The sequence below is a fragment of the Cornus florida genome, unplaced genomic scaffold (assembly GCF_030987335.1).
Source record: "Cornus florida cultivar Cherokee Brave unplaced genomic scaffold, ASM3098733v1 CherokeeBrave_3.0.0_Hap2_Chr07, whole genome shotgun sequence".
Classification (NCBI taxonomy): domain Eukaryota; kingdom Viridiplantae; phylum Streptophyta; class Magnoliopsida; order Cornales; family Cornaceae; genus Cornus; species Cornus florida.
Genome location: NW_026775577.1, coordinates 32,969,193 through 33,111,415, shown reverse-complemented (window position 1 = coordinate 33,111,415; position 142,223 = coordinate 32,969,193). Strand labels below are relative to the sequence as shown.

Here is a 142,223-nt window from a genome sequence, read left to right as displayed (position 1 = left end):
ACCGGGAAAGGGCATTTTTGTGGGATTCTTGGCCAATATTCTTGGAACCTCTTAAAATGTTGTGAAATGATTAGATTAGGTTGTATTCACCTTGTTTGACTTGTTTTGAGTCAATTTTCTCTTTTTATTTGTGAATTGACCATTTTGCCCCTTAGTTAAGAGATTTTGTCCATTTTGACCTTTGTTTCCGCTTTCGTTTCCTTTGAGTTACGTGACTTCATGGAAGGTCACATTGGTGTCTTGGGGATGATTTATATCTCTATAGACGTGGTTTTATCTTTTGCTTTTGCATTTTGGATCCGTTATCGGATCAACTTTTGGTTCATCACTGACGCACCGGGTTGAAAAACTTGGGCCGTCACAGTTTAATATTATTATTGAAGTTTTGGATTTGAATCTGTGTTCACAAATTTTTTATTTTTTATTTTTTAAATTTTTACTGATTATATGGTGTTGGATTATGCTGGCTAGTCAAATATAATTGCAATAGTTTGGATTTAATAGAGTTACTTAGTTAAATTGAAGTTTAAATCATTGGATTTTATATATGTATGTAAGTACTCTAAACAGAAAAATTTTGGTTATAGATAAACATACTTGTATATGAAGCATAATTGGCAATAATTTGGCAATTTAAAGCTATCCTTCTCCACCATTTGAGGAAAATAGAAGGTATATTGCAATTTGAATCTATCAATTCCAATCTTCCACCTTCGTATCATCAAGTTTTGATAGTAAACATCATCTCCCAAATGACAAGGAGTTATCCAAATCCCATCATCAACCCAAGACATTGCCTGAATTGGTAAGGGTATTATGGAAGGAGATTCGTGTAGGATAGTTTCGTTTTTAGGGGAGGGCTGTGTAAATTTTAAAACAAGAGGGGAGGTCCCTGTAATTATGACAAACCATAGGTGAGGTCCGTATAATTTACCCATTAGTTATTAATGCATGAGATAATGTATTTATTAGTTATTAATGCATGAGATAATGGAGTAAAGGTCTCACTTTTTTATATTTGGCATGCGTCAACTAATCATATAGGTTTAACAATTTTACCCCAAATATTATTACCGTTAAGAGTTAGCCAAAATTGGATTGAGTAATAATATTTAGGCCCAAGAGTTGAGTATAATTGTTAGACTATATGTGATTGGTCATTAATACATGAGATAAGGGAGTGAGGGGTCCACTTTCGCATTGACCAATAAGATATAGGAGAATTGGCATGAGATAAGGGAGTCGATGGTCCACTTTCTTATATTTGCCTGACCAATCAAATATAGTAGGTTTAGTAATTCTGTCTGACTATCGGACCAAATATCAATACTCAATTGGCTTATGAGATATATAGTAGGTCTAGCAATTCTGTCTAACTCTTCAGCCCAATGATATTTGGACCAAAGAGTTAAACAAAATTGCTAGAGCTACTATATGAGGTAAGTGTGAAGGATCACACTTTCTTATGCTTGTTGTGCAGTGACCAATCACATATAATAGGTTTAATAATTTTGTCTAACTCTTTGGCCGAATTTTCATTACTCAAACAAAAATTTTAAGTGTTAAAGTTTTTAAATGTTAATTAAAAAATAAATATTTTTTCGCATTTTTTTAAACTTTCAGCATTTAGAATTTTGAGATAAATGATGTCTATGTCACTAAAAATTTTACTTCATTTTAAGTAGCCTTTATCATTTTAGTAATATTAAAAAAATTTAAGTGTTAAAGTTTTTTAAGTGTTAATTAAAATATAAATATTTTTTTTGCATCTTTTTAAACTTTCAGCATTTAGAATTTTGTAATAAATGATGTTATGTCGCTAAAAATTTTACTTCATTTTAAATAGAGTAATATTTAATTTGTGTTATCAAAGGCACTTAATTTTTTATTTTTATTTTTTCAATTAGCAACAAACGCATTTAATCTAAATGCACTTAATTGGACAAGTGCTTATCAAACAGCAAAATCAAATTGTCGTACATGTGTTGAAAACTCTAGGTACATTTAATAGATAATATAGATATATAGTGTATAAAAAAAAACATGGACAATGAAAGCAATAAAAAATAAATTTATATAATTTTACTAATCTATGATATCAATGATAAAAATAAAAAATAAATTACTATTCTAACAATTACAACATTGTTTAAAACCAGTTTAAAATTATTGATTTCTCTGTGTTTTCAAAATTCTTATTAATTTATACTCTCTAAATTACCTACTGCTAGAGTTGTGGGCGGTGGTTACAAAACGTAATCAAATTATTCTTCAAATTATTCTTGCTATTTTTTGCTATTATTTTACTATAGAATTCATCATTCTTCTCTAGAAGATATAATTTTAAGATTTTGATAGATTTAAATGAATAAATTATTAATAATAATTTCTTTGAGTAATATAAAAGTTTTCCTAATGTCCAGATAATGCTCAACTTAAGCTATCGGAAAAAAAATAATAATAAAATAAAATAAAATAATAATTGTTAACCACTAAATGACTCTAGAGGGGGGGTGAATAGAGTCAATGGCCAATTTTTTGCAATTTATGAAACTTGTTTTACAACAACTATTATGCAATGATTAATTGATAAATTCAAGCAATATAAAGCACAAGTAAAAGAGATAGAGATAGGAAGATGCAAACAATGAACTCGGTGATTTAGCGAGGTTCGGAAACTCCTACTCCTCGGCTCAAGATCCCCCTTGAGACTTCCTAAATTCACTAGAGCTTCTCCTTAATGGTGGAGAGCAAACCTTCAAATTTGAAGCAAGACCTTGCTCCTTTTCCTTGCTAGGAGAACACCCTTCTCCTAGGCTTCTTTTGGGTCACACCAACCCTTACAAGATTGTAGCAAAGTTTGTAAATGAAATACAAGAATCTCTCTCAATAGATATACAAGTGCAAGCTCACAACTAGAGAATATCAGAATATTAATGAAGCTCAAGTTCTAGAATGAGAGAAATATCGTGATGGTTGAAAGTGAAAGCTCAGAGAAGAAATAAAATGACTTATTGAATGCTCTTGAATGCTCTCTTGAATGAATTATCCAGTGGTGTATCACTTCAGTAAAATGAGCCTTCTTTATATAGACAACCGAGGCTTAATATGTCTGTTAGAAGTAGTTGGAAGTCTTAAATGCAGAAAAGTGCCGTTGAAGATTCAAATAATCTAGAAGAGCCGGCTCTACAAAAAATTGGAGGAGGCTCCAATAAATGGGAGGCGGCTCCAATAACTGGGAGGCGGCTCCAATTCACAAAATGCATTCTACGACACACAATTTGGCTACTGGAGTGCAAAGAGCAGGCTCCTATATTTGGGAGGCGGCTCCAATCCTTGTGTAAGACTAAGAATGAAACACATTTTGTTCTGTGCACTTCCTATTATGAGAGCATGCATAAGTAAAGTTCATGGAAAGATTTTAGGCCTTCTAAAAACTGATTTTTAGAGAAAATATGCATGAACCTAAAAACTTGAGCTTCAGAAGATATTCAAATATGCTTTAACATTTAAATCTAAAGCTCTCACCATCCTATCTACCCTTTTCTCCATTCCCTGACCATGATCTCTTGAGCTTGATGAGGACTTGCTTTCTTCCTTGAAATTGTTTGATTGATCTTTGAAGTTTGAGTCTTTCTTTGATTTCTTGCAATCTTTGAGGCTTCATTGAGTTCATAGCTTGAGTACTTGAATGCTTGAAATTGCTCATCTAGCTCATCATATAGGATATGAACTATATATAACTCAATGAAAATATTAGTACATAAACATCATTAATGGTTTGTAATCATCAAAACCTTTAGATAAAAATCCTTAGGCCAACAATCTCCCCCTTTTTGATGATGACAAAACATTGATGTGTTTATTGACAAAGTAGAGTTGTATTTGAAAGAGAGTTCCCCCTATCAATAAGCATATCTAAAGTATCATATCATGCTTGATTTCATTTAACTTTTTACAGAATTTTCTTATAAGTCTCCCCCTATCAATATGCATCAATCAAGATCTATATAAAAAGTAGAGTAGGCACATAGCATGGTAGACCCATAACAGAAAAAAAAAAACACATCTTTCTCCCCCTTTGTCATCTCAAAAAAGTCTACTTGTATGAAAGAGAAAATACATGCCAATTCATGAACTATTAGAGAATGAGAATTTAAAGGGCAATAAAAAAGGAAATATGTCATTTTATAGATGACAGAAGTCAAAACAGTAGATAAGGAAAATATGAACATAACTAGCAGATGTTAGACAAAAGCATAGATCATGATAAAGACTTCAAAAGAAAAATGACAGAAGTAAAAACATAGCTAAAAGAAGCTTCTTCAAAGCAGATAAAACAAGTGAGTGCACAAAAAGAGTTTTTAGACGAGGTGATATTGTTCTAAGTAGAAGGAGGAGGGGGTTCAAGGCCTTTTCGAAAGGCTTCAAAGTCTTCACTGATATGAGTGACAGTCATAAGCACTTCGTCAAGTTGTTGTTGTTGATGTTCAAGAGTGGTTTGTTGTTCTTGAAGAGTGGTTTGATTTTGACGAGAAACAGTTAGAAGTTCCAATAAAAGATCATGATTTGAGCGATGTGCAACTGGAACATCCTCATCTTCAGCACTGTCATGGCTTTCATGTTCTTCCTCATCCCCATCATCAACATCCTCAATCTCTTCTCCACGAGCTCTAGCCTCTTCGAACCTTCTTTGCCTAGGATAAAACCACATACCATCGGAATCCCTTTTTAGCCCCATTGTGTCTAGATTGAAAGCATCAAGGATATCTCTTGGGCCTAGTTTGGCTGATTCACTTTTGTCAAGTGGAATGTTGTTAGCCATGAAAATGTGAGTGAGAACCATGGCATAGTGGAGTGGAGTGTTTTTCTTTTTCTTGCATGCCAACATGTGATGAAAGATAATGTAGGCCAAGTCAAAATCTTTTCCATTTAAGACACACCATATCAGAAAGATTTCCATGCGAGAGACTTTTAAGCGACTGCCGGTTTTAGGAAGAATGGAGTATGCAATAATTTTGTGGATCAATCGAGCTTCCATAGTCAATTGTTTGGATTTTACTTCTTTAATATTGGTAGTACGGGAATCATAGCTCATTTGGCGAATGGCTGCTAGTTTGTCAAAATCTTTCCCAGTGAACCATTTTTGAGGAGAGTAGAATTGAATACCATCATCCATAAAATGAAAGATTTTGGAAATGCTTCTAACATCAAGATCGAATTCTACTCCAGCTACATAGCATTGTAACTTCTCTACACCAGGCACTTTCTCAAGGTGGGTGTAGAATAACTGAACAAGTCTTGGATAATACTTGTTTTTCATCCCAACAAATGACCCAAGGCCAATAGCATTAAAGAGATTGTATGTGTTGAGGTTGAGGTCATCACAAATAGTGTGTGACAGAACCTTTCCTTTGGCCACTTTCCTATGAAGAAATTCTTTCTCATATAGCCTCTTGTGAGTAGGAGTTCTATATAACTTTGTGGCAGAAATTTGAATTGGACTTGGAGGAGGAGTTTTTTCATTTGGGATAGAGTCATGAGATTGAGTGATTCTAGTTTTGCCACGAGACGGATTCCTTCTACGGGAGGATGATGCCATGGAAACTCAGTAGGGACCTAAACAAGTCACAATTTAAAAACAAAACTTATATTAATTTGAAAAGATATGGAGGCATTTTCAAAAGACTTTGAACAACAATTTTTCATATCTAGACAATTTTGAGAACAAAAAAAAAATAAAGTAAACTATGTGGGAAAACCCAAAAAAAATTTGTGAGCAACAATGTGATTGGCGTTGGATTTTGAAGAATGAATTTTGAAATGTAGACTTAAAAAGGAATTTTAATGGAATAAAATTAAAAAGAAATGAATTTACAAAGCAACCCCAAAAAAAATTTGCTGAAAGGATTAATTTTCTAGGGTTTGATAGAAAATTAAGTCTTGTGAAATTATGACAATTCATGTGGAATTGGTAAACTATTATGGAAATGTAAACCCAAGAGGGAAATTTAACATAATCCACAAAAAAAATGCTTAGATTCATGAAGCAAGACCAAAATTTTGGATCAAAATATGATATTCCTAGGGTTTGAACATGTAATGTAAAGGAGATTAAACCAAAATTTTGTTCAAAATTGAAAGGAATTCATGCAACAAAATTCAATTTAAGATGAGTTTAAAGCAATTCATGGAGTATTACATCAAAGCATGGATCAATACACATATATGATAGATGAAATAATGAAGAAAGGAGAACAAAAGAGGTTGAAGTTTTTACCTGAGATGAGGAAATTCTTGCACAACAATGAGAGGAGAATAAAATAGGATGCAGGATAAAGGCCACTTGATATTATATGATGGATGAAATCATTTTGAGACCTTAAAAATTGAAGCACTCATACTCATGGTGAAGGAGCTCTCACGGTTTATGCTCTCTGGAAATGTTGAACATAATGCCCAAAAAAAAAAAAGCTACTGCCGAAGGAATTTAAAGGGATATAGCAGATTGGAGCCGGCTCATGGAAAAATTGGAGCCGGCTCAAGAGCTTTTTGGAGCCGGCTCTTGATTTTTGGAGCCGGCTCTTGATTTTTTTGGAGCCGGCTCTTGATTTTTGGAGCCGGCTCTTGATGATTTTTGAGAGATCCCGAGAGTTTGGACATGGATGCAGGTTTTGGGGAGCCGGCTCATGAAATTTTGTGATCCGGCTCTTAGAGATACCGAGGGTTTGGACATGGATGCAGGTTTTGGGGAGCCGGCTCATGAAATTTTGTGATCCGGCTCTAGAGATACCGAGAGTTAGAAATTGTGATTTTCTTGGATGCAGGTTGGAGAGGCGGCTCTTGAATAAGATGATCCGGCTCTTGTTTTCTATAGAGGCGGCTCTTATTTAGATTGGAGCCGGCTCTGCTGCTGCTACTTCATTGCATGACATTCTGCTCTGTGATCATTCCAATTTCTCTTCTAAGTAGACAGAATCTCTCCTCTTGGAGTGGTTTTGTGAAGATGTCAGCTAATTGCTTTTCAGTGGTCACAAAAATAAGATCAATATCACCCTTAGAAACATGATCCCTAAGAAAATGGTATCTAATTTCTATATGCTTTGTTCTTGAATGCTGAATAGGATTTTGAGAGATGCATATTGCACTTGTATTATCACACATAATAGGAATGTGATCAAAATAGAGTCCAAAGTCTTCTAGTTGTTGTTTAATGTAAAGTGTTTGAGCGCAACAACTACCGGCTGCAATATACTCGGCTTCCGCCGTTGATAGAGCTATGGAATTTTGTTTCTTGCAAGACCAAGATACTAATGATTGTCCAATGAAGTGACAAGTCCCGCTAGTACTTTTTCTATCAACTTTGCATCCACCAAAGTCAGCGTCCGAGTAACCAACAAGGTCAAAAGATGTATGTCTAGGATACCAAAGTCCCAAGAATGTGGTATAGCTCAAATAGCGAAAGATTCGTTTAACGGCACATAAATGAGATTCTTTAGGACATGATTGAAAACGAGCACATAAACATACACTAAACATGATATCCGGTCTACTTGCGGTAAGATATAAGAGACTACCAATCATACCTCTGTATTTTTTAATATCTACATCAGTGCCTTTTTCATCTTTATCAAGTTTCAAAGATGAGCTCATTGGAGTATGGGCATGTTTGACTTCCTCCAAGCCAAATTTCTTTAGCAAATCTTTAACATACTTAGATTGGCAAACAAAAATGCCATCAAGTGTTTGTTTGATTTGCAATCCTAGAAAAAAAGTAAGTTCACCCATCATGCTCATTTCGAATTCATTCTGCATACTAGAAGCAAACTTTTCACATATCACACTATTGGTTGATCCAAAGATAATATCATCAACGTAAATTTGAATGACCAATAAGTTGTTATCGATGGTTTTAGTGAAAAGAGTATTATCAATTTTACATCTAATAAAACCATTAACAAGTAGAAAACCACTTAGTCCTTCATACCAAGCTCTTGGAGCTTGTTTCAAACCATACAAGGCTTTTGATAATTTGAAAACATGGTTTGGGTAATTACGGCTTTCAAAGCCCGGTGGTTGATCAACATATACTTCTTCTTCAATGATACCATTTAAGAAAGCACTTTTTACATCCATTTGATATAACTTGAAGTTCTTATGGGATGCAAAAGCAAGGAGCATTCTTATAGCTTCAAGTCTAGCTACGGGGGCAAAGGATTCCTCATAATCAATTCCTTCTTCTTGATTATATCCTTGAGCAACAAGCCTTGCCTTGTTTCTTACTATGATTCCCGATTCATCCTTTTTGTTCCTAAATACCCATTTTGTGCCAATGATAGTTTTGTCTTTAGGCCTTGGAACCAAAAGCCAAACTTTATTTCTTTCGAATTGGTTAAGTTCTTCTTGCATGGCCAAAAGCCAAGATTCATCATTTTCGGCTTCATGAATATTTTTTGGTTCAAGTTGGGAAACAAAAGCTACATAATTGCAAATATTACTCATTTGAGATCTAGTTCTTACACCTTTAGATGGATCACCGATAATTTGATTTATTGGATGATTAAGCACTTGCTTCCAAGCCTTAGGAGGAGTGTCTTCATGAGAGTGACTTTCTTTTGGAACATCTTTAGAGAGATCGTTATGAGAAGGACCATTTAGATCAAGATTTTCAACATTCTTTTCAATCTCAACCACATCTTCATTTTCATCCAATGAACATCTAATAGGGGATAATGGTGATTCATCAAATACAACATTTATTGATTCCACAACCACTCGTGTTCTTTTGTTAAACACTCTAAATGCTTTGCTACGAGAGGAGTATCCTAGGAAAATACCTTCATCTGATTTAGGGTCAAATTTTCCTAAATTATCTTTGTCATTCAACACGAAGCATTTACACCCAAAGACCTTAAAGTATCCAATATTTGGTTTCCTTTTGTTCCAAAGATCATAAGGAGTCTTATTAAGGAGTTTTCTAATGATGACTCTGTTTATGACATAGCATGAGGTACTGACAGCTTCGGCCCATAGAGATCTAGGAGAATTATGTTCATTTAACATAGTCCTAGCCATTTCTTGGAGAGACCTATTTTTTCTTTCAACAACTCCGTTTTGTTGAGGAGTTCTAGGAGCCGAAAGATTATGATTGTATCCATTTTCATCACAAAATCTTTCCACATCTTGGTTGTCGAACTCTCTACCTCTATCACTTCTAATGGACTTGATCTTACATTCTTTTTCGTTTTCGACTCTCTTACAAAATTTAGTAAAGATTGTATGAACCTCATTTTTATGTGTAAGGAAAAATACCCAAGTGAATCTAGAGAAGTCATCCACAATGACAAATGCATAGAGTTTTCCACCAAGACTAGCAATTCTCTCCGGACCGAATAAGTCCATATGAATTAACTCTAGTGGTCTTGAAGTTGTTATATCCTTTTTCCTTTTAAATGATGACTTGATTTGCTTGCCTATTTGACATGCGCTACAAGTTTTATCTTTAGAAAAATTAGTCTTTGGGAGGCCTTTGACCAATTCATTCTTAGATAGTTTTGAAATCAAATCCATACTAGCATGACCTAACCTTCTATGCCACAACCAACTATCCTCATTTGAGGATACAAGACACTTGACATCTTGATCGTGTAGTTCACATAAAAGCAAAGAATATACATTACCATTTCTTAGAGCATGGAAAACTTCAACATTATCCTTTTTGACAATGCATTTGTCCGACTTAAACAAGACATCATATCCTTTATCACATAATTGGCTAATACTAAATAGGTTATGTTTTAAGCCCTTAACAAGTAATACATCATCAATAGATAGGGAGGAGGAGATACCAATAGTTCCAATGCCAATGACCTTGCCTTTTGAGTTGTCACCAAATGTGACGCTTCCTCCTTTATGAGGTTTGATGGAGTGAAATTTTGATTGATCTCCCGTCATATGCCTTGAACATCCGCTATCAAGAAACCATTTGTCCTTGGATAAATATGGAGACTTCAAGCAAACCTACAAAAGGAATTTGAGTAATCTTCTTTTGGTACCCACATTCTCTTGGGTCCATGAGAGTTAGGAAGAGGTGTATAAGTCCCTTTAATGACCCAAACTACTTTTGTCCTACATGGCCTAATAGGACAATGATTGATCTTATGTCCTATTTTTTTACAATAATTACATTGTGGACTAAAAGATGAATTTTTAACAAAGTAATTGTTCAAAGGTTCTCTCTTTTTCAATAAACAAGAGTTTTTGTTGTGAGGATCAAATCCAAGTCCATCCTTGGCATAAGCATTTCTTTGCTTTCCAAGTATGAGACCCAAATTTTCTCTACCTTTTGTGAATTTTGCTAAGGTCTCAATTTGATCTTCAATCATAATTTTTAATGATTTATTTTCAGAAATTAAATCTATTGAAATCGATTCTTTAGCTAATTCTTTTTCCTTTTTCAAAGCTTCATTTTCAAGTTGAAATTTTTCAAGGTTTTGAGAGATGATATTCTTTTCCCTTTTTAGAGTAGCACATTTTTGAACCATTTTGCCTAATTCATCATGCAATTCTCTAAAGGCATCTAGTAAGTAATTGTGTGCATCAACCAATTCATCATAAGTAGTTTCCAAATTAAATGAGTCATGATTGGAAATTACCTCATCGTCATCGGCCATGAGACAAAGATTAACCAATTCATTGAGTTCATCGTCACTTTCGGATCCATTTGAATCATCATCCTCCCATGTAGCTTGCATGGCCTTTCCTTTCTTTTTCCTTTCCTTTTCATTTTTATAGGCATAGCAATCGGATTTGAAATGCCCCGGTTTTCCACAATGGAAGCAAGTAGGTGCTTCTCTTTTTCCTTGCTCACTAGATGACCCATTTCTTTTGAAGTTGTTGCTCTTTTGGAACTTCTTCATTTGAAGGATTCTTCTCACGGTTTTGGTAATGAGAGCAACTTCTTCTTCTTCTTCATCATGAGGAGCCTTATCAATTGCAACTTCTTTGGTAGTAGCTTGTAGAGCTATATCCTTCTTTTGAGTTTCTTCATCTCTATCATTCATTTCTAGCTCGTAAGCCATTAGTGAACCAATGAGTTCGTCAATGGGAAGTGTGTTAAGATCTTTGGCTTCTTGGATGGCGGTCTTCTTTGCTTCCCAATTCTTTGGCAAAGATCTAAGGATTTTTCTTACATTGTCGGATGATGCATATTTTCTTCCAAGAGCTTTCAAAGGATTAACAATGTTAGTAAAACGAGAGTACATTTCACTAATAGTTTCTTTGTTATTCATGGTAAAAAGTTCATATTTATGGACAAGCATATTCATTTTGGATTCATTAACATGACTAGTACCTATATAGGTAACTTCAAGTTTATCCCAAATTTCTTTAGCCGTTTCGCAATCCGAAATTCTATTGAATTCATCTTTGCTTAAGGCACAATAGAGATTTGTGATAGCCTTGACATTACATTGTATAAGCCTACGGTCATTGAGGGTCCATTCAATATCGGGTATTGGAACATTTTCACCCTCTACTATCTTGGTTGGAACATGGTCTCCTTTTTCTACGGCTTTCCAAACATCTACATCTATGCCTCTTAAGAATGCTCTCATTTTGATTTTCCAATAGTTGTAGTCACTTCCATCAAACCAAGGGGGTCTATTATTAGATTGACCTTCTTGATGAAAATTTGTATTGGCCATGATCGTTCTCTAAGATGATTAATCTTTTTCTAGAGATTAGGCTCTGATACCAATTGTTAACCACTAAATGACTCTAGAGGGGGGGGGGGTGAATAGAGTCAATGGCCAATTTTTTGCAATTTATGAAACTTGTTTTACAACAACTATTATGCAATGATTAATTGATAAATTCAAGCAATATAAAGCACAAGTAAAAGAGATAGAGATAGGAAGATGCAAACAATGAACTCGGTGATTTAGCGAGGTTCGGAAACTCCTACTCCTCGGCTCAAGATCCCCCTTGAGACTTCCCAAATTCACTAGAGCTTCTCCTTAATGGTGGAGAGCAAACCTTCAAATTTGAAGCAAGACCTTGCTCCTTTTCCTTGCTAGGAGAACACCCTTCTCCTAGGCTTCTTTTGGGTCACACCAACCCTTACAAGATTGTAGCAAAGTTTGTAAATGAAATACAAGAATCTCTCTTAATAGATATACAAGTGCAAGCTCACAACTAGAGAATATCAGAATATTAATGAAGCTCAAGTTCTAGAATGAGAGAAATATCGTGATGGTTGAAAGTGAAAGCTCAGAGAAGAAATAAAATGACTTATTGAATGCTCTTGAATGCTCTCTTGAATGAATTATCCAGTGGTGTATCACTTCAGTAAAATGAGCCTTCTTTATATAGACAACCGAGGCTTAATATGTCTGTTAGAAGTAGTTGGAAGTCTTAAATGCAGAAAAGTGCCGTTGAAGATTCAAATAATCTAGAAGAGCCGGCTCTACAAAAAATTGGAGGAGGCTCCAATAAATGGGAGGCGGCTCCAATAACTGGGAGGCGGCTCCAATTCACAAAATGCATTCTACGACACACAATTTGGCTACTGGAGTGCAAAGAGCAGGCTCCTATATTTGGGAGGCGGCTCCAATCCTTGTGTAAGACTAAGAATGAAACACATTTTGTTCTGTGCACTTCCTATTATGAGAGCATGCATAAGTAAAGTTCATGGAAAGATTTTAGGCCTTCTAAAAACTGATTTTTAGAGAAAATATGCATGAACCTAAAAACTTGAGCTTCAGAAGATATTCAAATATGCTTTAACATTTAAATCTAAAGCTCTCACCATCCTATCTACCCTTTTCTCCATTCCCTGACCATGATCTCTTGAGCTTGATGAGGACTTGCTTTCTTCCTTGAAATTGTTTGATTGATCTTTGAAGTTTGAGTCTTTCTTTGATTTCTTGCAATCTTTGAGGCTTCATTGAGTTCATAGCTTGAGTACTTGAATGCTTGAAATTGCTCATCTAGCTCATCATATAGGATATGAACTATATATAACTCAATGAAAATATTAGTACATAAACATCATTAATGGTTTGTAATCATCAAAACCTTTAGATAAAAATCCTTAGGCCAACAATAATAATACTAATAATAATAAGAACAAATAAACAAAAACAACAAAAATTGTATATATTGGCCCTATTTGGAAATCACAAATATTATGTGTTTTTGTTTTGACCCAAAATAAAACGTTTCTATTTCGAAGTGTGTTCAATGTAATCAAAAACATCTTTGGTAACATTATATTTGTTTCATGAATTTTTTGAAGCAAAAACATCAAGAAATTTTTGGTGAAAAATTGTTACAAGTTTGATAAATAAAATGACTAGTTAAAAAGGTCATTTATTATTATTATTTTTTGATGACTACAGTGTTTTTGCTACATCGTAGAAGCAATGGGAAACACAAATTTGATGCTTCCGATTTTGCCTTTTTTTCAAAAAATACGAAGCAAAAAAATTGCCAAAAAAGATTTTAACTTATTTTATTGTATGTTTTCAATTCCCACTATAGTTACATGACTAATAAAATAAGGAATAATTAATAATATCTATCAAAGATGAAAAAAAAACATTGAGTATACAAAAATAAGCATATATCATAATTAAAGGCCTTTACCTTGTTAATCATAGTTGTAAAAGGACGTCTAAGCTTGTGGCTATCAAAGATACCTACCAACCAGTAATTGAACCAATTAAATTCAACAATGCAGCTATGCACACAAACACCTAAGTATGAAAAATATCATGAAAGTAAAACAGTGTAAAAAATTTCATGAGCGAATCAATAGAATGGCAGAGAGGAAAATTTTCACCAGCATCAAAGAGTTTTAACCAATAGTATTTACAGAAATCCACTAACCCAATGGGCTCTTTAATTTTATAAGTGAACAATGACTCAGTGTGCGTTTAGTTGTAACTTTTTTTTTTTTTTTTTCAAATATCTAAGTTCAAAAATATAAATTGAATTATGAACTTTCAGACTTGGAAATGTTTAGAGTGAAAAACTATTATGCTTATCATGTGGCATGGAAATAATATCTTAGAATTAGAAAAAGATGGGACCCTCCAAATTTTTTGTCATATTTTTATTAGGGAGACGATATTCGCAATCTACTTTTATACAATTATACTCGAATCTTAAAGCAAATGATACATCTAACCTTAATTTTAAAAATTAATACTTATTTTTCTCAAATATCACAATAACCCTTTTCAGTTATGGTAAGATATTTTTTTCTCCCCTCTTTCCCAATCACGGTTTTGCATTTCGTGTGCAGGAATTGAATGGAATGCAAGTGGGAATTGAATGGAATGATAATAACCATTCTAGTGTTTGTTTGACCAATTTAAAATTTAGAATGGAATAAATTTCAAATTGAGTTCTCCAAAATATCCCTCTTAGTGACAAATAAATTAAATTAAAAAATTAACATTCTTCTCTAATTTTTTTTAAAATAAATGGTGGCAGTGGCGGTGGTGGATGGGGGTGGAGGTGGAAAGTGGTAGTGGTGTAGGTGGTGGTGTTGGAAGGCGGCAACGTCGACGGTGGTGGAAAATGGCAATGGTGTTGGTGGAAGACGGTGACAGTAGTGTGGTGGTGATGGTGGAAGGAAACAGTGGTGTAAGTGACGATGGTGAAAGTTAATGGAGATGACTGTGATGGTGGTGGAAGGCAATAGAGGTGGCGGTGGTAAAAAGGGTGGCGGTGGTGGAAGGTGGTGGCGGTTGAAGGCAGCGGAGGTGGTGGTGGAAGGCGGTGGTGGTGGTGGAAGGGGTGACAAAGGCGGTGGAAAGCAACGGAGGTGGTGGTGGAAGGTGGTGGAAGACGGTGATGGTGGTGAAAGGCAGTGAAGGTGGTGAAAGGCGGTGGCAGTTATGTAAGACGGTGGTGGTGATGGAAGGTAGTGGTGGTGATGGAAGGTAGTGGCGGTGGTGAAAGGCAGTGGCAGTGGTGAAAGACAGTGGTGGTGGTGGAAGGCGATGGCGGTGGTGAAAGGCGGTGGTGGTGGTGGTGGTGAAATACGGTGGCGGCAGTGGTGGTAGTGGTGAAAGAAGGTGTCGTAGTGGAAGGCAATGACAGTGATAGTGGTGGAAGACGGTGGTGGTGGCGATGGAAGACAGTGGCGATGGAAAGCGGAGGCGGTGGTAGTGGTGGTAGTGGAAGGTGGTGGCAGTGTCGGTGGTGGAAGTAGTGGTGGTGAAGGTGGTGGTGGAAGGTGGTGGTTGTGGTGAAAGACGATGGCGGTGGTAGTGGTGAAAAGCAATGGGCGGTGGTCAAAGTTGATAGCGGTGGTAGTGGTGGAAGTCAGTGATGGTGTAATACGCCTAATTTTAAAAGGATAGTCATGGTATTAATTTGTTTGTTTTAATTGCATTTTTAATTAATTAATTGATTACTTGGCTAATTGTTTAATTGTTTAAATTAATTGTGCGCTTAAATGTTTTGTCTTAATTAATTTAGTAATTAACTTGCTTGCTTTGATAAGGTATAATTTGTTTGTATGATTTTACTTGCTTAGATGATGTATTGCTTAATTGTAATTTTGTGTTAGAATTGAATGATTTTAATTGTTTTATTTTATTTTATATTTTAAGGTGTATGGAGATGGATAGTAGTAATGGACCAAACAACTGGGTCAAATGGACTATGTGGATATGAGGTATAATGGGTACAGATATTACCCATGGATGGTTGTACATATATATATGGGTATATATGTATAGGAGGATAATTTATTAGTATTATCATTATTGTTAAATAATTAATATTAATGATAATATTTTAATAGTCATTAAATATATATATATGTAGCTTGTATTATATACATGTGTATAAATCACGTTAGTGTTGTAGCTTATATATATGTGTGTGTGTATTATTTATTTTATTTTATTTTGTTATTTATTTTCCTTATATGCAGGCTTAGGGTATGACTAGGATTAAGGTTTTGTGTATCCTATATATATACTATTATATGTGTGTAGAGGGGCTGGGATATTACGTATATATTATCAGAGAGTTTTAGAGGAGAAACTGAGAGGAAGAAAGGTAGAGTTCAACCAAGAGGGCTGAACCAAGGAGGAGGAGGAAGAGGGGCTGGCTTGTGGGTTAAACCAAGAGCGGCAGAAGAGGTTCAACGGCAACTAAGGTCGCCAGAAAACCTAGGAAAAAGACGGTTAAAAGTTTCAAACTGAAACCTTAAAAGGCAAGTTCTTCTTCTATCTCTTTCTTTTTGATTTCGTATTCTATACATGCCTAGGTTAATTCCAGGGTTAATCAGAAATTAAATAGAACTTGTATGTATGCTTAAATTAAATTAAAACAGAGTTGATGTGTTTATATTCATAGTTGTTTAATCTTGAATTTTCTTGAATGAAAATTTGTTTTAATTTGTGTTTAAGATGCATATTTATTGTATAAAATTATCTGGAATGATTTGGGACATAGTTCGGACTCTTAGGACCATTATCAATGGAGAACAGATGGGTTATAACTTACCGGAGATGAGAAAGAAAATGCAAAGTAGGTTGAGAGCTGGCTCCCAAGGGGTAAGAGCTGGCTCCCTATTGATTTTGTGATGGCTCTCAAGGAGAGAGCCGACTCCATAAAGAAGGGAGCCGGCTCCCTCAGGCTGAGAGCATGCTCTCTCTGGTTGAGAGCATGCTTCCTCTTGGAGAGAGCTTGCTCCCAAGAGGACAGAGCCTGCTCCCTTGTTTTGGGAGCATGCTCTCATGCTGGGACTTCTATGGGATGGCTGTCTTTGATACTGTTGTTGAATTTTGGGGTTCCAGTGTTGTTTTAGATGATCATGGGGGTTTTAAATAATTATAATGGACTTGTTAAAATCCCTAAAAGTATAACTTATATTCTTATGCTAATATCTTGAACAATATGGAATTTTAATTAAATTAGCATATTGTTAATGGATGATTTATTTTGCTTAATATTACTTTAGCAATGTAAATGGATATTGAATGATGTTAATCTTATGTTGGAAGTATAATGTAATCATGTGTTATTTCTGATTTTATTATGCTAAAGATTTAATCAGTATGAAATTCTAATTGAATTTGCATGTTGATAATGGAGGATTTAATTGCTTAAATTTACCTTAGCAATCAATATGGATATTATATGATTTTAATCATGCGTTGATAGTATAATATGATCATGTTATTATCTGATTTTTATTATGCTTGATTCTGGAAATTATTGATGTATTGTTTTATTTCTTTCATCAATAATTAGATTGTATGGATATAATGCACCGGTATGGGACGGTGGCATTCTAAGGACGGATTAACCAAAGAAGTTAAGTCCTACCTAATTTTGTATAAGGGAATGGATTAACTAAAATGTTAAGTCCTCCTTATATTTAAGTTAGATCAACTGAACAAGTTGAATGACTTGTAGAGGATTAATTATAGAGGATTACTTTAGAGGATGGTTACTGTGTTTATATATATTTAGTTATGTGCCATGATATGAACTTGAGTCTCGGGATCATGGTTAGGGTACGTATATTGCCTATGATGGATAGCTAGATATAGTAGACATCTATGTGCCCTAGTAAGTCTAAGTACTCATGCCCACTTTATGTGCAATTTGCATGTTGCCTTTTATTCAGGTTGAGGCAAACCTATTGTCTAGTGAGCGTCCTATAGTGTGTGTATATATATACGGACTATATTAGTTATTGTTGGATTGATTAAGATGTATACGTGTATCGGATCTCTACTTGGACTGTAGTAGAGTAAAACTTGTTTGTGGGCCTGACCCACCATTATTTTTCAGGTGTTCGTCAGGAGTAGGGATTGTTCGTGCTGAGCAGGGATCATCTACTTCATTCTTCCGGATTATCTATATTATCTATATAGGAGTTTCCTTTATGATTCAATATCTAGTTGTAGACAGTTGTTTACTATTGATTATTGATTTGAGATTTTTAGGGGTCCACACAGTATGGATTCCCAAGTTGTATTATTATAGGATTAATTGTATCAGAATAATTTATTATTTAATGAAATTTTATTATGAGGTTTCAATTAATGGATTATCATTTTAGTCTTCTTTCAGAAATTTATTTATTCTTATTTATCTATTTTGTACTCTGTGTTTGATTATTACCGATTTATTTTTTATATCATCGGGTATTCGAGTGTGGGCCTGGCTAACCCGCATCCGGAAATCCGGGGTATCACAAGTGGTGGTAGTGAAAGGCAGAGGTGGTTGTGATGGAAGGTAGTGGTGGTTTTTGGACTTAGAATATGAGGGTTTTTTGGGAAGTTGATTTTTTAAAAAAAAATTACTTGGAAATGGAATGACCTATTCTATAGGTTTAGTTGTGGAATGGATTTTCATTCAAATAGAATGACTATTCCCACTTTAAATTGCAAACCAAACAAAAGAATAGTTGGAATGGGCATTGCATTGCATTCCATTTCTGCATACCAAACGCAGTATAGTATGCTACATTTTTTTTGTTATTCCCTCTTTTTCTTTTGCTTCTTGCATTTTTAAACTCTTTATCTATTTTGTATTAACTTTTTCTTCTCTCTTTGATATTGATCTTTGTAAGTAATAATGAAAAACTTCACAAATGAAAAAATAACAGAGTTTAACGATGTAATTAATCTTGTTAGCATAAAAATTATTGAATAACTATTAAAACTTTATGAACTACTAAACTCTTTTGAAGATAATAGTAGCGATGGGAATGGTAATTTGTTTATTTTATTTTTATTTTATGTTATATGCTTTGATTTTATATTTGGATTTTTTTTCCCCTTGTGTGATTTTTAAAAATTATTTTGGATGGTGATGGGAATGGTAATTTGTTTCTTTTATGTTTTATGCTTAGATTTTATGTTTGGATTTTTTTTTTCCCTTATGTGATTTTTAAAAATTATTTTGGATGGTGATGGGAATGGTAATTTTAAATTTACTTTCTTTATATTTTATGCTTTGAGTTTAGGTTTTTTTTTTTTTTGAATGTCATTTTTAAGAACTAATTTAGAATTTATTTGAATATTTAAGTTTATCATGTATTTGTTGATAAACAAAGTTTCAACTCTATCGATAATAAAATTAAAAGAATATGGATTTTGTGAAAAGAATAATATATATATATATATATATATATATATATATATATATATGTATGTATTGTAAAGAAAGTAAATAAGGTTTACCTTTTGGAAGAAAAAAAAAAGTAAATAAGGTAAGAAGAAAAAGTTTATAGTGAAAAGGATAGATGTGGTATTATAAAATAAGGAAGGAATCATTAATGAGCTTAAGGACCTTTTTGTCATTTTCTTTAAAGAAAAAAGAAAAGTAGAGTGTAATTGTACAAAAATGGAGTTCGAATATCGCCTCACTTTTAATTAATGCTAATTAATTATAATTATAAATGGTAATTTTGTATAGCAAAATTTTTATTTTTTCACCTTGGCAAGAAACTCTCACCCACCAATCTATAGGAAGTATAACTAGGCTATAGGAAAATTTAAAATGACCCCCCATATTTTTTTAAACTATATTAATGGTAATTATTTATAATTATTAATGGTGATTGTGTATTGAAAAATAGTGGATCTCACAAAATTTTAAAATTCCCATTTATAGTCATCTGTCTATGTTAATTAAAGGTGGTTTTCAAAAGAAATTACTTGTAGTCCCTTTAAATTCCAATATAAATATTTTTAGTCCTATCTTTAAAAATGTGAAAATAAGGGTTTGCTTGATTTTTCAATTGAAAAACTGTTTTCAGAAAACTAAAAATTATAAAATTGTACAAAAGTTCTTAGTTCAGTTTCTAAAAACTGTTTTCTGAAAACTCAGTTATAAAAAAATCTATTTTAATAAACTGAATTTTATAGTTCTCTTAAAATAATTTTCTATTTTTAAACGCCTGTTCGGTAACGTTATGGTATTTATGTGAAAATGGTAAATTTTGAAAAGTTGTACTATCATTTCTGTCAAAAGCAAAACACTTGAATTTTTGAAAAAGGAAAACTAAAAAAATATGTATATTGAAACAAAATATTACCAAAAAAAAAGCTTAGATCTATTAAGATATGTTAAGATCTGGCTCGGATCTATTCAGATATGTTAAGTTCTAAAAGAAAATATGTCATAATTGTTAAAAAAAACAATAATAAAGCTTTAATCGGAGCAAAAACAAGATGAAAACTTCTTGTCCAAAAAAAATAAGTTGAAAGATTGTACCTCTCAAAGTTAATCATCGGTGACTTCCTTCTTGTGGACAGAGATGGTTGCAGACTTCTCCTTGTTCAGTTTGAGAGAGAGCACATGGTTGAGAAAGAAATGTATTTTCTAGGGCTGCCTCCTTAGGCTAAACTTTTGTTTGGTGAGGGAGAGTTGTGTTTAGTGTGATACTCCCTCCGTCCCAATTTAAGTGTCGCTTATGGAAAGTAGTAATTTATAAGGGAACATATGGGATATGCATTGTATGCCTAAAAATTACTAACTTGCCCTTTTAAGTTTTGAATATTCAAGTTTTAAATTTTAAATTCAAAGGACATATATGAAAAGATGTGAAATATATTATTTGAAAAAGGAAAGTGGACTATTATTTTGGAACAGATAAAAGAGGAAAGTATGACACTTATTTTGGGACGGAGGGAGGACATTTTAGACATTTATATTACCCTTTTTTCTTTTTCTTTTTCTTTTTCAAGTGGCACAGTAGCTCCGTTATAGTATTTGGCACAATAGAAAACCAAATCAAGAAACCACAGTTTCACTTATATGGGAATTATAAAGAAAATGGCAACTAGTTTTCATTTTTTTAAGATGTCAAAAGGCAAAACTGTGATACCACCAAATTTTCGAATACGGATTGCCAGGCCCACGCCCAAATACCCAGAGATATAAAAAATAAACTGGCAATAAACGAACATAGAATACAAAAAGAATAAATAAAATGCGGAAATGAAAACTAAAATAATAATTAAATCCTCAAAATAACTTTCATTAAATAATGAACTCCTCTGATACCAATAATCGTCCAATATACAACTCATCCACGCTATGTGGACCCCTAGAAAATCCCCAAACTGAAATAAAGAATAGTAACAACTATCTACATCTGAATACTGAAATGTAAAGTAAAATCCAATGTAGATAATCTGGAAGAATGATGATGACTAGTCTCTGCTCTGTACGAACAAAATCTACATCTGGTACTAAAATAGACCTGAAAAATAAATAGTAGGTCAAACCCACAAACAAGTTCTTTCTGTTACATCTAACAGAGACCTAAGAAACGAATACATCTTAGCCAATTCATACAATATCTACATAGTCTATACACACACACACACACACACACACACACACACACACTAAAAACTCTCACTGGACTATAGGACAGGTTCATCTTAATACTAGGTATCATGCAAAACCCGTCGGTAGTCATGAACATCGTCATTTACCAAGGTACACACACATCCTCTATATCCAGTCATGCATATAGGGCAATATAGCCTTCCTAACCATCGATCCTAAGAACTCAAGCTCATATCATGGCACATACATATATATATATAAATCCATATTCTATTCAAATACAATAAAGTAAACTATTCGCCATAATCTTTCGATGGCATGTCATCCACATGGTTTCGTGACCTGGCACGAAGAAATGCAACTTAATTTATTAGCCAATCCATCTATAATATGCCCTCATATCCTGACAATGGTGCATTAATCCGAAACCATATCCTGACAATGGTTCCCACATAATCCAATAAATGATGCAAACATATAAATACATCAAATGATCCAAAAATACACATGATAATGATCAAACAGGTATCTACTGCATTTAATTAAGCAATATAAACAACAATTTTAAGTAGCATGTAATTAGCTTTGTAAACAAGTAATTAATTTACGTCTCAATTAAATTGCATAACCTCTCATAGTCCACATTAATCCAGTATGGTTAATACCTTAATCCTCCATTGTATTCACATGATGGTTATTACCATTTACAACACAAGTAATAATATAAATCTCAGCAAATTATCCTTTTATGATTAATAATCCGATTCACATCATAAATCATAAATACAACTCCCATTAACCATGAACCTACTACGCTAACAATTTAATTGGTCGAGCCGGGGGTCAGATAATACTACTAAAACCACTAAAACGCTAATTCAACCTAGAGGGAGCACGTGCTGGTTTTAGAGGCGTATAATTAAACTAACTAGGCTCCAAATAGTCGTCGGTTTTGATGCCAAGGATAATTAGTCAATTTCATCTCAATAAAGTTGATTAGCGATTTTTGGTGTGAGTATTGTGAGTTGGGTTGGAGTCAGGATTACATGGCATTACATGACTCATTTTCATTGATATTGATTATCTTGTCTTATTTGAGTTTTTGTTTGGAAAACTTATGTATTAAATGTGTTTTATATTTCCCCAAAACATGATCCCGAATTATTTTTACCCTTTTCTTCGGGTGTTTGGCTCACAGGAGTCCAAAGCAGGGCCAGCCCTGGGGCAAGGCGTTAGGCCTCCAATTTGGAAGGGCCTCAAATTTCGGATTACAATGCAAATATAATAGTATGTATATGTGACAATAATTTTCATAATTAAAAGACTTTACACACTTATATATCATGTAAATTTATGGCAATAACTAACTTTAAAAAAAAAAAATTGGCAATAAACACACGTACTTATAATATATATATATATATATATATATATATATATATAATACAACAATTTTATAGGAACAATAATTTGTTTGTACCCTCCGATAAAAAATAAAAAATAAAAAAAGAACTTTATATATTTACACTTATAAAAATTGTTTATTTTATTATTATATTATTCTTGGGCTCATGTGCATGGATGACAGGCTCTGTTAAGCCTCTAAACAACCAAAATTGTAATTCATAGGTACAATCAAGTGTCACATTCTCCAAAATAACCTCGTAATTTTCCTAAAACATGACATGATTTCTGATATTGATGGGACATAATTATTTTCAGAGTTACAAGTTTTAAGAGAAGTTTTACCAAAAGGAACAAAAAGGCAATTGAAGTATTGGATGTTATAAAAAAGCTAGGTTTTTGTTTTTCAAATGTTTGGATTGCATATAGAGTATTATTGACCATCCCAGTTACAATTACATTTGCTGAGAGAAGCTTTTCAAAGTTAAAGTTGATCAAATCTTATCTACGATCGACAATATGTTGGAGAAACTTAATTGGAACAATTTAATTGACAATTTTGCAACTCAAAATGCAAAACGATCACATTTATTTGATTTGAAATTGAATTTTGATTTTTGTGACTAAGTTGTATTGAATATTTCTTTTAATTTCTTGATGTATGCTGGATCATGCTCTTTATAAAGTACCAAGATCGGGTTTTGTTTTGTGTATTTTCAACATTAATATATTTTGTGTTTATCGTCTCGTTTTAATGAAAATTTCGCACTCTTATAAATTTTTTGTTAGTGCGAAATCTTATGTATAAAGGGCCTTATATTTAAAAGTTCGCCTAGAGCCTCTAAAAATTTTGGGAGTCTCAAGGCCGATCCTGGTCCAAAGTTTGTATTTTAGGTATTTACTGAGCCGTTGTGCTCATCTCTTATTTTAACATTTCAAGGAAAGGGAAACAAGTAGTGGAGGAAGCACCCCCCCCCCCCCCCGGGCGTGGGCGATACATACACACACAAGCATAGATATGGATGTAGCGACCTCTTTTTTACTTCATCTATTTTGTTAAGACAAATATAGGAGAAAGACCATCCCATGAAGATGTTTATTTTAATCTTTTGATGTACAAATTTGTGGTTGAGGTTATAGTGGTCTCATTATTGTAATCCTATTATTTTGATATACAAAAGTCATCTTGGATATATATTAATGATCTTATCATTATTTTTGTATATGAAATGTATGAGATGCAGATTTATGAATGGATTGGAAAAATTCTATATGCACAACTGAATCAAATTGTCATGGTCTCATGTGTAGATGATGTTTCTTTAGTGTATTTCATATTTTATGTAAGTTTCAGATCATTTCGGAACCATGTGACTAATATAGGTGGAGTCCATGGCTATTGCACCTTTAAAATGGCCTATTTTTCAGCTCACAGGGTGTTTCGATCGGCTGGTAATATAAGCCTATAATTTTGGCTCGAACAGAAGGTATGCTTGCTGGAATTGTGTTTCAGCTGGCTGATCCTCACCATCAGCCAACTAAAAGTCCATTTTCAGCTGGCTGATCCTCATCATCAGTTGGTTGATCCTTCATAAACCCCCTACTTCCTTTTATGCAAGATAACTTTGACACACTAACTCAAACAGTCATATCTTCTTCATTTTAACTCCAAATTGGGTCAAATTTGAGTCCAATTTCAAGGATTTTGAGTCATATTTCCAATGGTACCAACTCCATTCTAAAATTCCAACCATGGAGAAAGTTATGACCATTTTAGTAAGGAATATTTCAGAAATCCCCTAAACCGAAGATGCATATTGTGGGAAAGCAATGTTCTTGTATCTAAAATTCTATGGAATGTATTTAAATTAATATAATGACTTAAATGGATCCATTTGACTCATTTAAAGTTAACCCACTCCTCTCACTTGACTTAGAATGACCATTTTATCCTTATTGTGTTGTCGAGTTCGGATAAGGACCCGGTTGAGTAACACCATCCATTAGCGGCTCAGATTGTGATACCCCCTAATTTCGAAACACGGGTTTATAAAATCCGCGCACAAAATTAAGGGATATCAAAACAATTAAAGTATTTTAAATAAGCACAGATTACAAAATGAAATAAAGAATAAATAATACGCTGCAGAAAACTAATAAATAATAATTTTCATTAATAACTCTCCAATGACTACAACCCGGGACTCCCGTAACTCAATGACCCCTTAACCAAAATCCACTATCCAGAAATTCATCAATAAATACTGAAGTAATAATATCCTACTTTAAAATAAAATAGAAAGAATGGATAAGTTCTCCAACTGCGGATCCTCAACCTTAGACTTAGACCTTTTAATAACCTGAAAAATAAATCGTAAGTTAGACCGACGAGCAAGCTCTCTCTACCAGGCCTCTGAAAACCAATAAAAAGATCATCTCTGACCAAAGTCAATCCTAATAAAGTCTTTTATCTTTAATATACAATGATACACATATATATAAATAATTATATATAATACAATAGTCACATCTATTACTAGGTACATAAATTCCAAAACCATTACAATAATTAAATAATAATTATACCTAAACCAATCCACCATTTCTTTTAAAGAAAATTCATTAACCTCAATCATATCTTAGATAATTAATTAATCATTTAAACAATAGAATATAATTAAATGAATATTATATTTAAACCAAAACCCAATAATGATTTAATTATTTAAATCACACAGCCAATATTTAGGCTTTGACAAATCATCCATATCTCCACCAATATTATTTTATTAAAATACATAAAATAATACACTAATCTGTAATTATTAGAATATTCTAATTTAAGAATATATAATCCTAATCCAACCTATACATACACAAACCTTAGATGAAATTTTAATCATCTAACACGTAACAATTTAATTACGCTTTGACAAATCAACTATGCCATTATAAATATATATATTTATATATTGGCAATTCAACTATGCCTACTTTAAGTATATTTATTTATACATTGGCAATTCAACCATACCTCCACAAGTATATTTATCTATACATTGGCAATTCAACCATGCTTTCACAAGTATATATATATTTATACTTTTAAACTAACAACTCATCCATACTTCTTATATATGTATTTTATTCATACAAATCTTAGGCAATATATTTACGCCTTTGGCAGCTCATTCATGCCTACAATTCAACCACGTACCAAACCTTAAAAGTTAATTTATCAACCAAACAATTCTTACATCGACAAATTAACTTATCAACAAAACAACTCATACCTAAGCATTCCATGCATATCATATGCATATAATTAATTTAATAACCAACCTATCCAAATATACCAAATAAAACTAATAATATTAATCATCTTAAATAATATATACATATACACATATATTATTTAATATATATGTGTGTGTGTATAACACCTTCCTTAATAATCCTTGATTATTTAAAATCATATATACATATATATATATATATATATATATATATATATATATATATATAAATAATTATATATATATAGACGTCCATCCATACAACTCATAAATTAATTAAACCAGATATAAATATATATAAATAAATACATATGTGTGTGTGTGTGTATATATATATATATACCTCCTTTGATCACCAATATATTAATTTAATTATATTTATGCAAATTAAAATGCTACTAAAGATCGTCATAAATGATTTTCCATAAATACTCCATCTCGGTTTAAATAATTTTTCGACACTGTCTTACTAAAATATAAATATCTCCTAGTATGATAGGAATCTGATAATGAAATTGATACCATTAGAAAATGATGAAAAATCCTTAAATTTGAGCTCAAGAATGACCCAATTTTGATTTAAAATGACTGAGTTATGACTGTTTAAATTTTGAGTAACAAAACAGGCAAAATAATAGGTTAAGCTCAATCGCTACTGTGAGCGCAACCGCACCATATTAAAGATGACACGTGGCGCACTCTGATTCACTGCTGCATCAACTCTGATGGTTCGCGCCGCACCAGATTATTTCTAAGTTGACTACACCTAATCCATGGTTTAAATTCACACGCGCACCATACTGTCATGTGCCGCGCCACACCTAATCAATCCACCATCCATCAACTCCACCCACGGCCTAAATCAGCGTGTGCACCACATTATCATGTGCCACATTGCATCAGATCCTCCGCCTCTTCATCAAATCATCTCAGCCCTTCATGATCCGCGCGCACCGTAATATCATGTGTCGCGCCGTATTGAATTAAACCCGTATCTTGATACGCCAATTGCACAGAAGCCACCAGTTTATATATATAACAATTTATATATATAATTATACCCAGAAAAATTATAAAATAATTATTTGAAAAATAAAAACCCAATCCAGAAAATTCCATAAAAATCCCAGAAAATTCCAGAAAAATTCTAGAAATTCTAAAAACTCTAATTACCCATCTTGGGTCACAGATCAACTTATATGTTGATTTTCAAATATATATACAACACCTATATATATCATTTAAAATCCAATAATTCAAAAAAATCAAATAATAATATATGCTTTTAATTATTCCGAACTAACCATGATTTTTAAGCAAATAAAATTAATCTATACATTGATACACAAGATGAAATCCTTATTAGTTCTAAGAGAAAATTTTGAGAAGAACTCACCTGAAGGTTTTGAAACGAAACCGACGCTTCAAGTTTTGATTGTCTCTTCCAATTCCGGCATTTTTTTTTTCCGATCCGGCCTCCTCTTTGTCAGCCTTCTCTTCTTCTTCTCACTCTGTCTCTCTTATTTTTCTAACGTGTAAACTTTTAACCCTAAACCCTTATATGTATATTTATACACATTAAAATCTAAATCCTATTCCTACTATGACTACAAGTAAAATAAATAATTATTATCTTTAAATAATATAAACATATATTATATTTTAAATATATATATATATATAGTTAATTAAATCGTATATACCTATATATATATATATATCTATATATATATATATATATATATGTATATATCCTTCCCTAACACTTATTAAACATATATTTATAATTATACAAAAATGAGCATTTAAATAATCACATAACCATAAGCCTTTATTAATTAACCTAACAATGTTTCATACAAGCCCAAGACCACATCCTTTTGTCCAACTTCCCTTAAGTCTAAATCCAATTAATTTAAATAAATTAAATAATTAAATTAAAATAACTAATTACATGAAGCACATAAACAATACAAGAAATTACAACCAAGTCACACCATACCAATAAAATTAACACACCAATAATTTAATCAATAATCAAACACACACACACAGAACAATCATCATATCAATTCAACAAATATAATTACAAATTAAAATCTAATTAAAATAAGATAATTAATCTAAGCACTCAATTAAATAAAATAAATTATTTAAAAATAAAATAAATTAAATTAATCCCAATTAAATTTAAAAAATTATTTAAAAATAAAATAAAAGTAATTAATCTCAATTAATAAATCCTTTAAATTATCGGGGTATTACATGGATCTGCAGGATTTGGTTCGTTATAGATGTAATATATTCTCATGTAAATAAGAGATATCTATATGTGAAGATGTGAAACAGTGATAAATGGAAAATCCAAGGAAAACAAGGTTTGTTTAACAAATGCCAAAATTTTAATGATCCTTTTTACTAATTCACTTGCATGCATTGTAGTTTTTGATATTGTTGTTCTTTATGTTATTTGTGAAGCTTTCATGACCTAAGAACCTTGTCAATAAATGGTTTAATGTCAAGATCAAAGCGGAGGACTGATGTGTGTGTTTTTCAATCATAAAAGACCACTCGCAATAGAACGAATCATTTGCAAAATAGAGCTACTTTGGGACCATGGTGATTTATCAAGTCTAAAATTAATATCTATTTTAATTTAGGGAAAAGTTGTCTTTGTTGTGATGAAATTCAATAATATGAACAGAAAATAAACAAAGTAAAGAGATTCAGATCAGAAGGAGAAGTACTTAGGGTTTGATTTCACCACGAACCTCATACTATAGCAAATTGACTTAACATTGGGATCCAATATTTATGTATAACCCGGAATTAAAAGAATTAACATTCAATTCAATTCAATTTTTAAGAAAATAAATCATGAATGTTTGTTAAGAATAACCTATATTCAATTGGCACGAATTATCTACCTACCTACTTTAAACTAATTTTGTAAAATAATTAGTCTTACCTAAGCATAAACTATAAAAACATTCATTCACAAAAAATAGTTTAAGCACCATTGCATGATCACTATTCTTATTGTCATGAGAAGCCCTTAGCCGCCAATCTCAAACAATAAGAATAGTTCGAATTTGATTTAGGAAAAGTTAACTCTAAGACAAGAGATTAATTTATCAAAAATCAATTTTATTCTATTAAAAACCCAATTGCTTAGAAGATCTAAGTCAATTGCTCATCATCATGCAACCAATTATACATAAATACTAAAAAATCCCAAAGTTTAAGAACAATAAAACCATAGTAATTGGATTTAAGTTACATCAATGCCCTAAGAGAGGATTTGGCTACTCATGGAGATGGAGAATATCATCTTTCTTAGTGTGAAAATCATCTTCATGGACTGCAACTCTTCTTCTAAGGATCTTCCTCTTCAATTCTTCAGAGAAAATTTCAAAAACCCTAAAAGCCACCACTAGATCTGAAATATTGCAAGAGAGCCTTCGTATGACCTTTCACATTCTTTTATAGAAAAAAACTGACTTCTATTCCCTCCTGGATGGACTTTAGGATTTCTGGAGTCATCTGGGGTCAAAATGACTAATTTTAGATAATCCTGTAATTAATTTTTAAGTCTCAGCATAAGGGAGCTCGAGCACCTTCTCTAACACTTAGCCAAATTTCTTTAAATAATTTTCGAAGCGACATTTTGCTCAACACTTAGCTAAATTTTAGGATTTTTCAGCATGGTACTCGAGCACCACGGCTAGGGTGCTTGAGCACCCTAAATAGTGCTCGAACACTATGAATAGGGTGCTCGAGCACCCTCTCCAAATTTTGCATGTTTTGACTGTTTGACTTTACATCATCCCGGGAGGTCCAAAAGACCTCCAAATGCCTCAGAAACATTACTTCATGCTTAAAAATCATGATTTGATCAACTTCTTCGGGAAATCACCTACAAAAGTAAATAAACTAAAATGAGTATAAAACCGGATAAAAGTATCCCTTACGGTCTTAACATACGCACGTTTCATGGCTCGAATATGCAATATTCAGCGCTTATCAAAGACTTTCATGTAAACGACACCATTTGTGGAGTTTAATCTCTTATGCTCCATTTTGATATTGCCTTAATGTAATTAGGGTTCTAAAATTAGGAATCTGGATTTTTATATTGAAACAAAAAGTGGTGTTTTCTCAAAAACTTTTTCACTAAATCTCTTTAACTTATTCAGCATGAAGCATTGCTTCTTTTGCATGATAATTGGATGTTAATAGACTGTGTAATTTCTACTTGTAGTTAAAGATTTGTTCTTTGTTTTACTTTTTTTCTTCTTTTGGTTTGAATTAAATTGATTTCCTTATAATTATGTCTGAATCTGTGTGTTTCATTGAAGTTATAGTGGAAAGACCACAACTTTATGTTTTTCGTTTATGTTTTTCCAATTAAAGACTCTTTAAAGGAAACCCTAAAATATAAGGAAACTTACAGCGCAAGGAAACTGCTAAAAAACAAATTTACTTTGAAAATTCTATTAAAATAAAGAAAGAAACCTAATTACTAAAAACTGCTAAATACCAAAAAGGAAAGCAAATCGAATTTGTTTAGTCTTCTAACGAAAATCCCAAAATATTCAAAATTGAGAAAACGCAATTCCCGAATTTTAAACGATTGAATTCAGCCAAAAGACTCCCTACCTCGACAGCAAAACTTTTGATATTTGTGAGTTGGTCCGTTTATGATAAAACTGGGCTCTTTTTGGGTTAAAAACGGATTCGTTGAAATCATCCGATAAAAATTGATCAGCCCGCCGGTTTGACCTTTCGACGGTCCAAACGGGTTCCAAAATCTTCAGTTATATGTTTTGTATCAGTCTCCTCCACTTAAAAAGAACTCGCCTTCGAGTTCAACTATGGATAAAGAGACTCGTTAATAGGATGATACTAATTGTCCCAAAAGAGTTGGAAGCTCTACCACATATGGCTTATCATTAATCTTCCTTTTGATGTAACATGGCCATATTTTCTGTTAACAAGCTTGTTATAAGTTCCAGCTGAAAATCTGCCCTTGCACAAGTACACCATCACAAGATCACCCTCTTCCAACACCTTAACTCGCCTATGCTTGTATACAGCAGCCTTGTACTTGGCATTGGACTGTTCCAAATTTTGCTTGACTTTAGCTTGGATTTTCTGTACCCTTTCAGCCATATTTTCTACTACAATGCTCACTCCTGGAAGTTTGGGCAATGAGACCAAATCTAGGGCATGCTTCGGTGTTTTAGTATAAACAACTTAAACGGTGTTTTTCCAGTGAACCGGTTGATCGCATAGTTGTTAAAGGCTTAAGGCGCACTAAGTTGCTAAGGTCTCCTGGAGCCTGAGGCGCAAGGCGAGGCGCGCGCCCGACTGAAGTAAGGCACAAGTTGAGAAATTTTTTTAAAAAAACCCAATAAAGATACAAAAGTCTTGTAAACCAAATAGTTAAGTACTTATCGATAAACATAGCACCATCTTGGTTATCACTTAAGAACTCATAATCCTCATCATCCTTTTCTGTCTTAATTAAATCTGAAGCAGAAATTTTCATAGCAAAAACTAGCATGCATTTTCACAAGCCTCAGTCCACACTCCACAGCAAAAAATAGCAAGAATTTTCACAGGCCACAAAAGAAAATAACAAGCATTTTAATAGTTAACATAGCAGGCATTTTCATAGTTCAAAAAAAAAAAAAGAGAGAGAGAAAAAAAATAACATGCACATGCATTATACTAATTAGTATAGAATAATTATTAAAGCAGAAAGCAGTAGAGCACAAAGCAGGGGAAAAAATAATAAAGAATAAAAAGCAAGACAGAGAGAGAAGTGAGACTAGGAAGAGGTAAAAAACAGAAGAAGAAAAGATGGAGAGAGAAGAGAAAAGAAGAAGCTGCAAAAGAACAAAGAAAAAAAGTGATAGGGTCCACCACTTAACATATGCAGCAGAAGAGAAAAGAAGAAGCAGCGTGTTTGAGCCCTATTCTTTTGTTTTGCTTTACATTTTTGGCTTTATATAACTTATAATAAGTGGTAGGGTCCACCACTTAACATATGCAGCAGAAGAGAAAAGAAGAAGCAGTAGATACGTGTCTTTGAGCACTATTTTTTTGTTTGCTTTACCTTTTTGGCTTTATATAACTTATAATAAGTGGTAGGGTCCACCATTTAACATTTGCATACCAATTATATGAAAAGTCAAACCAACAATGAAAGTCACAACTCTTTAAATAACATAAAAACAAAGCCCTTTAAATAGACATGCCCCACATGCGCCTTGGGCCTATCGCCTTTACAAATAGAGGCGCGCCTATGGAAAAAGCCTCGCCTAGGTGCATATAAGGCACCAAAGCTACGCCTTGCTGCGCCCGGTGTCCGAGGCGCGCGCCCGGAACGCCTTTAACAACTATGGTTAATCATGCTGTTGAAAATAAACTCAATCTGAGGAAAAACAGAATCCTACTATTTTGGCTTATTACTTGAAATACACCGAATCATGTTTCCCAGCGTTCTATTCTTTATTTATGTCTAACCATCTGTCTGCGGATGACTAGTGATGTTGTATTTTAGGGAGGTATCAAATTTATTGCACAAAGTCTTCCAAAAATGACTAAAGCACTTGACATCACGATCTGAAGTAAGAGACTTTGGGACTCCATGTAAATGCACAATTTCTCGAAAGAACAGATTAGCTATGTGGATGGCATCCGAGGTTTTCCGACATGGAATAAAGTGCACCATCTTTGAAAACCTGTCAACAACCACAAAAACATAATCCATACTTCTCTGAGTTTGAGGAAGCCCTAATACAAAATCCATGGTTAAATCCTCCCAAATGTTTTCTAGCACGGGAGTGGAGTATATAGCCCAGTATTCTGTGTCTAGCCCTTGGCTGTTTGGCACACTGGACACCTCTGCATAAACTTGCCAACATCGTGTTTCAACTGTGGCCAATAGTAACGCTCTTCTACTAGTGCAACTGTTTTATCTCAGCCCAAATGTCCACCCAAACAGCTACTATGCAACTCGTGAATGATTTGTTCTCACAATGATGACCTCGGGATATAAAGCTAATTGTCACGAAACAAATAACCATCCTGAATAAGAAAATCTGTTGCAGGTTACCATGAACTGCACTTGGCATAATTTGCTTGAAAATCTTCATCAGTCTCATACAATTCCTTTAGACAATCAAAACCAACTTCAGCACTTAAAGTCATCAACAATGCTGCCGGACAACTCAACGCATCGGTAACTTTATTTTGTTGCCTCGATTTATGTTTCAGCATGAAGGTAAACTTCTGCAGAAAAGTAATCCACCTGGCATGCACATGATTTAAACTATTATGTGTGTTAATAAATTTCAGCAGTTGGTGATCACTGTAAATCATAAACTCCCCCTGAATCAAATAGTGCTCCCAATGTTTCACAGCTTGGATCACAGCATAAAACTCCAGCCCTTTTAAGAAAGAACATCACCTATGCTTATGACAGAAGCATCACACTCGGTCTTGAACACCTTCTCAAATTTTGGCAATGATAAAACTAAAGTAGTGGATAGCCTTTCTTAGATCACAGTAAAGGCCACTTCTTGCTCGTATCCCCACTAAAATTTTCCCTTCTTCATGCACTTTGTAATAGGAGCCACAATGCTACTAAAATTCTTGATGAATCTGCGATAAAAGGTCGCCAATCCATGAAAGCTACAAACACGACTTACTATTGTCGGTGTAGGCCATTTTTCAGATAACACGAACCTTTTCTTCATCCATCTGTAAACCATTAGCCCCTATAATAAATCCCAAAAATAATAATTTCACTGTCAAAAAACAACACTTCTTTAAGTTGATATATAACTAGCTGGTACGTAAAACTTGCAGAACTTCCCACAAATGCTCCATATGTTCTTCACGACTATGATTGTAAATCAAAATATCATCGAAATAAACAACCATGAATTTGCCAATAAATGGCTTCAGATGCTGGTAATTAATCACATAAAAGTACTCGGTGCATTGAATAGTCCGAACGGCATAACCATCCACTCATATAGCCCTTCTTTTATTTTGAAGGTTGTCTTCCACTCATCGCCCGGTCTAATTCGAATCTAATGATACCCGCTCCGCAAATCAATTTTGGAGAAGACCTTCGAACCCTCCAATATGTCCAGCATGTCATGCAACTGTAGAATTAGGAACCTATACTTCATTTTAATTTTATTGATTGCACGACTATCAACACACATCTTCTAGGTACCATATTTCTTTGGTGTCAACAAGGCAAGAATAACACAAGGACTCATGTTCTCCTTGATCAGCCCCTTACGAACCAACTCATCCACCTGCCTCTACAACTCTGCACTCTCTGTTGGGCTCATATGATAATGTGGCAGATTTAGTAAACTTGCTTCGGGTACCAAATCTATATGATGTTAGATATCCCGCATGGGTGGTAACCCATTTAACAGCTCCTCCGGGACTAAATCCTGAAATTCTGCTAGTAGTAGTTGCAGTATCTCAGGAATAGGTAAATCTCTTCTTACATCCTCACCCTTAACAACGAGTACCATAACTTCGCCCGATTCCTCCGTTGCATTTGTGAATTTTTCTTCAAGGACAGTAAGAAAGGAACACCCCTCTACTTTAGAAGCTTTGCGTAGTTCTTCCCCTATAGGCATCAATACAATTTTTATGTTATGCCACCAAAACAGATACGTGTTGTCCTTCCCTTTATAAGTCACATCAACATCATATTACCACGGACGGCCCAATAATATATGACATGCATCAATCTCAACCACGTCATAGACTGCCTCATCTTTGTAGTTCTTACTAATAAAAAACAGAATTCGATAAATTTCACTCACCTAGTCTTAGCGCCCTTCTTAATCCACCCGATTTTGTAAGGGGATAGGTGTTTCTCAGTTTTCAACTCCAGCTTCTTGACTAAAGCCTTTGACACAATGTTTTCGCTGCTGCAGCTATCCGCAATCACATCATAAGCCTTTTGATTGACTATACATCTGATACGAAAGATATTATGTCGTTGCTGATTAGCCTTATGCTTTGGTACATATAGCAACCTCTGAACTATGCAGTTAACCCGATCACCATCATCACAGACAGTAAGTTCAGTACCATCATACTCATCCTGACCGTCATTAAACTGTTCTTCCTCGATAAAACCTGTTTCATTATCTTCAACTTTAACCATATTCACTCGCCCCCAATTAGGGCACTTGTTGGATCGATGGCCAGGAAGTTAGCGGCGATAACACTTAATTGAAGCTGGTCGTGCATAAGGATTATCATTCGTACCTTTATTCTGTGCAGTTATAGTGGATTGTCATTCTTGTCCTTTACTGCTATTAAGGCCTGAGGAATGCTGCTGTTGTTGGATCTGTTATGGCTGTTGTTGTGGCTGTTGTTGTGGAGTAACAACCTATTTGCCTTTATTCTGTGTAGCAAAACTGAAATCAAAATATGAATTGTTCGACCCTTGATATCGTAAGGGTGGTCATGCCAATTGCGTCTCGATCTTAAAAGCCAGATTAGTAGCTTCTGATAAACTCCAGACTTGTGCATAGTAATCTGATCCTGGATCGCCATTCACAACCCTCCTATGTATCTTACTACCTGTTGGCTATCAGTTTCTGACAAGTTGTTACGTGTACTAAGCCTGTTAAATTCTTCAGTATACTCGCTAACAGATCGGCTACCTTGCCTGCAATTTTGAAATTGATGATACAACATCTGTTTGTAGTCTAATGGTAAAAATCTAGCTCTCATCAATTGCTTCATCTTATGCCAGGTCTGGACAGGTTGCTTTCCTTGCCTCTTTCGGTTAGTTTCCTCCTAGTCCCACCAGGCTGAAGCACCCTTTCTAAGCTTGTAGGCCTCAAAATTAACCTACTTCTCCTCGGCAATATCAGTATACTCGAAAAAATGATCCACCTCAATAATCCAATCAAGGAAATCTTCAATGTGAAGATGTCCATTGTAAGTGGGTAGATCCATCTTCATCTTGTAATCACGAGTGTCTGGGTCTTCTCGGTTTTTATACTGTCTAGCACGATCATGCCAATTGTATCCCCCAAACTCCTCATCACTGGAAGACCCCGCATAAGCTGGAGGCCAATATAGAGGTACGGGAACGTTAACCACATTCGATTGGCCGCGAGGAACATCATCAGTATGAACTCGAACTGGTTCACGGACTTGGTTACCACCAACCCCAAGTCCAACAAAAGCCCATTGGAGATCCTACAACATGCACTCCATCCGTTCAGCCTGCTGCTCCTGGGTTTTCATGGCTGCCCAAAGGGCTTGCATTCCTTTATCAACGTCGCCAGAGTGGTTGCTGCCGTTTCCATCCTCTGCCATCAGACCAGGGTACAACAAGGCTTTGATACCAACGGACATAAGCGGAAGCGAAAAACGTTCACAAGGAATGAGGGTTACCTTGAATTCACAAGGAAAAAAAGAATTCGCAGAGGAATCTGATAATATATTAATAATTGAACGAATGATATGCACTGCAGTACATGTATTTATAAATAAAAAACCCTAACAACATAAAGAAATCCTAAAACGTAAGGAAACTTGTAGCGCAAGGAAACTACTCAAAAACAAACTTGCTCTTAAAATTCTGTAAAAATAAGGAAAGAAACCTAAATACTAAAAACTACTAAATACCAAAAAGGAAAGCAAACCGAATCCGTTTAGTCTTCTAACGAAAATCCCAAAATATTCAAAATTTGGGAAAACGCAATTCCTGAGCCTTAAACGATTGAATTCGGCCAAAAGGCACCTAGTTGCCGATATATGCAAGTTAGACTGTTTCTGATAAAACTGGACTCTTTCCGGGACAAAAATGGATTCGTCAAAATCATCTTATAAACACTGATCAGCCTACCCGTTTGACCTTTTGATGGTCCAAACGGGTTACAAAATCTTCAATTATCTGTTCTGCATCATGCGGGATCAAATTAAAAGCACCTTGGATATGAATGGTTCATCCTGGAAGAATGTTTATTTGGGACTTCCAGCAATGATGAGAAGATTCGAGTCTGAATCTTTGAAGTTTGTAACTGAAATTTTTTCAGATAAAGTGGAGGCACTGAAAGAGAATTTACTTTCAGTTTCAAAGGCTAGGAGAGAGGTCATGTCGAGATTAGTCCTTATGCATTTCAATGTCTCAAATTCCACAATGAGTAGAACTTTTTCCTACTGAAGATTGTAAAACACGGGGACCAATTGACCTTCCCCAGTGATCTCACAAAATCATTCATCCACCACACTCATGAGACTGGTAATGATAAGTAGCATCAATATTCATTTTAAGCCGACCTTCCATGGGAGCATTCCAATGCTGAGACCCAACTGGAGCAGAGACCTGAGGAAGTTTCTCCAACCTCAATATCCTTCCACAAAGAATTCCTCTCTGCAATATAACTACAGCCCCTTTTTAGTAGTTGGATGCATCAAATTCACGGCCCATTGGTATGCAGACTATACTGAAAAATAACCATTTGACGTTGGTCCCCGTGTTTAACAATCTTCGCTTTGGTTGTGCATCTATTAGATGTACTATTTTTATACACCATCTCTATAACCCCATTTTAGGAGAAGAAGTAGACACTCACGCAGCACCGGAGCCTCTGCAGCAGCAGCACTAACCGGTCTATGATGACTTCTCCTAAAAATAACCATTTCTGTAATTAAGTTATTTGGTGACTTCTCCTCCTAAAATGGGGTTATAGAGATGGTGTCAAAGGGAATAACCAGTCTATGATGGGTTTACAAGCAGTGGATGCTGTAACTCAAACCCTAGTTCTGGAAATCTCAAGTTTGGTCTCTTCAGTTACAGGCTGCAGACTTGTTTGGGCTTCTAGATCCTCCAATGGCATATAGCTCATAATCTGGGTAAAATTGCTTTGCAAGAGCGAGTTGGAAATCTTCACTGGGATGTGTGGCCATCATGGCTTATTTCTCTTGCAAATGCTGAATGTTCACCTTCCGTTTTAATTTAATACATTTTGCCTTTTGGTTTAACCAAATAACTTAATTACAGAAAAGTAACCATTTGAATTTATTTAGTAAATTACCCCTTCTTCACACATTAGACACTTTCATTCATCTCTGTCCATTAATTCACAACAATTTTACAACAATTACATCCTACGGCTACATTTTGTTGGGAAAATTGGCAGATATTGCAGCACTTACACAACACAAAATTCCTTAGGAGAGTTCTCAGCAGCAGATTCTTCCTATTAACCGGAATTGTGAAACTCAAAGAAATGAAGAATGTATTGATTTGAATACAAACATTTAATCATACTGTTCTTGATCCCTTATCCACTTTGTGGCTACCCATTTCTCCCCTTTAATTACTGGACAGCTCCCATGTAGTGATGTCTGCGGTGGTATACAATCGAGGCAACAATCAGAAGCCAATAAATAGTAGTGAATATAGCAATGAACCATGTTTATCATAAATCTCCAGAACATTTCCAAAGTAACACTAGTGATAATCTATGATTGTAAAAATTGTGCTTATCATTGTGTTTCATAATCATATACAGATGCACAAACAGGAAGGAAAAAAAAAAAAAACCTAGAGATGTGTTATTTCCTGAGACGTCTCTAGCGCTTGAACTTTCAATGAAATTCTAAAAGATAAATTTCAACTATAATATCGGGTGCATAGATCTATACAGCAGTCACTTGACTAACCCTCTGATCACCTCTTCAAGCAGACTCAACTCATGCCAACTTACATCTTATAGTGCCATCATTAGTCCTCTCTAGATATGACTGAACTATGCAGATTGGAATCATCACGTACTAAATCTAGGGCATATTTGAATATTTAAATTCTATCTTATTCAATAATCTCAAACCAATTGCCACCTCGATTTTTAATTTAACTATTCTCGTCGTCGTCGTCGTCGTCGTCTATATAAATGGGATGAGTCACATGAGTTCTCTTTTTCCGTTCTTCTCTATATACCATGTTCCCTCTAATATATAATTTTCTAATGTCATTTTTAGTTTCTTCGTCCTAGTTTTGGTCAGCCTCTTTGTCGCTTACCTTCCAAGGTTTGTATATGATCATACCACCTAAGTCTACTTTATTTATTTTTATAATTAATAGGCATTATTCCTAGTTTTCCCATCACTCGGTCCTTACGAATCTCATCTCTTCTAGTTACTCCTATTATCCATCACAACATCCTCATTTCTGTGACATGAATGTGTTCTTGTTTCTTTTTCAACGCCCAACATTTTGCTCCATACATTGTAGTTGGACTAATAGCCATAAAACATAATTGGACACGTCAATGTAAGTATTCGTCAATGTAAGTATTCCTATCCCACGATCAAATCAATTAACGTATGTTCAGCTTTCTTCTCCATAGAATATTAATTGGACATGTTAGATCTATCATTTTTCCTCGCAAACATCATCATCATCCATGCCTTGGTCCCATCCGATTGAGGTCGGTCAAGTTTTGCTTGCAAATATAAATGCAAAAGGTCATATAATAGATCAAAGGCATAATCCCCTCAATCAAACACCTTCTCTAAGACCACCAAGGGGTGCAAACTAGTGGTACTTCCAAAGTAGAAGGTCGAGGATTCAACTTTCAAGTCCCTATAGGGCCAAAGTGGGAGTGTGAATTTCTTGCCAAGGTACAAAAAAATAAAATCAAATTATAATAATAATAATAATAAAATAAAAAATAAAAATCACCTTCTCTAAGGAATTTTTTTTAACACTCTCGTAGGAATTTGACCGTGCAATACTGCAGTTGGGCAAGAGCCAACATGTGACACAATATCCATTTTCACCTCACTTTACTACAGACCTGTATATCCTGTATATTTCACGGCTTTCTTCATATAAAGAGGTTGCATCAAGGGTAATGATCATTCACTCTGGATTTATACAAGCCTACTGGTAAAATTCAAAATGTTGCCAACTAGTTATCAACTAATCATTAATATATATTCTTTGGCCAGTTTTCATTTTGTTAATTAAGATTTCTTTTACTTTTTACGCTTAGATAGTGTTCAATGATGGAAACTGCAGAAGTATTCAGATAAAGAGCAAGACACCAGATCTTTTTTTTTGTTAGTTTAAATTGCAGTGATGATTTCGACGGCAAGAAGAAACTCACCGGATCAATTGTACCATTTGGAAATAGTGAATAGAAAAGAAGCCCGTCACCTCTCCGTGGCTTCACTGTCAAACCAATACACTTGCGAAAATCATAGTTTGCATCCATGTTTAATCCATTCTGTAAAAACAAGCATATGGTGACCGCCTTTTATTTGCAAACATGTTTTTGCCCGCACACACACAAACAAAAAAAGAAAAAGAAAAAGAACTTCAAAAAACCAAAATGACAGAAATAAGGGTCCGATCCTACCTCAAATGGGAACATTGTTTCTCCACCTTCTTCAACATCAGATAAATATAACAAGAAAGAAGCAATCTGTATCGAATTAAAATCAAGTTTGATGTTAGAAATTGCAGCAATCATTGGCTCATTAGTGGTGTGTTTAAATCATGAAAAAGAACTATTATGACAACTTTTGCAATTCTATCAATGAGTTTTACCCATTAGTTGACAGTTCAACTTAGTGATCCTAAAGGAAGGTTAACACAAGAAAAATGCAACTATATCATAGAATTTAAGCACTGAACAAAATTTGAATATATTTGTTCTCTTGCCATCAAGAAAAACTAAAAAGATGGAACTGAACATCATATTACATAATACTTGCTGAAAAGGAAAATCAACTTACAATATCTTATCCGACTCGTTGCCTAGAAAAATATAAAAAGGATATAAGCAAAGTATTTCATTTGTTGCTATGTGGTTTACATTGTTGGATGATAGAAAATAATTTCAATATCATTCAACTGTCGAGAGAGATGATAAGGATGTGTCATATAGGAGGATGCCATACACCATTTCAATGATAATCATTAAATGTCACAGTAAATTGAGGTTGTTCGAGATGATGACTGTTGCTGTCACCAGAGTAGATAGTAAATCTTAAGAATGAAATACTCGTCCACAATTTTATTGAAAACGGCTATTTTCATTATAAATCTCCAAGCAAAGCATCAGGAAATGGATTGTCAAAATTTCCACATGGTTGGAGGCTTCCAAAAAAAAATCTCTCAGAGAATCAGTGTGTGGATTATGTAACTTGCAAGCTTCTCCATCCAATCTCGAATACCAAAAAGAAAATGCTCAATGACATGAAAGCAAATGCTATTTTTTTAACCTTATAATGAGCCTTCAATCTTCACATGGACTCTTCAAAAGTAGGTAACTACCCGTGTCGGACACACAATAATCGGACATGGGTAAGGGATATGTTAGACACTTTTGGTTGGACATGCACCTAAAAAAACATATTGAATGATTCAATTTTACTGTATCATTGCTTCAAAATGAATGAAATACCTATACTTAACATTATGTAACATGAAATAGAAATATTAGATAATATGAATATTTAGCAATGTCCCCGTGTCCTTCTGTTTGGAAATTTGATATGTCTGACGCTTGGATACATAATTGAACCTGACAGACATATCCAAGTCTAGGTAACATAGTTCTTCATCACATTTTAATAATACAGAGAGTTCAAGTACTGATAATTCGATATACTATTCATCCTTGCAGTTAAGGCATCTAATGAATGAATTCAGAGATGAGTTTCATGGGACTGGCTCAATAGTGTCAAGATTTACATGTTCCACCACCAATTAAATATATATATATATCCATGGAAGCTACTGATATTTATACCAAATGCATCTACATTTGGAATTTGCCAAACAGAAGTACACATATGCCACTTAGTAGTTAATTCTTCCCAAGGAACACCATTTATGTCATGAACTTAGTGAGTTTAAACTTTCAAGTATATAAAGTGGTATTCCAATTCAAATTGTACTGTCTGCGGGCAATATGCAATCCCAGGTCAGAGGAGTGTTTGATATAAAATATTCTGCTACTTCAGTATAGTTATAAAACATAATGGATGTTTTTATCAAAGAAATCAAGCAACTCAGCAGGAAAAAAAATTCAAGACAGTAAGAATAAAGGATCAGAATAACAATACACCTTTCGACTGTTAAAATATCTGCCTATCATGTTTCAATAAAAAGTGATGAATATGTGTGTCTGCATGCATGTTATGCAGAAAAAACAATTCTATCAAACAAAACCTCTGTTACACGGACTCTCCAAACTCCCTTCACATACCTGCGTAGACACAACAAAAGTAAAAGTATGGGATATATGTCCGACAGACGACTCCAAATTGGAAACTCTCCTTCGTGTGATGATTGAAAAAATTAAAACTCAAAATTAATAGCATGGAAGAGTTTCCTATTTCTAAATAGATAGAAACCTCTTTTCTACCACATGCTATTTGATTTGAAAAAAAAAAAAAAAAAAAACAATATTTCAAACATTACACACTAATGTATTCAAATGCATAATCATGTCTACGTACCCGTATCCAACTTTTGGACACATTTTCCATGTCCTAGGATTTGGAATAAAGGGATGTCTGACACTTGGACATACACCCACATCCGATATTCATACCCAAATCCAAATAACATAGTAGTTTTTCCAAGACAAATTTCCACATGCAGTAAACATATGATTTGTTTTTCATTAAGAAAAATTCTACAACTAGTAAACAAACGATCACTCAAAAAGTATGTATAATTTTAGTTAACATGTACCCTTTGGCTTTTTTGTGGGCCATATTCACCAGGGTTGAACGCATCATAATGAGAATTATACCTCTGCCCAACCTCGTAGCGCAAGACATTGAATGCCTGAAACATGATGATATCCTCAAATTACTCAGACAAATTTAGAACCCTCCTGAAATGAAAGGTTAACTAATTCAATTGAGAAGACATTAACATAACTGCATATTTAGCATAAAAACTTTGTGGAAAACACTCAGGCGTAGCCATTCATGACGTTGATTGTTTTAGTAGAAAAATATATCATTTACTAGGCATGGTTTTTTTTCTTGGAACTGAACCACGTATGGATTTACTACTCAGAATCAAATAAGATGTGTTAGAAGACATGAATATTTAAGATATACTACTTATAATGCATAAAAATCATCTTGGGATCCAGAACACAAAAGAGGAGTCTAAATAGCTACAATGAGGATTTCAGTTGCAGGTGTAGCTAATGTTTGTGCTTGACAACAATAGTTATAAATTTGTAAATAAGACACACGGTGGAATATCAGGCACATCAACCTTTCAAGTTTCTCTTCTTCTCCTTTTATGTTTGTTTGTACAAGTTTACATGTATTTTGTTTACCAGTCTAATTGCTTCAACACAAGTAAGATGAGGTCATACATGAAGCAGGGTGTAAGAGCTTGAAATATATAATTTGGAGCATTTCTTAATAGCTTAAGCTTTTAGACAACTAATTGTCTAATGTGGCATCAGAGCAAGGTCTCCGACGTGAATCTCATCGCTCGAATCTCATCCTACCATGATCGATATGATTGATGCATATGCTTCGCATACTCATGATAGAGAGTTTAGATCATATGTTGGGTGGCGTTTAGACGATATAAGCAATTAAGCTACAACCTTTGTAACTACTTAAACTTTGGGAAGAGATGGTGCTTCACAAGAAGCATTGATGACCCCTAAACTGAGATATACTCTATGTTTCCATTAGCAACTGTGATTCAAATGCTTACTGCAAATATAAACTCCATATTATAAAAATTAACAGGAAATGACATTTAAATGCATTTCCTTTACTCAATTTCATGAGAATAAATTTGCTATTTATGGAAAAGGGATCAGAACAGAATCTAGGGAAAAGTTTCCAAACACATAATCTTCACCTAAATATCATGAGTTGGACAATGACCATGGGACAAAACAATCGCATTCCTCCTCAAATTGACCACTGAAGTAGATGAATACTTCTATGAGAAACACCTTCTATAGAACATTTTTGCATACGAATCTTTCATCCAAAAACATTTCTGTAATTCTATACTTTTCTCATAAAATTTCTTGGTTCTCATTTTCGCCCTATAAAAAACAGCATACTAAATATTAATTTAAAATAAAAAGACCCGTTTATGTAGTTAGTTTTTATATGCAATTGAATGATTTGCAAAATGTAGGTCGCTCACAGGGTTCCCACCCTGCCATCAGAATTGCTTTTCCTTGTCATCATTGTCGATGCCCATTGACATGTACCAAAGCCCTAGCCATGCTATCATAAGCACTACTTTGAACTTGTAGAAGTGTCCAACCCATCATGCAATATAAAACTACGCAACTTGGTGAATAATACCGAAGCTCGAAGTTAAGGGCACATATCAAGTCAAGATAATTGCAAAGTCCTTTTTCTAGAGGAGGGGGGTTGTTAAATAATTTATAAACCTCAAGTTTGCAACAACAATTTGTTATATTAAGTTATGGAGGAAAATCCAATTTTTAGGTGTTGTTTGATAAACCTATTAGATTAAGTATGTATGAGAATGCTTAATTAGTTGCCATTTAAATTGTAAATTCTACTTAAAAATTATCTGAATTCTAAATGATCAACCTATCACCAAGTAGTGAAACATTCAGCGGAAGATGCTATTAGTTTTACATATGAACACACAAATTTACTTTTAAAATTTTCAGTTCTGAAAATCAGCACCTCTAAATACTAATTCAACACTGAAGCTTCTCATTGCCAAATTTTCATTTTTATCACCACCACCTAAGTCATGCCGGGATCTTTATTTTCCATCTTACTCTGCATTTACAAAGACCACATGTAATACCAGTATTTTTTTTCTTTCTTACCCTGGGTTTACATGGACCACGTTGTGTGAAGGTAGCTTTGGTTGTGCATCTATAATCAAGGATGTCATCACTTTGACTAAACAGCATATGAAATTGCATGTAATTTATGTTTGACAGCAAAGATGAGCTTCTACAAGCATACTGACATTTTTATTATGACGAATTCATATGAATAAAAATAAAAGATTGTAACCTAAATCTAAATCAGGGAGGAAAGATAATTTTTAACTTTATAATGAAAAGTACCTCCCCATGACTTCTGGGAATCATTGTGGCCCTTGCAATTTTCTCCTCAATGACATCCAAAATCCCACTTTTGTCTTCAGATGCACTTATAAACATGCCAGAGCTGATTGAAAAGAGAGGTAAGAACTAATAGTGCTCTATATCTATCTTAAATAGGAACTTGGAGACAATGAATCAGGTATATACATTTAGTGAGAAAATATTTTTTCCATCACACGTGTGCTGGAAAAAATGCAACATTTCTACAAAAAAATAAAAATAAAAAGAAATAGAAGTACTTCATGTGTGCACCTGTGTTCATTTATTTACTGCGTAAGAGATCATATAAAAACATTAAGTACCTTGTTCTGATTCCCTTGGTATTTTCTGCTGTTTCTCCCTTACGTAAAGCCAAGGTCGATGGTGCAAGGTGTTTCTTTGTAATTTTAATTATGCTTTGGCATTGTTCCGCAGTTGCAAATTCAGGATAGTACACTGCACGTGGTTTCCAGCTTAAAACCTACATAAGGTTATAAAAAAAAGGGCTGAAAATGGAAAAGTCTGTGAATATATATATATAAACCCCCTCCAACTGGTGATGGAGCCAGGAATTTGTATCAGGGGCACATTAAACATAATACAATTCAAACCCCCCCCCCCCCCCCCAACCAAAAAAAAAAAAATGTATCAAGACAGCAAGCAAAAAATTCAAGTGCAGAATCAGTGCAATAATCGCGATTCAAATAACATGTCACAATTCACAAAAATTGCAGTAAATACTGTAAATAAAAAGTTCAAAGACATAAAATACAAACAATAAGTTCATAAAATTGTAGTAATAAATTTGAAGCAGAAAAAGGGGGGAAAAAAAGAAGAAGAAAGTTATGGAAGTGGATCGCTTTGTTTGCAATGAAAAGGAAGAGAAGGCGGCTGTAAAGACAGATTCTTTAAAAGCAATGACAGAGGTAGGGCAAGTGAAACATTATATCTCTGTTAGGCTTAAGGTAAAAGGCATGAGAGAAAGAAAACTCTTGTTTCCCGGCATATTGATGGGAATAAGAGTAGGTTGTAAGTGAGGCAATTCCTTCCGGTAGTGGATGCTGGTGGATCATAGTCAAATCTATCTTTTTGGAAGTGAAGTCATAACTTATACCATGGCGTTCCAGCCCATATGGATAAATAGATAGAACCGTTCTTTCCTTGAAATAATGGTAAGCAAGTGTATTAGTAGACAATACTCTTTATAAAAAGCAAATAATTGACAAGCATGAAAGCCAGGCACATACATCATACATGTAGAGCTGTCAATGGATCGAATTCTGATCCAATTATTCTGATATGGACTGAGTCTCAAATCCAATAAGGATCCGAATCCGATAACCTGTTAAGTTAACAAATTGGATTTGGATTAGGGTCAATCCGATCCATTAATAACCCTATCCGATTAATATTATATATATATATATATATATATATATATATAAGGATCCGAATCCGATAACCTGTTAAGTTAACAAATTGGATTTGGATTAGGGTCAATCCGATCCATTAATAACCCTATCCGATTAATATTATATATATATATATATATATATATATATATATATATATATATATTCTATTTATATTTTATATATCATTAATATCAACCATCAGATTAGATTTGTTTAGATCTAATAACCACCATTAGATTTGTATAGCTTTAGTAAAATGACCAATCACAATTGTATATGCACTTAAGTATGGTGTTCTCCCCTACATTATTATAATGCTATTTATATATATAACTTGTTCTTCACAACACCCACAAAATCACAAATTCCAGAATGTGCTACATACAGGGGCAACTAAAACGAAAAGGGAAGAGAGCTCGTCGACGGCCACCAAATCCTAGCCGGAACCTTCATGTGGTGATTATTCTACTTCCCCATTCTCTCTCCTTTTTCTTCTCTTCTTCCTTTCCCTTTTCTTCTTCTCCATCTAGAAGCCCTAATTATTTTTCCCTAATTTTCTATCACAACAAAGTTGTTTTAGATTTTTTTACATCTTTTACTTCTTCTTCTTCTCCCTCATCTCTCTCTTTCTCTCCCACATTTTCCTTTTTCTCTTTCAGTAAAATCATGCCAGCTTTGGGTTTTACAATAGTTTCTTTGAGATAATTATTTGCACCCATGGCTTGATTTGTGAAAAAAATGTATTATTTAATTGGATAGGATATCCGATAATGTGCATTTCGGATATGGATTCATTAGTTAAAATCTGTCGGATTATCAAATCAGATCGACTAATACACTTATTGGATTCAGATCGACCATGATCAGGTCCGAATCTGACATTTCACAAATTACATACATAAAATTGGGGGAAAGTGCCCCCCACCCCATGCTGGCTCCATCAATGCCTCCACTAGTAAGACTTCTTTCCAAAGAGTTTACACTGCAAATTAGCATAATGAACGGGGAATGTTGCAGTTTAAACACATAATGGGAGAAAAGAGTACCAAATAGACAACCATTTGCCACTGGAACACACGTAATTAGATCATTGTACTTCTAAGTTGTAACTAATCAGAGAAATGGCACTCTCTCCACAAACCCATTTATTAGTTATTTCTTAACTTTTCTAGATTTCAAACAAGTGAAAGTTTGTTTGACGGACTCAAATCAGTAAAAGTATTTACAGCATAAAAATGATCTTTAATGTTCTAAAGTTGCATTCAAATTTCAAACATTGAGCGTGAGAGCAGAGAGAGAGAGAGAGAGAAGGGAAGTTAAAATACAGAATTAAGTGTTCTAAATGGAAATCTGAAAATTGCATTGAAATGGGAAAAAATTAAGTTACATATGTGGGTATAACTTATATTATGTTTTGTGGGCGGGAAGGCAAGAAGGAGTGAGGGGAGGAAGAGTGGAGTATGCTTCCACTGCTTGGTAGAGGGGAGAGAGGATAGATGAATCATCCTTCTAACACCACCAATTTGGTCATTTCCAAAACTAAAAGGGGAGGAAAGAAAAAGGAGGATATTTATTGTATAATCGGAAAGACATTATTATCCTCGTTTATCAATTATGTCTATAGTTTGGTGTATAATGGTAAAATAATATTGAAAATCTCCTATTTCCTTCCCTCCTACCAAATAATGGAACATGTCACCTATTTTATTTCCTCGTCCACTTAACCAAACAAAAGGAAGGTCGTTCCTTAAACATATCTTTTTGATCCTCTTCCCTTTCTTTCCTTCCATCCACTTTTTACCTCAAACCAAAGGGACTACTACCAAATAGCATAATTGTCCCTGCAAGTAATTAACTTCATTGTGGTTGAACTATTAGAATGTGCGAACACCATGTAAGAGCCACTTGAATACATAGTCGACAAGTAGGTCAAGGAAGCATATATTATGTTGAAGTCATAGGAGGTCATTTAAGAGACAAGGCAACTGCCCAATGGACAAGTCAAATTTCAAATATTGAGCATGATGAACTGCATAATTGTTGCAATGCAAAATGAAAACAATTAATCAAGCTTTCTAAGCAACAAACTCTTCTGATGTAAGTTCTTGCAGTGATGAATATATATGTAACAAGAAAAATGGAGGTGGGGGTGGGGAAGAATCATTTTTAGAACCAACCATGAAGTTACAAATATGTCACAACTCACAAGTGATCATACGATATTACACAGTCAAAACAAGCCAAGTGCTTTAGCACATAATTAAGAAACCCATAAAACAATGTCATAGAAGTCACTGAACTCAAGGTGTTGTGTTTTTTTTTTTTTTTTTTTTTTTTTTTTTTTTTTTTTTTATAGCTTGATTTGCCAACAAGTGACTCACTTCATAAATTAACTTGATATCAGTAATTTTACATTCGCCACTCTTTAAATCATAAAAAAAGCACTCACAAATCACTTGAACTCAGCATACAGCAATCCAGTACTTACAAATCATTCATTCATAAAATTATATATATATATATATATATATATATATATATATAAGAGCAAAATCAAGCACCTGAAAGGGGATCGATGTAAGCGAATCTTCACCGGTATCGCCTTGAGGCAACGGATCAAAATCTCTCCCCTCAGTGACAGATTCAAGTAACCTAGGCCTCGGCCACAAACCAGATTCATCCTGTACATGATCGATCAATTCAATAACTAACATACGTAATTACATATGTATATATACAAATATATATAGAGAGAGTGTGTGTGTGAGTGACCTGAGAAAGATGCATGGAACCGAAGAGTCCGGCGAGGAAGAAGAAGCAGCATAAGAGGAAGATAGCAGGTAACCCTAGCTTGGTGCCGAAGCTCCACCAAGCTCCTCCTCCTACTACCTTGCCTTTGCTCTTCATTTCTTTGATGATGAATCAAACGAGAATGGTCTCAAAGATTCAAATCAATTGAAAGGCTTTTTTGCTTTTAAACTCTTCTTGTTATTTTTTTTTTTTTTTTGCTCCGTTGCTGCCAATAATTTCTCGTGTGTCAGAGTCCTCTGGTTTTAAAAAGGAGCAAAGTGGAAGATGTCATCATTGACATCTCACGCGGCGGGAAATTTCTACTTCTAAATCTACAGTTCCTTGGATTTTGGGGCAGACTTGTTAGCACCATTTGGCAAGAGTTCCGTTTTACATTTTTGTTTTCATTTAAATAAAACAATGTTTATGTCGTGACTTCTGAGGTGTGTTCAATAATTATTTGAAATACATTTGTTTATATAAAATTTGTTGTAAATTTTTTTAAATATGTACTACAAGATTGAAAAATAAAATGGATGTTAAAAAATGTTCATGTTAGACTGTATCAGAAGTAATTTATATTAAAAAAAGTGATCGGGACATCTTACATATTGAGAGATTAGTGTTTTACTACCACATACAAATATTACGTAGGAGAAAACATTAATCAAATCACAATAAAAATTACCTTGATACTCTTCTTCTGTGCACACCGCTGCATAAAACACGAAAGTATACCCTTAATTATGCAGGTGCAGGTGGAGTGCACAATCATTCAAACTCTATAATATATATATATATATATATATATATGTGTGTGTGACAATGGAATGTGGGAATAATTATACAGGTGGAGTGCACTATCATTTAAACCAATATGGAGTAGTTTTAAATCCTGACACGGGTCACGATGGACTCTTTGATTTTGTAAGTGAAGTGTGACTTGGTAGTTGGTACCTTTAGTTTTTTTCTTTTTAAAAAAATTTTATTTTTATATATATATTTTTTCAAACATATAAGTACAAAAAATTCAACATGAACTGCTCATTATGCTGTAATTTCATTCACAAATTAATTAAAATAAAAATGTTGATATATATTTTTTAACCGTTAAATATAGATTTGAGAAATATTTGGAGTGAAAAATTTATATAGTTGTTCCGTTACGTGAAATATCTCTTAGAATTGAAATATATATATATAAAATTCAACATACATATTATGAAATGATCTAGTCTGACAAACTTAGTAGGATCTTGACTTGTGTGTTAATGTCTAAGTAATCATTTCCGTAAAACACATGTGAAATTACTTTTTATACAATAATGTATAAGCATTAGCTTAGAAAATATGATCTCTCATATTATTAAAAAGATATTATTAAGTGTTAAAGACTAGTAAAAAAGATTTATTTGTTTGTTTACTTGAAATTTCGAAAAAAATAAGAGCATTCTTCTGTCTTAACTCATAGTCCCGGGGTATAATCTTTTTGTTTAATTATATGGAAAAGAAGAATTTGATAACACTTCCATTGTTTCAAAGGGTAAAATGGTAAAACCGAATGCTTTGAGTATTATTTTATTATTCCATCCAGTCTAAAGATGTTAAGTTAGTTCTACTTCTTTTTCATTTTATGAGTTTAGTGCAAAAAAAATCCCATATAATATAGGTTATATACACAATTAGTCCATTTTTTTTTTTTTAAATATGCATTTCAGTTCATAATATTTAAACAATGTGCAAATAAGCCCCTCTAATCACTTTTTGACAAAAAGTAAATATGAAAATCCAATTTTACCCTTTTTGTTCCTATTTTGCCCCTCATCTCTACATTAAAAGATTTTGTGATGAATTTACCTATCTTCCCTCATAATAATTTCATCTTCTTCTCTCTTCATTCTCTTTCCTCTCTACCAACGAGCCACCTCCCCCCACCACCATTACAGGCCACCACCCCTATCACCCCCACCATCTTCTTCTATCCTCCTCCTCTTACTCACTCTCTCATCTTCATCAATTTGTCCCAATTCCACCAATTGGGGTTTGTAAACCAAGTGTTATATTCGTCTCAATTCCACGTTATTCTCTCTCTCTCTCCCTTCCATCTGATGAGCGCTGAAAAGTGCGCTTTTAAACCCCTTAAGCTTGAACATTCTAGGACCTTTATCTATCTTATTTTTCTGTTTTAGACTACTTTTGTGACGACCCTGGTTTTTAGGCCAGCGTGTCCTGTGATAAACCGTAAGGATGATCCGATAACGGATCTGAAATGCGGAAGCGAAAATAGAAAACAAGACTCTAAGAAATCAAAGTGACCTTCCATGAGGTCGTGGAACTCAATTGGAACTGATGCGGAAGCAAACGATCAAAAATATGACACATAAGCCCCCAAGGGCAAAATAGTCATTTTTAAAAAATGTGGATTTGGGTGCCGCCGAGTACACCGCTGGAAAGACAACAAAAAAATAATCAGGATGGACTTAAGAATCGCATGATTCGGAATCCGGACGAAGGAGAAACGACCTGACGAAGAAAAACGAGCACTTAAGGCTAAGAGGGTAAACTGGTAATTATTCAGGAAGATTCGGGTGCAACCGAGCACACCGTTGGAAAAACAGCGAAAAATTAGTCAAGTTCAAAAAAAAAGTTCACTCGATTTGGAATCCGGATAAGGGAGAAACGAGAGTTTGAAGTTGAGACGTCGCGGTGGCCCGACGAAGGCCATGGCGCACACGGCGCCCATGCACGAGCCCACCGCCCATGCCGGCGCCCAATGCCATGCACAAGCTGACAGCAAGAAAGAAAAGAAAAAAAAAGTGAGATTCCAGAACTGAGGTTTGAAACGGAGGCCAAGACGAGTTTTTCTGGAAAAACACGAAGAAGAAACCCCCCCCTAAAATCGAGTTTTCTACCTAACCTTATGAACGGAAAAAAAAAAAAAAAAAAAACTAACTGTGAAACCCCAAAATGCCCCTAGATCAGAACTGGACAGGAGGGCAAAAAGCTGCTACAAGGTCTGTCTACATCTGAGATCAAAAACGGGCAAGAAAATGAATTTCTCTGGAAAAACACAAAGAAGAAACCCCCCTCAAAATTGAGTTTTCTACGTGAATCGCAAGAGAATTAAAAAAAAAAAAACGCAATGTAGAATATCCGAAATGCCCCTCCATGAAATCTGGTCATGGAGGTCCAAAAAGCTGTTAAATAAAAAAAAAAATAGAAAGTTGAACTTTGCGATAGATTTCCAATACCAAGACGATGTTTTCTAGAAAAATATGAAGAACAAATCCCCCCCCCCCAAAAAAAATCACGTGTTCTAAGCGATCATGTCGAAAGAAGAAAATAAAACTGATGTGAAAAGTCTATAATACCCCTTGAACAGATTATGCAACAAAATTGAAAAATGATTCCATAGGAGGTTCAAATCACAAAGGAAAGGGTTTTTCCAGGAAACGATCATGCACGTAGACGTAAATGGTGATTTTGAGCGCGCGGGAATGGTCCGCGGCTCCCGAAAATGGCCGAGTCAAAATCCGACTTCCCAACGGCCAAAAAGGCGAAAATGAACTTGAAATGGAAAATATGGAAACCAAAATTAGGAAATGGTTTTAAATGACCGTTTGGCCCTTAGCCACACTTCATGCAAGATAAATGAGACCTAGTGGAGGTGCCGGAACACACTTTACACCACCCGATTTGAAAATGAACCCTTAAAGGCTCGGTTTCTACTATTTTAGACCAAAATGCAATATATGAATTAAAATGCAAAAATGAAAACTAAATGGTGTTTGGCCCTTGGCCACACCTCACATATGGCAAATGAATGCTAAAGGATGAATTACATACACAATGCACACACCGGTGCGAGGATGACATATTGAAACCCAAGTTTTCATGCTTTTCTCGTTAAAGGCAAAATTCTACATTTTTTAATATACATGGATTATAGAATCAAATAATACAAATTTTATCAAAATAAACAAAAGTAAACATGATATGCTAACATGTGCATATTCGATATCATCAAAAATACTTCAAGACTTCTAGCATGTCTAAGAGAGTTGTGTATCCCACAATGAAACTTCTTTACCTGCAAAACACCCAGTAACTTCGGGGTGAATAAACAAGTCTAACAAGTTTATTCGTAGGGGACGAGCATGCATGACTCGATTTCTTTGGAGATTTTTAGGACTAACATGTTATAATTTGAAAAGGAATCATACCACCTAACGTCTATGTCAAGATTAGACTCAGGGATCATCCTAAGCTATCTTAGATCATTTCTAACATAAATCACATCATCTATGCAATTTAAACAATATGGAAGCACGTTATACAAAGCAACAAGATAAAGGTTCTTAAAGGTATCAACTTGCAATCTAGAATATAGAAACAACTAAAGTGATCATGCCACTTAACGTCTATGTTCAAAATAAGTCTAAGAAATCATCCTAGGCTATATTGAACAATCAAAACACAAATTACAATTTCAATGCAATCTAGCCACATAAAAGCATGTTATACAAGGCAACAAAATACAAATTCTTAAAGCTATCAGCTTGTAATCTAAAGCACGAAAACAACAGAAGTGGGTCATGCCACCTAACGTCTATGTTCCAATTGAATCTATAGGATCATTCCTAAACTACATTAGAACATTAAAACACAAATCACAATATCAATGCCATCTAACCAACATTAGAACTTCTAATACAACGCGTAAAGCATGGTTTCTCAAAGTAAACATCCTGAAACTTAAAACGGGAAAACAAGTAAGAAACAACAAGTCATAACATCATCTAGTTATCAACTTGAAATGAAATGCGAAATCAAATAAAGTGGATACTTGGACGTCACGCCAGATCAAACCGACAATGTGGTTACTTTAGGGTTACTAGCCCATGGGTAACCTCCCTATGTGTGCACTAGACTATATAGAGGTACTAACCCCCGTACTAGAACCACGTCCTAGCCATAGCCAAACAACGACATCCCCAAGTTTCTAAAATCAACAAGTTGTGCAACAACGTATATATCAGCATGTATATACAAGATAATCAACTATCTATCATGCACAACCAAATTTGGAAACCTATACAATACATGCTCTAAGTCCACAACTAACATGATATGATGAATGTCGAATCTTCAGTGTGCGATTCGTTACACGCTATGCATGAAAGATGTTAAATACGAAATGTGCAAATCATTACACAAGGCAACAATATATTCAATAAGGAAAACATATACTCATGAGTATAAACATAGCAACTATGTTATCCAATACTCAAAACATAAACAAATGAATATACAACAAGTCCATGTTCAAAATTTTGATATAGAAACGACTTTCAAACACAATTAAATCCATGGCTCAATTAGATAGAATTTAATTAAATAAAATTAATTAAATTCTCTAAATTCTAATTCAATTCCAAATAACCTCAAATTAATACATATTAAAGAACATGGCATGGTCATCACCTATATCCATTCTAAAACTCAATTAGGTTATTGGAATAACAAAGTAGAACTCTAATTAAATCATGCTAATTTAATTACCAAGATTCTAAAGTAACTTCAAATGATTCACAATTAATATATATTAGTAAACAAGTCATGGCCAATACAAATATCAAGTTAAGATCTTAATTAAGCTAATGGGACCACAAAATAAATTTTAATTCATTCTTTTAATTAAAATCTCTAGATTTTCAAACTTAACCAAATGCTCTCAATTTAATATATCTTAGAGAACATGCTAAGGACTAATGTAATATCACATTACAAGTTTATTTCATTCAATTTACGACCATGTGAATTAAACTTTCACTAAAGTTAAATATAAAATAAAAGTTACAATTCTCATGTAATTAATCTCCATTTAATATATGTGAACAACCATACCAAAGCCTAATTTTCTAGCATGCCACAATTCAATTCCAAGTTGTATATCACCATGAGGATTAAATCTTAAACAAGGAAATTAATTAAATGAAAAGTTTCAAAACCTCACCGAATATTCTAAATCAAATATATGTGAAGCTATATAGCATGCAGATCAAGAATATCAAGTCAGAATTCAAATGGAGTGAATAGTGCACTCGGGGCAAATTAATTAATCAAGTTAATTAATAATTACTAATTTTCAAAACACCTCCAATTATTTTCAAATTCAACAACTATGTTGAAGAGCATGCTAAGGCCAAATATAATATGCTATCACACATTGATTTCAAGCTAATTAAGGCCACATGAATTAATAATTTATTCAAGATAGATATTGAATAAAATCTTCATTTCTTATCCAAATGCTCCAATTTTAATATATGTTAATCAACATATCAAGGTGTAATATAATGTCAAGTCACAAGTTTAAAACATGCTATAACTCACAGGGGAAATTAAATTTCATACTAGAAAATAAATAATCAAAAATTCTAGATTTAATATCCAAGCATGAAATTGAGTTGAATAAGCATCACAAGCATGTAATAGAGTAAGAAAGTAAATTATAACACTCCCTACCTCAATTTGAGATGAAAATCCCAAACCCCCGCCGAATTGAAACGGCTCCGAATCCGATGAAACTCCTAGGTTTTGTCGGGGACAACACGATCTATATGAATCCCCAAGAAGCCCCATGAAAATCCAAAATTGGCCTCAAACCCAAACTTAAAATTTGGTCATAAATGGGTTCTAATAAAGGGTAATGGTAGAGCATGATGAGGGGAACAACAAATGCTAAGGTCGAAGGATTTTTACTAAGGAAAAGTGGTCCAAAGGAGGAGAAAGAAAGTGGCAGCTCAAGGAGCTCCCATGGCTGCCGGCCAAAGAGGAAGGAGAAGGCTGAAAATCTGAATTTTAAAATTAGGGTAACCTATTTATAGAAATCTCAAAAAGTGCCACGAAAGGGCCCCATCGGGTCCGGAAAGTGGAATTTTAGCAAATGCACTCAAACGGTAAAACTCCATGAACAAAAAAGATTCAAAATGAGAAAATATGAACAATGGAAGAAACGGCGTCAAAAACTGAGTCCCGAGCAGAAAGTTATGCCCTGAACAAGTTCGGCGGCAACCGGGGTCCAGAAACTCTGAAACTGGAAAAAAACAATCAGAAGGAAATTCTATGAATTTACGAGTCAACAAAAAATGAAAATGAATCCCGTACGAGGATCCAGGCTTCAGATGAGATATTTTGCAATAACTTTCGTTAACTGCGAAACTGCCCTAGAATTAAAATATCTTCCAATAGATATTTTCTTAGATACCCCTGAAATAAAATATTTTCAAAAGATATTTATAAAAAACATCCCATGAAATGAAAAAGATTAAGAAGAATTGTGCATCCATACCCCTATGAGCACCGGGAGCAACTAGAGTACTTTCTTGTAAAAGTAAAGATACGTATTTCGAGGAAACCACGTGAAGTCAAAAACCAACTCCGAGCATGAGAAGTGAGGTTGTGCCAACAATGTAACAAATGGGGTAAAGATAGAATAGGGAAAAGAACGAAACAGAGAAAAAGGACGAAAGGCGCATAGTGTCCGAAAAGTGAAATTGCGAAAATGACTCGGTCCTCAAAGGAAGTTGTCAATTCACATGAAAGAGTCTTAGAAACCAATTCCGAGCACTCGAGATGACACTAAGCGACACGAAACAGAGCTCAGAAAAGAAAATTAAACGAAAAAAATTCATTCGTAAAATTTTAGGAAAAAGGAAAGGGAGGCAAATGACCGGGTCGTTATAACTTTCATGTTATTTCCATTTTCAGGCACTTATCCCCAAAATAAGTCAATTCAACCCAATTAGAGCATAAAAGAAGCAATCTTGAGCTGAATGGAAGAAAGGAGCATAGTGGAAGCAAAGTGGTGGAAAAACAGTATCTTCGATCGATCTCAACAATTCTTCGATCGATCTGGAGGTGATTGATCGAGCCATTTCAAGATGGATCCAAGCCTTTGTCCTTATCCAAAAGATTCCACCATCTTCGATTGATCCAACTTTCCTCAGATCGATCGAAATCCTTTGATCTTATCCCCACCAACCACTTTTGTCTTTTTCCCAAAATATCCCAAAAGTATATCAGATTTGTCTTATTCCAAAAAGGCGCCACCAAGGATTGATCGATCTGGCCTAACTTCGATGGATCTGGCAACAGTTCGATCGATCGATCGAACCTCCTCAAGTGCGAATTAAAACAAAGTCCAGCTCATTAAAAGATGGCTCATGGTGCAATCATTGAAGGGGCCCTAGTGCACGAGTCCAGACCATTGGATGTGACACTTGAGCTACCTATAAAAGGATTTTGAGCCATTTTTATATCATATCATCAAAACATACATTCACATACATACTTAGAGACTTAGAAAAGAGAGAGGAGGAGAGGCTAAAGACTAGAGTCATACCATATTGGGAGTTCTTCCATTCATCTAGGGTTTCCATCAAGAAGAAAATCATTCCTACCATGGAGATAACCCTTGAGGGTTGGATGACTACGTCAATGAGTGGCTAAACATCTTTTTGGGGCTAGAGTTAGCCCTAAGCATGCCTTATAGACCTTGATGTTTTGTATTTTGAGGTGATTTATATTGTAATTCTTGTCTTGACATTTGATTTATATATGAATCTTGTTCTTATAATGATTTGTGTTCATTAATACTTCCAATTGATCATTTCATTCTATCCATATGTCTATGTATGTTAGAGTAGATGTTCATGTGTTTATCTCTTGGTTTTGTGATATTGATGCATGTTTATGTGTATTGATGTTATGAATCTAGAGATTGTCAAGGCATACTGCTTAAATAGAATACTCTTGTGGTTTGTTTGATGGTTCATACTCATTTCTTGACGGATTGTGCCTCTCATTTAGTTTAATTTTCATATCCTTAGCTTAGAAGTAATGTAATTGCTTTACTTTCTTAGATGTGAGGACAATCCATGCTTATTGTTTGATATTCCATGCTTATGAATGCAAGTAGTATATTTTTCTAACCATGTAATGTGTTTAGATTGTGAGCTTAAAAGAAGGAATAATGGCTTAGTTTGATATATTGTGCTATTCACTAGGTTGCTTAGACAATATACACTTAATTGGTTATCCATACTTGTTGAAACAATCAATTACATACACTATTGTTGCAATACATGTTTTCCCTCATTAATTATACATTAAGTGTCTAGAAATGTGATGTTTAGTGGTGACTTCTAGATCCCAAGACCTCTTTCTCTTGTTCCCTCTATCATTTATTTGTTATTATTTGTTTTACATTGAATTTGCTTAATTTTAGCTAGTAGTTTAATCAACCAAACAAACAATCTTTTGATCATTTGACCTACTAACCTTATTTATTGTTTACATTGCAAATACGCCCACAATCCCTTGGGACGATTCCTACTCACCCTAGCTATATTTAGTAGTTAGAGTTAGTAGTGACTTTTTACAAATTTAAAACTTAGCCACACTATTTTGCACAAATTCGGAGTGTTGCAACGACATGCACCACCTTCTCTCTCTTCGCCTTCTCTCATCTTCATCAATTCATTACAACCTTTAACCATGCTAAATTTAATAATTTTTAAATCTGCAATTGAAGTTGAAAGAATAACATGGTCATTGGTGGTGGCAACAACACCGGTGAGAGCTTCATCATCTTCATGCTCAAACCATGACTCAAACACTGAGTTTCTCTATCGGTGCAACCACATGGTTGAATCCATTGAAGACCATAGTTGAAGCTCCATTGAAGACTATGGGTTGATGATTCACTGAAAAACTATTCTGGCTGGAGTTACAATGCAGACCCATTTTCGGCGAGCTCCAGTTCAATTTCAGATGAGCTTCAGTTTCAGCTTTAGTATGTTTCATTCAAACTAGAAGCTCCGACGAGCTACAGAGAAGACCCATTTTATCAACACCATGAACTCCGGTGTGGAGCTCTGAGTTGACAACGACCAAACCCAGCTATTCCGATGTATTTCAGTGGTTAGAACTTCAGTCTGGCGAGCCCAAGTTCGGCAAAGCTTCATTTCAATCTGGCAACGCTATAAGTAGTGATGAACCACGACGGTGACCAACGGTATAGAAGTTTTGACGTACTCCATCGATGACCAAAACTGAAGCTCACAGACCCAGTTCAGTGAAGTTTATAGAACCAATCCGGTGAAGCTTACTCAATGTGATATAGAATTGATTGCTAAAGCCTTTTATGGCCTGTTTGGACCACTAGGGGGCCAAATAGCATGATAACATATTTTCTGGGTTGATCCCGAAGTATGCGTTTTTTACCCGACAGGAGAGTTTTTTTTACTGGAAACGGTCCAACGAACAAGACTCACTGCTACACCGTTACGTAATGTGCTTTTCGGCAAAATACCATCGTTTAGGACCTCAAAATGGGGTTTTTCGGTCTGAAAGAAGCCTAACGAATATTTCGAGATTTTTGTTCATTGTCTAAACGAACTCGAATTGCATTCATATTTTATATTTAGCAATTTTATTTTATTAGGTTTCTTTCTCTATTTTTTCAGAATTTTTAAATAAACTTTATTTTTAGGATTATTTTTGGGTTTTAGTATCCTTTCGGATTCGTTTTCCTTATGTTATAAGGATTCAAGTTGCAGTTAGTTTCCTTATGGATTAGTGTTTTGTTTCATTATAAATATGTGTAATACAGATTTCAGAATCATTCATTCAATTATCAAATAATATATCAGATTTATCTGAAATGTCTTTTCGTTTTATGGATTCAAAACACCCACCTTGTAGATTCAAGGTAACTTGTTTCTCGTGAACAAATTTATCGTTTCCACTTACGTCACAACGGCGAGCTCTAAAAACGACAACAACTAGTTCTGGTGACGGTGACTAAACCAGCGCATTCCAGTTCAGAAAAATCCATCTTTTTTGGCCACAAGCTACGGTAGACAAAACGTGTGCTTCACTTTATTTTTGTCCAGTGAGCTTTTATCTCAAACTTGCAAGCCTCACGCAAAACCCATCAGAAGCTTCAACCTCTGACGAGCTTCCCTCCGTTTCAGAAATTGGTTCCACAGTGATCTTCAGGACTCAGTCCAGTGTATCTTAGTCCTGTGTGCCACAGCTACGGTGACGTAATTTGCCGCAGCGATTGGTGAAGAAGATGGGGTGGAGATAAGAGAGATGAGGTGCTAAAAAATGGACAAAACAGTCATTTTACATGGCCTATATTTTAACATATTAATTTATTAATCATTTTAAGTCTCAAGAGAGTTTTTTGCATCAAATCGATAGTATAGGGGAATTTTATATTACACAAGAACTTTTTTGCACTATATTAATAATACAGGGAGGTTTTTTGCACTTTACTCAGATGTACTGTGAGCTCAGTGGGGACAAATGTCCCAACTGAAATTTTTTGTTATTACATTTTACATCTCTAAATTTATATTTTTTTGCATTTATACCTATAAAATTGTTAAATTGCCCCCACTGAAATTATTTTTTAAAAAAAACTCTCCATATAAATTTGTACCCATTCATATAAATTTCTAGATCCGTCACTGACTTTACACTCATTTTATTCACTTAAAAAAACATTTTATTCTTCCCTCAACCCTCCCACTCCCACTCAACAAACGATAGAAATATGCTTCATTCGCTCGCTTCATTTCTTTTCACTTTATTCTCTCCCATCAATCATAAATTAGTTACTTTTAATAAATTCAGATTCTTTGATTAGTTAGATTTGTTTTTTCTTGTCATACCAAATAATTCAAACACATACTATATTCTTACAAAAATTCGAACTCGCAAGCCTTTCACTTTAAAAGATAGACAAAGATACCAAAACTATATACCCATTAATTAGATTGAATAGTTATAATTAACGGACAAAATTTTTTTCTTACTATTTAGTAAAAGATAAGGAAAAAAGGTAAATAAACAGAAGGGAGGAGTAGTTTGCTAATATCTCAAATAATCATTGGTCAAAATTTGGTATGATTTTAGGAAAAATTGTTAGAAAGTTTAAGAATCATGCTCCTTTTCTTATTAGGAATTCTCGATTTGTCAGCACATGTTAGCAAAAGTGCACAAAGCTCACCCAATTATAAAAGAGTCTTGCCTCCGCCCATTTTTTAATTTAACTTTTCTTTCTGACTCCTACTTCATTTGTTCCCAAATAAGGATCATATTTTGATACTCAAGTCACTGTAAGTTAGATTCCCAAAACATAACACTTATTTCGGAATTAACAGAATATTATATTACCTATTGCAACCATAAAGTACTGCTATCCCTAATTCCGTTAAGAAGAAACTCCTCACGTCACGTCCATTTGTCCACGTGGGGATTTAAAATCTCAACTTTCACTTAGGCTCCCGAGGAATGCACGTTGCCTTAAGGATTTAAAATCTCAACTTGCACTTGGGCTTCTGAGGAGTGCGCAGTACCTTACAAAGGTGCAATATCACAACTTTGAAGTTGTTGCACCTTCAAAATAAGAATGTTGCAAAATTAAAGTTGTTGCACCATTATTACTATGACACTACACACCAGTTACTTCAAAAGAGACAACAAACTTCTATCGAATGTGTAACACCATTACTTTCAAGGTGTTGTGCCTTCCAATTAAGGGGGCAACACACTCGATCTAAAGGTAGGTTTTATTTTTTATTAATTTTTTTTTTCAGTAAGTTGAATCCAAAGGTATTAATACACTATCTGAAAGAGTTGCATACTCACCAACACATTTGAGAGATCAGTACAAGAAAGGCTCTAAATCTTGAGAAATTATCGCCCGGTACTATTGATCTCGGACTCCGGGCCGGCCTTGGGCCTTGGGCCTAGGCAGCCCAGTTGCGTAGTAAGCAACCTCCAATTTGAAAGAGTTTAAATTTGATAAAGGACTTTATAGGGTCTCACATTTAAAAGTTGACCTCTCAAAATTTTTGAAGATTTTAAAAATCTCAAAGCCGGCCCTCGATGAATCAGTACTTGACACTTGAGTAAAGTTTTATTTAGATTTTTTTAATTTATGTGCCAACTAGTTATCGCCTATAAATAATCATAATCAATGGTGCATGAGCATGTAATAATTTTCTTTCCCTACGTGAACATAAGTACAAAAGTTTAGCAGCTGTGTGCGTGTGTGTTTAGAAGCAGACAACTCGTGGATATGTGAGACTCGCACACAAAATAGCGTGCACGGCATCACTCGTACAAAAGTTTAGCAGCTGTGCAAGTGTGTGTGTTTAGAAGCAGACAACTCGTGGATACGTGAGAAACGCACACAAAAATAGCGTGCAACGCATCACTTGCCACGTTTCACAACCCACGCCTTTAATTTCTAATCCACAAAGTAACGACCTAAACATTTGGATAATCACACTCACCGACGCCATACACTTTGTCACAAGGCATGCACGTACGACCAATTTCAAGAGCCACTGATGACCTGGCATTACCTGATTGGTCAGGTCCTCTATCCACGTGGCAAAAGAGGGCCCACCATAAAGAAAATCCTTCACTCAAATACAAAACATCACACTATTTCTACATCCAGTGTTATCCTCCACGTAAATATTGCTTGGTCCCAGAAAAATATAGAACCATTCCTTTCTGCTTACGAGAAACTCCACAACTATTTCTTCTCTCCCCTATCCTTTAAGGTCACCAATTCAGAAGCTCAGCTGTTCTGCATCAATTACAATTTAAATTCTGGAATAAATGCTCAGGTTAAATGTGTATTGTTCTATAGTACCTGGTCCACGACAAGTCAAGATCGGAAGCAACTACGGGTCATGGGTTATCCAGTATCATAGAGCTCAGCACCTGTGTCAAAGGATAAGAGGGAAAGCCCTGAAAGATGAGATGGAAGGAGGCACGAGCGGGTTACCCGGCCGGAGCTGGGAACCCGGGTTGGAAATCGAAGTCCCTTTCGAACAAAGACCGGTATGTTTACCTGCAACTCAATACTTAGATTACCGTCATAAATAGGCCCCTAACAGTTTACTCAAACTCTTGCCTGCTAACAAATTCTTCTCACCAAATTGTCAAAGAAAGGAAAGGACTCTTGCTTAAATAGCTCCTGCAGATGAGTAAAGAAACGAACCAGTAATTGAGGTCAAGTTGCATATATATATATATATATATATATATATATATTATGGCTGTGCCGGTCACTTTACACCCATAATACAGATATGTAGTAGCTCACCAGATAACGAATACAGGTTGTACTAAAACTTGTATAATGTGAATGTATAGGGAAATGCATCATGTGGGATTGTGAAAGAATTAATGGTGGGGATTCAATGAGATGAGATAGAAGCATATCATGCCCTGTATGCAATCCACATCATACTTACAGTAATTTGTTTGTGTAATAGGTGAATGAGTATACATCTCTTAAAGATGGACCTTTATATTCATGGGGGGAACTGACTCCAGTGTCCTTTTTCCAACGTCTTGGAGGCCTCTGGCTGGTGACTTTCACAGTGCTGGGAGTGCCAATTGCAGCTGCAAGCTTTAATCCTTCAAAGGTAAAAGAGATATAAAGACATCCTAACCGAATAAATATTACTAGGAAATTTAAAAAGTAGGATCGCATATGCACAATTTCAGATATGAAAATAGTCTCAATGACCAGAAGTTCTGCAAAAATGCAAAGAAATGATCATGTCCTGTCTTCGTATTTCGAAATCATACTTAAATGGTTTGAAAAGTCACATGGCATCAATGACATGAACAAGAACAACTAATTTTTGCCAATCAGCACAATCACACAACTTATTTATACCTTTCAAGAGAATTCTCCAATTTTAGTCACAGTTTCTCCAAATCAAACTATATATATATTTTCTGTACAAAGTATTTTCTATAACATTTTAGCATATGCAGGGTATTAATTGAATTAGGTATCATGCCAAGTATCAACCTGATAGATACATTTTTGTGGTTATTTTCTTCTTAACATCACTCCGAAATGAATTCATATATTGAGAGCAATATCTAGCTGAATCAACTTTTGGTAATGTCAACCAATCTGCTAGTTAAAATAACCTCCTGAAAAAGTAATACTTTAGCTTAGTGACAAAAGGGGGAATCATTTTCAATCAAATTCAAAGAAATTAATACCTGTTACCTGGGAAGTTACATTTGCAACTAGGACCATTTCAACGCTCTTTCTTTTCCCGAACGCTAGAAGGGGCAGGACTTTTTACATTGGACCAGTATACTTCGAAAATTAAGATGCAATGATAAATGAAATGTTGTTTCAACCTAGTTCGCCGTATCATCCAATACGCGACTCTTTTTCAAGTCTGATATGCGACCTGTATCGGTCAGTTTACACTGATTTTGTCCGAGTCTGTTACACCGCGACTGATACCGATACGGCGACTGCAAACCATGTTTCAACCACAAAACTTACGTGATTGATTCTAGAGAATGTATATACATATATATCAAACATATCAACCCCCCCAAATAGTAAAATGATACTTCAATAAATTAGTGAGTTATTTTCATTTGCTAAATTTATCATTCTTCCACTGCTCAAATTTACTAAATTATCTGTTCCTGTCCCTGCAGGAACCTTTACAATTTGTGCTAGCCGCTGGAACAGGAACTCTTTTCCTTGTGTCACTAATTGTCCTGAGGATTTATCTGGTATCCTATCCTTCATGTTGCAGCTAGTTCATTTCCAGCCTGTGCAAATCATCTATATATAGACTACCAAAGAGAACTATTCTTCAGAGAAATAATTGCACTGAGTCATTTATTAAATATATTATACAAAAACATCAGATGGATGATTAATTTCATTACCTATGACTAGTAGCAGACCAGTAGCAGAATTGCTGGATATTTTTCTTTTGTCCTACATCCGGTCTGCAAAAATGATAACTTTAGGTTTATCTGGTCATGATTTTTATAAATAATCATCCTTCGTAGTTTAGACTGCATTAGAAGCTGACTTTGGTAGATTGTTTTTATGCATAGTTTTATGTAGCAGGTGGAGCACAACCTTTTCAAGCTTGGTAACTTAGATGCAAACATTTTTATTCTAATTAGTAATCAAATATATTGACAAAATTAAAACTTCCAAAAGATAGCATTGTGTAGACATCATAATCATCTTAGACGAAAGGTGTATAGCTTCGCCTTAAAAACCTTAAAACACAAAAGCACATACATGATGCCATGAAGACAAGAGGCAAGTGATGGAGCTTTCTCACTAGTAACAGATGAGATGGGACAATTAAATTTCCTGATGTATGCATTAACTGAGCCTTCATGCTAATCGCTCAATGATTACACCACTAAAGTAACAAATTTACTTGTGTTTGTTATGCATATCTCTATATGAACAATTCATTCCAATTGAATCCAAGTATTTTTTATTTCAGCAGTTTTCGAGATCTTCTTGGTTCATAGTTTTGTTTAAACTTACTTTTTGATGCATATTGAAGGGTTGGAGTTATGTTGGTGACAGACTTTTATCAGCAGTGATACCTTACGAAGAGAGTGGCTGGTATGATGGACAAATGTGGGTGAAGCCACCCGAGGTTAGCTCTCATTTCCTTTCTCCTTTGTCCTTTTTTTTTTTTTTTTCCTTTTGCTGGGTAGTTATATTTGTTTAGGGGGAACTGCTGGAGCACTAGGGTTCTTAATTTTAGGAATCTAAAATAAAGATGAATTTTTTTTTACGAAAGACTAAATTAGGAGAATAGAGGGGAAAAGAGAAAAGCCCTTGTATTCCTCTGCTTTCTGTTCCTTCAAACAACCAGAATATGATAAATAAGGCAGAAACACAACTATCCCATATCCAAAGTGAACATATATGTGTTTGTTCATGAAGATGCATAACTCACAGGGGCACCATAAAGGAACCAAAATAACACCTTAACTTTCAAAAAGATTACCCAGTGGAATAAATTTGAAAAAGATATGGTAAAAACAAGGGCTCTCAAGCATAAGAAAGGAGGTGGTTGAATGAGGACTGACACTTTGTGCAATGACGTTGAAGGTTGGTCCTAATACAGTGTACTCCTTCCAGTATCCCATTAATGGCATAGTAGCCATGATGAAATCATGTGGGGAGCAGGTAATATGAATTATATAGCAGACAGATAAATGTCTATAAGTCAGATTGATGAAACAGTTTGCAATGCAAATAAATTTATGCATGGAGATGGAGAGCACTCAATGTTATTGTGTTACCTCCACTGGCACAGTTCATCTTATGACTCACTTCAACTGGACCAATTCAATCGGTAACCAACAGTTTCTATCCAGGAGCATGGTGGTAAGGCTCACTTAAGCCTCCAATCTTGGACTGCTGTAAGCTTCACAAGTGAAAAATTAGTGACACATATTATGGAGATCACATATTGAGTGGTAAGATAACCCAAATGTCATAACCTTCAACTGAAGTCGCAATTTCTTACTAATTATTTAATTAAGTAGTCTAGATACATAAAAATGGAATGATCAACTCTATTCAGACTCATCAAAACTAGTGAATGTATCATCTCTATGATTTGCATGCCTTCCATTTATAGCTTATACTGTCTTTCTTCCTCGCAGATCCTAGCTCGTGATAGATTGTTGGGCTCATACAAGGTACTAATAAATGAATAGGAGTGATTCAATTTTTAATATAATACATTTATGCTATATTTCTTGGAAACTGTTACATGCAAATTCAAATTACTTGCAACAATTCAAGCACACTCAAAAATAACCTCTCTCTCTCTCTCACACACACACTCACACACACACACATATTTAGACCCATATATACAATATTCTCTGCTTGATTTTCATATTTTACAAGGCATTAAGCAGGTCTTTGTAGCATAGCTAATGTTGAAAAACCAATGGAAACTTATGTCTCTAGGTCAAACCAGTCGTCAAATTGCTGAAACAAACACTAGTTGGAACAGGGGCATTACTCGTTACAGGAGTTCTACTATTTATCTTTGCTACACCAGTAGAGGATTTCATTCAGAACACTTTTGCCACAAATGAGACTTCGAATGTTTCAGCTTTGAAGAACAAGAAGTTCAATATAAGGTATATAACTGACAATTTGAGCCCACATTTTTAATATTTAAAAGTACATGATTTACTTTTACATTGTACTTGGAACTTTTATGTCAATATCATAGAAAAGAGGAGCTGCTAAGGTTGCCGGTAGAGGTGAAGGCTGATGATGATCTAGCAGCAGCTGCAGCTGAGGCTGCTGATGGAAGGCCAGTCTACTGCAGAGATAGGTTTTACCGTGCATTAGCAGGCGGGCAATACTGCAAATGGGAGGACCTAATTAAGTAATAAAGAAAAATAAAGCATATCATATTGAATTTCAGATTTCCTATACAGTCTGTTATATGCATTCACTGGATTGAAAAACAAATTTCAAAATCTCATTTCATGGTTTGGGGTCATAAACACGATGATCCAAGAATCATAAACATAACAAATACAACCATATTAAATTTAGGAATTGTGGAACAATATTAATTATTTCACTTCTTAACATAAACGACCTCTATTAATGTACAGTAAATAATGTAATAGTAAAAACAAAAACAGCCTAGTTTTCAAAAAGGAGTTGCAGCTTATTATGAAAAATATACACAGTAACAATGTGAAACTAGCAAAAACTAACCTAAAAAAAAAGTTTCTGGTCCCTGTAGATTAAGGGACGGGGAGGCGTTAACTGGCTACAGATCTAATGACTTACTACTTAAATATCACCACTCTCTGCATAAGCCACCATCTGGAAACAAAAGTAGCTGTCTACCTGATGAACTGCCACAAAACTCTTTCCATCTCTTGCTTAATGAAGTTGAGATTCAGTGAATAATGTCTCCTTTTAACTCTTCCAAAGAACAATGCCATAAATCGACTTCAAGAACATCTCATGCAGAAGAGAGAACTGAATATGTTCCTCAACACATCTCAACCAGCACACTAAGCTGATATTCTCAAATACATCCAGTAAATGTCTTCACAAATTCTAGAAACGGCAAGTTAGATGGCTGTTTCCTCAATATATTCCAAGGTTCATTTTCGTCAACATCTGTGGCATTAGAACGATAAATGGAGATGCCGTAGCTAATGCAATTAGCTTTCTGATGTCCATCAAAAAATACTATCAACAGTGGCTAATATTTGGGCCTCAGAAAGGAAGCAATTACCAAACCTGGAATGCCAAACGACATCCTTCCTATAGAAGTTTCTTGCACCAATTGATCATTTTTAACAAATTTCCTTCAACAATACCTCGTACTGTTTGTCTCCTCCTTTTTGCATCTTCAAGATCTAGAGTTCTATATGCAATAGCAAGCAAATATACAGCCGGATGAAGTCTCCTGCATATCATATATACAACATAACATTCTTATAAACTTGAAAAGGCAAGAAACAGAGGTAGTGGGTTTTATTTTTTATTATTCATTTATTTTTTTTCTCCGGGTGGGGGGATAAGATTGGTGCAGTAACATGTTCACAAGGGCAAACTAAAATCAAGTTGAGTTCTAATTGGTTCACTGATGCAGATAATAGTATAAGATGATCTTTGTGACAATAGCTACTCCAGGTTTTTCAATGTTACCTTGTGTTAAATTAGGCAGTAAACCGGCAGAACAAGGTTCTACATAAAATATCAAGCTATTCTGAAAAAGTTTCAAAATGCTTTTCTGAAACTTAAAAAGTTTAATGTATATTAGTGAGATTTCTGAATTTTGCATAAGATTCCGCCAGTGCCAGGATAAAGTGTGGTGCCAAAGTACTTAAAACCAAAAATGTAAAACAGTGGAAAGGCCTTAAAATTGTGGAGGCTTACATGAAATTGACTTACTTTTCAAACTGTTCATTTGCGTCCAAACCATCCCAATACCTTTGGGATGGAACAGTCCGGCTTTTCTTATCTCTGCCATATGTCTCAACATACCAACCGCCAATATCATGCATGCCACAGCGAGGTTCAAACAACCAAAATCTGTTAAAAGAAACAACGCAAGGCCAAAATATCAAAAAGTATAACAAGTCTGAATCCTTTGAGATGTGGAGGAGCATATTATTATGTTATGGTACTTTTTTTGGAGAGACAAGTCCTTTGAGAAGTGGAAGATCAAATTAATGGTACTTTTCCAAGTAAAAAGCATTTAAATAAAATCAGTTAATTGATTGCATATTACTTTGAATATCACTTTTGTAGAACAAAATAGATTTTAAGATTCTTTTGGCACGGTGGCACCTCTCAATATTTGAAGTCCAAAGCGCTCTAACCATTTTAACAAGTATAAGTTGTATAACTCAATAGACCCTTGGCCATGTATTAAAATGTCCTGTCACAAACTAAGACCATTTATAGGGAAAAACAAAGACCAATTGAATCCACCAGATTGAGTGAATGAGCTCAGCTGTTCCTAGACTCAGACTCCACATAATCACCACTCTGCATCTAATTAAAGTTAACGAATTCAGTAAGTAATATCAATCAAAATTGTAAGTCCTTTTGAGCTTTGCCCAAGGTGTAGAAGGATCCATTCTAAATACTAAAGTTGGGACTAAGTCCTTAGACACTGGCAAGTGATGTGAAAATAAAAAATAAAAAATAAAAAGAAAATAGAGAGAATATGGACAAATGGTATGGAACAAAGGAAGATTAAAGCATGAGAAGTTAACAACATTCTTGCATAACCGAAAGAGAACCAAACAATAGTAAGCATGAAAATTCACTTAGAAATAAGAAGTTGACATTAGAAAATTTTCATGATAATCCAACAGGTATAGAGATACTTCAGCCATATCCATCCAAAAGCGAACGCACCACTTATTATTTTATTTTTTGAAAAAAGAACTACTTAGCCAGCATCAAATAGTTAATAACAAGATTTAGTTGGGTTGAGTACTAAAATTGGTTCAGAACTCATGGATTTAACAAGGAAGAATGCAGCTTACTTGCTTGGTGGTAACCGAGCTCTACTGCATCTACACTCACAAACAGAAACTTTTTCTCCCACTTGATACCAGTGCATGTGTTTTACCTGCAACAAATTCCCCAACAAAGAAAAAATTCAAAAAGACTATAGTAATATTACTCATGCAAATCTACTGACTTTGTAAAACCAAAGATCGGACAAGTACCATATTCCACATATCTATGTTCATGTTTATGTGAGTGTGTGGCGTGATACATATAGAAAACAGAGTTATACACACATAAATAAGCAGTTTATATATATACCTACATGTATAAATTAGTATAGCTTTGAGCAGTAAACTTGAGTTATGAGAAGCCTTTTCCAGGAATGCATGTATATGTAAATATATATATAGATGAAGATCTAGTTACAGAACTTGCAGGGGATATTAGGATGCCATGGCCGGAACATGGTCTTGGGGCCAAGAATCCGTCTTATTTTTGTTATGGATTCTCATGAAAATTGAACTTCTAGATGTATATTCTACAATCTAAAGTTGATACGCCATAATTTTTGGAGTGATTTGGGGCGGGTTAAGATTCAATTTGAGGTGAACGGTAGACATAATCGCAAGTTTGGGTTTCTGGGTTGTCACTGGGCAGAAATTGGGGAAGGAAGAAGACAACCCAAGCCAGCCACAAGACCATCGCACTGGCAGCGGTTGGGGTGCGTGCGGCAGCTGGGGCAGTGATTCAGGGTCACAGCCTGACCAGCTGGACTCCACTCACTGAGCCCAACACGATGGACCATCCTCGGTGCATCTAGCATTAATTTATTTTTTAATTAGTTTTAATTACTAACAATGAGAAGAATTAGTTAAACATATTTAAAAATCTTAAAAGATATTATGAAAAATTATAATTAAATAAGATACACCTCTATGATCAGTTTAGACTTAGGAAATTGAGTTGAGATAGGATTTAGGTTGATTTATCGTGAAACTAGCTACACTCTTAGAACTGAGAGTACGGAATAATCTTTGATTTTTCTGTTTTTTTCTTTTTGGGGAGTGGGGAGGGGGAGGGTGGAGAATCCTGGCAAATAACTTGCACATCCACTTTGGCCCTGTGAGGACATGAACCCCAACTATCCACTTTGGGAGGGTAGAAGAAGTTAGGTCTTGATATTCTGTGGGCTGCTAAGTTAGATAATTCTCCCTAGTTTGTGCTAATTAGTCATAGACAACAATGGGGTTTTAGGACACGTGAGCATGGTGTGTGAAGGGTATGTGTTATGGTTGATGTTGATGACTGTATAGATGGTGGTAAGTGATGGAGACACTAAGACCACGTGCAAAAATGGGATATTGATCATAAGGTCAAATTATGTGTGAGACTGGGATATTGATCATATGGCCAAATTGTGTGCGATCACATGGACGAACTATGTGTGAGTCCATATTATTAATGGTGCTCCTATCATTGAGTTGAGCAAGCTATTATCAGCGGTATGAGGCAAGTAATCCTTGGGAAAATTGTGTAGGACTTGGATCATTGAGAGGTTGTGTACTCTCTTAGTTACGGAGAAAGTGAATTTGATAGGATTTGAAATGATGTTTGTTGGATTAACTTAAGGTAATAATAATTAATCTTATTATAATAATTGCTAGTTATATGGTGATTATTGTCAATTAGTGAGAATGTTCCATCCAATTGCAGAGCACTTGCAAAAATATGATAAGAATTGCAAAAGTAGGTAGTGACAATCAAGGGGGAAGTAATATATTTGGAGGATGTAATTCTTAACTAAACATCCTCCCCCAATGTTAAAAACCATAAATTTTAGCCATATTAGTAAAAGAAGTTAACGCACATGAATATAGAGCTGAGGGAAAAAAAAAAAAGTAGGGAGTAAAACCTAGCATGTGCAATAAAACAATTTCTTCATGAATTGACACCAACAAGTTTCTGACATTTAAAGAAAGTTTTGAAGAAAGAAAAGCAACAAGATCAACAATAATGCATGGTTAATGTGAATGACACTTGGAAATGAGCATGGTTGCAAAATTCAAGCTATTTTTTTTCCATTACAAGCTGCAAAAAAACCTTACAAAAACAAAGCACATTCCAAACCTATACCAGTTATACAAAGAATCTTCTGCACTGCAGGTGATGGTTCTTGACAGCATGCAGCACAATGAGATGCATTAATATATGCAAGAAGCACCTAAAATAAAACACCATGGTTATATGTAACACCAATATATTCAGAAGATAGATGACATTCTAGATTGTTGAAACCCCAATCCTCTATCTCTATCACAAGCAACAAGAGAGGAGAGGGAACAAAAAGCTCAAGTCACTAACATCTGCTAAACTTATCAAAAAAAAGTTACTAACATATGCTAAAAGCAAAAGCAGTCGTAGAAGATTCATTTTCCTCTGTTTACAAATATGTCTTGACAATGCAAATGAAGTAAGATTCAAAAGAGTCCCTTGCTTAATATTGGGATAGAGACAACCTTTGGTCTCTATGATGTACAGATCAAGGACAAAAGAGAATAATTCAATACTAAATAAATGTACAAAATAGTCTGGACTCAAATTTAACATGAATGGATGTTAAGAGACCAAAACTGAAAGAGTGCAGTTACATACCAGCAACGTTCTATGCTTCATAATCACATGGGTTTTTATACCACTGTAATTGTAGACAAAGCAGGACCCTTCTTCTTCATTAGTCCCGAGACCAGTTATTGTTCCCAGTGGAATCCTAGATCCATCTGCAACACCCATAAAAGAGTCTCTAGGAAAACTTTTGCTTGCATACATTGGATCTTGATGTGAACTAAGATAGATATGTATGCGATCTTGAGAATCTTCATTCTGTATCCCATTACAATAGCTTTTAGGACGGACTCTAACGGCCATAGCCACCATCCTCCCTGATACATGCAATTCTAGATCTTTATATGCATCAGGTGTTTGGTAGTCATTATATTCGGCTTGCATCTGACGAGTTCCACCATCAGCTACCCCAGAATTCATTTGAATGCTCACATTCTTAATGGATTTGCACAACCCTGAATCTTTGGATGCAAAAGATTCCAGTTTCTCATTGTAACACTCTGATAATTCAGGAAACCTGTCAGATAAGCATACCATCCCAAAAAGGTCCCGCCCTGAAACCAAGTGCAACACCTCAGGGGTACCATACACAGACCTCTCCTCAGCTTCAAAACATTCTGGAAGGAGATCCATTGATTCAATTTCAGGGCCATAAAACGCTGCATGTACGGCTGAGTAGAAGTCTCTTTCCAGTACATCAAAATAGCTTGATCCAACTACTACCCTTTTCTCCAACAAAATATCATTTATAGCATATCTATACCATTTCAACCATTCAACAACTTCCATCTGCTTCATTGTAATTCCATGGGATTCATATCTCCACAGTATAGAACCTTGCCTACAATGTTTTTGAACTAGCATTCTCTGAGATAACAAATACCTGTCATAATGGGCCCTCTTGTCATAATCTGATAGTATCTGCATTTGTTATTAATTAGTATGTCAGAATTCATTGTATGTTGACTACGCATACCACCATACTAAACATCACTATCACTCACTTATATACATGCTAAATCTTAAGGAATCTAGAAAAAAATGGGTGAAGTAACCGTGTCGGGGACACAATACTGGGACATGGGTATGGGACATGTGAACGACATTTTTGGTTGGACATGTACCTAAAAAGACCATATCTAATGATTCATTTTTATTATATTATTACTTCAAAAAGAGTGAATGCCTATATTGAACACTATGCTACCAAAAGACTAGTTCTTTTTTTTTTTTTTGAAAATTAAGCAACTAAAGACGTTATTTTACTCTATAAATAAAATAAAATAAAATATGAAATAATACAGATATTTATCAGTATCCATTTGTCAATATGTACGAGGATTTGGCACATCGGACACGTGGATAGATACCCACACCCGACAAACGTACCCGAGTCCATGTAACCTAGATACAGATTAAACCAATACTAAGCATATGCATTAAAGTTATTTCCATGACAAACGAACAAGTCAGACAAAACCAAATAAAAGTCAAGTCCCACTCCCTAGGCCAAAAAAATAAATAAATAAACCAATGGGGAAAATAAAAGAAATAAACCCCTAGCTTTCGTCTCAGTGTCAGTGTCAGCCCAGCAGAGTGCTTTCGCAGTTGGTGTTCTTTCTGATCTTTACACATTTCACCGCTCCACCGGAAAAAATGTCAATTTGAAATATTGAGATATATATTTAGGGAAAAAAAAATGGAAAACAGGAATCAAATGGTATTTGACTGAGAATCTTTGAAAAACAAAGGTGGGTAATATGAAGCAAGGAATATGAATTAAGACTCTCACCAGAGATGCATATTTGTGAACATCCTACAAAAATTGTATACCGTTTTTGTAACCATAATTGAGTTCCAGAAGAACATTCATTGGCAGAAGAGTTCAGAAAGTCAGAAAGTGCTAGATTATTTTTAGCTAGCTTCTAACATTTTATAATGATTTAAAGGAAATTCAGTGAAGTTCGCGTGAAAATCAGCCAAGTATCCCAACCAAGGGAATGATCCAATGGTTGGCCCTAAATCAAGCCACAAGTCAACACTGAATATGTAAGCATATAACTAATGGTAAATATGAGATCCATAAAAATAACATGTGTTTTACGAAAAACATTGAATCTGCAAGCCTGTAATATCCAACTGCGCCCTCTAATGGTAAGTTTAGAGATCAGGGTCTCGCACCAATTGATAGTTAATAAATACAATCTTAAAAGCTTTGTAATCTTAATGTTGAGTGACCCAAACGACTCATGCTGGAGAGGGAGTCAATAAAAAACAAAGAATGTGAACTTATCAAACTGCAACATTGAAAAACAGTAACAATAGAATATATGCATTCTTATGCACCTTAATTGAGGAAGTAACCAGAAGAAAAAATATATATTAACTAACATATCTCAGTCATTAGTTTAATTAGGAGTTTAGAAATAATAATGTCGTATGAGGTATTAGAACCGGAACCCTAGAATCTTATATAACGTTATACTACGCCCGTTAACTATACCTAGAAGGGGACTAAATAGGTTTTGAAAGTTGATTAACTAATTTCAATTGATTTTAACTGAATTAACAACTATTCAATAATTAAATTAATACAATAGCAAGTAATCCACTCAATTCATCATACATCCAAACTCATAAACATCAATAAGTAAAATAAATGCAGAAAAAGTAAAAGCACAACGGAGTGACGGACATAGCTCAAGGGGAAAGCCACATGACATAGTCCAGTCAGATCAAATCCACTATGTAAGAAAGAGATTACATAACTAGGTTAACAGTTTCTCAAAACCCTAGTTACCTCTTGACACAGACCAACTACCAAACCCTCCACTCTCCAAGCCTTCAGTCCACTCCATCAACAATTCAGCTCTTCACCAAATCTGCTTCTCCTATGTACTTTGATCTCTGGTTCAATCCTCCAGTATTGATCTCTGTATGATCGCTCCTCGCATTTATGTTCAATTTCATTGTAGGCTTAGAACGGTAGAAGATTAACACCATTATATATAACTCACCCACTAGTTTATACGACTGGTGAATGTAAACCAAAAACAAAATTCTAGCAAAAGTTTGTTAGAATACACTCAATATTTATTATAGAGAAACTATATGAAGCATCAGGCCCTATGATTTTCTGAACACCAGAGGTCCTTATAAGGTTTTTCAGGTTTTGCAAGCGTTTTTTTTTTTTTTTTCCCCATTTCTTAAATTCATGTTTCACAAGCGATTAACCAAACAGACTGGAAATGTTTTCATCATTTTCTAGATATATTATCAAGTCCAAACAGACTCACACCATAATTACTTCAACAAATCATTCAATATCAATGAAATACGGCACAAAGCAAATACGATCAAACAAAACTCAGTACCTACCTCATAAGCTGCAAGAATTCGAACAAATCGCTGCGAAGCAGATGAATCTTTGTGCGATTGGGCGAGGTCAGGGTGGGTTTCTTTGGCCAATTTGCGAAACGAAGCTTTGATTTCAGCGAATGAGCTGGTTTCGGAAACCCCTAGGAGGTCGTAGGCGTTTAGGCCGGCGAACTCGGTCGGAATCGACTCGGTGCTGGTGCTGAGCCAGCGCTTCGAGCTGTGACGCGGGCATAAGAAGGAGAGAAGATGGTAGTGAGCAGTGGTGTGATCTGATTGAGGTGTGATGATTGACAGAATTGGACGGCGGTGGTGGTGATGATAGATGTGGCGGAGAGAGGTGATGAACGCCATTTTTAATGAAATTTGAAGTTTGGGAAGTGATCAGATGATACACTTACATAGAGCTTGTGCGTGACTGTGTGAGGCTTCGATTCAGGTGAAGAATATGAAGTTAAATGACACGTGTCACGATAGTGATATATACCAGTATTTTTTTTTTTTAACCATAGTGATATGATTAATGCCAAAAAAAAAAAAAAAAAAAAAAAAATTATTATATGATTCGCAACTATACAATTCTGGTCAATAATAAAGAAAGAAGTAAATTTGGCTTATTTGTGATCATCAATTATTGACCGCATTATGTAATGTAATGGTTTTTCGTTTGATTAGGGGTGCATACTGCATGAGGTCCTATTTGGCTTGATAGGTTAATTTGAAATCGAACAGTTTAAAATTAAAATTAAAATTAAAATTGTTGGTATATGAAATCGAACCAATTGTAAAGGACTGAATAATATAATAATTAATACGAATTAAAAGAAAAACAAAACCTGCAAACTCCTTTAGATTGTTTCTAAAGTTTTGTTTATTGAAGAAATTGATTTTGTTAATTTTAAATGTCTTCCTATATATATATATATATATATATATATATATATATATATATATTCAGAAAATCTATATATATATAATTTTTTGCTTTGCTCTATAATTAAATGTTATATAAACACCAACTGTGGTTTAGTTGTATCAGGCTCCAACTTTTAAAAGTGAGATTAGGACCTGAGCCATCATCGAGATATGCGTTTGTGAGTATCAACTAATAAAAAAGAAATAAAAAATATATATAAACAAAGTATTAGATGGAACTTTGTGTTATATGATAATATTATTATTGGAATACATATATATATATATATATATATATATATATATATATAATTGGTTATAGGGATTGGATCCTTTCCTAAAGGATATGGAACCAAGCTTAGGGATAGCGTTTGGCTAAATCATACTCTTCTTAATTAGAAAATTCGTTATGCCAACTCCACTTTGACTCAGGGGTAAGTTTTATAATTGGTATATGATCTTCGTTCTTACTCCAGTAAACAAAGTGCCGACTTTGCGTCGCATACTCCGTTTAATTGTGGGACGAGGCGGGTTATGCCACTTTTATTATTTAGTAAAATAAAACTAGCACAATGTACCCAAATTGGGTTGATAAATAAGTTGGTCTAGCTTTAAAATTACTCCACTAAGTAGTGAATATTTAATATATTAACGGATACTTCCAGCAAAATAACAAGGTCTTAAAAATTGGGTTGATAAATAAGTTGGTCCAGCTTTAAAATTACTCCACTAAGTAGTGAATATTTAATATATTAACGAATACTTCCAGCAAAATAACAAGGTCTTAAAAATGTTAACTATATATTTATAATATCTTTTAAAGGTACATATATAATCGAGGCCGGGCAGGTTCATTATTAACTCTGTCTCCGCCCCAAATTTGCTTGGAATTTTTAGTTTTTTTATCATACCCGTCCCAAACATATTTAGGAGGCTGTCAAATCCACCCCATTAGGGCGCGAGGCGGGGCGGAAACCCAACAGGTCGGAAGAATTTGCCATCCCTTAGGTCCAATTTATAATGTAACGGTTTTGTTTTTTAGAACTGGAATCGGAACTGAGCTATTAAGGAAATGAACCGAAGCGTCGATTTGGTTCGGTTAGTTCCATTTAGTACTGGTGGCAGCCATAGGCTGGGCTAGGCCAGTCCAGCACTAGACGATAACAAATATGCTTCAGGCCTAACGTTGGGCCTAAACTAGCGAGCCCAAATAATAGCTCTCCACAAAAAACCTTAAATAACCCTCCCAATTCAATGAGCCATAATTTATTAAATATTGAGTGGTATTTAGTTGTTCTTTTAAATTGTTAGGTCTAATGGTTGGACCCAACTATTTATACACAATACCCAAAAAATTAATGGGGCTTTAAAAAACAGTCCAGCCCAATCGTACAGTACCATACACCTTGTACCCTCCGAAGCTGGTAAATGAAAGGTGACAATTTCATAAGTGTGTTTGGTACATGGAATTGAATTGTTGCTCCATTTGAGTTCTACATTGCTAGCTCGTACATTAAATAACATCTTAACTTAGTCGTAGGCTGTCACCTGTTCCCATGCTGCTATATTAAATATCCATGTTTAGAGGGCAACCCTTTTACCTATATATATATATATATATATATATATATATATATGTAAGGAAAAATTTGAAAAAGTATTATTTTAGACCATCATGATCTAATAAGTCACATAATTCTTCTCAATGAGTATCGTTTCTATACTTACGCGAAGCGCATGCTCTTGCTTCCATTTCAATTTTGTGTAACTTAAAATTTGTTATTTTTGTATTCCCACTCCGTGTGACTTAAATCGTGACTAGAATTAAATCAGTGTATCAATGTATGAGATTCTTGCGATTACAGAATCCAAAAAGGATTAGATATAACAGTTTTACCTTCGTATGAAAGTTTTGTTTTCAATTTTTAGACCGCAAGGATCATCAACCACGTTTTGTTAGATGATGTGGTCCACATTGAAACCTACCATGGTAGAGGGGCGGAGCTAGGGGTGGGCCAGCAGTGACCAAGCCCCCCAAATTTTCTTAAAATTTTTATTTATACCTCTAAATATTAATTACTTTGTAGGTTTTGTCCTTAAAATTCATTAAAAATTTCAATTGGCCCCTCAATTTTTTCCAAACACTTATATATTGACCTAAAATAGAGAATTTGAAAATAAATTTAATATGAGTCCCGCTGGAATTTAGTAATTTTTCAACTTAAACTCTTTTAACTATATTTTTACAAGCTCAAATTTAAGAAATTTTATAATTAATATATAAAATTGTATAACTTTAATTACATAATACAAGTTCGGCCCCAACTTCAAATTTATGACTCCGCCCCTGCATGATTGTCTAATTGAAGAAATACTGTTAGGAAATGGGGAAGGAATTACACCTACTTAGGCTTTATTTCTTCCTTTTTAGTGAATATCAAATGTGAAAGGCATTACATGCTTTCTTGACAAATTAAAAGTGAAGTGCTAATGGATGGCCTGTGGTTGTTAAATGGAGGAAAAAGTGTTGGTGGAACTTTGTCAGTGATTTTTTTTGTTTTTTTGAATGGTAACTCTGTCAGTGATTTCACACTCACTATGACCAAGTGATAGTACACATTGGGACTACATACACTGGTGTCTGAAAAGAGTGTTCGTATAGAAATGATTTTATGATTTAGCCAAGTCTATCATATCATCATATTGGTTACGGTCGTGATATTTTGAAAGTCAATTTGAATTCAATTCGTTAATTCATTAATCCAATCTGATCTGATAAAATTATTAATTTTTTATTTTAAAAAAAAAAAAAATTATAAATTAATGTCAAAAGAGAATAAAAAAATAACAATTAGAAGAAAAGAAAAAAATAGATTATTTACTCTTTTTAATAAATAAATACTATGATATTATTAGTATGTATCTTAAAAGATTTATTAATATATGAATGAGAACACCTATGAATTTTTTTTTATTTTTCTGGTTACTTTTAATACAAATCAGATAAGAGTATATATATATATATATATATATATATATATAATTTTATTCGAATAATTAGATCAGCATAATCTATATCCGATTTGTTAAGCCAATAAATTATTAAATTTAAATCCGGGTATCAAATTTTTTGTTGGCTCAGGATCCATTTCACCTCTCTACAAATAGGGTTATGATAGACTCTATGACTAATTCGGCTTCATTTATGTAAGTGAAAAATAATATAGCATTCTCTATAATTACTCTTTATAAATTATGATAGATAGAGAATTTGACTCTTGAACTAATTTAAAGATATTTATGTGAGTAGAGACATCAACCCCATAAATGCAATCGGATTAATCCTTGAGGGATTACTTATATTTTCCTTTTATATATATATATATATAATTGGCATAATCATTGGAACAACATTATGAAAGGAAAGATGAATGTAGGAGAAAATATATTTCAATTGAGATGCAGAGTCGTTTGAGAGTTGGATTGCCATGGAATTAATGATTGAAGGTTGTTGTCCTTTCTTGGACCTAGACCCAAAAACCAATCAAGTTTTAATGGTGGTGACTGGTGATTGGTGAGTCATCTATCCAATTATTGCATGGGTTGAATTAAAACGAAAAGAGACCCACCTAATTGTGGTGATAAATTAAAACGAAAAGAGACCCACCTAATTGTGGTGATATTAAAACCACAACAGCTCACGATCCAAACTCTGATATATCGTTTTTATGGGAAATACATGTAGAATCATCTGTGTAGTCCATGAACCATTGAACATGATGACCATGTGGGAACATGTGATATCCCATGTTCACAATGTTACATTTTGCTCTGTTTCTCTGTCCTTATTGCGCATACAAATTGACCTCTGATTTTTCAAGGAAAATAACAATACATATATATATATATATATATATATATATATATATATATATATATATGCATTACAGAGCCAAAGCTTTAATTCAAGGGGGCGGCCATTATAATTATATGATAAAAAGTTTTGAACTAAAATAATAAATAACAGAGTAGGAGTTATTTTTTCTGAATTTTGATTTTTGAAAATTTGTGGTTGGATTCACTAGAGGAGAAAAAACATGATTTTTTTTTTTTTTTTTTCAATTTTTTGTTGGACAAATAAGTTAGAAATTGAGGGATTTAAAAAAAAAAAAATTTGAAAGTTTTTGTTAAGGTCTTTTATTACTTTATTTTATTTATTTATTTTGAGTCAAGGGGAGCACTAATAGCATTATCAAAATTTGTGTATAAAATGTATCTGTATATATATGAATTTAGTGCAGTTGTTTATCATATAAACAGAAACCTAAGTGAAACAATGATTGATGCTGCTACTTTTTTTTTTTTTTTTTTTTTAATTTTTTGTGGCTTTCCTTTTTCTTTTAAGTGGGCATTTTTCATAATAATTGAGATGAGTGGCCCAATGAATAAGAAATATTTTGGAGTAGACAAGAAACTCGGATATATGTGTAGTTTGTAAATAATTCTAACATGTTTGAAGTTTACTTTGCAATTTCGTGTATGAAAATATCACTAAATTAGAAGTCATAATAAAAAAATATATATTTAAATAAAATCTAGCTCATCTCTAATTTTTGCTTTCAAACACCTTGTGTAGATGAAATAAACACTATAAATTAAAATTGCCTTTTGACAAACATTGCAAAATACTACTTAAATAAAGTCACTATTGACTAAACAAAAAAACCCACAACACGACAAAATGACTCAAACCTTGTTCATTTTCAAATCTTGTCATTCAAGGTGATATATCAACCATTATGAATAGAAAGCTATTAAGTCTAAAGTCTTATCTAGTCTGCTTATCACACTAATAACCATTGTTCTAAGTGACATATAGTCCAATCAAAATAATAATGTACATTACAAAACTATATATATATATATATATACGCGGTTGGATATGTGTGTGGACAAGCTAAAAAAATAATAATTGTAATACATTGTTTAATGTCCTGTTGATTTAGAAAGTTGAAGGAAACTTGATATTACTTTAAAATTAATTTAGGTTACTCACATTGCTTCAATAAGGGTGGGTCCCATCCATTTTATATTATTGTGCTCACCCTTTTGCCAGCTTGTAAAGATTTGTTTTGCTCAAGTTGAGGAGGAGATTTGTCATCCATACCATGATATAAACTGTGAAAAACTATAAGATATTTAGTGATGTGTGCATATCAATGGAAGACATAATTCGGTTCATTTATTTAAAAAAAAAAAAAAAAGAAAAAAAAAAAGGGCATTTTGTGCATTCGTAAACATGCCATTCAAGTTGATTCGATCTTATCTGATGAATCAATAATTTGTGGAACTCAATAAATCGTGAGAGATTCATTTTGTGTATTGATAAATGAATGTTGGGCTCAGACGAATTCAATTCGAGTTTATTTATCTTTATAACAAATAAGGGGGTATTTATTTATTGTTTTTAAAAAAGAAGGCATATAATGAGAATTTGATCGATTAATTGATTTAGGAAATAAAAAATAAAAAACCTATCGGCCACTTGTAAGAAAGTTGGTGATACCCAGGTCGATTCAATCTTATAATTTGTAAAGAATAATGTTATTACCATAATACTTTAACAAAAAGTCTAAAGAGCTCGTGCTTATAAACCACATTATTCTTATTTTTAGAGATTTGAGAGAGAATTAATTAAAAAAAAAGTCAAGTTGTTTTTTTTTCTTCTCTCTTCTTTTCACGTCCTCTCTTTCTCTCTCTTGGTTAACCCTCAATCAATCTGCCTATTTTTCTCTCTTAATTTGAACACATAAATTTTGTAAGATGAGACTATTCTAAGGCTCAAAAACATGAAAAAAAAAAAAGAAAATATATATATCAAAATATAATTAAACAACACTTAAAATTTTTGTGATGGGATTATTTCAAAGCTCAAAAACGCAAATGAAAAAAAAAAAAAAAAATCTCAAATAGAATGAAATAGTGTCACGAACATGATAGATGAAGTCTTAACTTACGAGAACCTAGTATGTCAGCAGCGAGGAAGGGTGTAATGCAGGCGGAGAGACTCTTTGATTGAAAGATAAATGGTTAACTATGAGAGAGAAACAGACAGATTTTTGGAGGGTTAATCAAGAGAGAGAAAGAGACAGATTTGTTGAAAGTGTTAACCAAGAAAGAGAAAGAAAGAACGTGGAGAGAAGAGAGAAAAAAAGTTAATTTGTTTCCTTAATTGCAAATAATTTTTTTTAAATTAATTGTCTCTTCCAAATCACTAAAGATAAAAATTGTATAACTTATAAACGCAAACTTTTTGGACTTTTTGCAAGAGCCCTCTTGCAATAGCACAATACTCATTTGTAAAACTGCTCACCATACTGAGGAAGGTTCCTGTCAGAGTGACAAGTGAGTGTTTGGCTGAAGGCGAATTTGGTTGGAGTATATTTATCCTTGTAATAAAGAAGATAACTTAAATATGAAATTAAAATTACAAATAATGAAGGTTCGGTAACCAAGGATACTATTAAAATGCACAAATATATATATATTTTTTCCTAATTAAATGCACAAATATTTAATTAGTTTTGTGTGAATTAATTTGCTGCAGACACTTTTAGAGAAGTAAATATATCACCAACTGAGTTAACTCAGTGTCAATGTATGATTTTTTTTTTTTACATATTGATGTCACATTATTAATCAAAAAACTACAATTTCATAAACAATGCATTTGTGTTTCTAGGTAAAGAAGTACGTTGATAGTGGTATTGGCATTTATGTGACTACTAGTGCAAAACTGAAAATTGGATACAGTGAAAAAATAAAGAAGACGATTTTTATATAGTTTTTTTTTTTAATTTAATTTGAGAAACATTTTGCAATGTGAAAAAATAAAACAAATTATTAAACATATTTTTTTTTGTTTTTGTTTCACCTTCTTAGAAATTGAAAACAGTAAACAAAAAAAAAAAATGATAGTCGGGTTCGTCTAGTAACATTTTCGTTTTCTTTTTTTGCTATTTCAATAAATCAGAAATATAATTTTGTTTTCTTCACTGAAAAAAAAAAAATGAATGTTTATTAGCACTTGTTGCTGTCACAATTTTGAAAGTAAAAAACAATAACAGTGTTTAATAATCCATATTTGTTAGAGATGTACATAACATTTTCTAATTATTTTATTTTATTTTTAATACTTTTCATTAGTACCAAAAAGCTTTAAATATGTATGTAATTCAATTATATCATAAATATTAAATATGGATAATAAAATATAATATCCAATTTAAAATCACAAATCTTAATAATAACTAATACATATGTACAAAATAAGATATACTAGGACAAAAATACTCTCACCAATTATGTATATAAGTGCATGCATATGCATTATCTACACATTTATTATATAATACGTAGAATATATTTAACATATAGTATATTATAATAAATAAAAAATGGTAAATAATATATCTATAATATAATATAGATAGGGTATATAATAATATATTATATTTGTTGCATAATAATTTAATAATATTATATAAAATAAATAATGAATAATAAATAAATCATAAATATTTTTGTCCCAAAAAATAATTTACACTATTATATAATATATTATATTTTAAAAATATATTTTTGTTAAATAAAAAATAATTTACACAAATATATAATATAATTATATATTAAAAATATAACTTTTATTCTTGTTTAATATGTAACATTAGTATATAACATGAATAATATACATTTTATTTGAAATGAATAGTGTATATGTAATAATAATAGTGAAAATATTTTTATTTAACAATGTCGAAAACACGAAAAATACTTTTTTTATGTTTTCTTTTTTATTTACAAAAATAAAAAATATTTTCTGTTATAGAAAAATAAAAATATATTATTAAACATAATTTTTATTTTTGTTTCTGACAGTAGAAAATGTTTCGGTTACCAGATCCAACTAACCAAGTATTTCAATTACCAATGAAAATTAGTTTAAATTTGCACGCGTGTTCGTACCAAAACATTTCAGGGGCAATTTTGTGAGGGGCAATTTTGCGAGCGCGCGTGTGCGCACCGAAACATTTCGGGAAAACCTCAACTTCATCATGTACCAAAATGCAACTTCTATATAAGGTTTAGCAAAAAGTGGTTTTTAAGTTAGAATGTTTTTCTTATATACCAAAATTCAACTTCTATATATATATATATATTGATTAATAGTAATAAAAATCGAATCATATGTGTAAGCATCTAACAATTTCTTTAGATATTATATCAGGATTTTTATCACTATATAATAATTAAAATTTTATTTACTATTTATTTTTTTAAATTTTTTAGCAGACACACACACAACATTATATTTGAATTCTCAACCTTTTATTGGAGAGACTGGATCATACATCTGAACCAATGTCTTTATAGGATACTAAAATTTTGATTGCTTCAAGCTTTTTTTTTTTGGAAACAGGAACTCCCCTGTGCAAGGCCCTTTAGGAACCCACCCCAAGTTATAAACCTATGCCAGGTGCACCGGCCCCTTAACACGCGCAGCAGTCAATCGAGAGAAATAGATGGCTTGGAAAGAGTCAAATACCGGTCATGTCAAACCTGCCTCCAAGCTCCAACCATCACATCTATGCCCCCGGAGGCAACTTCAAGCTCTTTTATATACATATATATATAATTTTGATTGCTTCAAGCTCTTTTATAAATTTTGAATGTCTATTTTATATGTATAGATTTTTTTTTTTTTTTTTTTTTTTTTTTTTTTTTTTCTCTCTTACTGTAAACAAGATCCTAATTTTAGATATTTTATTTCCCTTGAATTTGTAGGTACTTGTTCATCAAGCCTTGATATAATTTGTCACCATGAAATATAGAACATAATGCTTAAAAGGGATTACTAGGTAGTAGGTATTTTAGGTTGGAGGGGTATAAAAGGAAAATAATGAGAAAAAAAAAAAAAAAATCAATCAATTTCGTTTTAAATTTAGAAAACATTTACTAGTGTTGAAGAAGCCGCCGTGACGGTATCCACCATGGTTTTTGCATCAATGACCTGAACAAAGAGACAGAATCCCGTGTGAATGTGTACAAACTTTGACTCGCTCCGATATTCATTAAATTTTCTTTATTTATCCCCTTTGAATGTAGTCTCGTGACTCATCATTATTCATCGAGTCCCACTGTCCTCTGCACTCTGCAAATTGATTAAAGCACAATAATTGAATTAGAAAAAATTAGGTCCATTTGGCATCACTTTGTTAAAAAAAAAAAACGTTTTAATTAACACATAAATAGTATTTTTGCTTTATGAGTTAACAAAAAAAAAAAAAAAGTTAAAAAATACGATTAGACACGATGTTTTGTAGTAGAAATATCAGAAATAACCGTTATGGTTTTAGGCCATAAATAATTGTCAAAATAAAAAAAAAAATTATTTTTTTGGTGTTTTGGTTTTGGACTACTATTCATAAAGTGTTTTAGAACTCTGTAAAATAAAATAAAATCGCACCAAACATACTTTTGTTACTACAATCGATACTGTAGCAGGTCAAAAATAGTAAAAACAAAATGCGGGGCCTAAGATTTCAATTTCATGCAACAAATACGATAAATTTCACATAATTTTCTTTGCTTATAAGTTTAGACACCAAATCCATGCAACCAAGCATAGTAGATTATTATTATTTTTTTTCTTCAATGCAAGAAACGTTAGAAATTTGACCTTCAAAGATTCACCGAAAACACTAACCCATTAAGTTGTCGAGATATTTGCGACCAACCAGGACATTGAAAAATATACATTTCATAAAACTGTGACAATAATCATATGAAATTACAACAATTTGACTCAATACTATGTGAATTCCATGAAGATCACTCCAAAATCATTTGATTTCCATGAGATTATGACAATTGCACTCACAATTCGGGGAACACCACAAAATTCCTAGATCCGGGTGTATCATTTAAAGTTAGTAATTGTACCACCATGGATCGCGTCCCACCCGTCTCATCAATTTTTAGTTCTTATCGTAATATCATCAATTATAAATTTAAAATTTTTTCTTTGTTGATTCAATTTCAGTTAGACTATACAAAATTTTAGATTTGATTCGACTAGCTAAGATCTAAAAACGCGTAATAAGTAAAGGGAGAGCATTCACATATTAGACGTTCCCTCTAATTTTAGGTTGTTAAATTGGAAAGGAAAAATGACCGGTTGGTTGGTGGGTAAAACTTCCGCGTCTAGCTCACCCACTTCATTTTGTAATAATAATTATTATTATTATGCCACGCCCGTGATGAGTGAATCACAAGAGCCAAATTTAAGTATCAATCAATTGATCTGACGACTGTGATTGAATCAACCAGTAGACCATGTGGCCCCAAAGGAGTCCATCAAAGATAACCTGAGCAATAGAAAAGGGGTCTCTGCAAAAGAGAAAATCAATGTGAAGTAGAGAATCTCAAGAGAGTAAACAGAGTGTGTGGATAAAGGCGAGAGAACACGTGATGAAAGCTTCAAATATATCGTCATTATATATATATATATATATATCTCCCTCCCTCCCTCTCTCTCTCTCTCTCTCTCTCTCATAAGCTGTCCCCGTTTTGTTTTAATGCAATCATTCATGTAACCAGACAAGTATCACCGTCCCCACTTCCTCCCCCTTCACTCTCTCTCTCTAAATCCACTTGCTTTCTCTCTCTATATTTTTGCATGATTTCACAGCTCCTTCATCATTCCCTCCAATTTTGCCTTTTCACAATAGCTCAAGGAGGGAGAGTAATGGAGAAGAAAGTGATGAATTTGATATTGAAATGTGTTGCCGTTTTTGCGATACTGGGTTTCTGCCACGTGGCCGCTGCGTCAACCCAGAAGAGTACCTACATCGTTCACATGGCGAAATCACAAATGCCGACTACTTTTGACGACCACACTCACTGGTACGACTCGTCTCTCAAATCGGTCTCTGACTCGGCCGAAATGCTCTACACATACAACAACGTCGTCCATGGATTCTCGACGAGATTGACGGAGGAGGAAGTTCAATCACTCCAAAATCAACCCGGGATTGTCTCTGTCTTGCCGGAGTTGAAATACGAGCTCCACACAACTCGGACACCGGAGTTCCTCGGGCTCGACAAGAGTGCCGATTTGTTCCCCGAGTCTGCCATATTGAGTGAAGTGATCGTCGGCGTTTTGGACACGGGTGTGTGGCCGGAAAGTAAGAGCTTCGACGACACCGGACTCGGACCCATTCCGAGTTCTTGGAAGGGTCAGTGCGAAGAGGGCACAAACTTCACTTTATCGAACTGTAATCGGAAGCTGATCGGTGCAAGGTACTTTTCGAAAGGCTACGAGGCGACTCTGGGTCCAATTGACGAGTCCAAGGAGTCGAAATCGCCGAGAGACGACGACGGTCACGGAACCCACACCTCCACCACGGCGGCGGGTTCGGTCGTCACCGACGCGAGCCTCTTCGGGTATGCTTCTGGGACGGCGCGTGGGATGGCGACGCGCGCGAGGGTTGCCATTTACAAGGTGTGCTGGATCGGAGGCTGTTTCAGCTCCGACATACTAATGGCAATGGAGAAGGCCATCGACGACGGCGTCAACGTCATGTCGATGTCTCTCGGTGGCGGTATGTCAGATTACAGCCGCGACAGCGTCGCCCTCGGAGCCTTCGCCGCCATGCAGAAGGGCATCCTCGTCTCGTGCTCCGCCGGGAACTCCGGACCCAGCCCGTACAGTCTCTCCAACGTGGCGCCGTGGATCACCACCGTCGGCGCCGGAACTCTGGACCGTGATTTCCCGGCGTACGTTAGCCTCGGGAACGGGATGAACTACTCGGGCGTGTCGCTCTACCGAGGCGACTCGGCGAACTCAATCCCGAGTCAAATGCTACCTTTTGTGTATGCTGGTAATGCGAGTAATTCTTCGAACGGTAATCTTTGTATGATGGACACATTGATTGGTGAAAAGGTCAAAGGTAAAATTGTGTTGTGTGACCGTGGGGTAAATGCTAGGGTTCAAAAGGGTGCTGTGGTAAAAGATGCTGGTGGGGCCGGGATGGTTTTGGCAAATACTGACGCAAATGGGGAGGAGCTGGTGGCGGACGCCCATCTGCTGCCGGCCACGGCGGTGGGTCAGAAATCCGGCGACAAGATAAAGAGTTACCTATTGTCGGATCCCAAACCAACGGCCACGATTCTTTTTGAAGGAACGAAGGTGGGGATCGAGCCATCACCGGTTGTGGCGGCCTTTAGTTCAAGAGGGCCCAACTCGATCACCCCGGAAATCTTGAAGCCCGATCTGCTCGCGCCAGGTGTCAACATCTTAGCGGGTTGGTCCGGGGCAGTGGGACCCACTGGACTAGCGGTTGACACGAGGCGCGTGGGGTTCAATATCATATCTGGCACGTCGATGTCGTGCCCGCACGTGAGCGGACTCGCGGCGCTGCTCAAGGCGGCGCATCCGGAGTGGAGCGCCGCCGCGATACGGTCAGCTCTCATGACGACAGCCTACACAACATACAAAACCGGTCAGATGATCCAGGACGTCGCCACCGGAAAGCCATCTACGCCGTTTGATCACGGAGCTGGACACGTGGACCCCGTATCAGCCCTTAATCCCGGACTGGTCTACGATATGGACGTCTCTGATTACTTGTACTTCCTCTGTGCCTTAAACTACACCGAGTCACAGATTAACACGCTTGCTAGAAATAACTTCACTTGTGATTCAAGCAAGACCTACAGTGTCAACAATCTCAACTACCCATCTTTTGCTGTGTCAATTCAAACCGCCCACATGGGCGGTGGTGGTGGCGGCGGAAGTGGTGGAGCCACCGTGGTTAAGCACGTTAGAACACTCACTAACGTGGGTTCTTCTCCAGCGACATATAAAGTTTCTATTCATTCACAATCTGACTCGGCTAAGGTTTCGGTTGAACCCGATTCGCTGAGTTTCACTGAGTTGAATGAGAAGAAATCTTACACGGTGACTTTCACAGCCGGTTCGATGCCGTCGAATACGAATAGCTTCGGCCGGATTGAGTGGTCGGACGGGAAGCACATTGTGGGAAGTCCGTTTGCTGTTAGTTGGACATGAAAAGGTTAATTATGTCCCTCACTCACTTGGACTAAGTGTGAGTGAAGTTTGATTATTGGTAATTTAAAATTTGTTAGGGCTTGTTTGTTTGCCAGCAAAAAATGGGAAGCTGGTTCTAGGGTTTGATATTGTTCTCTGCGGAAGAAGACATTGAAAAAGTCCATAAAAGTAGGAATCAAATGTTTTCTTGCTCAGTATACATTGTTATTCACAATACTCTTATGTATTTTATTAACAAAAAAATGAAAACCCCAAAAAATGAAAATTAGTCAAGAATTTCTTTGGATTTGACTTGAATATTTCATTTGATTCAATTCTGTATACATTCTTTTTATTGGGTTAAGACTATTAGCTAGTAACAGATTGGATAAAAGATCATGAATCAATTTTATTTACGGTGTATTTTTTAAATCACATTTGTGATTATATAATGGGCAATATTTATATTTTGGAAAAATAACACTCATATTTTTTTGTGTGGTATATCTAAGTAGTTAAATTTGAAAAAAATAGCAAAAAATGGTTTATGTTGTATGTGTATATAAGTCATTTAAATTTAAAAAATGAACAAAGAAAGACTTGAAGTCATTGTTAAGTTATAAAATTTCAAAAACTTTTCGTATCTTTTTCGATAATGGCTTTGTATCTTTGTATCTTTTTCGATAATGGCCTTGTATATATTACCCTCATATATGTATATATATATATATACTGAACTGATGCTGTACATATCAAGTCATCGCCGCTATTTCATTATTGGTGGTAGTGATGATAAAAAAGAAATCTAAAAAAAGAAAAGAAAAGAAAAGAAGGGTAGTTTAGTCATTTTACATTTAGTTAGTTTTTTATCTTATTTTTTATTTAGAGGGACACTTTAATCTTTTCAGCATTTAGATCCTTATGTTGTTGCTCCAAAATTAAACGTTAGGAACTTTTTAGAATGTATAAGGGGTTATACACTATATACATAACATACGAATGTTTTTCGCTTTATATATACTTTAGTCTTTTCAGCATTTAGATCCTTGTGTTGTTCTAGAATTGAACATTAGCAATTTTTAGAATGTATAAAGAGTTATACACTCTACATATATAGCACACTAATGTTTTTTGCTCGCCACCCTTATATAATTTAGTCATATTGTACTTAACTTGCAAGAGTCTATATTTGAATTTTGATTTAAAAACAATACTGTATGAATAATAATTTAGATTTCGAAAGTCAAATAATTTTAACTAATTTAACTAATTTATGTAAATGAAATTATCATCATTTACATGTTATTAATATCCGACATCAACCTACACAAAATCAATTGAATTCGTCCAACTATCCAACTCTACAACAATTTAAATCATGCATTTGGGGATGCATTTCTCTTACCATTGAAAGCAAAGCTTTGGGTTGACAAAATACTATGGTTGCCAAATTAGGTATTAGATAGTGGGCATTGTTGAGAATGGAAAAGGTGCCCCTTTTGGGCAGAGTAGTATCAAATTTGATTAGCACATGGTGGTCACACATTGGACCATGTTAGTGAGGACAATTATTGGGTTCATACCACCATGTGCCATGATTGTCATGTAAGTGTTCTCCATAAATTGTCATCACTGGTCTTTATTAATTAAACACAACAGAAACATTGGTCCACATATCTTGCTTTGGAGTTATTGTTTAACCGAAATAGTGGACTTCTAGTGCAGCAAAAACAGTTTAATACTCCATCAGTCGCATATGTCTCTGCTGTGAAATTTAATGGTTGTTTGGTTTGTAATTATGAAAATAATTTTTTATTTTAATTGTATAAAAAAATTTTAGTTTTTTTAAAATTATTTTGTAAAAATTCAATTATAAAAATGTCTATTTTTAAAGAACAATTATTTATAATTCTCTAAAATTTGTTCTCTATTTTCTGAATTTCTAAGAATTGTTTTCAGAGTTACAAATTAAGCATGCCCTGACTTTTTAAGAGAATGAATTTTAATATATTTTTTTATTATATTAATAGTGAATGAATGATCAAATATGTCCATAGTGGATCCATATGAATGATAGTATGATATCTTTTATAAGTTCAATACAAGAAGGTTAGATTGGAAATGTCACCAAAAAAAAAAAAATAGTAGTTTGACTGTTCAAATGAAACCTTTATTTTGGGACAGCCAAAATGGATATTTAGGGTCCGTTTGGCATTGGATGTATTTTAGGCGTTATGTTTTTTATTAATACCAAAGCAACGATTTTGTTGGAGTGTTTTAGGTAAAAATCAGAACCATATTTGGTAATGAAAATTTGTTTTGGGACTACTCTTCGACACAAAGTTTTTGATCACATCAGTCACCAGCCAAATATTGTCATGTATTCTCCTTCCTTGATGAAAGCTGATTGCTCCAACCCTACTATAGAAGGTAGAACAACATCTATTGGCCAAAAATTTTGAAATAACTTTATAAGTAAAAGGTTATATGGGGCTATAGGCCTATAATTCTCAATCTTGTCAATTCGAAAATTTGCTTTCATAAGGGACTTGGCACCGACATACTGTTTTGAATAAATAGAAATTAATAGGACAAGGAGCTGCACGTGGGGAAGCTTGATAGGTTGCCTTATCTGGGTCAAATTGTACAACATCCCTATGGAATACTGAACTCCATTGGGGTTGAGCTACATAGCAAGAAGTGTGATTGGGCGGCCGTTGCATGCTGATTCATTCAGTGATCGGGGGCTTGCTTCTTTCAGTATTAATGGGCGTAGGTTCAAATACTAGTGGAAACCCTTTTTGAAGAAGGTAGCGATAAACATTGTATCCCCCATTTCGCCACCAGTAATCTCTTCGGTCTTCAACAAGCAATACGGGAACAAGCCCAGATTAGGACAGTTCTTTCGCTACAATACCAAAGCACACAATATTACCAAGTGATATGGGTTTGGACAAATTTTTTTTGATAATTTATGAACTTTTCCAAACTAATATAAACCGTCTCAAATAAGATATGAATACAAATTTGAATACCGATACCCAAAAAATAATATCATAATGCATGTCAGGTCCTTCATTTGAAACAGAGGGAGTAACACACAAGGATATTGGTATTTAAGGTTGACAGAGAGTTCAAAAGTTGAACACATTTGATTGTATTTATAAGATGACACCACGATGATATCATTTTTCAATCAATTAAAATAGTTGGAAATTTATTGAATTCTCTTTGGTTTAAAGATTCTCTTTGGAGTTCTGTTAATTTATGCCAAAAACATATTAGGTAAGTTTCATACCACAGATAGATGTAAATCTCCAATTCTGTTTTTTGCAATATTCATTGTAAATCTCAAATGATGAAGGAGAAGAAAATTGATTTTTAGGCCATTTACAGTAGGGTGTGGGCTACTTGAATTAATTTTATTTTATATAAAAAATGTAATATATATATATATATATATATATATATTACCAAACAGAAATAAATATCATTAAGAACATGAGTAAAGATCCTTATGAATTACATTCAACATCCATGAATGCCAAACTTGCCACTGAATTACCATCATTTACCCAACTCATGGCACTTTGTATTGGAAATTCTCCTCAATCCAATTCTCTGAGCAATTCACTGAATTCAACCTTTCCAAAAGAAAAAAAAAAAAAAAAAAAAAAAAAAAATTCAGTGAATTCAGCTTAAATCTCCAATGTTGAAGTAAAAGATATATATATATATATATATATTTGTTTGAATTCAATATTATATACAATTTGTTTTTCATCCCATTTAATATATTTAATACTGTATTACATTTAGTGGAAAACTCTTAACACAGTTATATATATATATATATTTGTTTGAATTCAATATTATATACAATTTGTTTTTCATCCCATTTAATATATTTAATACTGTATTACATTTAGTGGAAAACTCTTAACACAGTTCATCCTATTTCATATATAATGGTGTGACTACCTAAATTATTGACTTAAAACATAAAATAAAAAATGCATACAAAAAAAAAAAAAAAACACACACACACTCTCTCTCTTTTAATAGTTAAAAAACACACACATGAGGATAAGGGGAGAATTAAATGGCAGAGGAAGCTCTCTCGAGAAAAAGTATAATTTAACACTTTTTTAGCCGCGTTTTGCGGTTTTGCTAACAGCTCATACGTGCATGACTCGTGGCAAAAACTCAAAGAAACAGAAAATGTCATGTTATATGAAGCTAGTAAAGCAACCTACATATATATATATATATTCTGTAAGTAATATTACTAGCAATCAATCAACCAGAGAGATGGAAAAGAGTAGTACTACATAGCAGACTAGGAAAGCTGGTAATGATTCAGCCGATGAGAAGGGAAAATTTGAAGGGTTACCATTAGAGAGCAGTCCGTACACGCAGTACAGGGACATGGAGGATTACAAGCTCCAGGGGTACGGTACTCAAGGCCACCAGCAACCGCAGCCCGGCCACGGCGGTGGTGCCTCCACCAATGCCCCCACCGCTTCTGCCGGCCGTGCTGCTTCTGATGCTAAGCTCTCCCCCACTGATCATCCCGTCAACCGCCAAGGTGTCCCATAATTATTTCAATATACACATATTACATATGCTTATGTCTGTGTTGTTGGGTTTATTTCCTTTTATGTGGAGGAAAGTCCAAGTAGGTTTTATTAAAACCCAAAGCCTAGCTCTTTAGGGTGAATAACCTTAAGGAATTCAGAATAAAAAGAGAGGAAGATCAGCCGTAGTTTTCACAAGAAAGAGAGAAGAAAAATGTAGGTTTTTTCTATTCTGCCCAGATTTCATCAAACGTCGGATCACGCTTCATCCGTGGTCCGATCGAGCTGAAATTTGAAGAAGAGGTTCACGACACAATGAGTTAAAATCTGAACGGTGTAGATCGGATTTTGAGCTCAGGAACAGTGATTCATACCCATGAACAATAACCAGATTTTGGTATTTTCTCTCCAATTCTCTTTGTTTTTGCCAAGATTGTTGATATCTTGATAAGATGTATTATAGCCTCTAATTGCGATTAGAGAAAACTTTGTGTACCCATTATTTGGTTGATAGTGGAGATTTTAACTGGACTAGGTCCAGTGGTTTTTGTTCCTCGCATCGGAGAAATTTTCCACGTAAAAAATTGCTTGTGTTCTTGTGGCTTGGTTTGATATTTTTTTTTTTATTTTTATTTTTTTCCTATTATTTTCAGCACATATAAAAGTAGAAATATACTATATTTGCTTGTATATAGTAGGGCTGCAAGTTGGGCTGGCCCAACCCAGCCCAGTCCCAACCCAACCTCAACCCGAATCGGGTTGGGTTGGGCTAACCCGAATTGTATTCAACATGGGTTATGATTAAAACCCAGCCCGAGTGTTTTCGGGCCGGTCGGGTCGGGTTTACGGGTTGTGTTTTTAAAAAATATATTAAAAAATAATTTTTTTTTTTGAAAATTTATATATTATATATTATATAATATATATATTTGATTATATTATTATTAAAAAACAAAAAAGTTTTAGGGCAAATCATTTCAGCCTCCCACCAGGTCGCATTCTCAACTCTCTCTCTCCCCCAACTGCAAACTACAAAATCTACCAGAATCAAAAGTTCAAAACCCATATATTTAAGATCTGATTTTGAATGGGATCAAGCTTTTTAGAGTAGGAGCAGTCAAGACCAACCTTTTTCAAGTAAATCCACATAGGCTTGTAACACATGTATGCTCTCAATGATTGTAAAACAGTTTTTTCATTGAGCATGACAATTATTTTTCCATTCGATCAGAGATCTGCTGATACACGGCTCAAATCTAAAATTTTGATGATTAATCGTCTAGCTTCAGCCCTGATTGTTGCAGGGCGGATAATCTCAGAATAATGATTGGTCTGCAAGAATCAACAGTTCAAAACCCATATCGGCATAACTTGTATGTATGGGTTTTGTTTTAATTTTTGGAAGTGACGGCGGCGGAGGCGGATTATCGGCTGAGGGCGAGGGACGACAGTGGCGGTTCAGCGGCAAAGGACGGCAGTAGAGAGAGAAAGAAGAGAGGAGAGAGAAAGGAGAAAAAAAAAAAAATTAATTTCGGGTTTTGGGTTGGGTTCGGGTTGAGCTCGAGCCCAACCCGAATATGTTTGGGTTTTGACAAAACCCAACCCGAACATGAGCCCGATTTGTGAATTGTATGTCCAAATTTCAAAATTTATGGGTTGGGGTTGGGCTGGGCTGGGTTAGCCCGCCCAAGTTGTAGCCCTAGTATATAGGGAGAAGAGTTATTCCGCTATATTTGTTTATTGTTATCTCTCCCAACAAAGTGGTATCAGAGCGCCAGGTTGACAGTTTGAGTTATGGAAGCAAATACGAGTATAATGATTAATCTCAATGGTTCAAATTATTACATATGGAAAGGAAAAATGGAGGATCTTCTTTGTGTGAAAGATTATTACCTACCGGTGTTTAGTGCTGAAAAACCAGAAAAAAGTCTGATGTGGAATGGACTTTGTTACATCGACAAGTGTGTGGGTATATCAGGCAGTGGGTAGATGATAATGTTTTGAACCATATTAGTGGAGAGACGAATGCACGTTCTCTATGGAGTAAGCTTGAACAACTATATGCTAGAAAGACTAGAAATAATAAATTGTTTCTGATTAGGCAGATGATGGCTTTGAGATACCGGGACGGGATTCCTTTATCTGATCACCTGAATACATTCCAAGGAATTATTAATCAGCTGGCTGGAATGGGTATTAAGTTTGATGATGAGATACAAGGGTTATGGTTGCTTGGTTCATTACCGGACTCATGGGAGACGCTCAGAACTTCATTGTCTAACTCCGCTCCAGAAGGTGTAATCACAATGGATATGGCCAAGAGTTGTTTGCTAAATGAAGAGATGAGAAGAAAAACACAAGGATCCTCTTCACAGTCAGAGATCTTGGTTACAGTAAAGAGGGGGAGAAGTAAGAACAGAGGTCTGAAGAACAGAGATAACAGTAGAAGCAAGTTCAACAAGTTTGCAAATGTTGAGTGTCATTATTGCGGGAAAAAAAGGGACACATCAAGAAATATTGCAGGCAATTGAAGAAAGAAAGGAAGAATGAGAAAGGGAAGGGAACTAAGAATGGAGATGACAAAGATGGTGATGACAGAGTTGCTACCACCACTCCTGCAGACTTCCTTATTGTTTATGATGATGAGATGATAAATGTTGCATACCATGAGACCAGTTGGGTGATTGACAGTGGTGCCTCTATTCATGCTACATCTCGGAAGGATTTCTTTACATCTTATAAATCTGGTGATTTTGGAACAGTAAAGATGGGCAACGATGGCTTGGTTAAAGCCATTGGAATTGGGGATGTGTATTTGAAGATGAATAATGGCACGAAGTTAGTTCTCAAAGATGTGAAGCATGTTCCTGACATTCGTTTGAATTTGATTTCTGCAGGTAAACTTGATGATGAAGGGTATTGCAGCACTTTCAGTGATGGTCAGTATAAGCTCACTAGGGGTGCTATGGTTGTGGCTCGAGGCATAAAGCACTCTGCACTGTACGTTCTGCAAGCAAAGATCTCCAACGACATTGTTAATGCGATGGAGGATAATGATACAACAGAGTTGTGGCACAAGAGACTGGCTCACATGAGTTAGAAATGATTAGCTCTACTAGGGAAGAAAAGTCTACTATGTGGACTGAAAAGTACACTTCTGAAAAGGTGTACTCATTGTTTGTCAGGGAAGCATAGCAGAGTCTCCTTCAAGAATTCCCCTAATTCGAGAAAGTCAGAGATACTGGATTTGGTACATTCAGATGTGTGTGGCCCTATGAAGACGAGAACACTTGGTGGCTCTAGATACTTTGTGACCTTCATAGATGATCATTCAAGGAAGTTGTGGGTATATACCTTGAATTTAAAAGACCAAGTGTTAGCAGTGTTCAAGCAATTTCAAGCCCTAGTTGAGAGACAGACTGGGAAGAAACTGAGATGCATTCGTATTGAAAACGATGGAGAGTATTCTGGTCCTTTTGATGAGTATTGTAGGCAGCAGGGTATCCGACATCAAAAGGCAACTCCAAAACTCCTCAGTTGAATGGCGTAGTAGAAAGGATAAACAGGATACTGGTTGAGAGAGTGAGATGTTTGCTTTCACAAGCCCAGTTGCCAAAATCCTTTTGGGGGGAGGCATTGAGCACAGTTGTTCATGTGTTGAATCTTACACCCTGTGTTCCTCTACAGTTTGATGTGCCAGACTGAGTTTGGACAGGTAAGGATGTTTCCTATAATCATCTACGTGTTTTTGGGTGCAAAGCATTTGTGCATATTCCAAAAGATGAAAGGTCAAAACTTGATGTGAAAACGTGACAATATATATTCCTTGGTTATGACCAAGATGAGTTTGGTTACAAGCTTTATGATCTAGTTGAGAAGAAAATTGTGAGAAGCAGAGATGTCGTATTTGTAGAAGATCAGACGATTCAGGATATTGAGAAAGTAGGGAAATCTATGTCTTAGCAAGGTGATATCTTGACTGATATAGATCCAGCTCCTCTGAAGAATCTGCCATCTCAGGTTGATAATGATGTTCAGGATGACCACTGGTGTACAGGTGATGTGGATGTTCCTGTAATGACTCGGTTATTTCATTCCTTTTCTTTTTCTTCAGAATTTTATGGATGAATTTTTTTCGTTGAAATTTCTTGTCTGAGTTCAGTTTCTTGTCGCTTAGTGTCGTCTCGAGTGCTCAGAAATGGTTTATGAGACTCTTTCCTTTGGATTGACAACTTCCTTTGAGGACCGAGTCATTTCCATATTTTTTGTTTTTCGACACTATTCACTTTTCGTCCTTTTCCCTGTTTTGTCATTTTCCCTATTCTGTCTTTTCCCCGTTTGTCACTTTGTTGGCGTAACCTCACTCCTTGTGTTCGGAGTTGGTTTTTGACTTCACGTGTCTTCATTCTAAGTGGTTTCCACGAAATACGTATCTTTACTTTTGTAAGAAAGTACTCTGGTTACTCCCGGTGTCCATAGGGGCATGGATGCAAAGTTCTTTGGAATTATTTTCTTTTCTTAGGATGTTTTTGGTAAATATCTTTTGAAGATATTTTATTTCAGGGGTTTTTAAGAAAATATTTTTGGAAGATATTTTCATTTTGGGGCATTAGTGCAATTAACTCTTTTTGGAGGGGCCATTTTGTAATTAATGAAAGTTATTGTAAAATACTTCGTCTGGAGCCTTGATCCTTGTACGGGATTCATTTTCACTTTTCGTCGACTCGTAAATTCTTGGAATTTCCTTCTGGTCATTTTTCTTCAGTTTTAGGGTTTCTGGCCCCGGTTGCCGACGAACTTGTTCGGGGCATATCTCTCTAATCGGAACTTGGTTTTTGACACCGTTTCTTTTGTTGTTCATATTTTCTCATTTTGAATCTTTTTCATTCACGGAGTTTTTGCCGTTTGAGCACATCTGCTCAAATTTTACTTTTCCGGACCCGGCGGGACCCGTTCGGGGCACTTTTTGAGATTTTCTATAAATAGGGGGACTTAAAATAAAAAGTCATCTTCTCCCCTCTCTATGCACGACCAGAACCTGCTATGGCAGCCCAAGGGGGTTGCCACCCTTCTTCTCTCATTTGAACTTTCTTCCCTTTGTTAAAAAGTCGAAGTGCCTTCGCGTTTTGTGTTTGTCTTGACCACGCGCATCTTTCCCCCTTATTAGAACCCGTTTTTGGCCAAATTTTGAGTTTGGATTTGAAGTCAAGTTGTGATTTTGATGAGCCTTCTTAGAGGTTCATGTAGATCGTGTTGTCCCCGACAAAACTTCGCGGTATCGTCGGATTCGAAGCACTTTTTTTTCGGTGGGCTTTTGAGATTTTCATCTCAAATCGAGGTAGGGGATGTTTTAGGGTTATATTAATATTGTATTGATTGTTATATGAGCATATACAACTTGTGAGCATGCCTTGTTCAAGTTATAAAATTTAATTTAATTATTTTCTTTGTTTAAGATTTAATTCTCATGATGTTAGGTAACTTAAAATTAAATTGTGGCATGCTAGAAATTTAGGCCTTGGTATGGTGGTTGATATATATTAAAATGGGATTATTTCAATAAGAATTGCAAATTTTATTTAATATTTATCTTTTGTGAAAGTTTAATTCACCTAATTGTATCAAGTATATAATTAACTTGTAATGTGATATTAAAGTAGGCCTTGGTGAGTTCTTTAACATATATTAATTTAAGTTTATTTTGGATTAATATGAAATCTAGAGACTTTTCATGTTAGGTTGAAAATCCCTTTTAATGTAGTGAAATTAATTACCTTGTGAGCATATTACTAATTGGATGTAGAATTAGTACTTGGGGACTCTTAAAATGGTAATTGGACTTAGCATGATATAGAACATCATTGACTTGTAAAGCTTGTTTAAATATATCTTGTGTAGGTATATAGCTTGTTAGAATATTACAATTGTTTACCTTGAAAGCTTGTTACTAAATTGAAGCTTATTTAGTACTTGTGGCTTAGGATGGTAATGTGATTCAATTGTTGTAAAATATTCTTACTTTGTGTATAATTGCATATTGGAGATTTGACATGTCATATGCTACTTAGACTTGAATCCTAGGACATGATTTGTGTGGATTCAACCTTATTTATGCATGGAAGATGGTTTTATGCATTATTGATTTTGATATAAGTTTGGTCTAACTTATTGATTTTAGTATAAGTTTTGAACTCATTGATTTTGGTATAAGTTTTGAACTTATTGATTTTGGGAAGCTTGTAAGGACGTATTTCACGTGATGGCTAGGGTTTGGCTCTAGTACGGAGACAAGAATCTTCTAAGTCATAAGTGCGCACTAGGTAGTACCTTGTGGGTCGTAATTGCCCGGAATAACTTATGCATGTGCGCACTAGGTAGTGCCTTGTGGGTCGTAATTACTCGGAAACACTTGCTTGGTCTAGTGACCGCATGTCCTAGTCTTTCCACTATTTGATTTCGTATTTAATTTCAAGTTGTTAATCATGGATTACTTGTAGCTTGAGAATTAATGCTTACTTTGGATATTTGAATCTTATTTAGTGTTCTTGAAACTGTATACTTGTTTTGTGCATTTAGATCTCATATAGTGTACTTGAACTTGTATACTTGCTCTGTGAGTTTAGATTTCATTTAGTATGCTTGTGCCGTGTATACTTGTCTTAGGCGCATCTCTCTTAGCTTAGTATACTTGTGTCGGTATACTTGATTTACGAGATTTTCATATAAAATGCATACTTGTGTAAAAATGCTTAGACATTGTATGACTTGTCTTAATGTGGTTTAGTATACTTGGAAATGTATGCTTGTATGTTGTATAACATGTTTAACATTGTTTAGTATACTTGAGCATGTATACTTGTATGCCGTTGTTCACTTTAAATTGCATGAGTAGCTTAGGATGCTCCTTGAGTCTCATATTGATATAGACGTTAGGTGGCATGAACCCCTTTGACATGTTTCACCTTAAGGTGATATAATTGTAAAATGCTAGGTTGATGCATGCTCATCTCCTAGGAGTAATTTTATGTTACTCACCCACGTAGTGGGGACATTTTTCAGGTACCGGGATCAAGATTCGGGATTCACATCATGCTTGGATGATTTGTAGACTTGAAATTCTCATTTCTTGTAAATGTTGGCTTGAAATGCCATTTATAGTTTTATATGTCAAAATGTGTAAATTTGATTCTATTTTTGTAATGTGTACATAAGTATACTCTTTACAATGTATTTGATATGTATGAGATGAGGCCATAGGCCAATGACATCTAATTTTGTATCCTATGTAAATTTTGACTTCATGAAATATTATGAAAATATTGAAAAATGTTGAGTTTTTGCTTCACAATGGTTGCATCGGGTGTGAGAATTCTATTTTTATTCTTTCATAGGGTCTTATAAATCATGTTTGAAGTGTGGCCAAGGGCCAAACGGTAAATTGAAATCATTTGATAATTTTGGTTTTCAAATTTCCTTTTTCTTGTTCATTTTTGCCTTTTTGCCCATTAGGGGGTCGAATTTTGTAGCGGTGGTATTTTTAAGCTGTGGACCATTGTAGCGCGTCCAAATAGGTAAGTTACGTTTACGTGCATGGTCGTTTCCGGGCAAACCTTCTTCTTTGGTGAAATGAGCCTCCTATGGACTCATTTTGAAATTTTGTTGCATAATCTGATCTAGGGGCATTCTAGACCTTTCACATCAGTTTTAATTTCTTCTTTCGACATGGTTGAATAGAAAATGTGATTTTAGGGGGGGTTTCTTCTTTTTATTTTTCCAGAAAATGTCATCTTGGTACCGAAAATCCCTCATGAAGTTTCAGCTTCCAGTTTGCATTTTAGCAGCTTTTTGCCTCTCTTGACCAGTTCTGATCTAGGGGCATTTTACAGTAAGTTTTTTTTGAATTATCTCGCGAGTCACGTAGAAAACTCGATTTTAGGGGGGGTTTCTTATTCGTGTTTTTTTAGAAAAACTCGTCTTGACCTCCGTTTCAAGCCTTAGTTCTGGACACATTTTTTTTTTTTTTTTTTTTTTTTTTTTTTTTTTTTTTTTTTTTCCTTCTGTCAACATGTGCATACCATTGGACGCCAACATGGGCGCCGGGTGCGCATGGGGCATGTCATGGCTTTCATCGGGTCGCCGTGACATCAAAACTTCAAACACTCGTTTCTCCCTCGTTCGGACTCCAAATCGAGTGAACTTTTTTTTGAACTGGATTAATTTTTCGCTGTCTTTCTAACGGTGTGCTTAGTTACACCCGGATCTTCCTGGATAATTACCAGTTTACCCTTTTAGCCTTAGGTGCTCGTTTTTCTTCCTCATGCCGTTTCTCCTTCATCCGGACTTCGAATCATGCGATTCTTGAGTCCATCTTGATTAGTTTTTCGTTGTCCTTCCAGCGGTGTGCTCGGTGGCATCCGAGTCCACAGTTCTCAGAAATGACTATTTTGCCCCTGAGGGCTTATTTGTCATATTTTTGATCTTTTGCTTCCGCATCAGTTCTCATTGAGTTCCACGACCTCATGGAAGGTCACTTTGACTTCTTAGAGTCTTGTTTTCCGTTTTCGCTTCCGCATTTCGGATCTGTTATCGGGTCAAACTACAGTTCATCACAGGACACACTGGCTTGAAAAACTAGGGCTGTCACAGTTCCCCTACAGGTTCAGGGAGATGTTGAGACTGATGAGCAGTTGGCAGTGCCAGAGATTCCACCAGAGATTCCATTTAGGAAGTCTCCCAGAGATTGACGTCCTTCCACTTGGTATTTAGCAGAGCAGTATGTGTTATTGACTAACGGGGGAGAGCCCCAGTGTTTTGCAAAAGCCATAGAAGATGAACACAAGACAGAGTGGGTTGAGGCCATGCAAGATGAGATGCAGTCATTGCATGATAATCACACTTTTGAGTTAGTGAAGCTACCTAAAGGAAAAAGAGCTTTGGAAAACAAGTGGATTTATTGGAAGAAACCAAATGGTTTTTTTTGACAACCACGGTACAAAGCTAGATTGGTTGTTAAAGGGTTCGGTCAGTGAAAAGGTATTGACTTTGATGAGATCTTCGAGGATTATGTGTGCAAGCTGAAGAAAAACCTATATGGTTTGAAACAAGCACCGAGATAGTGGTATAAGAAGTTTGAGTCTGTTATGGGGGAGCAAGGCTACAAGAAGACAACTTCTGATCACTGTGTATTTGTTAAAAAATTCTTTGATGATGATTTTATTATTCTATTGCTTTATATGGAGACATGTTGATTGTTGGTAGGAATGCTTCAAGGATTGGCCAGTTGAAGAAGTAATTGAGTAAGTTATTTGCTATGAAGGATTTGGGGCCAGCAAAGAAAATTCTTGGCATAAGAATCAGTCGTGATAAGAGTGCCAAGAAGTTATATTTGTCACATGAGGAATACATTGAAAAAGTGCTTCAAAGGTTCAATATGGACAACACTAAAGTGGTTAGCTCTCCTCTTGTTACCCACTTTAAACTGAGTATAAAGCAATGTCCTTCTACAGATAAGGAAAAGGAAGACATGGAAAGAGTTCCTTACGCCTCAGCAGTAGGAAGTTTGATGTATCCAATGATTTGCACAAGACCAGATATAGCCCATGCAGTTGGTGTAGTTAACTGATTCTTGTCAAATCCGGGAAGAGAATATTGGAATGCAGTGAAGTGGATCATGAGGTATCTTCGAGGCACTTCCAGTTTGAGACTTGGTTTGGGAAACGGACAACCATTGTTAGTTGGCTACACAGATGCGGGTATGGCAGGGGATGTGGACACTCATAAGTCTATTTCGGGTTATTTGATCACTTTTGCAGGTGGGGCTGTAGGTTGGCAATTAAGACTTCAGAAGTGGCTCATCTACCACAGAGGCAGAGTTTATTGCAGCAACAGAAGCGACTAAAGAGTTGCTATGGGCAAAGAAGTTCTTGAGAGAACTTGGTTTCAAGCAGCAGAGGTATGTGTTGTTTTGTGATAGCCAGAGTGCTATTCATCTTGCTAAGAATTCCAGTTTTCATGCAAGATCTAAGCATATTGATGTACGATACCATTGGATCAGAGATGCATTGAACAATAAGTTACTTGAACTTGAGAAGGTTCACACTGATGATAATGGTTCTGATATGTTGACAAAGACCCTACCAAGAGAAAAGCTTGAAGTTTGTTGTTCGATCGCCGGGATGGCGATTGCCTCCACATAGTGGAAAGGGGGAGATTTGTTGGGTTTATTTCCTTCTATATGGAGGAAAGCCCAAATGAGTTTTATTAAAACCCAAAGCCCAGCTCTTTAGGGTGAATAACCCTAAGGAAGTCAGAATAAAAAGAGAGGAAGATCAGCCGTAGCTTTCACAAGAAAGAGAGAAGAAAAACGCAGGTTTTTTCTATTCTGCCCATATTTCATCAAACGTCCTATCCTGCTTCGTCCGTGGTCCGATCGAGCTGAAATTTGGAGGAGAGGTTCACGACACGATGAGTTAAAATCTGAACGGTGGAGATCGGATTTTGAGCTCAGGAACAGTGATTCGTACCCGTGAATAGTAACCTGGTTTTGGTATTTTTCTCTCCAATTCTCTTTATTTTTGCCAAGATTGTTGATATCTTGATGAGATGTATTGTAGCCTCTAATTGCGATTAGAAAAGACTTTGTGTACCCATTATTTAGTTGATAGTGGAGATTTTAACTGGACTAGGTCCCGTGGTTTTTGTTCCTCACATTGGGGAAATTTTCTACGTAAAAAATTGCTTGTGTTCTTGTGGCTTGGTGTGATTGTTTTTCTTTTTTTCCTATTATTTTCAGCACATATAAAAGTAGAGATATACTATATTTGCTTGTATATAGGGAGAAGAGTTATTCCGCTATATTTGTTTATTGTTATCTCTCCCAACATGTGTGTATGAGAGAGGGGGGGTTATCTATATGTCATGTTGTTGTAGTTTGTTTGTAATGTTTGCTACTATCAAGTTTTAATGTGATTGTGTTTTAAGTATTAATGTGATATATATATATTTCCTAGTTGGTATTAATGTGATATATTGTGATTGACTTGCATGCTGTAAGTGCGTTCAAACAACTTATTTCGATGTTCAATTTAGTGTGTGTTCTTGAAATAAAATTTTGATGTCAACGTGTACATTATTTTGAGAAGTCTGACAAAACATTATTGTGAATTTTTTTAACATGAACTCGAATAGTGTCGGTCTAGATAATTATACGAGAATAAGCGATCTTAAACAATAATAATATATAGTGGATTAAGATGAATTCAAACAATCTAAATAATAAATAATTATATGAGAAGAGGCAATCTTGAACAATAATATATGGTATGGTGGTATTATTAAAAATTGAGGAAAGTATTTTAAAGATTTTTACAAAAATAAAGTAGGAATATTTTTAAAATTTTCCCAAAATTTATAACTACTCTACTTGAACTCGAAATAAGTTGTTAAACACGTAGATGTATATGACGGGTGATGCAGTATTTTTGATGCACTTCTTTGAAATACTATATTAATTACGAATAAACATAATAATCCTTCAAAAATAAGGACTGTGAACCAAATTTGTGATGATTCCTTCTCTTATAACCTATAAATGTGATATTATTCATATTCTTGGTCCAATCTGACAGTTATTTCCGTTACTGTTCGTTAGCTTTTGGTTGGATCAAGGCAAGCTGTGGTTGGAGGGCTCGTATTGGACTTCTTTGTCTTTTCTTTGTGATATTGGGCCTCTTCTAAATGTTTGGATAGTTTTGTGTCAACTACTTCTTCTTCTTCTTCTTTTTGTCACACACGCTTGGAGAGAAAGACGTTTTATCGATTGAAATTTTTTATAATACTCCAAGAGTATTTATCATGTGGTGTTCCTGGCCAACAATCATATATTTTTTATTGCAAACTCGTCACTTCGTATTAAGACAAAATGAGAGTTTTGTTGATTGTTCATTAACTAGGGCACATTTACGTGTAAATACCCCCAAAGTATGGTAGACTTTGTCCAACCAACTATGCTACTGGGTCCCTTTGAGTTTTCCTTTACCTGTCTTCTTTTTTAATACAAATTTTATTTACTGAAAAAAAAAAAAAAACGAAAATCAATAGACTGTAGCAGAGTTGATTAGAGGATCAAATTTTAATGCATCTAATTATACGAACTGCTGAAGAGCGTGAGCTAAAATCAGATGGGTCCAAAACATTGAATTATTTATGTTCCTAAAGATATTTAACAAAAAAGTGTAAAAAGGAAAAGTTCCAAAGATGCAAAAGAACCTTTAAGAAAAGGTTTGAGTTGACCATATTCATAGAAAGGGCATACGAAGAGGCTCTTGCTTTGCTTCTATTCATCCCACTTCATAAAGAAAAGTTGTAAAAATGCTTGGTTTACTGATGAGTCCATCCAATGACTAGAAGTGTTTTTTTTTATTTTATTTATTATTATTTTCATATAAAAATGAAAATTTTGAGATAATTGGATAATTTGGATTGAATAATCTTGCAACTTTCATGTAGTTTGGTAAAATACTCTTTTGAGTAAGATGTGGACGAGAGCTTTATTTGTTAAATTGTGATAAGGAGTTCGAAATTTTGGTTTGGAATCCACAAATAGAGTTTTGAATTCCAAATCATTTTCCTTATCTGTTTCACATTCAATCCCATGGTGAAACAATAGCCTCACTAATTTTACAGTAATTTGACTGAGCTTCTCCTATGCTAGATTGATTGGCTCGTGGAAACAAAGAGGTAAATTTCATTCTTGAAAATAATCAGCCTTTTTATTGGATAAGGATTCTCTCCCGGAAAGGAGATATCCTGTATACCCACCAATCATTGGATTAAATTCTTTCACTAATAATGATGTCTTATCAATAGTTAGTAGGTGTGTAAGACATTTCCTTTCCCTGGAGAGAATTCTTGTCCCTTTTTATTATCATATGAACCATCCGATATAGTAACAATTAAACTGTATTGCGCTAGATCCCAACTCTTGACACATAGATCAGTACACACACACAACAATTATTGTCTTGTTGGAATAAATGACCCTCAACCTTTCATATGAAATGAGAGAGACATACCATTTAAGCTTAACATTTGATAGTGACCCTTAAATTCAATATTGCTTGCACTTGAAATTGGGCCAATTCAACAATGTACTCAATGTTCCCTCTAAGATTGCAGTGTGAAGTGTTCACTTACTTCAATGACATTCAACTTCATTACTTTCCAACAACCTCACCAAAAAGTTCCCCTTCTTCAAGTTAGTTGAACTTAAAAGAGAGGTTAATTGACTAAATTCCTTGCTTCAAACATTTGCCTTATCATCTAAATCATTTCACATATTGAATTTAATTATTTCTCGACTGCCACAGTTGATTCCAAGTGGTCAATCAATTTCATTTCTTAGCTTGTTTCTGGTTAATTTTTCACCAAAAACAAAATAATAATAATAATAATAAAATAAAATAAAAAGTGGGAGAGTAAGGGTATGCTTGGTTTGTAACTATGAAAACAATTTTATGATAACAAAAAACTGTACAAAACACTCCGCTTGTTCATTTCGTGAAAACTATTTTTTGACAACTTAGTTATAAAAAGGCCTGTTTTAGAGATCCGTTTTTTATAGTTCTCTGAAAATTATTCTATATTTTTTGAGAACTATTTTCAGAATTGTAAACCAAGTAGACCCTAAACTTTCTGCCAAGATTATCTTATGGAATATATATATATATATATATATATATATATATATATATATATCAACAGTCAACTCAAGGACTGCACTATTAAAATGATAAGGTTAAGTGCGCTATAGGAAGAAAAAGGTAAAATGATAAGGTTAAGTGTGCTGTAGGAAGAAAAAGGAAGATGATGTATGTGGAGTTAAAGGTAAAATGATAAGGTTAAGTGTGCTGTAGGGAGAAAAGGAAAGATGATGTATGTGGAGTTAAAGGTAAAATGATAAGGTTAAGTGTGCCGTAGGAAGGAAAAGGAAGTTGATGGGTATGTGAATATGTTCTACATTTTAGTTTAATCTTGCGGATCTAATTTGTCAGTATAGTTCGCATTTGTTATGTTGCACTAATATAAATGTGCTGTATTTATACATAAGTGAATTCTCTATGTTTTTTTTTTTTTTTTTTTTTTTTTTTTTTTTTTTTCATATTACTAATTGCGAGTTTAAATTGAATTTTAATGTAAGAGGTGGCTAAGCAAGAACAGAGGATCATCTGGAACACAAAATCAATTTGTTAATGAAGGTGTACTTTTCTTTATTTATAACCTCTAACATACTTGTAGGATCATCTGGAACACAAAATCAATTTGTTAATGAAGGTGTACTTTTCTTTATTTATAACCTCTAACATACTTGTTAAAATAAAGATTGAAAAAGTTCGAATGTTTCTTTTCAAACTCATAAACTCGTTTGTTCATAAGATTACTCGAACCCTATCTGCAACTTTCACTATGTTTTGGTGAGATAGCTTAAATTAATTAGCTTACATTACTCTTATGTAATTTAATTTTTTTGGGTAAGTCAAGTCATTACCCTTGTTTAATTAAATGAAAAATAAAAAAATAAAAAAAAAAACACACACACACACACGCACAACAACAAACACATTCTTTTCCTGAACATGCTACTACTTGTACAGCATGAAATAAATACTAGTAAGCCATACCTTCCCTGGCAGACAGGTAAAGCCGAAAGGTATTAAAGTAAGAGAAATATCTTTAGTCACTCTCTGTCACTCACAAGCCGTCCATGACATAACATTCAAAATCTTCATGCATTCCCTCTATCTACACCACAAGATGATCACATAACTCTCTTGTATTTATCAAATCCCACCGACCCCACTTTATATATATATATATATATATATATATTATATACACTCCTATATTTATATATCTGGGTAAAATAGAGTGTGTTAATTGTTAATTTGAATGGATAGACTGCAAAATGAGTCTCAAATGAGTATCTAACAGACACAAACAGTGCCCGACAAAGCTGTCTATGACAATACAATACTTTTAATTTGATTTGTTGCATTGCATTTCTCAAATTTTCAATACACACATATTTTATGAGTAACTACCTATATACACATCCAATATATATATATATATATATATATATTCTGGAAGCTGTCCCCACCTATATAATTTGAAAGCGAGAGTGAAGAAGCGTGTTTGCATATATAGGCAATTGCCGGCCCAATAGACACATCTCTCTTGACTCTTGCACAAGGAAGGAACAACATTTGGGTCTCTCACACTGTCTTCTCCATTTCTATTCTACTTTAATGCTTTTCAGAACTAGCTTTACTTCTTTATACCCACTTGTCCTCACTCTCTCTCTCTCAATAATATATATTGTCCTCTGTCTATAAAACCTCAGAACATCTTTTCTTTCTTCACCTGATCATAAACCCAACTACTACTTTTGAAAATGGCTATTGATTCTAGTAATGAGAAATGGGTACCTCCCAATTCTCCTGAAAATGAAGTACAAGATGAAGAAGAAGAGGAAGAAGAAGCATTGTCTCTATGTGATCTTCCCATCAATGAAGAGAAGCAATCAAGAAAACAAGAATCCAAACCCGCCCAACCCGAAGAAGATTTCGATTTCAGCTCATTGGGTGGTGGCTCTGTCTTGACGGAATCCGAGATGTGTGTAGCAGATGAGGTTTTTTTCCGAGGCCAAATTCTTCCTTTCCGCCACTCCATTAGCTCCGAACCCGGGTTGAGTCTATCCGGGTCTCGGAACTCCTGCCGGAACCCGAGCGGGAGCGTTTCTAGGTCGGAGTCCATGGATCATTACTACTCGGGTGGTGGGTTCACTAGTTTCAGCAGCAGAAGTAGCAGTGTTAGAAGTTACCATTCATCAAGCAGTGGGAGTACTTCCACCATTCCCACCACAAAGTCCACCACTCACAACAAGCCTCCTAAACCCAGAAACCAATTCCATTCCCACCCTAGCCCGACTCCCCGGATCCGGGTTTCCGGTCCTCGACCCGGGAACGTTCCCCGATCGAAATCCACTGCATGGAGCTTTTTCAAGGTGGGTTTGGTCAGAACCCCGGAGATTGAATTGCAAGATCTCAAATTCCGTGGCATTAACAACATTGGAAGTCGCAACAATAGTAGAAATAGCAACAGCAACAGCAACAGCAACGACAACGACAACGAAAACGAGTCAAAGATCCGAAAGAAAAAGAAGCAATTACGGTTGTTTGATAGAAATGGGGGTGCCTTGTTTGGTGGTTGCAAATGTTCAGTTAATAGTACAGTTGATCAAACAGTTCATCAATATCCGAAATATTCAAGAATTGTGCTGAGGAAAAGCAAGAGTGTCAATGAGATAAGTTCTAGTGAAAAAATTGTCGAACAAGAGATCAAAGAAGAGACAATGAAGAAGACAAAGCAAGCGATGTCACGTCATCGAACGTTTGAATGGTTAAAGGAGCTTTCACTTTCTGGCATAGGTGTCCCAGTTGAGGCATAGATTAAAGGACAATATATGCGCGCATGCTTGTTGTTCTTGTTATTATTGTTATTATTATTCAGTAAGTACTTTTTGGTATGTGAATGCTTTTTGTTTTAATTTGAATTATATTGATTTGATATTAGAATGGAGGCTCTTTTATCTAGAACTCATGTTTATGGATTTTAAGGTTGTTATGGAAATGGTTACTTTGTGACGAAGTTAGGAGGGAATTAGTGGTCGGATTGGGGGTTGGCCGTGATGGGTGGATATGATCAATTTGGGTGGTGGTGGTGCTTGTCATGATTAAAGTGTGAACTTTGATGCTTTTCTGTGTGGGGGTGGTCTGATGTGGGGTGTGAAAATGCCATTTCATGACTGCCATAAAGCACGCGAGAGAGAGGGAAAAAACTAAAAAAGAACTCAAGAAATCAAACAGCACATGAACGTGGGATAGGAAGTGATTAAAAGACTTGATCGAATTAAACATTTCGAGGAAGAATTTATAATTCCGAAATATATTTAAATTTATTTGAGTAATGAATGGCGTAATGATATATGACATTATCATATCTGTCACTCAATATAAATTTGTCAAAAACATCCGGCTCTCGGACTACTTATTAGGGATTGGGGGCCTTATTAAAAAGAAAAAAAAGTGTATGATAGGAGATGATAAAAAGACTTTATGGAATTAAACATTTCACGAAATAATTTATAATTTTGAGATATATTTCATTAAATTTATTTAAGTAAGAAATGACGTAATGGGGAGGGAGATTCGAATTTTTCATCAATTCTGTACCCATTCCATGATAAATTATTAAATCAAATGTTAATGCTTGACAATGTTAGATTCATATGTAACCTTCATGTAATAACAATATGACACTCATGTAATAGATTTATAATAGATACCACACTCATCTATCATAATGGGGTGACAATTTGTGCTTTGCATGTTATAATTGTGTTGTGTCAATTTATGTTTATTTTACTAAATATGTTAACCTCAATATAACTCGTTTTAATAATTGTGTCTAGACCCTCAATACGAACACGACCCACTTATTAAATGGGTAATACGACATGACTCATGTATTCTATTTAATAAACAGGTTATGTAATGACACAACTTGTTTAGTGACCTTGTTTAACTTAAATAGGTCATGAAATCTCTTTATTAAAACATAAAATGCAAACATAGTTACAAAAATTAGATAATGGACAACTAGTTTCATGAAAATGTGAATAATTGGGAAAGTATTACAAATAAAAAGGGGCAAAATATATTAAAATAATAAAATTGTTCATTAGTAATTGGGTTAAAATTAGTTAAAGTTGACCTAATATAATTATAATATGATTAATTAAATTAATCTAATTAGATTAAACAAGTTAAATTTCAAAACGACATTTTGACGTGATTAATTAAACAGGTTAACACAGTTATAACTTAAACATTCCAATTTGTTTATTTTCTATTGTTTCGGAAGTCATGTCACATTTTATAACCCTTATATTACATCGTGTTACAACGATTTAGTATCACTAAAAACAAATTCAACACTTTTACGTGGTTATTGCATTATTAATTTAACACTGCTATGTTGTCGATTTAAATGCAATTAGCCGACACATGATCTAGATTCGGGTGGGAATGGATCGTGATCCGATTGACCATAAGGCTGTGATCTGTCCCATCAGATATATGTCTACAAGCACAAACACTCGCTGACCTAAGTCTGAAAAGATCTGTTGTGGGATAACTGTTTGATAACTTTTCTGAGGAAGCAAACACAATAATGAGTTTTGGACGATACATTCCTTTACTATGCTGGCTATGTGATGAACATTAGAAGCTTAGCACTATCGTTTCTTTGTTCGGAGGTGGGGGCAAATTTCAAACTATGGACATAGACAATGAATTGATCAATAAGGCTGCACAAAAGCATGAAAATACACTACTCTAACTGAAAAATAGTACCTGACAACTTGCTTTATCACAAAGTTGAATGATTTGAACTCAGTGCCATATACCAGATAAATTGTTACATGGTGGTGGATTTATTTTTTATTTTTACCGAATGCTAGTTGACGCGTAAGTTAAAACAAAAAAAAAAAATATATGAAACACATTTCATATATAGGACTTTTTTTTGTTTCACTAAATTACTCAACCAACTAAATGGCCATTTACAATTTTGCCCAGCTGGCTCGTCAGTACGGGCTTATTCAATTCATTCCTCTTCTTCCATTTCTCTCGCTTAGCCGCGGGTTCTTTACCAAACGAAAGGGAGGTGATAAAAAACGAAGCGATACCTGTAGTGAGAAAGTCAATGAAGTGAAACAGAAACACTTGATTTTATCTAATAAAGATAAAGACTATAGGCAATTTAAATGAGCAACACAAATTCAAATGAGATAGGAACCTTCCGGAAGATCTCTCTCGAATCACCAAAAATCATGGCTCAACATTTTGATGTGCAACGAGTCACTGTCTCCTTTGAGAAGGCGATCGGTAAGAGGGTACCCGATCGGGCCTTGGTCACCATCTGCAAGACCAGTGCAAATTCCGATTGTGCAGAATTTCGCTTCAACAGATGGCTCTATGAGTGAGAACGATTAATTTTTTTGAAGAAATATGGCTCAAGCTCGAATGCACTGTTCCAAATTTTTGGGAATTGTCCCGGTTCCCAAGACCAATACTGCAAGCCTCTTGAGATCCAAAACCCATATCATCCATCGAACCATCCCAAGTTAATAAAATGGGGGCAAATTAAGGATTAGTTACGAGCCATCCCCAGTTAATAAAATGGGGCAAAAGGTTAATTTTATGTTGGATATTTGACTGAATTAACTAGCTTATGTGACCCAGCAAACGTCCAAATAGGAGCAAAATGTCCATCGCCAATTCAAATTTCTTTTGGCCTGTTTGACTACGTTCAACTATCACAACGTCAAGTCAAGACTGTGCTCGGGGAACAAAACCCCGAGCGGCACATTACCAAAGCGCACAACTCGAAAAACTAATGTTGGGGGCATATTGATTTGAGATGAGAGCCAATTACGCTCCAGAGAAGCGCACGCAATTGAAAAATAAAAACTCTCATTTGGTATGTTCTTGTTATATATGTGTCACCTATTTTGACTTATAAGAGAAATTATTGAAGACCATCCAAATTGTGTATATTTATTTACCAAAAATTATATATGCGTGACAAATTGCAAGTTGTTTTTTTCTCATGATATTACTAAAAAAACATACCATAGCACTTGTATATCACCTAGTTCATGAGAGCAAGCGTCTTTGTGTTTTACGTGAGATCACAACTATAGTGTACAAAAATTTCTTTTATTGTCTCTCTACATTGACCAATTAAACTACAGAATTATGAACAGTAGCTTAGCAACCAAAGTCCAAACATGCATAGGTCAAAACTAATAAATACATGACCCTATCATGCATTTAAAATCAGTTTTATAACATATCAAATCCCATTAACTTGCTGAAATTTAATTAAGTAATTAGTCTATCTTCCATCCGTTAACAGCATAGAGGGTTCGTTAATTCTTTACTATTTATCCCATTCACTTAGAGGTCATCCTAAATCAATTTAAGATCATAATGACAACCAAAACCAACTTCCTAGTCCCTCTGTGAAATCCTAGAACCATTAGAACATTTCAATCCTCGCACAATTCAAAACAGTGCGTCAAAAACAACATCAGGAAGCAAATTTGAGAGAGAGCCTGCTCCAAGACTTTGGGAGCAGGCTCTAATCAGCCTGGAGCTGGCTCCAAGGACCTTGGAGCCGGCTCTACATGTGTGGGAGCCGGCTCCCACTTCTATGGAGTCGGCTCTTACCTCCTCTGAGAGCCGTCTTCAACCTCGGCAACATCTGCGACCTTCTGCTTCGTCTCCGGTCACTCCCAACCTGTCTATTTGGTTTTAAACTATTCCTAAAGGTCCTAACTATGTCCAGTATAATCCATTGGTGTGTTTACAGCAGTTGAAATTAAATACAAAACTACAAGTTCTACAGACTAATAATGCTTTAAGAGTACAACTGAAATCAAACATGCACGTACTATAATTGAATAGATTTCAACACATATATATCATCAATATAGCATCTAATATACATGTAAAACTCAGTTAATGATTAATTAAACCCTAGAGACTATCTAGGTGCACAGAACACAGGCCAACGGGAAGGAGGAAGAAAAGAACTTGCCTGTGATTTCAGTTATGAAATCTCGGCGTCGTCTCTAAATTTTCGACAACCACTGAATACCTTCAAGCCTCCTATGGTTCTGGTTTAATCTGCAACAACACTCTCTTGGTCCTCTCTGTTTTTCTCCTTGACAGCCCTTACGGTGCCTCCGTTCTCTCAACCCTCTGTTTTATGTGAAAAGAACTATGCTTATGTTTCTCAAACACTAAACCACCGTGATGTTATATTTATAGACCTAGAACAATACAACCCTAATCCGTGCATAATTAGAGACAGAGCCCTAATTTAAATCTTAGTCGGCCCATAGAACACCCTAAGTTATAACCTATGTTAGATACACCTACGGGACTTCAACCAGCAAACCCTAAACAACTAACGAATCGAATGATTTAATTATGTAATTAAATGAGTATTTAAATAAATCAATTAAGGACACATAATAAATAAAAACAATTTACCAATTAAATTAAATAAGTCAATTAAATCAAATAATGCAATTAAATCAACTAATCCAAATAATTCAAATAAATTCAAATAATAACAATTAATGCAAATAACCAAGCAACAAAACAATTAAATAATTAAAAATGCAACAAAAAACTTAAGTAAAATACCAGGACTATCCTTTCAAAATTAGGGGTATTACATTCTTCCCCCCTAATAAAAGGAATTCCGTCCTTGGAATTCGCTCTTACCTTTTTCCAATATTTCAGGAAACTGCGAGAGAATAACATCCTCCCGTTCCCAAGTCAGCCTCATTGTGATGACTTCACTGAACACGCACCAAAGGGATAACCTTATTATGAAGGATTTAATCCCGTCGGTCAACAATACGACACGATGGCTCCAAATAAGTTGCATCTGGTTGCAACTCAATCTCCCCAACATCGATATGCTGATACCGATCCTCATCTCATAGAATATCCGCAACATGGAAACATGGAACACATTATGCACACGATCCAAATTATCCAGAAGTGCCAACCGATAAGCAACAACTCCAACTCGATCTGTAATCATGAATGGACCAACAAATTGAGGAGACAACTTTCCTTTCTTCCCAAAGCGTATTACACCCTTCATAGGAGACACTTTGAGTAGAACCTGATCCCCAACCTGAAACTCCAACGCATGTGTGTGACGATCCGTATAACTCTTCTGCCTACTTTGGGCAGTGCGCATGCGATCCCTAATAAGAACAATCTTCTCAGAAGTATCCTTAATGAACTCAAGACCCAAGAATCTGCTCTCGCCAACCTCCATCCAACAAACAGGTGATCGACACGGTCGGTCGCACAATGCCTCAAATAGTGCCATCCCAATAATCTTCTGGAAACTAATATTATATGCAAACTCCACCAGTGGCAAATAATCCTCCCAGTGGCCCTTGAAATCAAGAACACACGACCGAAGCATATCCTCCATGATCAGATTAACCCTCTCAGTCTGTTCATCAGTCTGAGGATGATAAGCAGTGCTAAGATGCAACTCTGTACCCAAAGCTTGCTGAAATCTCTTCCAGAATCCTGACACAAAGCTCGAATCCCTGTCCGATATAATAGACAACGAAATTCCATGCAGCTTTACAATATCTGTAATGTAAAGTCTCGCCAACTGCTCCGAAGTAAAGTCAGTACGAATAGGCAATAAATGAGCTAATTTCGTCAATTTGTCCATGATGACCCAAATGGAATTGTGATCCTTGAAGGAATTAGACAATCCCTCCACAAAATCCATAGAAATGCTCTCCCATTTCCATTCCGGTATCGATAATGGCCATAGAGCTCTTGGCAGCCATTGATGATCAATCTTGACCATCTGACAAGTACTACATTGAGAGATAAAAATAGCAATGTCCTTTTTCATACATGCCCACCAAAACTGCCGCTTCATATCCTGATACATCTTGTCTCCTCCTGGATGAACAGAAAACTCCGAGTAGTGAGTCTCAGTCATCACATCCTTCCTCAACTCGTCAGCAGAAGGTACCACTAACCGTCCCTTGTACCTCAAACCTCCATCAGTCCCAACATAGTAGAATAGAACCTCCCCGGAAGCTATCTATGCAACTTTGTCAATGCACTGCTGATCCGTGAGTTGTGCCTTCAAAACCTTGTGAATGATAGAAGGTGTAACTACCATGCAAGCTATGAAAGCATCTGATAACTCAACCACCGTCTTCAAAGCATTCCACTCATTAGTGAATAAAGCAGAAATACTACCAACAGGTCGGTGACTGAGTGCATCCGCCACCACATTCGCTTTCCCTGGATGGTACTGTATAGAGAAGTGATAGTCTTTTACAAACTCCAACCATCTGTGTTGTCTCATATTCAGCTCCCGCTGGGTGAACAAATACTGCAGATTCTTGTGATCGCTGAACAATCTGAAGGACTCACCCAACAGATAATGCCTCCAAATACGTAAAGCAAAGACTACAACTGCTAATTCCAAATCATGTGTTGGATAATTAAGCTCACGAGGCTTAAGTTTTCGAGATCTATACAAAATCAGTCTCTCCTCCTGCATCAACACACATCCAAGACACTGCAAAGAAGCATCTGTGTAGACAAAATACTTTATCCCACTCTGTGGGGTAGACAAAACCGGTGCAAAAGTCAACTTATTCTTCAGCTCATCAAAAGCTTTCTGACAATGTTCATCCCATACAAACTGTACACCCTTCTTAGTCAGATGAGTGAGTGGTCCCGCTATCTTGGAGAACCCTTGGATGAACCTCCTGTAATATCCTGCTAATCCGAGGAAACTCCAAATCTCGGTAGGTGAAATAGGCTGTCCCCACTTAACCACTGCTGAAACCTTGGCTGGATCCACCGTTATTCCCCTTTCTGACACCACGTGACACAGAAATTTCACCTCCCGCTGCCACAATTCACATTTCTCGAACTTGGCATATAACTGGTGCTCACGAAGTGTCTGTAAGACTATCCGAAGATGTCTAACATGATCGTCCTTCGTTCCTCGAGTAACTCAAAATGTTATCTATGAAGACAATGACAAATTGATCTAAGTAAGCCCTGAAGACTCTATTCATTAAATCTATAAAGACCACTGGCACATTAGTCCACCCAAACGGCATCACCCGAAACTTATAAGATCCATATTTAGTGAGAAACGTTGTCCTCGGAACAATCTGCTCCCGAACCCGAAGTTGATGATATCCAGACCGCAGATCAATCTTAGAGAAGTACGTAGCTCCCTTCAACTGATCAAAAAGATCATCAATTCTGGGTAACGGATACTTGTTACGAATAGTAACCTTGTTCAACTCTCTATAATCTATACACAGTCGAAGCGAACCATTATTTTTTTTCACAAACAAAACCGGTGCTCCCCTAGGTGAAGTACTCATGCGTATAAAACCCTGGCTGAGTAGCTGCTGAATCTGATCCCTCAGCTCTCGCATCTCCACTGGTGCCATCCTATACGGTGCCCTAGCAATAGGCGTAGTGCCTGGAGATAAGTCAATCACAAAGTCGATTTCGCGACTAGGCGGCAACCCTGAAATCGCCTGAAATACATCCGGGAAATCCTGTACAATTGGTATGTTATCTAATGCTACAGTAGTCCCCTCCTCCGTTTCCTCCCCCACATGAAACAAATAGGTACTAGTGACCCCGCTAGAACTCGGCATAGCGACGACGTACATGTCCTGACCAGGTATAGTGAATACAATAGCCCTATCAAAACAATTAACTTGGGCATGGTAGTGAGACAACCAATCCATCCCAAGTATCACGTCAAAAGTGTGCATGTCCAGGACAAAAAGATTGGCTAGAAATCTGAGTCTACCAATATCTAATGTTACAGGCACATCACTCTCATGAAAAATGGCAGTATTGCCTAACAGTGTAGAAATATCCTGAGGTCTATTGCATATGTGTGTCACCAACCAATCCATGAATACTCCGTAGAGCAAAACATATAAGGTAAAACAAAAATGCTCCACAATCGTCTCATTTTAGATTATTGTTCTATCTTAGGAATTCCTCCTTCTAAACCAAACCTACCATATTGATTTACACAAGTTCTTTTTAGAAACTCTTTGGTAATCAATCTGTCTTCACACCAATTACTTACAAGTAACTATTTGTTTGCCTGTTCCACAAACCCCAATCACTCTACTGTGATAAACATCTATTAACGCAACATAAACATCCCAATATAGTCTAATAAAACCATATATATCACAAAAATACTATCACACAACACAATAAAGATAACCAAAACCGCTAGTTCACTTTATTAAGAACTTTTTCAAACTATAAACTGTCAAATGAATAATCGTAAAATATTCTTTACATAATCCTAGTGTACGTGATTAAATCCGTACTACACTTACTAATACCTCCTCAACTGCTAGTAATTAAAAGTACTCTTAAAAGAGCAGTCATCCTTGAACACCGATACCCTCCATCATGTATGCTCCAGTATCTTCTCCATCCTGATCTTCTCCGCTTGGCTCAGCTTCGAGTACCACCGAAGTTGTGTTAGGTCTACAGTATGGTGGCCAATCTCGCACACCAAAAACCTTGTTTGCCTTATACTTTGAAGCAACACCTATTGAAACCAATTTCTTGGTTTCCAATTCTGCCTTCTTAGTCGGCCTTCGCAGGGGAATCGTCGGAGTAACCTTCTTCTTCCGTGGGTCCTTCTTTGCTTTCATTGCGGACCACATCCTTTTCCTAGTGCCAAACATTCTGCAATTACAGAATGAGATTGATATCAGTTCTTTCCAACCGAATCGTAAAGGAATACGATGAATCCTAAACTTAAGCTCTAATCAAGAGAAAACGCTATGCGGAAGCCTTAATACGAAACATCCTACAGACACTTGAACCTGGAGTGCTCTGATACCAACTGTGATACCCCTCGGATCCGAGACACGGGTTGATCAGGCCTAGGTCCAAACCCGAGGGAATATCAAACAATTAAAGTACTTTAAAGCGAACACAGAATATAAAGATTTAAGAATTTAAATCACAAAGCGGAAAGAATCAAGAAATATAAAATCCTCCAAATAAAACTGAATAATAATATTCCAATTCTCCAAAATCTCCAAGAGTACAACTTGGGAATCCATCTAGTGGACCCCTAAATAAAATCCCAACTGAACTGAAATAGCTGAAATAAATGAAACTAAACATCGAGAGAAGTCCTACGTATGCAAATGACTGAGAGACTATCCCCAACAAGCACGATCAAGCTTTAAGGCTGGAACCGTCTTGAACCTGAAAAGAATAAAAGAGTGGGTCAGGCCCACGAACAAGTTCTAATCTAACTGCGATCCATACAGTGACCCGATACGCAGATACACCCTAGATACTTCACAATATCTATTTAGTCCATAAATATATATATCCATATTAAGGGACATTCACTGGATTATAATAGGGGTCTCAACCTGAATAGAAGGCAACATGCGAAAACGCACCCAAAAGTGGGCATGAGTACCTAGACCTAACAGGCCAGCTACGCATCCATTTCATATAGGCACCCTAACCAACGAGACTGAGACTCAAGCTCATCTCGTGGCACCATAATTATATATCTAAAATCCGTCCGAAACTAGAGTATGTCATTCAATTATTTATTGAGGTAATATACGAAACACAGTTCAGTTAGTCATTCAACTTATTCAGTTGATATGGCTTAACTATAACTAACTAATCCAGGAAGTCACTCAACTTAGTCAGTTGATCTGACTCAAACACAAATATGATTCAATATTTTACAATCCATTCCTTTAATCCGGTAGGTTATGATAGCGTTTTGAGCTAAACTATCCCTAGTATGCCACCGTCCCATACCGGTGCATACAATCCTCCATATCCATGTAAATTATAACACATAAATAATAGTTAAGTAATTTACAATCCTAACCATTATCCAAATAATTATAGAAAGATGTTTAATATTCTAGCAATTTAAATCCAAACCACAATCCAGCTAATTGCAGAAAAAGATTTAATATTCCAACAATTAAATTCCAACACCATTATCCAGTCCAAATTCGAAGTCCCGATAATTTCAAAACAGTGTGTGATATTACAGCAATTAAATCCAAAGTATAATCTAGTTTAAAAACCAATTAAACTACAGAATTATGAACAGTAGCTTAGCAACCAAAGTCCAAACATGCATAGGTCAAAACAAATAAATACATGACCCTATCATGCATTTAAAATCAGTTTTATAACATATTAAATCCCATTAACTTGCTGAAATTTAATTAATTAATTAGTCTATCTTCCATCCGTTAATAGCATAGAGGGTTCGTTAATTCTTTACTGTTTATCCCATTCACTTAGAGGTCATTCTAAATCAATTTAAGATCATAAGGACACCCAAAACCAACTTCCTAGTCCCTCTGTGAAATCCCAGAACCATTAGAACAGTTCAATCCTCGCACAATTCAAAACAGTGCGTCAAAAACAACATCAAGAAGCAAATTTGAGAGAGAGCCTGCTCCAAGACTTTGGGAGCAGGCTCTAATCAGCCTGGAGCCGGCTCCAAGGACCTTGGAGCCGGCTCTACAAGTGTGGGAGCCGGCTTCCACTTCTATGGAGCCAGTTCTCACCTCCTCTGAGAGCCGTCTTCAACCTCAGTAACTTCTGCGACCTTCTGCTTCGTCTCCGGTCGCTCCCAACCTGTCTATTTGGTTTTAAACTGTTCCTAAGGGTCCTAACTGTGTCCAATATAGTCCCTATGGTGTGTTTACATCAACTGAGATTAAATACAAAAACTACAATCATGCTTTAAGAACACAATTGAAATCAAACATGCACGAACTATAATTGAACAGATTTCAACACATATATATCATCAATATAGCATCTAATATACATGTAAAACTCAGTTAATGATTAATGATTAATTAAACCCTAGAGACTATCTAGGTGTACAGAACACAGGCCAACGGGAAAGAGGAAGAAAAGAACTTACCTGTGATTTTAGTTATGAAATCTCGGCGTCGTCTCTAAATTTTCGGCAACCACTGAATATCTTCAAGCCTCCTATTGTTCTAGTTTAATCCGCAACAACACTCTCTTGGTCCTCTTTGTTTTTCTCCTTGACAGCCCTTACGGTGCCTCCGTTCTCTCAACCCTCTGTTTTATGTGAAAAGAACTATGCTTATGTTTCTCAAACCCTAACCACCGTGATGTTATATTTATAGGCCTAGAACAATATAACCCTAATTCGTGCATAATTAGAGACAGAGCCCTAATTTAAATCTTAGTCGGCCAATAGAATACCCTAAGTTATAACCTATGTCAGATACACCTACGGGACTTCAACCAGCAAACCCTAAAGAACTAACGAATCGAATGATTTAATTATGTAATTAAATGAGTATTTAAATAAATCAATTAAGGACACATAATAAATAAAAATAATTTACCAATTAAATTAAATAAGTCAATTAAATCAAATAATGCAATTAAATAAACTAATCCAAATAATTCAAATAAATTCAAATAATAACAATTAATGCAAATCACCAAGCAACAAAACAATTAAATAATTAAAAACGCAACAAAAAACTTGAGTAAAATACCAGGACTATCATTTCAAAATTAGGGGTATTACATAAGGCCCCAAGAGCCGAACGCCCAATCAAATTTGATCAGAAAGTTGATCAATTCCAAAAAGTTGAACGGGCACAAGAGCCGATTGCAAAAATAGGCGAAGGCCCTAAGAGCCGAACGCCCAATCAGATTTGATCAAGTCTAAAAAAGCCGAACGGCCACAAAAGCCGATCGCAAAAGTAGGTGAAGGCCTCAAAAGCCGAATGCCCAATCAGATTGGATCAGAAAGTTGAACAAGTCCAAAAAAGTCAAACAACCACAAGAGCTGATCGCAAAAATAGGCTAAGGCTGTAAGAGCCGAACACCTAATCAGATTCGACTAAAAAGTTAATCAAGTCCAAAAAAGCTGAACGGCCACAAGGGCCAATCACAAAAATAGGCGAAGGCCCCAAAGAGCCGAACGCCCAATTAGATTGGATCAAAAAGTTGATTAAGTTCAAAAAAGCCGAACAGCGACAAGAGCCGATCGCAAAAATAGGCGAAGGCCCTAAAAGCCGAATGCTCAATCAGATTTGATCAAATCCAACAAAGACTCAAAACAAATATGAATAATCAAAAGAAATGCAAAGAAAACATCTATTCAAGCAATTTTTTTTTTTCTTTACAACGGAGGCAGGACATACCCTACACCTCCGTAACAAAAAGAAAGTAAAAAACATATGAACAATAAACTACTCATGAGCAGGGTCACCCTCAAGCTCAGTCCCACCTTCAGCATTAAACATCTGCATAAAATTATCAACTAGTTCCACCCTAGCTAGAGTAGTAGAAGGTGCATCAAGTGCCAAAGAAGGCAACCATTGGGAGCTCGAAGGATACTGAAGAGGAGGCAAAACTTCAGTAGCTACCTCGCCTTTTAGCAGAGTAGCAAATTCAATCTCCCTATAGCCAGCTGAAGGCTTAACATACTTCCCAGTAATCAAGAGCCCCTGCTTGGTGTCATGCTTATTAGCATTACCATAATTCTTCTCTTCAGAAGGAAGCTGCCCCTGAGTAAAACCAAGCCTAAAGCCCTTAGCGTAGCGAAGATTCACAATCTGAGAAAAGCGGTTGAACATCTTTAAACCCCCATCTTTGCAGGTTTGAATAAGAGAATTCGCTTTCCCAAGCTACAAATCAAGCTCAGCCGCCTTATTCTTAAGCTCCTTAGCCCTCTTATCAAAGTACTCAATTGACTTGAGTTGTTGGACCTTTTCCTTCTTAGCTTCAGTAAGGGAGGCCTCCAAAAGGTTTACTCGCTTTTGAAGGGCAGCAGATTGGTTTGCCTGAAGAGAGCAGCTGACAGCTTCTTCATAAAGGCAAACATCAAGAAAGAGCTCTGCAAAAAAGGAACAGAGTGTTATCAGAAGGTCAGAATAAGGAAACCAAAGAAGGGTCAATAAAAATGATTTCTATGATGGATTTGGGAGCAAGAGAAAGAAGATCGTCAACACTCATCTGCTGCTACAGAATCTCATCCCTAAGTGGCCACATCCCTTTGGCCAAGCCCATCAGTGTCTTTGGGTCCTCAGCTCCAGAATCACCAATGGTGCTAGGGGAGCTGTCATCCTTCACCATTTTGGGGAACTGCTTTTCAGTAGACCCCACAAAGTCACCCCTGGCAACGTCAGTAGCACTAGGGACTAGGATACTTTTGCCCCTAAAAGCCCAGCTATAAGCTTGGGGCGCTTTGAAGGAGAATCATCCTTCGCGGAAGAGTGCTTGTGTCATAGCACAGACTGAACCCCCTTCTGTTTTTAAGAAGAGAAAGACTTGCCTACTTCAATGAGGGTGTTTTTCCTCTCCTACAGCAGTTTAGCAGCTGTCTCTTTCCCTTTCCTAGTCGTACAGGGTTTTGGAGGGGGAAGTTCCATCGCTGACTGAGAAAGAAGAAGAGGGACATGCGATACAGGGCTAACCTCAGTATCAGAACCGTCAAGGTCGATAGGCTCCTCAGGATTTTGAACAATCACGGGAGAATCCCTAGAGATTGTCTTAAGAAGAGAAGAGGAAATGAGGACCTTAACAGAAGGAACGTCGCTCGAAACTTTCGCCTGCAAATACTTAAGACTGCTATCTGCAAATTTTGAAGAGAAAAAGTCAGTTTTGTGACCCAAGAAAGTCATAAATACAACAAAAATGTTTTGTGACACAGACAAAGCAAGAAGACTCGCCCGAATCATCAAATGCAGGAACGGATGGGGCACGAAAGCTTGATCAAACAAATAAATCCCTAGCAAACGAAAATCACCACGCCCCTCCGACTTTAACAATTTTATCTTTCCACTCATTGTCAAAAGTGTTAAGATGAGAGAAAAGGGCCTTACCCGGTCTAGAATAGAAGTGGAACCTAAGCTATCCACCCTTCATTTTATCAAGTGTATAACAGAATAAAAGATCAGCAAGATTCATGGTCAAACCTCAAACCCTATTCAAAGCAAGAAAGTAAGAGAGGATGCGGAAAAAATTAGGGTTAACCTGAAGGGGAGCCAAATTCAACACCGACAGAACCCGAAGATAGAAAGGGTTAAAGGGAAATCGAAAGGCAGGAAAATGTAAAGCAGAGAAGAGCATCTCGCCTTCTTCCAAACCCTTACCTGTACTAAAGTTCAAATCATGGTCATACTCCTTAAGGGTAACGTCAGGGTGAATGCAGTTTTTCTTTTTCAATCGAGCAATTGAAAAAGACTTCCTTTCTACAATATCCACAGGAAGGATTATGGGACCCTCGGCATAACCACTCGAACTCACCGCCGTAGTCCCTGACTCAGAATCGGACATGTAAACACTACGAGTTTGTTCGCTACTTTCTTGACTCATAACGATAGAAAGAGGGAATAGAAGAAAGACTAACCTCAACAGATTAAAGGAGATGACGTAATAACGGTCGGATTCTTGCTTAAACTCATAGATGGGATCACAGATACAAACGCCCAAATAACAAGAACATAATATATAGGCGAAGTGAAGCGGATAACGAAGAGGCGAGCACGAGACCTTAAAAATCGGGAGCATAAATGGTAATGATACGCAGTAACAGCCACAAAAACTTCTCCACTTCCTGAAAATAGTTACAATTCCATATATGAATTCAATTCATAAATGGAATCGGGGGCAAAGTGTGGAGGAAAAATTCCCCATCAATCACAACATACCACGTGGAAATAAAAATGCAATCCATTGCTAACTAAAACCACACGGAAGCCCATTATCAATTGGGAGCCCAATACCAGAAAATCCACAAACATGTTAAGTCGGCCCGATTAATGAAGGAAGCTCCACTTGACATAAGACGTATCAAAGGCCAGCCCACTCACGGTTAGCCTATAACTCCATAACGCCCACTATAAAAGAAAGGGGCGTAATATCAGTGTGCATAAACACCCACGTCCAGAAAATTGCAAGTAACAGCTCCATGTAATTCTCTATACAAAGCTTATAAATAAAGCATGAATGAGAATAGAAAAGGATCGAATTCCCATAATTGTTTCTCTCTTGCAAAATTGTTTGTTATCTCTCTTATATTTCGTATAATTTCTTTGATTTATTTCTTTAAGTGTTCAGGTGTGAAAAATTACACCTACAACATGTCATCCCATACCCAATCCTTTCACTCCTAATAATTCCATTAGTTCTGCAGCTCAAACCTCTAACCTAACTACTTCAAAAGAGATGGATTTGCCCACTAGCTCTCCAGCTTAATTCCCTAACCCAACCACTTCAAAGGAGATAGTCTATTATCAAAAGCCAAAACTAATTGCAGTAGTTAATGATCTATCCCTCATTACAGTCTCAGTTCAAAATAGATTCCAATTACTTCCTTCAGCTCCATCCACTAAGACAAGTCCAATCCCTCATGAAAAAAGGAGGGACATTGCTCTAGTAATTGATCTATCGCCCCACAAAATGATGAAAACCCCTAAAACAAAACCTAAACCTCCACTCCTCTCAGCCATGAACTCTGTAACCCTAAAGTTTCAAAACCCTAAGTGTGTTGACTCACTAGATCTTACTCATGAAGAGGGGATGTGAGGGACCTCTCATTGTAATACCCCTAGTTTCAAAAGGATATAATTGGGTATTAATTTTTATATTTTTGAATTTGAGGTGCTTATGTGGTTATGTGTTTAGATGATTTTATGGTTTGTGTTGAATTTAATTAAAGGTGTGTTTAACTAATTTGTTTAAATTACATTTTTGTTTTAATTATTGTATTTAAATTGGGTGTTTTGTTTAGTGATGTTATTTAAGAGTATTTTTATTTATTTTAATTGAATTTCTTGTTTTAATTGTTTTAAATTGTTTATTGGTTTATTAGTTTTTTTTTTAAATGATTTAATTGGATTAAATTAGAAGTTATTGATTATAATGTGAACTTAGGGTTATATTCTTTTAGGAATTACGGTTTGGCCGACTAGGGTTAATTAGGGTTTCTGTCTCTAATTACAATTGGACCTAGGTTTTAGTATTTCCTATATATATATATACTGTTATAATTCTGTATGAGGGTGGTAGAACTCTGTTTCACGAACAGTGAGTTTTTGAGAGAAAACAGAGAGAATGAGCATTAGGGTTTTGGCCAAGAACCAAGGAGAGGAGGAAGAAGTGTTGCTCATGGGATGAACCTAGGGCAACAAAGGAGTGGACGACAGTCGAGAGGTCACCGGAAAGTCTGGACAGAGAATGATTAAAGGTTTCAAACCAAAACTACAGAGGCAAGTTCTCTCATTTCTCTCTCCCGTTGGCCTGTGTTCTGTGCATCCTAGATATCTCTAGGATTTTGATTGGATATTAAATGGATCTTACATGATTTATATAGGTTAAATTAAGTAGTTATATGTGTTGATATTAAACTAAAATTGTTCTAGAAAGTTTGGGTCAGTGGTTGATTTGTAAGCATGTTTGAATCGGTAATAGTTTATCTGTTTCTTTTGAATGCAAACTGTTTTAAATAAATAACTGGAATGATGTAAGATGAAATTTAGACCCTTAGGTTCAGTTTTAATAAAGAACAGAGGAGGTGGAAGCGGCCGGAGACGGTGCAGAAGGCCGTAGAAGTGGCAGAAACGCAGACGGTTCTCAGAGAGGGAGAAAGCCGGCTCCATGGAAGAGGGAGCCGGCTCCCCCCAAGAGTGGAGCCGCCTTTAGGGAAAGTGGAGCAGGCTCCACCCTTCTAGAGTCGGCTCCAATGAATATTGGAGCCTGCTCCATCATTTTTTGGAGCCTGCTCAACTAGTTTAAGAGCAGGCTCCCCTTTATGCGTGAAATCTGATGGTTTGGGCACTGTTTGGAATTTTAAATTGTCGCAAGGACTGAAATAAAATTTTTAAGAGTAATAACAAGGGGTTTTAAACTCTCTAGTTGGGAAATGTGGTTTATAGAGCAATTAGAATAAACAGTATAAAAATAAGCAACTTTGCACGCTGCAAACGAATAGGAAGGACTTATTTGCTAAATCTTGTTTTAAAAGTGAGGAGGCCCTGGATGACATGGGCCAGGTCCGACTCGCAAAACACAACCTTCAGTCCGAACAGCTGGGTCAGCCCATAAAAAGACACTGCCATATGGGCCGAGCGGGAGGAAGCCCATCAAGAGTGACCAGGGCTTACTGAGGAATAGGCCCAGGTCCAGCAATTAGTAAATATCTTGTAAATATCTTGTAAATATCTATAAATAGGAGTTGGAATGAAGAGGAGGGGGATCTTGATTCGGGTTGAGGTGTAAGAATTCTAGAGAGAGAAAGAATAGAAGGAGTTTCTTGCATCTTCAATTGGCGCCGTCTGTGGGAACAAACGGATAAAAGTTTGGTTGATCAATGAGGAGGATCGAATGGATTCAAACCAATTCGGTTGATCGAGACTCGATCTTGCGGATTTGAATCCAGATCTGAGCGATTGTGACCTACTCTGGAGGAATTACGATTCTTGAAGCTTTGGCAGGAGTGACTTCAGATCTACGCAACCGCGAGTTGCTCGATTGTGACAGGATCTGACGGATTTAGAGTCCAGGCAATTCAGATCTTGTAAACAGTGAGCATAATTCGGAGAATTAGAAGCCAGATCTAAAAATTCCTACTCACGAAGCTTAGATCTACTCGCGAGCTTGAGATTAATGCCTTTACTCCGTTCGGGAATAATGATAGGTGAAAGCTCCAATCCGATGGAGGCTGTCCAGCAAACAAAGCTTGAAGAGTTGATGAATTTGATTGAAGCTCTCAGAAAAGAAAATGCAGAATTGAAAGCTGGATTGCAGCATCGGCAAATACCCGCAGTCTCGCATCCGCTTCCGGTTGGAGAAGGAGGTGTTCCATCTAGTATCGCGCATCAAGGCGATCAGAACGAGAACAATCAGTCAGCTCACCACCGTGATGAAAGGATGATGGACAATTCGCCGCCAAATGTTCGTCGAGTTGAAGATCACGAAGGCTCGACTCACGTTGATCCGCAGCGGGAAAGGTTTGACCGAGAGGAAGTGATGGAGGTAGATCGCCGTCGAGTAGCGTCGCCTTGGCAGAGAGAGTTCATAGAGGAACGGTCGTTCGATCCGTCTTACCGGCCCTCCATGGTAACTGTCACTCATCACGGTTCGGAGGGCAGAACCGTAACTCACAGAGCTACCGCCGGACTCCAGAGAGAGAATGAAGCTCTCCGATCCGCAGCTCGGACGGTGGATTCACCATTCACCGACGAGATCTTGAATGCGCCGCATCCAAGGAAGTTTGCTATGCCAGTCTTTATTCTGTTTGACGGAACAACCGATCCGATCGATCATGTGTATCATATCCAGTTGAAAATGGCCCTGAACACGGAAAACGACTCTTTAATGTGCAAATGCTTCCCTACAAGTTTGGCCGGACCGGCGCTCAGCTGGTTCAAAAACTTGCCTAGGAGCTCCATTGGCAGTTTCAGGGACCTGTGCGATCGGTTCATAAGCCAGTACTATGGGAACAAGCGCCCGCCGAAGGACATCTCGAGCCTGTTCACGATGCGGCAACACAAGGATGAACGGCTCCAGGCCTTTCTTACCAGGTTTAATCTCACTAAGAGTATGGTAATCGAATGCCATCCTACTACGGCAGTTCAAGCCTTCAAGTTAGCCATGACACGCGGAACTCCGTTTCACACCAGTCTGGTAGTGAATACGCCAGCTACCATGGACGAACTCAATGAGAGAGCCGATGGCTTTGTGCGCCTCGAAGAAGAGGAGGCAGCTAATGCTCGGACAACGTCGCTTGTGTCGACCGAGGAAAAGTCCAAGGCAAAGATCAGGCAGAAGCAGGCTCAGCCGCAACGTCAGACCACTTGGAAGGCCGAAAAAAGGTCCAGGGAGGAAGAGTTGATTACTCCGCTGAAGGTCACTCTGGCGAGGTTATATCAGGAGAACAAGGACAAGTTTCATCCACCACTGCCAATTAGACAACCCCTCGAACAGAGGGATCAAACTAAACATTGTGCTTTTCATTCTGATTTCGGACATCAGACTAACGAATGCAGGAACCTGAGGAGGCAAGTGGAGATGTTGATAGCTAGAGGGGAGTTTGCGAGTTATGTTCAAGGCTCGGCGATGGAGCAGAATCGACCAGTGGAACAAATAAAAAGGAGTCATAAACAAAGCTCCCACAATTCGCAACCAGTTCGTATAATCAATGCTATCCATGGTCGACCCGAGCCTAGTGAAGAGCCAGATGAGCTGCTACGGGTGCGCCTGCGGCAGGCACAGATGAAGAAAAGGGTCGGCAATGTGACCACTCTACACCAACAGAGCCCGTCAATGCAGATAAAGTTCGACTGGACAGACCTGCAGCGTGTCCAACTGCCTCATGACGACCCGTTGGTAGTCAGTTTGACAGTGGCAGAGTGCTTGGTGCGCAGAGTTCTGATCGATCCTGGGAGCAGTGCGAATGTTATGCCAAGGGACACATTTGACAGGCTCGACATTAAACCAGAGAGGCTCAAGCCCACCGGAAATCCCTTATTAGGGTTCGATGGGAAGAGGGTGGAACCCGTCGGGATGGTGGAAGTAGAAGTTCAAGCTGCAGAGCGAGCTCTTATGGAAACTTTTGTGGTTGTGGAAATTCACCCCTCGTATAATCTCCTGATGGGAAGAGGATGGATTCACAGAGTCCGAGGTGTACCCTCAACTCTGCATCAGGTCATGAGGTGCCTCGGGCCCGATGGAGATAAAGTGATAGACATTCAGGGGGATCAGGTCGCAGCCAAAGAGTGTTATTCCGTCACACTAAAGCATGCAGGGAAGGGAAAGGCGCCCGTCCGGTCGACAAGCCCCAGATAGCAATTACAGGAACCTCCACTCGAGCAGAATAGGGTGGAGGAGTCAGCCGACTTGACCGAGGAGCCCCTTCTGGATGTGCAGATCGATCAGTCCAGGCCAGAACGAACTACCAGAGTGGGTATAAGACTGACCAGAGAAGAGCAGCAAGAGCTAGTGGATTTCTTATCCCACAATGTCGACGTATTTGCATGGAGTCATCTCGACATGCCTGGAATTAGTCCTTCCGTCTCCTGTCATTCCCTGAATGTCAATCCTAATTTCAAACCAGTGAAACAGAAGCAGCGAAGATTTGCTCCAGAACGTAACAGGACGAATAGCTGCATTAAGTCGATTTATTTCAAAGTTGTCAGACCACTGCAAACCATTCTTTGACACGATTCGGAGCCATGGAAGGCAGGTCTGGGGGGATGAGCAACGACAGGCATTGACTCATTTGAAGCAATATATGCAGAATCCGCCAGTCCTGTCAGCCCCAGAACCGGAAGAAAAGTTATTTCTATATCTTGGAGTATCTGGTGTCGCGACGAGTGCCGTTCTGATTCGTTGCAAGGAAGGGGTGCAATACCCAGTATTTTATGTAAGCAAGACACTGATGGAGGCAGAAAAAAGATACTCAAAGGCCGAACGGGTGGTACTTGCACTTGTAAATGCAAAAAGAAAGTTAAGGCATTATTTTGAATCCCACCCCATAGCTGTTCTAACAACTTTCCCAATCAGAACGCTCATGCACAAGCCAGAGCTCTCGGGCAGAATGACAAAGTGGGCCATAGAGTTGAGTTCATTTGACATAACGTACGAGCCGAGAACAGCTATTAAAGGGCAAGCGGTGGCTGATTTCCTACTAGAATGTGATGCCGAAGATACGGAAGAGGACCTTAGAAGCGGCTCTTGGAAACTTTTTGTGGATGGCTCCTCTAACCCGACGGGGGCTGGGATTGGGATCAAACTGCAAACCCCAGAAGGTACTTCCTTGAGCCAAGCACTCAGACTTGAGTTCCGAGCCACCAATAATGAAGCGGAATACGAGGCGTTGCTAAATGGATTAAAGTTGGCCAAAGAGCTACAGATCAAAAGTTTGACAGTGTATAGTGACTCGCAGCTGATTGTTCGGCAGGTAAATGGTGAGTACGCAACCAAGGATGACATGATGGGGGCATACCGTTCTGCCGTTCTGCGTAGAGCCAAGGACTTTGCAAAGATTGAATTCGTACAGTTGCCGAGGGAACAGAATGCAGATGCAGACCGTTTAGCATGCAGTGCTTCAAGTTGTGGTGAAACATTGGCGAGGGTGATTCCAGTGGGAATAGTGACCCAGCCGTCCATTTTCGAAGAACCGATGGTCTCGGACCCTTGGCAAGTCAACGTCATACCGTATGAACCGAGTTGGATTGACCCAATCATTACCTATATTCGAGATGGCGTTTTGCCTATGCAAAGGGATGAAGCTAGGAAACTCAAAAAGAATGCTGCCAAGTACGCCATCGTGCGGAACCAGCTGTACAGAAGGTCCTATTCTGGCCCGTACTTGAAATGTGTCACCCCCGCGGAATCGCAGCAGGTATTGCGAGCTATTCATGAGGGTGTGTGTGGCAATCATTCTGGGGGAAGATCGTTAGCGCACAAAGCAATGACACAAGGGTATTTTTGGCCAAACATGTCAAGAGATGCGGAGGAGTTCTCTCGAAGGTGCGATAAGTGCCAACGATATGGACCAATGATCCACCAACCACCTGAAGAATTGCACGTAATGGCCTCGCCGTGGCCTTTCGCGCAATGGGGGATGGATGTGGTCGGTCCTCTGCCAACTGCAAGAGCTCAGAACAAGTATGTGTTACTGGCCACGGATTATTTCACTAAATGGGTGGAGGCAGAACCGTATCCTAGCGTGACTCAGACTCAGGTGAGACGATTCATCTGGAACAACATTATCTGCCGCTTCGGTGTTCCCAGAACAATAGTCATGGACAATGGCACAAACCTCGACAGCAGGCAAGTAAGAAAGCTGCTGGAGGAGTATGGAATCAACCAGAAGTTGGCTGCAGTAAGTCATCCTCAGGCTAACGGACAAGCAGAAATCACAAACAGAACCATTTTCGCCTGCATTAAGAAGAAGCTGGAAGATCATAAGGGGAAGTGGTTGGATGAACTCCCGAACGTTCTATGGGCTTACAGAACCACCCCAAGGCGGCCGACTGGGGAGAGCCCGTTCGCGATGGCGTATGGTACCGAAGCAGTTATACCGGTTGAGCATTTAGTCCCCACTATCAGAAGCTTAGCATGGAGTCGAGATCAGAACGACAAGATGTTAAGATTGAACCTCGACATGATAGACGAAAGGAGGGACGCAGCGGCTATAAGGCTAGCATCGTATCAGCAAGTGCTGGCGAATAGTCACAATAAGAGAGTAAAACACAGGGATTTTGCCCCGGGCGATCTGGTTCTGAAAAGAAAGGTGGGGATGGTCAAAAAAATGATGCCACCCTGGGAAGGCCCATACAGAATTGCAGAAGTCATTGGCAAAGGGGCATATACGTTGGAAACCATGGCGGGAAAGTTGGTCAACAAGCCCTGGAACGCCACGTCTCTGAAGAGGTACTATCAATAGAAGCTAAGTTCTGGTTTTAATTGGATGTTATTTGTTGTTAATCAAATACATATGAATGAGCAAGTTACCGGAATTTACAAAAAAAGAAGAGAAGAATTTTCTTTTCCAATGGTCTACTATAAAAATTGAAAGCCAAGTGGCAAGTGGCATTCTAGCCGAGCGCCAGGCACTTAAGCAAGATAAGTGGCAGCTGGCACTATAAGCCGAACGCCAGACACTTGCTAAAAATTGAAAGCCAAGTGGCAAGTGGCATTCTAGCCGAGCGCCAGGCACTTAAGCAAGATAAGTGGCAGCTGGCACTATAAGCCGAACGCCAGACACTTGCTAAAAATTGAAAGCCAAGTGGCAAGTGGCATTCTAGCCGAGCGCCAGGCACTTAAGCAAGATAAGTGGCAGCTGGCACTATAAGCCGAACGCCAGACACTTGCTAATAATTGAAAGCCAAGTGGCAAGTGGCATTCTAGCCGAGCGCCAGGCACTTAAGCAAGATAAGTGGCAGCTGGCACTATAAGCCGAACGCCAGACACTTGCTAAAAATTGAAAGCCAAGTGGCAAGTGGCATTCTAGCCGAGCGCCAGGCACTTAAGCAAGATAAGTGGCAGCTGGCACTATAAGCCGAACGCCAGACACTTGCTAAAAATTGAAAGCCAAGTGGCAAGTGGCATTCTAGCCGAGCGCCAGGCACTTAAGCAAGATAAGTGGCAGCTGGCACTATAAGCCGAACGCCAGACACTTGCTAAAAATTGAAAGCCAAGTGGCAAGTGGCATTCTAGCCGAGCGCCAGGCACTTGCCGTACAAACACACAGCAAAACTAATATAAAAAGAAAAAGAGAGAAAAGATATATATGTACTGAAGATAAGTTGAACAGAGTACAACACATAGAGAAAAAGAGTTCGGCCATTTCATTAATATTGAACATTTAGTTTACAAAAGAGAGGTGTCCATCATTACAAGAAGATATGAACTGGAAGAATTCGAAGGAGCCCTAGCTAGACGCCTCAGTACCAACAGCATCCTGGTCCTGCCGACTCGCCTCCTCGGCCCCATCAGCCGCCTCACCTTCATGAGGTGGGGAATCCAGGTGAATAACTGAGTCGTTCGGCTGGGGTTCAGCGTCAGCAGTGGCTACAGAGGGAGCCACGGTTGACGATTGGGGAGCGGTCAGTGGCAGAGCGGTAGGAGGAGCTGTGATGATCCTTGAGGATGCGATGTCCTGGCACTCATCAAATATACGCTCCGCTTCGGTGGGTTCTGGGTCGACATAGACCCCCAGAGGCTCGATCCCCAGATCCTTGTCTACCTCATCCGGAGTGGAGCTGGTCTGTCCCTCATCCGGAACCCGGTCGGCGAAGCCTTCCCGGAATCCTTGAGCATACCGAAGAGCACCGACCCTGGAGAACCGAGCATGAAGGGCCAGCATCCCACCACCCACTCTGCTGATAACGTCGATCAGAGCGGTACGCTCGTCCAGAGCTCTTTTTTCAAAAGCCATCCGAGCAGACTGTTCATCAGCTAGAAGACGTTGGAGTTCTGCCTTCTCTTCTCTGAGTGATTCCTGCTCAGTCTGCCAGACGCTCTTCTCGAGCTGGAGGGCGTCCTTCTCATCCTGAAGGGAATCATTCTCCTTTTTCAGGACATCTCTCTCTTGCTCGGCTTTGTCAAGCCGAACCAGCACCTCGGTATTCTTCATGGCAAGGAGGTCGTTCTCTTTATTAGCCACCTCCAGGCTGTCAGAATACTTTCGGGCCCTGGCGTTCCCCATTTCCACCTGCTTCTGCATGGCCATCATCCCAAACAATGTCTGCATAGGTGCACAATAAGAACGGTTAAACCAATAGTCAGAACGGCAGAAGGCAAGACCAAGTAATATAAGAGAATTCATGAGTTAGAAAATAAAAGTCACCTCCATAGCAGATTGGGGAAAGCGACTGAACACGTCCTTCTGGGAAAGGCCCTTTGCCGCCTCAATGTCCTTCGGAGTCCACATGCTCCTGTAGTAGGCCATAGCGGTCTGGCCATCCTTCAGCATGGTCTCGTTCGGTTTCACGAACGTCCCATCCGTTCGAGTATACCGAGGGGCCCATGGCGGCAAGCTGGGGATAGAAGGGGGGCCTGAAGCAGAAGCAGAGCCACCAGCTGCAGGAGGCCCAGAGTGAGAAGGAGCTCTGATCGCTCGGTGCAAGAGAGTACCCGGCCCAGAGACTCGGGTCCTTCTAATAAGAGGCTCCTCCTCAGGGTCGATTTCACTGTCAGGATGAGGCCTTTTGCCTCGCTCTTTGTCCCGACCGCCCCCCGCAGCAGCAGGAGCTATGGTAGCTGGGGAGGGCGCGTTCTGGTTGGCCGCAGGGGCGCTGGCAGCAGGGTTAGTAGCCACTGCGCTCGGGACAGTGTCAGATATGGTGGCTGAAGAAGAAGCCGACGCTGGAGAGGAGGTCGCCCCAGCAGCAGGAATGACTGGGGGAGTATTTTTCCTCCTGCCAAAAGAGGGAATCTGCAGTCTGCTCATATTGTAGCCGAGTGATGAGAGCGCAAAGAGGTTGTCTGAAGTGAGGAGATCTGAGCAGGAAGGAATATCGTTCAGAACGTATCTCTTCAAGTAGTTAATCCTATCCCTGCAAACACTGTAGCTCAAGTCATCACAAGGTATTCCCAAGGAGCGGCATAAGTAAGTGCAAAAACGAGGAACGCATGTTTCACAGGGGCAGTCGTGTTTATGGGATTTGAATTTTTTATAGGAGGAGACAGAGCAGACACCAAAGGCGCTCGGGATAGGGTAATCCTCTGCAGCCGGCGAAGACCAAGCCCCACTAATACCCACTATGCTATCCCTCCAACCCTTTTCAGATTTTATTGTGTCAGTGCATATGGACATCTTCTCGAACGGGTAGAGGTGGTAGAAGGGCTCGTTAGTACGGATCTTACTGACCTTATAGCACAGAAGGAGGTCTATGAGGTCAAGGTCCAGATTTCTGTCACGCATCAATAAGAGCATAACAGATATGATCCTAAAGAAGTTGGGGTTGACCTGCAGAGGGGATATCCCCAATCTGTTGAAGACGTAACTAAAGAAAGGGTGCAGAGGGAACCTAACAACATTCAGTTGAAGGTTTGTGAATAAGACTTCGCCGGGCAGGAGGCCGGCGCCGGTCGTAATATTAACGTCTTGGGGGCAAACCCTAACTACGATGTTGTCAGGAAGCCTAAGTCTCATACGAAGGACACCCAGATCTACAACCATGGTGGAAGTGCAAGAAGAATCTAAAAGAGGGAAAATGGAAGCCTGCCGAAAGTAAAAAGAATGAAACTAACCTCGGAGGACTGCAAGATCGCTGGGAGAATGACTCTCGAAGGATTTCACCGGAAAAGGCTTAGCGCAGTTCTAGAAAGAGGGAGATTTGGCTGATGATGGAGACGGTAAAGGGAAGTGAAGTGGAATTCGAGAGCATTATATAGGCAAGGGGGCCCGAGGGCCGAAGCGTCGGGAAGGCAAGAAATCCCTCGAACCCCGGAACATTGATTCTGGATCTGACCGTTCGCTCCCCCACGTGGTTGTCTCGAGCCGTCAGCGTCATGATGAGACGCCATCAATAATTACCCCTTATTAAATAAGGGGCAATTATGGGGGCAGTTGAGGAGGCCCTGGATGACATGGGCCAGGTCCGACTCGCAAAACACAACCTTCAGTCCGAACAGCTGGGTCAGCCCATAAAAAGACACTGCCATATGGGCCGAGCGGGAGGAAGCCCATCAAGAGTGACCAGGGCTTACTGAGGAATAGGCCCAGGTCCAGCAATTAGTAAATATCTTGTAAATATCTTGTAAATATCTATAAATAGGAGTTGGAATGAAGAGGAGGGGGATCTTGATTCGGGTTGAGGTGTAAGAATTCTAGAGAGAGAAAGAATAGAAGGAGTTTCTTGCATCTTCAAAAAGTTTAACGGATTGTAGTGTAGACTCCAAACATTATAATGGGTTGTTTTAGAGCCTAATATTCATAATTTGTGTCCTTGTGCTCATGGATTTAACCGTAGAGAAGTATACAACGGTGTAGGCTGCTAACGGATGAAGGGGGTTTAATTGCCTAAATTAGTTTTAGCAATTTAACGGAGTATGTATATATTTGTAACTCTTGTTGTGGTTGTATGTTAGGATCACTTAATTAACAAGTTTGGTCTATGCATATCCTGGATGTTAATTGTTGAAATACTAAATACTTTTTTGAGATGCATAAATTTAAGCTTGGAATTTTAATTTGCTGTAATATTAAGCATTACACTGCAATTATTTGGATTAGGGTATGGACTTTATTTGTTGGACTTGTACTTAGGTTCTGCCAATCTAATTAGACGTTGGCCTGGAATTAATTGAAGAAATAAATGTATATTTTCTGTCAATTACCTAGATGGATGTTGGATTATAACATGACGAATTAGTAAACTTTGTCTCGTTTAATTACATGGATGGATTCTGGATATTTAGTTGATGACTTGTTTAAATTCTGTGTTTGTCAACTATATGGATAATGTGGACTTTATTTGATGTACTGCTTATAATGATGCATCATTTACGGATCATATGCATGGTATGTACCGGTATGGGACGGTGACATACGGAGGGACGGGTTAGATCAAAACACTAATTCCAACCCATTCATACATACGGAATGGATTAACTAAAACAGTTAAATCCTACATGGTTTCATGTCCTGTCAACTAAAACGGTTGAACGACATACTGGATGGTTGTTTATATTTCTGCTTTAGGATGGATAGGGTTTTAACTAAAACGTTTAAATCCTGATTATATGTTGTATCTTGACCAATGAACTATTGACCGGCACAACATTATATTTGGAAGGAACTTATATATATAATTGGAGTAGGGATTTAATTAAAACACTTAAATCCTAATTTTATATCGTGTCATGGCAACGAACTGTTGAGCGGCACTGCATTGGTTTGGATGGGAATTTATATATATAAATTATGGTACCGCGATCTGAGCTTAAGTCTCATAGTCGACGGTTAGGGTGCGTATATGCAGTAGGATGCGTAGCTAGCTATGTTGGTTGAGGTATACCTTATTAGGCTTAGGTAGTCATGCCCACTCAGGTGCGTATTGCATGTTACCTTCTATTCAGGTTGAGACCCTCAGCATAGTTAGTGAGAGTCTTGTAGATATATATTTATCTATTACGGACTATATAGATATGCTTGAGACATCTAGGATGTATCTGCGTATCGGGTCTCTGTTTGGATTGTAGTTAGGATAGAACTTGTTCGTGGGCTTGACCCACTATTAGTTTTCAGGTAACGGACGGTTCCAGGTCTTAGAGCTTGTTCGTGCTGAGCAGAGATGACTACTCATTCTACCGACGATGTAGGGGGTTCTTCATGGTTTAGCTGTGGACTTCTTTTTAGTTGTTCTCTTTCCAGTATTGGCTTTTGATTAGGGGTCCACCAGATGGATTCCCGAGTTGTATTATAATTGGAGAAGTTGGATGTAACAGACTAGTTCTTATTTATAAGATTTATTCTAAAGTTTTTAATAAAGGATTTTCATTTAGTTTATTTTCAGTAAAATTTTATTCATTCCTGTTTTCTATATTGTATTCTGTGTTCGTTAAATGCTAATTTGATTGATATCCTCGGGTTATCGGGCGTGGGCCTGGCCAACCCGCATCCGGAAATCCGGGGGTATCACACTCATGCACCAGAGTTTGACTTGGAAGAGGAAGAAGACATTTCTAGATCCTCACATGATCCCTCATACTCACCTATTATGAACAAGGCTCTCAAGTCTAGAAAGCCAAAACACACTAAGCATGCTAAGATTGACAAGAGGGGTAAGAATGGGAAGTATAAGGTGAGCAATGCAGCAAATCCAATTACCCTAAAGGGGCTTAGAGGGTTGTGCAGCCTCACAACATCATTATCCCAATGAATTGGGCAACTTGGAACATTAGAGGGCTGAACTTTCCCCTCAAGCAATTAGAGGTTAAAAATCTAATTAGGGATTCTAGGCTGTGTTTGGTTGCTCTATTAGAAACCAAGGTTGGCATTGAGAATGTGAAGGATATTCATAGGGCTATTGCACCATCTTAGTTGATCTCTGGTAATTATGGTTCCTCTGTAATGGGCAGGGTTTAGATTTTATGGAACCCTATTAAAGTCTCATTGGTATCAGTTTCTGAAAACATCCAAGTAATACATTGTGCCGTTGAGCTTATTAAATTTAAAGTTAAATGCCTGGCCTCTTTTGTGTAAGCTTTCAACACTGCTGTGGATAGAAGATCATTGTGGAGGAGTATTAGCATGCAAAGGGACACAACGTGCTTCCTCATGTTAATGAATCTTTTGGGAATGCATTGAGATGGACCATTGGAATGCATGAGTTCAGGGATTGCCTTCACAGGAATGAAGTAGAAGATCTCAAGTACACTGGAACTTACTTCACTTGGTCTAATGGCAGTCTTGGATGTGCTAACATCTCAAGAAAACTTGATAGAGTTCTTGTTAACCATACATGGATGAATCAGTTTCCTCAGAGCGAATGTTACTTCCTTTCACATGGTATATCAGACCACTCACTTATGGTGGTTAGGATTGGTATCATCTCCCCTAGAAGGAACATTCCTTTTAGATTTTTCAACTTCTGGACTTTAAATGCCAAATTTTTAGATATTGTGTCACAGGGCTGGCAGTTGGAAGTGACAGGTACTAAGATGTTATGTGTTGTCAGAAGGCTTAAGGCACTACAGCAACCATTGAGACTCTTGAACAAGAATGATTTTAGCTCCATCTCATCTAGAGTGGAGGTCTGTAGGGAAGAGCTCTACAAATGCCAAAAATGCCTTGATCTCAACATTATGGATGACCAATTAAGAATGAATGAGAAAGAGCTTGTAGCTAAATTCTCAGAATTATGTCTTGCAGAGGAGATGTTTTACAAACAAAAAACACAAATCCACCGGCTTAAGAAGGGGGATCAGAATACAGCATACTTCATGAAGTGTTTATCTTCTAAAGCTAACAAGAGGAAGGTCCAATCACTTGAGGATCCACTTGGAAATATGATCCAAGGTCAGGAGCTCCACAATGCACTACTCAACTACTTCCAAGGATTGCTGGGTCAAAGCTACTCAGATTATCCAGGTATGACTTCTTTCTCCAACCTTATTTCCAAGTCTGTCCCCCCTCACCTTCTTCCTTTTCTCACGACCATCCCCCTAGACTTGGAAATTCAAAATTGCATCCTATCCTTTCACCCCTTCAAGAGCCCGGGTCCTGATAGATTCAATGCATACTTCTTTACACATGCTTGGAGTATTATTGGACATAATATCATTGCTGCTGTCAAAATTTTTTTCACAACTGAGAGGCTTCTTACAGAAATCAATTGTTCATACATTGCCCTTGTGCCCAAAAAGCTTAACCCTTCCACTGTTAATGATTTCATGCCAATATCTTGCTGTAATATCCTTTATAAATGTATCTCAAAGCTGTTAGCACACAAATTGAGCCATGTGTTACCTTCACTAATTAGCTATTCTCATAATGCCTTTGTTAAAGGGAGAAATATTTAAGAAAATATCATTTTGGCACATGAGTTACTAAATGGATACCACAGATCAAATCATACCCCCAATTGTACCATTAAAGTTGACCTCAGAAAGGCTTTTGACTCTATCCACTGGCAATTCATCTTGGATACAATGTTGTTGTTTAGATTCCTAGAGATGTTTCTTCATTAGATTTCATAGTGTATCACAACCCTGTCTTACTCAATTTCATTGAATGGGGAATTATTTGGTTTTTTCAAAGGCAAGAGAGGCCTTAGATATGGTGATCCCTTATCACCAATGATGTTTGTGCTAGCCATGGAGGTTCTTACTCTATCCATTAACAATGCCGTCAACAAAATCCCAGGTTTGTCTATAATTGGAGATGCAATAAATTGTCACTCACACATCTGATGTTTGCAGATGATATTTTACTGTTCTCTCATGGATGCATAGACTCTATACAAATCTTTCCATAACATTGGATTGATTATTCTTATTTTCAGGGTTGTCAATCAATT

The 142,223-nt window shown here is 36.2% G+C and overlaps 8 protein-coding genes across 13 annotated transcripts; 5 read left to right on the top strand and 3 right to left on the bottom strand.

The window, feature by feature from the left end:
* The first annotated feature begins 14,675 nt into the window (after nucleotides 1-14,675).
* On the top strand, nucleotides 14,676-15,263 carry LOC132316544 (glycine-rich RNA-binding protein 8-like). Its single transcript, XM_059815020.1, has 2 exons — nucleotides 14,676-14,846; nucleotides 15,096-15,263. The coding sequence occupies exons 1-2, from the start codon at nucleotides 14,676-14,678 to the stop codon at nucleotides 15,261-15,263; spliced, it is 339 nt and encodes a 112-aa protein (XP_059671003.1).
* A 22,843-nt stretch (nucleotides 15,264-38,106) lies between these two features.
* LOC132266968 (probable prolyl 4-hydroxylase 9) lies at nucleotides 38,107-49,804 on the bottom strand. 2 transcript variants are annotated; one of them, XM_059768004.1, is made up of 8 exons: nucleotides 49,387-49,802; nucleotides 49,176-49,295; nucleotides 45,523-45,680; nucleotides 45,182-45,284; nucleotides 42,826-42,921; nucleotides 40,478-40,543; nucleotides 40,226-40,345; nucleotides 38,107-38,459 (listed from the first exon to the last, which is right to left on the bottom strand). In XM_059768004.1, exons 1-8 carry the CDS (start codon nucleotides 49,519-49,521, stop codon nucleotides 38,373-38,375), a joined length of 885 nt encoding a protein of 294 aa, XP_059623987.1. In that variant the 5' UTR covers nucleotides 49,522-49,802; the 3' UTR covers nucleotides 38,107-38,372. The 2 variants fall into 2 exon arrangements, with proteins under 2 accessions (XP_059623987.1, XP_059623988.1); XM_059768005.1 differs by lacking the exon at nucleotides 42,826-42,921 and having other exon boundaries at nucleotides 49,387-49,804.
* A 13,162-nt stretch (nucleotides 49,805-62,966) lies between these two features.
* On the top strand, nucleotides 62,967-67,842 carry LOC132266967 (protein CONSERVED IN THE GREEN LINEAGE AND DIATOMS 27, chloroplastic). Of its 2 annotated transcripts, XM_059768001.1 has the most exons (7): nucleotides 62,967-63,339; nucleotides 63,777-63,929; nucleotides 64,981-65,058; nucleotides 65,862-65,957; nucleotides 66,979-67,014; nucleotides 67,292-67,467; nucleotides 67,563-67,842. In XM_059768001.1, the coding sequence occupies exons 1-7, from the start codon at nucleotides 63,115-63,117 to the stop codon at nucleotides 67,723-67,725; spliced, it is 927 nt and encodes a 308-aa protein (XP_059623984.1). In that variant the 5' UTR covers nucleotides 62,967-63,114; the 3' UTR covers nucleotides 67,726-67,842. The 2 variants fall into 2 exon arrangements, with proteins under 2 accessions (XP_059623984.1, XP_059623985.1); XM_059768002.1 differs by lacking the exon at nucleotides 63,777-63,929.
* Nucleotides 67,843-67,867: 25 nt separating this feature from the next.
* Nucleotides 67,868-76,764, bottom strand: LOC132266966 (uncharacterized). 4 transcript variants are annotated; one of them, XM_059767997.1, is made up of 5 exons: nucleotides 76,331-76,762; nucleotides 72,983-73,873; nucleotides 70,363-70,448; nucleotides 69,257-69,397; nucleotides 67,868-68,768 (listed from the first exon to the last, which is right to left on the bottom strand). In XM_059767997.1, exons 1-5 carry the CDS (start codon nucleotides 76,679-76,681, stop codon nucleotides 68,624-68,626), a joined length of 1,614 nt encoding a protein of 537 aa, XP_059623980.1. In that variant the 5' UTR covers nucleotides 76,682-76,762; the 3' UTR covers nucleotides 67,868-68,623. The 4 variants fall into 4 exon arrangements, with proteins under 4 accessions (XP_059623980.1, XP_059623983.1, XP_059623981.1 ...); XM_059768000.1 differs by lacking the exon at nucleotides 76,331-76,762 and adding an exon at nucleotides 74,510-75,735; XM_059767998.1 differs by having other exon boundaries at nucleotides 68,640-68,768; nucleotides 69,242-69,397; nucleotides 76,331-76,763.
* Nucleotides 76,765-87,847: 11,083 nt separating this feature from the next.
* LOC132266965 (subtilisin-like protease SBT1.7) lies at nucleotides 87,848-90,660 on the top strand. The gene has a single exon (XM_059767996.1). The coding sequence runs from the start codon at nucleotides 87,981-87,983 to the stop codon at nucleotides 90,372-90,374; it is 2,394 nt and encodes a 797-aa protein (XP_059623979.1). The 5' UTR covers nucleotides 87,848-87,980; the 3' UTR covers nucleotides 90,375-90,660.
* Nucleotides 90,661-94,455: 3,795 nt separating this feature from the next.
* Nucleotides 94,456-94,952, top strand: LOC132316543 (uncharacterized). The gene is made up of 2 exons (XM_059815019.1): nucleotides 94,456-94,483; nucleotides 94,717-94,952. The coding sequence occupies exons 1-2, from the start codon at nucleotides 94,456-94,458 to the stop codon at nucleotides 94,950-94,952; spliced, it is 264 nt and encodes an 87-aa protein (XP_059671002.1).
* A 15,220-nt stretch (nucleotides 94,953-110,172) lies between these two features.
* On the top strand, nucleotides 110,173-111,542 carry LOC132266964 (uncharacterized). Its single transcript, XM_059767995.1, has one exon. It carries the CDS (start codon nucleotides 110,382-110,384, stop codon nucleotides 111,435-111,437), a length of 1,056 nt encoding a protein of 351 aa, XP_059623978.1. The 5' UTR covers nucleotides 110,173-110,381; the 3' UTR covers nucleotides 111,438-111,542.
* A 23,336-nt stretch (nucleotides 111,543-134,878) lies between these two features.
* LOC132266963 (uncharacterized) lies at nucleotides 134,879-137,686 on the bottom strand. Its single transcript, XM_059767993.1, has 2 exons — nucleotides 136,046-137,686; nucleotides 134,879-135,943 (listed from the first exon to the last, which is right to left on the bottom strand). The coding sequence occupies exons 1-2, from the start codon at nucleotides 137,378-137,380 to the stop codon at nucleotides 135,128-135,130; spliced, it is 2,151 nt and encodes a 716-aa protein (XP_059623976.1). The 5' UTR covers nucleotides 137,381-137,686; the 3' UTR covers nucleotides 134,879-135,127.
* Nucleotides 137,687-142,223: the final 4,537 nt, after the last annotated feature.

Bases quoted from the DNA above. Each gene is read 5' to 3' on its own strand.
- LOC132316544 (XM_059815020.1), top strand. From the start codon at position 14,676: ATGGAGATGACTGTGATGGTGGTGGAAGGCAATAGAGGTGGCGGTGGT. The intron at 14,847-15,095 runs GTGGTGGAAGAC...AAGGTGTCGTAG, and splicing joins AACGGAGGTGGTGGTGGAAG to TGGAAGGCAATGACAGTGAT.
- LOC132266968 (XM_059768004.1), bottom strand. From the start codon at position 49,521: ATGAAGAGCAAAGGCAAGGTAGTAGGAGGAGGAGCTTGGTGGAGCTTC. The intron at 45,285-45,522 runs GTACTTAATGTT...CTTTTCAATCAG, and splicing joins ACCAAGGGAATCAGAACAAG to CTCTGGCATGTTTATAAGTG. The intron at 42,922-45,181 runs GTACTTTTCATT...ATCATGTTTCAG, and splicing joins TTCCCAGAAGTCATGGGGAG to GCATTCAATGTCTTGCGCTA.
- LOC132266966 (XM_059767997.1), bottom strand. From the start codon at position 76,681: ATGGCGTTCATCACCTCTCTCCGCCACATCTATCATCACCACCACCGC. The intron at 73,874-76,330 runs GTAGGTACTGAG...TAACAAATGCAG, and splicing joins GAATTCTTGCAGCTTATGAG to ATACTATCAGATTATGACAA. The intron at 69,398-70,362 runs GTAAGCTGCATT...TTCTTTTAACAG, and splicing joins GCTCGGTTACCACCAAGCAA to ATTTTGGTTGTTTGAACCTC.
- LOC132266967 (XM_059768001.1), top strand. From the start codon at position 63,115: ATGCTCAGGTTAAATGTGTATTGTTCTATAGTACCTGGTCCACGACAA. The intron at 63,340-63,776 runs GTATGTTTACCT...TTTGTGTAATAG, and splicing joins TCCCTTTCGAACAAAGACCG to GTGAATGAGTATACATCTCT. The intron at 67,015-67,291 runs GTACTAATAAAT...TTATGTCTCTAG, and splicing joins GATTGTTGGGCTCATACAAG to GTCAAACCAGTCGTCAAATT.
- LOC132266963 (XM_059767993.1), bottom strand. From the start codon at position 137,380: ATGGTTGTAGATCTGGGTGTCCTTCGTATGAGACTTAGGCTTCCTGAC. The intron at 135,944-136,045 runs GTGACTTTTATT...GCACCTATGCAG, and splicing joins TTCCCCAATCTGCTATGGAG to ACATTGTTTGGGATGATGGC.
- LOC132316543 (XM_059815019.1), top strand. From the start codon at position 94,456: ATGGCAGAGGAAGCTCTCTCGAGAAAAA. The intron at 94,484-94,716 runs GTATAATTTAAC...GTAATGATTCAG, and splicing joins GGAAGCTCTCTCGAGAAAAA to CCGATGAGAAGGGAAAATTT.
- LOC132266965 (XM_059767996.1), top strand. From the start codon at position 87,981: ATGATTTCACAGCTCCTTCATCATTCCCTCCAATTTTGCCTTTTCACA.
- LOC132266964 (XM_059767995.1), top strand. From the start codon at position 110,382: ATGGCTATTGATTCTAGTAATGAGAAATGGGTACCTCCCAATTCTCCT.